Genomic DNA, 144,179 nt, shown 5'->3' on the forward strand with positions numbered 1-144,179 from the left:
CAGTGTCTTTCCTCATCAGTTGAAAATGGTTGGTATTATAAAATCTCAAGAAATGCGGAGACTTTCTACGGTTGATCTGGAGTAAAATGAATTTTACTGACGTATTAAATCTCCAGTTTTGCTCGTAATGAAGTGATTGATATTATTTTCGTATCTTATAACCAAACTTCAACTCTAGTACCTCTTTTTCCGCATGGAATAATCTCATTCGATTAACTTTTCTTTGTTAAAGTAAAGGCACTGTCAAGGTTCGAGCCTGGTAGTTAATTTTACAATAAGTTTTACGCACACGTGACTTCAATTCTTTTAAGCTTCGACGTGCATTTATGGTTTAAAAGGGAAAGCATTTCCTTCAAAGACTTTACTATGAGGATAGATCACTTTAAGCCACCTTTATCTGCCTTATTAAAGTAAACTGAACACGTGCGCTTGGAATACGTTATTGGTACGAAGTTATTCTGACAAAGCCCTGTCGCTAGGCGTTCAACAATAACAAACAGTATTCACTGTATTAATCTTATATTAACAATGTAAAAAGCACTTGAGTTTAGCTAAGTTCTACAAATAAAGAAATACCGATTACATTTTCATATTGTAACCAGTTATTACGTGATTAAGTGGCAAAAGTTAGGCTATTACTGAATAGGAATTTAGGGTTAACATTGAACTTTTTAATATTTTTATGAGTTCAAACGTGGTTGTTGAGCTTCATAATAATTCTATACTAAAGCACTAGGGTTTAGTGAAGACTTGCCACAGACCGTATATTATAAAACAACTATTAGAATAATCCGAGAGAAACAACGTTGCTCCATTTCGGTGTGTAGAAAATTGATATTACACAAACTGATATGTAGAATCAAGACTGGAATATGTTTGATTATTTCTGTTAAATAATCGCGGTGTTTATTCAAGGTACATTTGTTTTGTTTTGCGTTGAAGGAAAGCAACTAGTCATCACCACCCATCGGCAGATTTTGGATTACACTTTTACTAACGAACAATGGGATTGACTGTCACAATATAACGCCCCCATGGCTGAAAAGGCGAGTATGTTTGGTGGAACAGGAATTCAAACCCGCGATCTTCAGATTACGAGTTCAGCACCCTAACCACACGTTTTCGAACACTGGTCCAGGCCTATATTAATAAAATACAATAAATAAAATTATATATTCAAACATCTAATACCGCCCTCTACATTTCGACACACAGTTACACAACCCCTTTCAAACATGTGGTCAGCATGCCATCACTGGCCCGTTTATCCTAAAAAAAAAAGGCGTTAATTTGTACATTTTTTGTTACTGATGGCACTTATTGGGAAGTAAAAGGTTTGAAAAATGACCAGGCTGTTCTAATTACATATGAATATTTGGGATAGAGCTTTTGTAGAACCGTTTTTCCCTAGTGTCACCCTACACTCCCATGTCTAAGACAGGCAGAAATTATTGATATAGTGTCTATCCAGGAAAATATTTGTGTGGAATCAATCAAAAGCTACGCAATAGGCTATACGTGCTTTGCCCTTTGCCCACCATGGGTATCGAAATCCGCTTTTTAGCGGTGTGAGCCTGCTGACATGCATGCCGTTGTGCCAATGGAGGGGAGGGGAATCCAAAAACAAAATAAATCAAATAATAATTACTTCCGTAACACACAGAGTGAGAAGTAATGTTGAAAACTATTAACCGGGTTAACGTAGTTATATTCTGATAGTATCCAATCTGTATATTCTGAAGAGACAATATAAAATGATTCATATCGTACCACCAGGCTGAATATATAACAAAAGGAAAGTGCTAAGTTAGAAATGATTGTAGTATATGTTATAACCTTATTAATACATGCATTTGAAGTGAATCTAGAACAACTTATGTTCTCGGATGGTGTAGTTTTTTCACGTTTCATCATACGATACTTTTTCTTAACGTTCCTCAGGGTCAGTTAACAACTTATTTGTTTTTTTTTTTCTTTTTCTTAACGTTTCTCAGGGTCAGTTAACAACTTATTTGTTTTTTCTTTTTCTTAACGTTTCTCAGGGTCAGTTAACAACTTATTTGTTTTTTTTTTTTCTTAACGTTTCTCAGGGTCAGTTAACAACTTATTTGTTTTTTTTTTTTCTTAACGTTTCTCAGGGTCAGTTAACAACTTATTTGTTTTTTTCTTTTCTTAACGTTTCTCAGGGTCAGTTAACAACTTATTTGTTTTTCTTTTTCTTAACGTTTCAGGGTCAGTTAACAACTTATTTGTTTTTTTCTTTTCTTAACGTTTCAGGGTCAGTTAACAACTTATTTGTTTTTCTTTTTCTTAACGTTTCAGGGTCAGTTAACAACTTATTTGTTTTTCTTTTCTTAACGTTTCAGGGTCAGTTAACAACTTATTTGTTTTTTTTTTTTTCTTAACGCTTCTCAGGGTCAGTTAACAACTTATTTGTTTTTTTTTCTTTTTCTTAACGCTTCTCAGGGTCAGTTAACAACTTATTTGTTTTTTTTTCTTTTTCTTAACGCTTCTCAGGGTCAGTTAACAACTTATTTATTTATTTATTTTTTTCGAAAGATCCTTTTTTTTCCATTAAAGTTGAAACAACAAGGAAAGGCAGTATTGCAAAATCTGAAAGTTAATATATCGAGATACAATATGTTTTATGTTTTTACTTTCTATATAATATTTCATTAATTTTGACCAATCAAAACAACCACTTGGTAATGGTAAGATTTAAAAGATATGAGATATTTCTTCTGCTGCTCGAACTTTTAGCGTTCAACCCCTTAACATTAAACGTTTCGCACTGTACACAAAACAACATTTTAGTTTGGCTTGTTTTGAATTTCGCGCAAAGATACATGAGGGCTAACTGCATTAACCGTCGCTATTTTAGCAGTGTAAGACTAGAGAAAAGGCAGTTAATCATCACCACCCTCACCGCCAACTCTTGGGCTACTCGACATCACTGATCATCTTGGGCTACTCTTTACCAAAAAATAGTAGGATTTACCATCACATTATAATGCCGCTACGGCTGAAAAAGCGAGCATGTTTGGTGTGATAGGGATTCGAACCCGCGACCCTCGGACTGCGAATCGAGAGAAACATTTCAGTTGGATATTTTATTTTCAGCATGCTTAGTTTATCTGGCGAGTTTTGGTATTACACGAAAATCCTCCTGGTAAATTACTTATAACTGACAAAATATAATCTGAAATGCTATTTTTACACGCCTCTGATTTGAAGCCCTTAGTGTACTAATTACTAGAAATATGAAGTATGAACTACAATCTAACGTGGGTTAATTTTAAATACAAATATAAGAAGTCTTAGCTACATTTATTATGTAATCATTTTAGATTTTGAACAATGTTTTCATTTTTATTGCATTTTTCAATTTATAATTTTATCATTTTGTGTATAGAATCAATTGGTTTCTCTTTAATCATTGATGTAAATATTTTATTTATAGCTAGTTTGGTTTTTTTTACTGATTTTAAAATAACTTATTGGAAATATAAAGGTACTGATAATTGAATCAGATACGAAAATATGTTTTGAATATTGTTTTAATAGTGATTTTATACACGTAATATTTGTTACCCATCAGAACTTTAAACAATCGCGAAATTTAGAATATAAGAAAAATAATTTAAGAACTCTGTTCCTAAGATAGAAACAACAATTTGAAATATAAGTTGTCTTTTGTTTTGTTATATTTACAGCTATAATTTTAATATGTGATATATCTATAACTACTTTGACTTCTACGCCCTCTCGTGTTTATTTTCCATTGATTTCTTCTCAAACAATTTTTTTTTTCGACGAATGAAGATAGAGAACGAAGACTCGTCTAGTAATAATCAAAACTGAACTGTGAGAACCAACAGATGAAAATAATTATATATACTGCTCTGTTACATCTTTGTATGTACTCATTCATCTGTCGGTAATAAATCATTATTGAGCTATCTATATTATACATATTGTTGTATTTTCTTAGAAGTATTTATTTATTTTTATTAATTTAAATCTTAATTTAAATCCTCGAGCTGAAAGACACGAAACTTTCTCGGAACACCATTGGTTAGATGAAGCCCAGAGTGCACCACGAATATCGACTGGCTTAGGTGGTTTACAGAAACACAACTCTCAACAGAACATCCAGTGACTGGCTTCTGGAATCACGGCTCTTCAGAAGCTCTAAGTGGTCCTGAACATCAAGTTAACTTAAAGCTGAGCTGAGACGAATCAAAAATAACTTTTAATACATTATTTAATTTTGTTTCTTAAAACTTGTACCTATAATACTCAAAAGTAAAATCGATTCTAATCGTGTAACGTTATTGAAGGTTATAAGACGCTTCTTTCATAACGTATCACTAACACTTCAAAGTTATAGTAAATAAATAAATAACAATTATCTGAAGACCTTATTCCGATTGAAGTATTGGATATCACCATGGCATGTGATGTTTCCAATCATTCACCAGTTTCGGAAACCGAAGATTTAAACTACAATGAAACCGGAAATCTTACGGATAAAATAACCCACAGTGAAGGACTTAAAATATACCATTTTTATCAGGTAAGTAATCTCTTCTTTTTGTTTTCTTTCTTCATGAATATACACATAAAAAATATAATAAGTGTTAAATTATAACTTCACACTCCTCAAAGAAAACACACAGGTGAATATTTTTGATTTACACGATTAGATCTATCGTCATGGATAAATTTGGAAAGTTAAGGTTCAACAATCATAATTAACAAACAATGCATCAAAACTACCATGTAAACAAACGGTATAGATAATTCACGGATATCTACACCAACAGTACAGGTAGTTCACGGATATCTACACAAACAGTACAGGTAGTTCACGGATATTTACACAAACAGTACGAATAGATCGCGGGTATCTACACCAACAGTACAGGTAGTTCACGGATATCCACACCAACAGTACAGGTAGTTCACGGATATTTACACCAACAGTAGAGATATTTCACGGATATTTACACAAACAGTACAGGTAGTTCACGGATATCTACACCAACAGTACAGGTAGTTCACGGATATCTACACAAACAGTACAGGTAGTTCACGGATATTTACACAAACAGTACAGATAGTTCGCGGGTATCCACACAAACAGTACAGAGAGTTCACGGATATCCACACAAACAGTACAGGTAATTCACGGATATTTACACAAACATTACAGATAGTTCGCGGGTATCCACACAAACAGTACATGTAGTTCACGGATATCTACACCAAGAGTACAGATAGTTCACGGCTATCCACACAAACGGTACAGGTAGTTCACGGATATCCACACAAACAGTACAGATAGTTCACGGATATCTACACAAACAGTACAGGTAATTCACGGATATTTACACAAGCAGTACAGATAGTTTGCGGGTATCTACACCAACAGTACAGATAGTTCACAGATGTCTACATTAACAGTACAGATAGTTCACGGATATCCACACAAACAGTACAGGTAGTTCACGGATATCTACACCAACAGTACAGATAGTTCACGGATATCCACACAAACAGTACAGACAATTCACGATATTTTAATTAATAAGTCGCGTTTAATAAAAGCTCATAAGTCACTGCAGTTCCATCTGTTATAATACATCATCTTTTGTTAATTGTGCGCGTACAATATCGAAAGGCTAAAAACATTTATCATGAAATCATGAATTCATTGTTGGAAGAAGTTATATACTGTGGTAGGTTCTAACAAAAAAACATGAACGTGCTAAACTTAAGGAATATTAAAACAAGTTTATTAACGATTTTTAATGGAATAAAGTATTTGTAGAACTGTTTTGTTTCTTTTTTTTAAAAGTATATATCACAAATGTTCCAAGCACAAGTTTTATTCGGCCAATAAAACTGGTACTTGGAAATATTTGGATATATTCATAAGGTCGTTGTTTGTCACCTCAAGAATTTTTTAAATACAAAATTGTTTTTCTTTTTTCTTGAGGGATATCCTTGAGGTTTTTTTTTCTCAATTTCGCGCAAAGCTACTCGAGGGCTATCTGCGCTAGCCGTCCGTAATTAAGCAGTGTAAGACTAGAGGGAAGGCAGCTAGTCATCACCACCCACTGTCTACTCTTGGGCTACTTTTTTACCAACGAATACGGGGATTGATCGTCACATTATAACACCCCTACGGTTAGGAGGGCGAACATGTTTGGTGCGACCGGGATTCGAACAACGACCCTCGGATTACGAGTCGAACGCCTTAACACGCTTGGCCATGCCGGGCCCCAATATGGAGTTGAAAACGTCTCAAAGTGTCACTAAGTCGTTTCAATTTTGAATTTAAAGCGTCTCAAAGTATCACTGGATCATTTCAATATGAAGTTGAAAACATTTCAAATATTATTGGATTATTTCAACCGCAGGACACGGGGAACAAGCGCAGTGTAGTCAACTTTACGTTAAAACAAACAAACAAAAAATATTTCACTGCAGAAATAATATGAAAAACAAAAATTGTTTAACTCAGAAAGGCCATAAAAAACTGTTATTGGAAACTTGTTCTCGAAAGTAAAACTAGTTCAACTGAACGTCAATCTTATGATTTTAATTTTAGAAAAAAAGTTCATTATTCATTATTATCATTAAATATTAAGTATTTAAATCTTGAAAGAAGCATATTCGTAACTCTGTTCAAACACCTAAGTAGTTACACTTGCGGGCAGGTGGGTTAAGGAACTCGACTCGTAATCTGAGGGACGCCGGTTCGAATCCTCTTCGCGCCAAACATGCTCGTCCTTTCAGCCGTGGCGGCGTTATAATGTGACAGTCAATCGCACTATCCCTTGGTAAAAGAATAGCCCAAGAGTTGGCGGTGAGTGGTGATGACTAGCTGCCTTCCCTCTAGTCTTACACTGCAAAATTAGGGACGGCTAGCGCAGATAGCCCTCGCGTAGCTTTGCGCGAAATTTTAAAAACAAAGAAACAAACATTGAGTGATCGATAAAAATATATAAGTGACAGCCTTAGTTAAATTCTCCTGCAAGGTCGTTTCCCTTTAACCTATTAAAATACAAGTATCAGGTTATTAATACGGCTTACAAACAGTCATGACACATAGTAAAGATTGAAGTATCAGAAAAGAAAAAAACTAGTTGCGTTGCTTATTCCGTGGTTTAAACAGACTATGGAGGTGATTTTCATAATTATGATGTTTCTAACACCATTTTAAAAACATATAAGTAACGTAACAATCACGTGATATGATTTACCAAACGAATTTAAGAATATGTTAGGCCCAGCATGGTCAGGTGCTTAAGGCGATCGACTCGTATTCTGAGGGTCGCGGGTTTGAATTCCCGTCACACCAAACATGCTCGCCCTTTCAGCCGTGGGGGTGTTATAATGTTACACTCAATCCAATTATTCGTTGGTGAAAGAGTAACCCAAGAGTTGGTGGTGGGTGGTGATTACTAGCTGCCTTCCCTCTAGTCTTACACTGTTAAATTCGGGACGGCTAGCGCAGACAGCCCTCGTGTAGCTTTGCGCGAAATTCAGAACAAACAAACAAATTATTTCTAATGAAAGAGTATTACCTTTAATGGTTGGATGTGACGGAAATGAGGCGGATGGCATGTATTAGACAGGACAGGCGAAGGTTTGTAGCATCAAAAGGAATTAAACTGAAATGTTATAGGTTTGTGCATAGGATGGGTGAGGACAGTTTGATCAGTGAGGCAGTAGTTTAAACTTAATAAAACTGTGATACAAGCATCATGTTCATTCGCTTGTTTTTGAAATTTCGCGCAAAGTTACACGAAGGCTATCTGGCCTAACTGTTCTTAATTTGGGACTGAAAGACTAGACGAAAGGCAGCTAGTTATCACCACCCATCGCCAACGCTTGGGCTACTCTTTTATCAACGAATTTTTGGATTGACTATCACATAGTAATACCTCCACGGCTGAAATAGGAAGCATGTTTGTGGGAAGGGGATTCGAACCCGTCGGCCCTCAGATTGCGAGTGTAGCGCCCTAGTCACCTGGCCATGCATTAGCACTGTATTTATAATGACAATTCTATGAAATCATTTGATATCGTGGTATGGTGCACGATTGTTTTGTTCACGATTCTTGTCTCTAAGCTTCTTGAACTAAAATAACAACATTACGTCCACATGGATGTAAGAAAAATTACCTGTTTTTAATCGCAATAGTAATTTAAAGATACGTTTTTTGATCAGTTTTATTGCGTTAATTGCAATTGGAAAGTCGCAGTTTTAATTTATAAGTTTGTAAGTCTTACATTCACGGTAAATTCAGTTACGGTTTATTTATACACTGCATTTTAAATAGGTAATTGTTGGCGTAAAACACCTTACAGTGTTGAGACGAAGAATAAATGTGAAAGAAGTCACTTGAGTAATATTATTTACAAATGTTTGTTGTAGTTGCACTACTATAATTGTAATGTACTTCAGGTTTGTAAAAAAGGAAGAGCTTCCTTTGTTGATTTTTTTTCAGGAAGTTTATTTGTATCAGAAATATAACTTGTAGAAACGGAATGAATGTAACTTTTGTAAACTTCTGTATATTAACATGATGTAATTTGATAACACTTTAAACCATCTTCTGAGATAGATCAGACTTAACAACGCGTACACAAATAAATCGTATATATGATATTTTAAAATATTCCACGGATTCTTCAATATAACGTCACATACGGATGATGAAACGTGCCAAGTTCTTTTATTTAACGTAAAAGACAAAAAGCAGCAATGACAAATGAATCATTTTTCGTTAATAATTTGTTTATGTGAAAAAAGTTGCGAGTGTACTTTTTTTGTTAATAATTTGTCTATGTGAAGAAAAGTTGCGAGTATACTTTTTTGTTAATAATTTGTTTACGTGAAAAAAGTTGCGAGTGTACATTTTTTGTTAGTGATTTGTCTGGGCGAAAAAGTTGCGAGTGTACTTTTTTTGTTAATAATTTTCTATGCGAGAAAAGTTGCGAGTGTACCTTTTTTGTTAATAATTTGTCTATGTGAAAAAGTTGCGAGTGTACATTTTTTGTTAGTGATTTTTCTAGGCGAAAAAGTTGCGAGTGTACTTTTTTTGTTAATAATTTTCTATGCGAGAAAAGTTGCGAGTGTACTTTTTTGTTAATAATTTGTCTATGTGAAAAAAGTTGCGAGTATACAATTTTTGTTAGTGATTTGTCTAGGCGAAAAAAGTTGCGAGTGTATATGTTTCGTTAATAATTTCTATATGTAAAAAACGTTACGAGTGTACATTTTTCGTTAATAATTTATCTATGTGAAAAAGTTGCGAGTGTACCTTTTTTGTTGGTGATTTGTCTAGGCGAAAAAAGTTGCGAGTGTATATGTTTCGTTAATAATTTCTCTATGTAAAAAAGTTACGAGTGTACATTTTTCGTTAATAACTTGTCTATGTGAAAAAGTTGCGAGTGTACCTTTTTTGTTGGTGATTTGTCTAGGCGAAGAAAGTTGCGAGTGTACTTTTTTTGTTAATAATTTTCTATGCGAGAAAAGTTGCGAGTGTACTTTTTTGTTAATAATTTGTCTATGTGAAAAAAGTTGCGAGTATACAATTTTTGTTAGTGATTTGTCTAGGCGAAAAATGTTGCGAGTGTACATTTTTCGTTAATAATTTCTCTATGTAAAAAGTTACGAGTGTACATTTTTCGTTAATAATTTATCTATGTGGAAAAGTTGCGAGTGTACCTTTTTTGTTGGTGATTTGTCTAGGCGAAAAAAGTTGCGAGTGTACTTTTTTGTTAATAATTTGTCTATGTGAAAAAAGTTGCGAGTATACAATTTTTGTTAGTGATTTGTCTAGGCGAAAAATGTTGCGAGTGTACATTTTTCGTTAATAATTTCTCTATGTAAAAAAGTTACGAGTGTACATTTTTCGTTAATAATTTATCTATGTGGAAAAGTTGCGAGTGTACCTTTTTTGTTAATAATTTGTCTATGTGAAAAAGTTGCGAGTGTACATTTTTTGTTAGTGATTTTTCTAGGCGAAAAAGTTGCGAGTGTACTTTTTTTGTTAATAATTTTCTATGCGAGAAAAGTTGCGAGTGTACTATTTTGTTAATAATTTGTCTATGTGAAAAAAGTTGCGAGTATACAATTTTTATTAGTGATTTGTCTAGGCGAAAAATGTTGCGAGTGTACATTTTTCGTTAATAATTTGTCTATGTGAAGAAAAGTTGCGAGTGTACTTTTTTGTTGGTGATTTGTCTAGGCGAAAAAAGTTGCGAGTGTATATGTTTCGTTAATAATTTCTATATGTAAAAAAGTTACGAGTGTACATTTTTCGTTAATAATTTGTCTATGTGAAAAAGTTGCGAGTGTACTTTTTTGTTGGTGATTTGTCTAGGCGAAAAAAGTTGCGAGTGTATATGTTTCGTTAATAATTTCTCTATGTAAAAAAAGTTACGAGTGTACATTTTTCGTTAATAATTTGTCTATGTGAAAAAGTTGCGAGTGTATCTTTTTTGTTGGTGATTTGTCTAGGCGAAGAAAGTTGCGAGTGTACTTTTTTTGTTAATAATTTTCTATGCGAGAAAAGTTGCGAGTGTACTTTTTTGTTAATAATTTGTCTATGTGAAAAAAGTTGCGAGTATACAATTTTTGTTAGTGATTTGTCTAGGCGAAAAATGTTGCGAGTGTACATTTTTCGTTAATAATTTCTCTATGTAAAAAAGTTACGAGTGTACATTTTTCGTTAATAATTTGTCTATGTGGAAAAAAGTTGCGAGTGTATCTTTTTTGTTGGTGATTTGTCTAGGCGAAAAAAAGTTGCTCTATGTACTTAATGAAAGATGTGTCTATGTGAAGAAATATTGCGAGTGTATAGAGAGTTGGTGATTTGTCTAGGCGAAAAAAGTTGCCAGTGTATATGTTTTTAATAATTTCTCTATGTAAAAAATTACATTGTACATTTTCGTTAATAATTTGTCTATGTGAAAGCAGTTGCGAGTGCGTATCTTTTTTTGTTGGTGATTTGTCTAGGCGAAGAAAGTTGCGAGTGTACTTTTTTGTTAATAATTTGTCTATGCGAAAGAACTTGCAAATATTACGGGTAAAGGATTTTCAACCTCATATTTTACTTTCAGAGGAAATACATAAAACATAGGCGATAGAATATTGGGGACATATAGTACGCAACGCTTTCCTGAAGTTCAACAGATTTATTTTAAACGTTTGGTGGCGTTGAAAAAAAATTTCCAATTTTACTAATAAGTGTTTCTTTAATCAATGTGTCATTTTGAATTTTTAACCTTTCACAATGAGAGTCTCAGTTAATTTATCATTTTTTTTTCTCCTAGAATAGTACGAGACAGTCTATTTGTTGTTTAACTGACAGTGTGCTTGTGTATGTTTTCTTATTGCAAATCCACAGGGGGATATCTGTTGAGCCCACCGCGGGGAATCAAACCGCTGATTTTGCGTGGTAAATCCGAAGACATACTGCTGTACTAGCGGGGGCTTGAGTGGTAGAGTTTGAAATATATTTTATTAATACTTTCGTTTGAAAATACAAATATATTAATACAACTTAGTTTATTCTTCTGTATACCGAGACATGCGATGAACTCCAACTTTGTTTCCTGATAAACGTGTATATACGGGTTCTCTAGTGATACGTTAGGGAGCCAAACGTCTACTGGTTAGAATATCCAGACTGTGTATCCCAGGAACGATAGTTTGCGTCTTGTCGCAAAAACTCACTTTATTTCTTCGGGGCATTGGGAGTATTATAAGAGTAACAGTCAAATCCCACTATTCGACTGTGCCAAGATGACTTTTTTATGACTTTTTTTAGTGAAAACTCTGAAGAACAACAGCAAAGTGCGTTTTGGTTCCAACAATGGCTTTTGTATCGTGTTGCTTAGCAATAACAGTATAACCTAATACGCGTTTTGGTAACAATGCGTTTCAACAATTGCTTTTATATCGTGTTGCTTAACAATAACAGTATAACCTAATACGGGTTTTGGTAACAATGTGTTCCAACAATTGGTTTTATATCGTGTTGCTTAACAATAACAGTATAACCTAATACGGGTTTTGGTAACAATGTGTTCCAACAATTGCTTTTATATCGTGTTGCTTAACAATAACAGTATAACCTAATACGGGTTTTGGTAACAATGCGTTTCAACAATGGCTTTATATCGCGTTGCTTAGCAACAACATTATAACCTAATGTTGTTAAGAGGCTACGTATAAAATTAATTGTATAAACTTAAGAAATAGAAAAAAACAACATATATCTATATTTGTTGTTTCTAAATTAGAAGCTCCGTTGTTAAAGTTGTTTCTACAATTATTATTTGTCTTTATGAACACACCACATACCGTAAAGGAGAAATTGAGGCATATATATTGTATTTTTATGCTACAATGAGTTCAGAATGCATACACTGACAAAGTTTGTTTGTTTTTTGAATTTCGCGCAAAGCTACATGAGGACTATCTGCGCTAGCCGTCCCTGATTTAGCAATGTAAGACTAGAAGGAAGGCAGCTATTCACCACCACCCACCGCCAACTCTTGGGCTACTCTTTTACCAACGAATAGTGGGATTGACCGTCACATTATAACGCTCCCACGGCTGAAAGGGCGAGCATGTTTGGTGCGGAAGAGATTCGAACCCACGACCCTTGGATTACGAGTCGAACGCCTTAACCCACCTGGCCATGTCGGGCCCACTGATAATGTCATCTAGATTAAATCAACGTAATAATACGAGCAAGGCCGGTTATTTTCGATAGTATATATAAAAACAGCATTTGTGGCCAAAACTACTTTAGTAAATTCTGTTTGTGAATGTGACTATAACAACATATTTATATTTCTTTTTCATTTATGATATAAACGAATAATTAAATATTAAACTCGAAAAAACAACAAAAGACAGTTTGACATTATACAATTTCTAATTCTCTCGTTGTTGCACTTATATTGTAAATTGAAAACGTTAAAGAAAACCCTTTGATGTACCACTCACAAGGTTTCAGAGTTCGGAGGGCTGTTTTTTTTTTTTTTTCTTATAGTAAAGCCACATTGCGCTCTCTGCTGTGTCCATCGAAGGGAATCGAACCCTTGATTTTAGCATTGTAAATTCGAAGACTTATCGCTGTCCCCGCGAGGAATTTGGAGAGTTCAGTGCTCCAAGTTCGTCTATGTATTCAACCTGAAAAAACAAATCTTTCAATTATCCTCAACATATTTGTAATATTGCGTAAAAGCCATTTCGTGACACACAGTGTACGAGTTGGTTAAGATAATTATTTAATTAATTATGAACATGTAAAGGTTTTTGTTGCTTTTTTCGTCTTTAAGGGGTAAGATTAAATAATAATGAAATAATAAACATATCTCTATATATTAATATTATATGATTTATGGAACGAACGTAGTGACTTACATGAAGGAAAACCATTACATGATTCATTAAATATATATAATTATAAATAATGTGATCTTATCTAAAACCAAATTTAAAAATAGCGTACATACAATCTCACGACATGAGGCTCTGTGGTTCTACTTTATCATAATGTTATCTACAACCATTAAGTCTATTCAACTGAAAAGTTGAAATCGAGTTGTACTTAATGTACGCCAGTACTTCTGCCTTTATTATAATGTAAACTTATCGTTATTTCTATACTAACATAAATTAGATAAATAAGTAACTTTCAGGTTGATCGACGAAGTCTAAACAACATATTGGACAGCAGCGTCGTGTGTAGTAAATCCGTTACATGACACGAATGGCTTTGGAGACATGTGAAGCATGCATATGTGGACATTCAGTTTGTAATTTTTACTATATACTCCAATTGTCAATAAGGGTACAATTAACGGCTTAGGAAAGATTTTACGAACTTATATTGAATCTTTAGATATAAATAACAATAAACCACAAAACCACATGTATCACATCAGTGAATGTAATAAATGTTTGTTTTCGAATTTCGCGCAAAACTAAACGAGGGCTATCTGCGCTTGCCATCCCTAACTTAGTGGTGTACGACTAGAGGTCATCACCACCCACAGCCAACTCTTGACCTACTTACTCATTCACCAACAAATAGTGGGGTTGACCATCATATTATATTGTCCCCACGGCCTAGAAAGGGCGAGCTTGTTTGGTATGACGGGAATTCGTCATACCCTTGAATTACGAGTCGAGCGTCTTTTTTTTTTTAATTTTACACAAAGCTACATGAGGGCTATCTGCGCTAGCCGTCACTAATTTAGCAGTGTAAGACTAGAGGGAGCGCAGCTAGTCATCACCACCCATCGTCAACTCTTGGGCTACTCTTTTACCAACGGATAGTGAGATTGACCGTCACATTATAACGCCCCCACGGCTGAAAGGGAGAGCATGTGTGGTGACGAGGATTCGAATCCGCGACCTTCGGATTACGAACTAACCACCTTAACCACCTAGCCATATCGAGCCATAATAAATGTTCTTTCAACCAGATTTCTTCTACTCAGGAAACAAGATATACATCAAAGTGTATACCGAAACCAAAACCAAATGTTCTTGTCATTTCTATTTAATGTAGTAGCTCACAGTTTATACAAAAGGAGATTACTGTTGTTGTTTTTTAATATTTCATTCCTCAGAAAAAAAAAGTAAATTAATCAGTTAAGCTTTGTCGTAGTTAAACATTTATTTGGAACAAATGTGGAAGAAACGACGAATACACAGCTTTTAAGAGCACGCCGAAATCAAAGAAAAGAAACAGGCAGCATGTCAGTGATATTTTCTATATTATTATATTTTTATGTTACACTCACTTTAAAACGTGTCTTGGAATCAAGTAGTCATAAAAGAAGAAGAAACACAGTTAACGTACGTTGACTGCTAAAGAAGAAATTAAAATATTTTTGTACATCTAGGAGCAGAAGGAACGTCTTTGCATACAGAAACTACATCAGTATTTGACATATTTTCAAATAGGAATAAATTTGGAAATTGCCTCGAGATAAAATCTCAAGAATGATACGTTGTTTTGTCACAATTCTATTACCAAATCTAGATTAAGCTCATTCGTAGCACACTCTGAACGAGGAGTTAATATCATAATATTTCTTTATCGTTTGACCATATTGAACATTCTGTGTTCAGTTACCTAAAAGAACGCGGAAAATCAAGTAAGATAAAAATAACATGTGGCGTCCTATGTAAATAGGCTCTTCCGGTTCAGTTCAATCCGTAACAACCATCTTGACGAGTAAATAATTACGAACGATCAGTGTTTCTATGTCACTATTGTGTATCTACTTGTCTTCTCTCTTTAAATATAAAACGTCTTGTTTCTGCCAGGTTTCCCTTTAAAATTTTCGAGCACATTGATGAGTTTGGACAAGACACGAAGTATTTGTGAAGAGGTTACACGTGAGGTCGTAATCAACCAATTTAAACTTAATTTCACGTTCCACTATTTCTACTAGTGTCTGTTTCATTGGAAAATAAAGTAATTAGTATTTATATGCAAGTATTGCACAAGAATATAGTAGAGTAACTAAAAGGGATTTTTTTTTTAATTTACGCATGACTTTCGTGTTACACTATCACATGTGATGTACTTAAGTGGATTATTGTACCGTTTGATTTTGTTAAGAATTAATATTTTAAATAAATAAGAAATTCATGTGTTCTTTACCAAATTAACGTACAGTTTAACACGTGTAAACTATTGCAAAACAAACATGACGTTCGTAAACATATGGACAATACTCTGGTGACAAAGAAAGCAGATCTCTCCGAAAAAACAATTTTGTACAAATACAAAGTTACTAATAACTTTTTAATGAGTCAATCTTGGGTATGCTTGCACATGATCAGTATTGTGCAAGTCTGTCACGACACACAACAACTATTTGATGACTTCTGTACATCCTATTAATCAGATCAGATGTTATACACGCTGTTGTAGAAGTCGAGTCCGTTCTTGGATAAGGTATTCCTCCACAATCCTGGATTAAAGTAGATAGGATGTTATCGTCCTCTGAAACATATCCCAAGAAGGCTCAGCACGGTTTAGTTTAGAAGGTTTTGCTGGCCAGTCCATTTTGTAAGTTGTTTCATATTAAATATAACCAGTATTTATCCAAGGATCGAGAGAGCAGCATTGTCACCAATAATGATCATGTATCGAATGGACAACATTGTCACCAATAATGTTCCTTTATCGAGAGGGCAACATTGTCACCAATAATGATCCTTTATCGAGAGGAAAACATTGTTACCAATAATGATCTTTTATTGAGAGGGCGACATTGTCACCAATAATGATCCTTTATTGAGAGAGCAATATTGTCACCAATAATGATCCTTTATTGAGAGAGCAATATTGTCACCAATAATGATCCTTTATCGAGAGGACAACATTGTCATAGACCAAAATGAAGTTTATACCAATTGCACCAAGAAGAGGGCTCGTTATAAGATGATGAATTTTCATCTCGATATCAAACTGTTGTCACTGAGGTGTTCTGGTTGACACAGACCTCAGTTCTTCTACGTTTGCTGACTTAAACTCACACCATTATATATTTTGTATTGCGACTGAAGACGTTCAACACCTCGTGGTCAGCTTGCTCTTAGCACATCTGGTAGTATAATTAAGACAGGACATCGATGCGTCAGTGAAGAGAATGGAAATCCATCCATTGATGTTTCACTTAATGAAAACCCTAGCAATCCTCATAAAACTATTTATGTGTTAGAACCTAAAGCAGTTTCATAAACTCGTCTGCAATTTACCTATTTAGTAGTGTGTCCTTTCTTAAATTTCAAATGCTATTTCTTAATTCGGTTTTGCAGAAATGGTGGTTTTCTATGCCCAAACTATGTTGCTTTTGGACTTAGCCATTAGTTTAGTACTAATTCGGGTGACCAGAATCAAGTACCCTATCAATAACTGAATAACATGAACTTGAATTGCCCAATTTTTAAGAACCCGAATTTTATGTATATGCAAATCTGCTTTGAAAGCCCTTATTATGTATACCGAAGCTTGCATAAATAGTTCAACATTACAGACGAATTGCATATCGTTAGAATAAAAGATTTGTTTGTTTATTTTTTGAATTTCGCACAAGGCTATGCGCGAGTTATCTGCGCTAGCCGTCCCTAATTTAGTAGTGTATTGTTTGTTTGTTTTTTAATATAAGTAGGACTTATTTAAATTTGCATTTGTTACACCAATGTTAATTAATAACCTAACACCTAACTATAACGCGTCTCCGGTGTCACAGCTGTATGTCTGCGAACCCACGCTGCTAAAAACTGGATTTCGATACCTGTGGTGGGCAGAGCACAGATAACCCATTGTGTAGCTTTGTGCTTAATTTCAAACAAACAAACTAACTAACTGCAACGCATTCTACAATCTCACACACGTTAGAACCTCGTCCTTGAGACATGTGTCTAGTAACTGTCAGTTTCTCTTTGTTAACCTAAAGCTGACCTTAGAATGTCAAAGCGTTGTTCTGTACTTTATTTTAATTAACTTTTTAATACCCATATCAATTGTCTTTATATTACATGGCTAGAGTTTATACAACCATGAGAAATTCCAAGGAAAGAAATCAATCACATAAGCAGCCTTTCACTGTGCATAGTAGCTGAAATGGAACATATACCAGGTTTCAGTCGATTTCACGCTTCCTTCACAATGATTGCTTGATAGGAAGTATGGAGGTTATTTTATGAGTCACTGAAGTTTATTCCTCTGTAAACCAAATGCTTCTCATAAGGTTTGTTTGTTTTTGAATTTCGCACAAAGCTACTCAAGGGCTGTCTGCGCTAGCTGCCCTTAATTTAGCAGTGGAAGGCTAGAGGGAAGATAGCTAGTCATCACCAACCACCGCCAACTAGGGCTACTCTTTTACCAAGGTATAGTGGGACTGACCGTCACATTATAATACTCTCACGGCTGAAGGGGCGAGCGTGTTTGGTGCGACGAGGATTCGAATCCGCGACTCTCAGATTACTAGTCGAGCGTCCTGACCACCTGGTCATGTCGAGTCAGGTAAAAAAGAACACACTATGAAACCTTTCAGTTAAAGCATTAACTGTACTAATTGTGACTTACTTTGATTTGAACGAATAATTCTCAGAAATAAAATTGAGGAGTATACTATGTGAACAGTTAGGTCTTAGTGAGCATGGCTCAAGTTATTATTTTTATTCTTATGTAGCTGTACAACCCTTCCAGAGTTTAAGCATTCTTTGAAATCTCAACAACCTCAGCTGATTGAAACTGGAAGTACTTTATTATAATATTCAACTAAAATAATAAAGTTAAGTTGTGTTTACTTCCCAGTTATTAAGCACAAATCCAAACAATGTGCTGTGTTCACCGTAAGTATCGAAACCCGGTTTGGAGAGTAATAAATCGTCAGGCTTACCACTGAGCCACTGGGGGTCTAAAGTTAAAGAAAGGCCACTGACAGATGCGTTTCCTGTTAAACAAAAAACACGATAGACAATTATGATAACAATCTTTGTGAATTAAGAAAAAGACTAATTTCATTTTTAAGCATAGGAAATAAACGTGTTTTTTTTAAATAAATAAAAGTAAATTAATTTATTGTTTCTATGATAAATGTTTAATCTTTCTATGATCATGATTTAGTACATTAATAAGACTTTTAGAGCTACTAAGCATATGAAGGAACACTGAAACAAGGTTTGGTTGGTTTATAATCTTCGTGATAAAAAGAAGAGAAGCCGATCGTTCACCAATGTTCTTTTATAAGATCACAACTAATATTTTGAAACCGACGTTTCCTCAGAAAATCTTTAAATAAGGTGGATTTGTTTCTTAGAATTTTCTCATACAATTTGTATTCTGGACATATGGGCGTTTCACTGAATAAAGTTTTCTAACAAAAAAGGGTTTATGTACAATGGATGACAAATCCCACAAGAAATATTCGTCATAGTTGGGAATATTTTGCTTGGATATCTGAGAATTTCAACACGTGGTTATTTCATTGTGGTAACCCTAAATTATGAATATTTTAGTTGGATATCTGATAATTTCAACACATAGCTGTTACAATGTGGTAACCCTAAATAATGAATATTTTACTTGGATATCTGAGAATTTCAACACATGGTTATTTCACTGTGAAAACCCTAAATAATGAATATTTTACTTGGATATCTGAGAATTGTAACGCATGGTTATTTCACTGTGGTAAACCTAAATAATGAATATTTTATTTGCTGATATGGAATTTTGCAGTGCAAAGAAAAAATTTACAACATTTATATAAACTACAGTTTCTAATAAGATTGTGTAAGTAGCTATTAGGGCCCGGTATGGCCAGGTAGTTAAGGCACTCGACTCGTAATCTGAGGGTCGCGGGTTTGAATCTCCGCTACACCAAACATTCTCGCCCTTTCAGTCTTGGGAGCGTTATAATGTGACGGTCAATCCCACTATTGCTTGGTAAAAGAGTAGCCCAAGAGTTGCCGTTTGGTGGTGATGGCTAGCTGCCTTCCCTCTAGACTCACACTACTAAATAAGAGAGGCTAGCGTAGATAGCCTTTAGGTAGCTTTGCGCGAAATTCAAAAGAAACAAACAATTCATATAGCGAACATGATCGAATTCCCTTTGATTCAACTCAATTGATTTTGAGGGTTCGAATTCAAGGCAATAAAAAACTTGTTGAGCGAAATTCAGGACTAATCCACACACTCTTGTCTAAATTCTTTGTAACGCAGTAACCCTATGTAAGTGATTAAGTTGTAGGTAAAATACTCTTAATATGAAATCAGAGGAATTAATAGATAATTGGAGTGTTTGTTTGTTGTTGTTGTTTTCTGAATTTCGCCCAAAGCTACACGAGGGCTATCTGCGCTAGCCATCCCGAATTTAGCAGTGTAAGATTAGAGGGAAGGTAGATAGTCATCACCACCCATCGTCAACTCTTGGGCTTCTCTTTTACCAACGGATAGTGAGATTGACCGTAACATTATCACGCCCCCACGGCTGAAAGGGAGAGCATGTTTGGTGTGACGGGGATTCGAACCCTCGACCCTCAGATTACGAGTCGAGTGCCTTAACCACTTGGCCATGCCGGGCCTGTTAAACTTAATATATATTTTTATTCACGAAACAAATTCTTTAATTATTTTAAGTAGTTATACACTTTGTTTATTGTTAAACCTGGTAAAAGAGTAGCCCAAGAGTTGGCGGTGAGTGGTGATGACTAGCTACCTTCCATCTAGTCTGCACTGAAAAATTAGGGACGGCTAGCGCACATAGCCCTCGTGTAGCTTTGCGCGAAATAAAAAAAACAAACCAACCCATAGTTAAACGAAAGCTACACAAACAGTTAACTGTTGTCTGTGCTATTTTCTTACAGAATTTGGAATTAACAGATTATAATTAACGATTAATCTATTTAGTTTATCACTTTATGTGAGCACTGAAAATACAGTTTATTCCTGGCTGGCATTTCTTAAGGTGACGTAACGCGCATTCAGGATTTCTAAATAAAAAAGAATAAACACTTCGATCAAACTTACTTTCTACTCTCCAACCAGCCTTCTCCGATACAGAACACTTCGATCAAACTTACTTTCTACTCTCCAACCAGCCTTCTCCGATACAGAACACTTCGATCAAACTTACTTTCTACTCTCCAACCAGCCTTCTCCGATACAGAACACTTCGATCAAACTTACTTTCTACTCTCCAACCAGCCTTCTCCGATACAGAACACTTCGATCAAACTTACTTTCTACTCTCCAACCAGCCTTCACCGATACAAAACACTAACTAAACCACAACATTCTGAACGTTATTTTAAAGTGTTTTTTTAGTATTCAAATCAGTAAATTACGCCACAACCACAGCCGATGTAAAGTCGTGATGAAACGCATGTCTTTGGAACCACGTTTTGACATTTTTTTCAAATCTCATTTTGTAAATAAAGTGATACTTTTGAAAAAAGTATGTAGCAACTCTTTCGGAAACAAAATATTCCACTGCGCAGGTGAAATCGATTGTTCAGCTCGAGGATTTAGAATTTCCAAGACATTGAAAACCAAAAGAATATAAAAAAAAGTTGGGTTGCGAGGATCTCACCCCCAAAGAAACCTGTAACAACTCCTATCCCAGCTGTGGTAAGCACAGTGAGTCGTCTGTGGAGGGGTAGGAATCCGAAGACACAAAGCCGTTCACATCTCCAAGCAACAAATTGCAACATGATACTGTCTATAGGAATGGTACAAGTCACTGGTACGCAAATCGCTTTTACGGCATATTGCTCTGCCGTCACATATCTATAGTGTTTGGAGAACAGAACGTGTTTTCGTGTTCATGCTATTCTATACGAATACGTACTTAAAAAGTCTGTTTGTGGAAATGGGAACTTGGAAACAGTTGTCCTTATACATTAGATGGATTATGGAAAACATACAGACAGAAAAAATATGTATATAATATGTGAACGGACGTACAGACATGAACTGTAACAACGTAGTGAAACTCCAATATCACTTTAATATAACGCACTCAGCCTCTTTATGGTATAAATACAAAAAATGCAAACGTCCTTCTTTCTATTTAGTAACAACGGTAATTATTTTTAATTTTTTATTATTTTGAGAAGTGCAAAATGGCAAATTAATAATTAATTAAAGAGATTGATATAAGCTTTATCATTCCGTATTTTTTATAATTTTTAATTATAATTAAAATTCTGATTATGAGCAAAAAAAATAAAAAAATAGTTTTTTATTTCCCTGAAAAACTGTACATACATAATGTCCCCCCCTCAAGTGACACAGCTGTACATTTGCGGACTTACAATGACAAAAACTGGAATTCGATACTTGTGGTTGGCAGAGCACGGATTGCCCATTCTGCAACCTTGTGCTTAACTACAAACAAAACAAAAAATACATAATATTTTAGCTCGGATAACACATACTCAAGAGAAACAGTGCAATAAACTTTTAAATACCAAAGTTTTGTGTCTAAACAGTTCATCGTCACGAAGAAAAGAGTAACTGTTTTATTTAAATCTATCTACTTTCACATCAATTCCAAGTTCAAGTTGTTTAAAAGTCATTTTGTATAGTTAGACATATACATCAAGTATATAAACAAATTCTCTATAGAGACTAATACAAACACACATGCTACAAAAGGCCATTTTAACCTGGCCATGTCATTTTGTATTGTTAGACATATACATCAAGTATATAAACAAATTGTCTATAGAGACTAATACAAACACACATGCTACAAAAGGCCATTTTAACCAAATGGCCATGTCATTTTGCATAGTTAGACATATACATCAAGTATATAAACAAATTCTTTATAGAAACTAATACAAACACACATGCTACAAAAGGCCATTTTAACCAAATGGCCATGTCATTTTGTATAGTTAGACATATACATCAAGTATATAAACAAATTCTCTATAGAGACTAATACAAACACACATGCTACAAAAGGCCATTTTAACCAAATGGCCATGTCATTTTGTATGGTTAGACATATACATCAAGTATATAAACAAATTCTCTATAGAGACTAATACAAACACACATGCTACAAAAGGCCATTTTAACCAAACAGAAGGAAAATAAACCAATACATTTATGTGAAAAAATCATTAGATTTTATACACAGAAGATTTACCACTGGTTCATTAGACCCCCATGATGATTAACCAGAAATACAGGCAGAGGAAGTTACTGTATCTCTTAGTTCTACTTGTTAACGTAATATTTGTATCTCCAACTATTTCACCAGAAATCCTACACGTAAATATAGTGAAGATCATTGAGCTAGCATCCTCTTAGCTTTTAGAGGTTGTTTTAAGGGTCGGGAACATATTTAGTGAATCATATATTGATTGGTGTGTTAGCCAGTGTTGATGTCAGAGTGAGTTTCTGACTTGAATTACATGAAAAGTAACGATACGATACAGCAATAAGATATGTCTGGATTATAGAATGGTTTTAGTTCAAAAGAACGAGTAGGTATTAATAGGTGTCTGGATCAATTAGGAGGATCAGCAAGGTGGAACTGTAAAAACAACAACACACATACACATAATCACCCATTCTGTTTTCTAAGATATCAGACATTTTATTCCTTTTATGGTGATAAATCTATGTTGCTCTTGCAAACTGAATAAGTCAATGTATATATTTGCATTAAGCCTAACTAAAGTACTAAAATGAGCATTGGTATACAGAGCTTATAATATTAACCACCTATTGATTAAAAGAACTATCCTGATGTTTTTAACTCTATTAGCAAGGAAGGAACTTTTAACGGCCATCATGTCTTATACGTTCACCTTCCATGTGGAATTTGGAATCTGTCTTACGTGTGCGAACTTCTCTGGAGATTAGCAAATCAGATTATTCCTGACCGCATCTTGTCTTCAGTACTTTTCAATTCTTATGCTCAAATCTGCAACTGACACAGCTTTTGAATATCTTGGACTCGAAACAAGGATATTAATATGACCATTAAAAATCACAGTTGTAATTACTTGTCAAAATTATGATTTATTATTATTATTATGGGTACAACTGTTACTCGCTTCTTAGGAAACGACAGACATTGTCGCTTATACATTTGTTTTTTGTGGACATATGAATATATCAATCTTATTTTGAAATGAAAAAAAACACTTCTATAACTAACGGATGTTTAGCGAATAATTGCCTGTAGCTTAGCGGCAGAATAACAAGGCTAAAAATAGGGGTTCGATACCCCTGGTGAACAGAACACACATAACTCATTATATAGCTTTCACGGATTTTTTTTCTACTCAAGTTTTTTTCTTGATTTAAGTACGTGTGGCGTTTTTCGTGTAGCAAAACCATATCAGGCTATCTGCTCTGTCCACCGAGCGGAATCGAACCCCTGATTTTAGCGTTGTAAGTCCGAAGACTTACCGCTGTCCCAGCCGGGGACTTTTGATATTAAATGTCAGATAATGTAACAAAATGTTAAGTTAAGCAGTACACTTGGTTTTAGCTTATTAATCTTGAATAATATTTGGTGAAAAACAAGGTACGTTTACTAAATCGTTTTGCTTCGTTCTTGAGGCTATATTATTTTACAGACAGCAAACTATATTATTATTATTTCTCCTATTGTCCCTTGATGTAGAGCGTTAAGTTTACAGACTTAAATGCTGAAATCTGGGATTCGATTTCTCGCTGTGGACAGAGAAGGTAGCCAGTCCAATGTGTCTTTACTCTGAAACAATGAAATACATTGTCCCTAAACCATATTTTCCCCTATATGAATTACAAGGTATTTAAAATAAAATAAGAAGGCAAAAACATCAAAGATTGTTTGACCCAAAGTGGTTTTAAATATTTTAATTTGACATGAACATTTGAAGAAATAAACATGAAAGTGCTGAACAGTGTTAACATTAAAGAAGACATTCCACGTCACTATTACGTGTATCAAGAGAGTATTAGATTCGACGTATAAGAGATCTAACATAAAATGAACCAGTTTCCAAACACTCACCACTCACTTACACGTAAACATCTTTTTAATGCCATTTTTGAACAACAACGGACCTGTAGGCCCATTTCGGTTATTCCATCCTCTGAACTAAACAAACACTATTAATAAATAAATTTGGAAAAAAAAATCTTAAAGCCAACTGTTATTGTTCATATATTTATCAAACATTCTCTTAAACTCACATAGATGTAATGGCTCCACAACATCCGAAGGCAATCCATTTTTAAGATTAACCATCCTCATAGAAGAATAAAACTGTCTCAGCTGAAGTTGACTCCTATCCTGTCCAAACTCATATTTGTGTTCCCTCATCCTAATATTCTCACTATTAATTAAGAAAAGAGAAAAAGATGATGGATAAGCACTATCGATTCCATTTAAACACTTCAATCAGATTCCCCTAAGTCTTCATGTTTGGATCGATCCCCTTTAAACACTTCAATCAGAAATTAAATTGTAAATTATTTAAATAATTCCATATACTTCAAAAACAAACCGAAACTTATCACTGAAGTTTGTAGCTTGAATTTAGCTTTCATCACTATTCAGTTGTTTGTTTTAATCGAAAGAAGGGCACGGATTGGTTTTAAAGTATTTGCAAAACACAAAAGCTAATTATTTGAACTTAGCCACGAATGAAAGGTGAAAACATACCAAAAAGTTAGAAGTAAGTTAAATTCTTTTTAGTTTAGTTCTTACAATTCCCCTTTCTCCATATACGGTTTTGCACAACATGGAATGTATAGTAACCTTCTTTCACAACGTATTTTCGGTCAAAAATGTATTATTCATAGAAGTTCGATAACATTTACTTTAGAATAAGGTTCTTCTGAGAGACGCGGTCATATAGAATGTAACTATCATATCTTATAGAAGAAGCGATTTGATGAACTTTGCAGAAAAGTTTTACAGGTTTGTGGAAAAGTTGTGGAATGCTGTAGGAAAGTAAATATTTCTCATGTACGTAAACCGCTCGTTATATTTTAAACTGAAATGTTGCTTAAACTAAAGAATGGTGTTCGGTTATATGAGAATAGGCTTAGCGTTGTTAATATCCAGTGAACTGAGAAGGTACAGTGAAAACACCATTACGCTTGTTGTTTAAAATATTATAAGATTTCAAAGTGAGTCTTATTCAACTTGAGATATCAATGAACAACTTAGAGATTTAGTACGGATAAAGTTATATTGTTCGTTAGCTTGGTAAAGCCAATAATGACTTTTGTGGAAGTAAACTAATCAACTTCCCCAGTAATTGTTTGCCAAGGAACGAAATTCTGGTTTTATTTACAACCTTTCTCTGTACTACTAGCTACACGTCACCAGTATTCGATGGACCGCATGCTTTTCTTCCTCTTTGCAGGCTTCACGTTGCAGCTAAGCCATTGTTTAGATCAGTCTGCTTAAAGCAAAAATTGTTCCCCATGAATCTTTATGGGAAGAAGAAAAAAAAACACACACGTTAGTACCTCAGGTATTCTACTTAAGTGTGCTCCATGGAAAGAGAAAAATAAAACACACACGTTAGTACCCCAGGTATTCTATTTAAGTGTGCCCCATGAATCCCCATGGGAGGAAAAAAATAAAACATACACATACGTTAGTACCACAGGTATTCTACTTAAGTGAAATATATATATAAAAACGGCTCGTTTGGGTTGAGAAAATTTTTTACGGAGAGGAGCGAACAACGTTTCGACCTTCTTCGGTCATCGTCAGGTTCACAAAGAAAGAGAGAGGTAACTGACCGGAAGCTGACCACATGTTGAAAGGGGTTGTGTAATGACATCACTGATTCTACTTAAGTGTTGCTCATGAATCCCCATGGGAAGAAAAAAATAAGACATACACATATGTTAGTACCCCAGGTATTCTACTTAAGTGTTGCTCATGAATCCCCATGGGAGGAAAAAATAAAACATACACATACATTAGTACCCCAGATATTCTATTTAAGTGTTGCTTATGAATCCCCATGGGAGGAAAAAAATAAAACATACACATATGTTAGTACTTCAGGTATTCTATTTAAGTGTGCCCCATGAGCCCCCATGGAAAGAGGAAAATAAAACACACACGTTAGTACCCTAAGCATTCTACTTAAGTGTGCCCCATGAATCCCCATGAAAAGAGAAAAATAAAACACACACACGTTAGTTCCCCAGGTATTTTACTTAAGTGTGCCCCATGGAGATTCATGGGGTACTAACGTGGGATTCATGGTGAGAGAAAAATAAAACATACACATAGTTTAGTGCCCCAGAAACATGAGTAATCTTAAAACGGATTATCTGTACAGTATAAATAATACAAGTGAGAGAAACATATCTTTTTAGCAAACTAGCAGCTCTGACAGATAAGGTGTCAGGAGTTACGAAAAGTTGGTTTCGAACTTTAGGATTTTTTAATATTTCCAACTGCATTTCTCTAACGATTCAGTAAAAGTATTCACATAATTCTGTGAAATAGAATACAACCATTTATCAAAGATGGGTGTTTCAGTTTAAATTACTTACGATACAACATAAAACTCTGTTAATGTTCCAAACGTCAATGTCAACAAGTTCAATTATTCCGACAACTTTAATCGATCGTATTTCATCATTATCTTATTACAGTTTCAAGAATATTTTTTTTTATTTACTAATTTCCCTATGATTGAAGGTTAAGGTTTTTCTGTATTTGTTCTTTCGTTAATTAGGATATTTGTTATAATGAAGGAAGTTTTTTGTTTAGTTATTAGTTAGTACATGTCAAATGTTTTTAGCTTTTTTAAGACTCGAAGCTTAGTTATAGCTCGCTAGGTGTGAAATCTTTTTACCTGACACTTTCGGGTTTTAGACTTGAAATACAATTAAAATCAGCACTCAGTATTTGTTCATATAAATATATATAAATAAAATAGAAAAACATATATACATATATAAAATAGAAAACATATATGTATATAAAATACAAAAACATATATACAACTATATATAATTCAAAAACATACATAGATATATATATAATACAAAAACATATATATATACAAATATATATAATTCAAAAACATACATACATATATATATAATACAAAAACATACATACATATATAATACAAAAACATACATACATATATATATATATATAATACAAAAACATACATACATATATATATAATACATAAACATATATATATATACAAATATATATAATTCAAAAACATACATACATATATATATAATTCAAAAACATACATACATATATATATAATACAAAAACATACATACATATATAATACAAAAACATACATATATATATATATATATATAATACAAAAACATACAAACATATATAATACAAAAACATATACATATATATATAATACAAAAACATACATATATATATATATAATACAAAAACTGGTATACATCATGATGAAACTTTGTATAATGGACGGCAACTGTTTGTTGTGGAGACACAAATGAAGAGGACGACGTTTCGAACTTTCGTTTCTATGTTATCGTTATTCATATATTATTTTGATAAGGAAAGAATAAACTGAAAGTTGGGTCGTAACTAGAGAGAATGAAGAAAAGAGAGTCCATGGTAAACAAGAGATTGACTTGTGTCAAGAATCTATATAAATGGATGAACCTATCGACGTTGGAAATTCTTTACGCCTCAGGGAGAAGCGATATGGATGTGGTACCTAAAGAAATATTATTTACTATTCTAAATCATTATTTCTTTACATTTTCGATCCCAGGAGTCACTGCCTCCTTACACTGTTGCGGATTACTAAATTCCATAAAAGCCGAAAAAAAAATTTATATATGAATATTCCATAATTCGTTACTGTTTCTTTTCGAAAAATCCTACAGTCAGCAATATGGTTAAGACATTAGTCTAGAAATGCATAAAGACAATCTAGATTTATACTGGCTGGTTTGTATAACTATAGCCCACTAAAGGCTTAACGAACACTAATATATTTAAAAATGATTTAAAAGTTTACACTGAAGGACGTTACGTCTTAATGCATTTTTGATCGATTTCAGTGAATGTAAAAACGATATTAAAGCTTATTTGCAGAGTTTATGAAAAAAAAACCAGCATAAAGTAACTACGTATTACTTTTGTTATATTGAACACTTAATTCAATATGTATTAAAGTCCTACTTTACGTTAATAAAAATATATTACTTAGGCTTAGCGTATCGTAAGAAGCTAAAACGTTTGTTAAAATTTGAGAGGACCCGGCATGGTTAGGTCGTTAAGGCACTCGACTCGTAATCGCGAGTTCGAATCCCCATCACACCAAACATTCTCGGCCTCTCAGCCGTAGGGGAGTTATGGTGTGACGATCAGTCCCACTATTCGTTGGTAAAAGAGTAGCCCAAGAGTTGGCGATGAGTGATGATGACTAGCTGCCTTCACTCTAGTCTTACACTGCAAAATTAGGGACGGCTAGCGCAGATAGCCCTCGTGTAGCTTTGCGCGAAATTCAAAACAAACAAAATTTGAGGGAAAAATATTTTAACGTGTAACGTATCTTTCAGGACATTTTAAAGGAAAACATGTGCTGAACATTTTCTTGTTTTAAATTCCACCGATTCATCTTTAATGGTAAATCATTTATTCGTTGTTTGTAGTGTGTAAAAATTGTTGTTGTTTTTTGTGGAAAAATAAGTTCATAAATAGAGTGTAAACTGTAAAAATAAGTAAACACATAAATTACACCAGTAAACTGTTCATTTTCTATTAGTCTGAAGTCTAAAATGACCAATCTTGTATATGTTCATCGCCTGTAAGGGAAGTGGAAACAAACAATCAAAAAAGTGGAAAAATCCAATTTTCTTTACGTATGCAGTGGAATGAAAGAGTGACTGCCGGCTTCAGTTTGATATAGAAGCAGATGGCGCTTTGTCAGTCACTAACCAACAGTGGGTAAAGGCTTTGCCTTCTCTTTTATGCTGTTGAAAGTTGTGCAAAACTTGTTTGTTCTTGTTCAATAAAGAATCAGAGTTGGTTTCTACCAACGTCTGGAAATCAGAAACGAAAAATATCTTTCAACGCTTTCAGAGAATCGACATGAGCCACAGACTCGTTTCTTCTTACCTATTGACACGCCTTCTTATTTACCCTTACTTGATATGTTTTTCTGCTTTATTAATTATTGTTTTCTTTAAAAAAATGGAAAGGTAAGCTAAACCTAAATGACTTTAGAATACATATTATTGAATAGAAGAGTACATTACGAACTGGTAGTTCATAAGGATTCTACACGGATCGGTAACTTACGTACTTTTAACAGTACAAAATAGTAACAACGCCCGTTAAAGACAGTTTGTATTCGTTTAGTTATGTTAATTATTATAACAATAAATGCGATTGGTTTCGACATGTTAGAGATTTGAAGCTTACAGTGTGTATTATTTCTAAGATGTATTGGTAACCGTTTTGCTTCAAGATGTTAATAATAAGTTATTTCCTTTTCAATTCAAAAACATAATTTGTTCACGGTGTAAGATATTCCATGAAGGTTAATATAAATGTTGTTTTTGTAATGCTTTAGTTCAAAGTGTTGTGCTTTGTACATCACAAGGAATCGAACCCCGGATTTTACCTTTGTGAATCCAAACTGAGCGCTCATCTACTAGGGAACTAGTTTATTAGTATTATATATACATGCACGAGGGGAACAACATCCACGCTAATGCTGTATGTGAAGAATAAATGCTGTATTGTTTCTAGTACCCAAAAACGCACGTGCACTCAGCTACAGAACGGGTTAATTAAATATAGCTCAATCACTTTCTTTGGTTTGGTTTGTTTTGGATTTCGCGCAAAGCTACACGAGTACTATCTGCGCTAGCCGTCCCTAATTTAGCAGTGTAAGTCTAGAGAGAAGGCAAGTAGTTATCACCACCCACCGCCAACTCTTGGGCTATTCTTTTATTGACCGTCACGTTATAACGCCCTCACGGCTGAAAGGAGGAGCATGTTTGGTGTGACGGGGATTCGAACCCGCGAACCTTAGGTTACGAGTCTAGTGTCTTAACCACCTGGCTACGCAGGGCCTTCACGTTCTTATAAGGATTACAACGAATTGTTTCTTCAGTTGCGTACCTACACTTTTGACAGTATTTTCGACCATAAACCCAATAATGTTCTACGATATTCAGTTTCTAAACTTTTTAACATTATTCTATTAGTATACTTAATATTCTGCTCATATTATTCTTCATGTCGGGCCACTATGAGTTGGAAATGAAGATTAACTGTATAACATGATGTTATAACCCAATATTTATTAGAGTGTTATTTTAAATGCAGTCCATCGTATTAAAATATTGACGGTGCAAAATTATTGCTATCAGAATAACGTGCCACTGAACAATACATTGTATTTTTCATAACTGTCCTGTACTGGTTAATGTAGCGATATGGTTATTAGCAGCACAACATATAATACGTTTCTGCAACTTTATGGTGTGCATATACACAGCATGACGTTCATTGGCGTACTTAGCACACAGTTAGTTGAATGTTCGTACAGTGTTGTAATGATAGTAGCAATACATGGATAATGAACAGTGTTTTCAGTTGTATTCAACTGAAACTCTGAATAATTGTTCGGTTTCATGGTTGATACAAGAGATACGTCACAATATATTACACCACGCTGCTGGCTAAAATCTTAAGGCCAATGAACATAAAGAAAATATACACATTTTGCGTTGTTAGACTCAACCACTTATTTCAGCAGAGCTTCGAAAGATGAAAATAAGAAAAGGGAAAATAAATATAAAAAACTTTTTTAGCATTGGCCTTAAGATTTTAGCCAGTAGTGTATGTAACACAAATTTTGTTCCTGGATAGTAAGTGTTATTTCTTAATTGCTTATGTTGTAAAAGTACATAAAATGGTCATTATTCCCTTCAAACTTTGCTTTTGTGACCTGGATAATGAAATTTAGAAATTAACCTATTTTCTATGTTAAAACGGGCAAATTTGCACATTTTCATTTACATAAGGTCTGAATAAAACAACATATGAATCAAGATTTACATGTATTTATACTAAAGTTATACAAAAATGTTTACAAGTGAGTAGTTTTTCGAGATTTGCGACTCTAATGTAAATCATTTTCATGCATCAGCCGTCAAATTTTGTCTCTCATCATGTTTTCGTTATACGCTCCCATGTCACAAAAGCAAAGTTTGAAGAGAAAAATTGGTCTTTTCCATTTACTTTAGGCATAAACAATTGGGAAATAACACTTTCTGTCCAGGAACAAGAAAAAGTAAACATTTTGTGAGACAGTGTTATTATAGGTTTCCACCAATTGTTAAGACGTATGATTTTATATCAATAGCGTAGACGTTACGAGAGTAGAGACACTAGAAGTCAGTTGAATGGTAAGTGTTATTTCAGTTTTTGAACACACATATATAAAGTTACAAATTTAGATTATATTTCGGTGTCTTTTCCCTGAAAATATCAATGGGAAAAAATATAAACGACCAACATGGACATATCAATAAGAGAGTTCGAATATTGGAACATTGATGTTTTCGATTTTGCTTTCTACGATGTTCTCCGAAACGCCCACCAGTTGATGCATCCCCCCGTAACGCACGCGACATTTCATACACCAGATAGTATAAAGTAAGAGGTTGTACATATATGTATTGTCTCCTTTAATGCTAAAAGTGGATTTCGGTCCATTCACAACTGTGTTAGCGTGCATACGAAATCGTATTTGAAACAAATTATTGATTAGAGAGTCTGGTTCCACGTGTAATTCATTACGTGTAATTTTTTTGGGCCTACTTCTAACTGTTCCCGAAACATTATTTAGGCTGCGCGCACGCGCACAGCCAACATTTTCTTTATGTAAGATACCTTCTAATCAAAGTTAGATGTTTCTACAAAGGAACAAAATATTTACTTTCTGGCAAAATGTCCATTATGTTTAAGGTGTCTGTATATTGGCCATTTAAAACTGGAAAATGGGACTTTGTAAATATTGTTTTTGAGGGAATATGTGTTTATTTTAGCATAAAGATACAAAATAGACTACATGCGATCTGTCTAACACCGGGAGTTGAATTCTAACATAATAAATCCGTAATCTTATTGCTGACTCCCTCGAGGACATTGGAAGGAAAGATAAAACATCATTAACAAAGATAACTGCTCAGGGTTTGGTGTTAGTCGAAGCTTCTAATTTGTTTCTTTGCTAACATTAATATCAATTAACAGATGGAAAGCTGTTAAGGGGGAATTTGTGACAAGCTCGAAATAAAATGATATTGCTAGTGTTAGTGATATCTATATATAAATATCAACAATGCTAGTGTTAGTGATATCTATATATAAATATCAACAATGCTAGTGTTAGTGATATCTATATATAAATATCAACATTTTGGTGGATTACGAAATTTTCATTAACTTGTCGAGTACGTGCTTTTGAACAAACTTGTGGTACTAATGTAAGCCCTCGGGGTCACAACCTACGTGCAGGTTAAGACGAAGGTAATTTTGCTTCTGGAGGTAAGGTAACAGATTATCCATGATTTAGGCGGTTCTTGACACAAAGTTGAAACAGTTCTGACAAACAAGGCCCGGCATGGCCAGGTGGTTAAGGCATTCGACTGGTAATACGAATCCCCGTCGCACCAAACACGCTCGTCCCTTCAGCTGTGGGGGCGTTATATGTGACGGTCAATCCCACTATTCATTGGTAAGAGAATAGCCCAAGAGTTGGCAGTGGGTAGTGATGGCTGGCTGCCTTCCCTCTAGTTTTACACTGCTAAATTAGGACGGCCAGCGCAGATAGCCCTCGTGTAGCTTTGAAAGAAATTAAAAACAAACAAACAAACAGACAAAATTAGTTCTTAAGCGTGCCCTTCGCGATAAGAGTTCCATATTTGTTTGTCTTTTTCAACTTAGTGCGCAGTTACAGGAGGGCTATCTGTACTAGCCGTTCCTAATTTAGAACTACTCTTTTACTAACTAAACATGTGATTAACTGTCACATTACAGCTCTCCGATGGCTGAAAGGACAAACACTTTTGGCGAAGTGATTCGAATTCACAACGCCCAAGTTACAAGCTTAGCACCCTTACCACCAGGCCTCACGAGGAACGTGACAAAGCCTTATCATTCATTCGATGTGTAATCTGGTCAACACTGCAAAATCCTCACAGAGTGCTTACATTACATAAAGAGAGATAATTCTCAAACTTGTTTCAGAAGACATGTTATTACTATTATTTAATGACTACTCATATAGTGGTGACATCTTTACTTCTATAGCTGTTACATTACTTTGCCTGAGTACCTATATATAAAGAAGCTTCGATGAACCATATTTACCGAAGTATTTACTCCGACATTTTGCTATGATTATTGTAAATCGATTTACTGTGGTTATTTAATTTATTTACAATGTTATGTATTGTACTTTATTTTATTTGCATCTACAGTGTAATCATATTAATGACAATTTTTTTATAGATAAAGTTTATTTCATTTCTCCTTAAGTATCGATGAGAAATCATCTGGATTTTGTTAGTTTTTTGTTTTCTAAAGCACAAAGTTACGTCCTCTAGTGGCACAGCGACATGTCTGCAGACTCACACCGCTAAAAACGGGGTTTCGATATCAGTAGAGGGCAGAGAACAGATAACCCAATGTGAATCTTTGTTCTTAATTCTAAACAAACAAAACACAAAGCCACACGACGAGCTGCTTGTGCTCTGCCAACCATGGATATCGAAACGTGGTTTCTAGCAGTAGCCCGCAGACACGCTAATGTGACTTGGGCGTGGCCCTGATGTTTGTTATAAAACATCGCAAAAATAACCTACTAATAAACCAGAGTTACCCATCGGTTTCTTCGTACTGTATGGTAGCACATGCTCTAATTGTTATTATCCTGTATAGTGTAACTTGGTAAGCTAGTACATTTAAGCAAAGTTACGAGCTTGTAGAACAACGTGATTTATTCTGTTATCCTATGTTGATATGATATTATACCTGTTTCCAGTTACAGGATAAAGATGTACCAGGATGAACCATGCCACAGAACCATGTTTATATCACACCATAAAGTAATGTTTAACACCATGCTGCGGAATATATAGCAAAAAACAACAACACAAAACGACCACTCTGGAAGTCTTGAACATGTTTTTCTGACATCATCCATATAATACACAGCTAAACAGTTTAATTTGCTGTGTATTATATGGATGATGTTAGAGAAACAAGTAAGTTCGAGACGTTTTGGTAGAAATGGATAAAAACCTTATAAACCGAGTCCTTTTGAAAGGTGGACCTTTCTTCTTCAGGGGCAAACTGAAAGCGCTCGGATTATGGGTTTTTATTCATAGCTTCGTATTATAAAATATTTTGGCCCGACATAGCCAGGTGGTTAAGGTACTCGACTCGTAATCCGAGGGTCGCAGGTTCGAATTCCTGTCTCATCAAACATGTTCGCCCTAATGTGACGCTCAATCCCACTATTCGTTGGTAAAAGAGTAGCCCAAGCGTTGGCGGTGGGTGGTGATGACTAGCTGCCTTCCCTCTAGTCTTACACTGCTAAATTAGGGACGACAAGTGCAGATAGCCCTCGTCTAGTTTTGTGCAAAATTCAAAAAGCAAACAAACAAACATAAGCTGTTTTACTTAAATTTGGAACTGTAAAGTGGTTAAGAGATAAAAACCAATGTTCTGTTTGGTTGAGGAAATATGACAGAAAGATGTAACTTGTAATAAATGTTAACTTATTATGGTTTAACAAAACTTGTAATTTAAATTTCGTACATTTTCTTAATGTTTTAAAATAATAACTCCTGCAAGATTCTACACACGAACACACTACGAAAACATTGACAACAAATAATCAGATGTAGAATTGTTTGGAAGTTTTGTAATCTCGTTATTTTAGCATCCATGTGATATGTTAATCCCTGTATATGTTATTACTCTCTTTTGACTTTTTTTTTTTCCTTTGCAAGCAATAATTATATCGTGTAACTTGTTCAGTGCCGTAGACGAGATAACTCGTCCAAGCCGATCGGTAACACAGTGCCACGGACGAGTTAATCCGTTCTCAATAATACCTAACTTCAACGCTAGATGTCAGCACCATACATACATTTGACCTACTTACAAATTGTTTCACTTTCGATCTAAAATGGCGTCACGAAAAAGTTACAAAATGGAGAAGCATTAGAGTTGTATTGTAGCAGCTGAAATACTTGGCAGTAAACAGGTTAAGAGACAAGAAAACAGGAGCCTTTCCAGAAAATAGCAAAGACGTCCCTATGTTGAAAATAGTAAATATGTTAATATATAAGTAGTTCACTGTGGAAAACAGTACATATTAAATAGCCCTGCTGTATAAATAAAAATGAAGAGATTGAGTTACAGTGTCATGTATTCAAATACGCGATATGTCAGTGATTAATGGTAGAAAAGGTCTTAGAATGTTAGTTTAGGGTACACATAAGGGCATTTGCTAGGAAACATTCAAATAGATATGCAAATTGAAGTGTGATATATCTATGTAAGGAAAGCTTTATTTTTTATTATACCATGTGTTTTGTATCACCGGAAATAAGGCTGTTCTTCAGTAGTGTCCACTGTGCTAAAGGTTCACGCACACTAAAACCTAGGTTTACAAGCGTTATATTCGACCAAGTTTACAATAAAGACTTTTTTGCTATTGCTTCATATCTCAAGTTTTATTTTCAAGGACCATTGAGGCTATATTTATATCTATGTACTATAAAAATATAGTACAAACAAGAACAGAGAAAGAAGTTGACCATTAAAGTATTATGGAACTGATAATGTGTTGTACAAATCAAATATAACCATACAAGTATACCGAAAATTTTGTTTGGTTATTCGTATGAATAGGCTAAATGTTAGTGTTTTTGTATATGTATAAAAAGAAGAGAGAAAATCTATATTTCATTTTGAGATATTTGTTTAACACATTCTACAGTATTGGTATAGCAGAATGTTTCTTCAATTATTAAACCAACGTTTCTAGATCTTTCTTTTCACTTAAAAATAATGTTTAAGAATTTTAAGTACGTAAAGTTTTCAAACAACACTGATTTATTTTTGATTTTTTTTTACAGAAGTATAAAACATTTTTGAACGCTTCTTACTGTTGCTGGAAACTTAAAACACCCTTCTTGTAATAAACAAATAAAGTTACGTGTTGGAGTAAGTTATTAAATCTTATTTGCATGTTGCCAGAATAGAATAAACTAAAAGATGCTAAACAACTGAATTACCTAATTAATTAATGCTCTGATACAACTATTATTACAACTTTATTTCAAAATTTCTTTGCAAATAAGGGACACTAAATCATGCCAAAAGTATATCTGAACAGAAGAAATGGAACAATAGTCCAATCAGAAGAAAGAACATTGTACAATAGTCCAATCAGAAGAAAGAACATTGTACAATAGTCCAATCAGAAAAAATAACATTGTACAATAGCCCAATCAGAAGAAAGAACATAGCACAATAGTCCAATAAGAAGAATGAACATAGCACAATAGTCCAATCAGAAGAAAGAACATAGCACAATAGTTCAGTTAGAACAGATAACGTAGTACAATAATCCAAAGATAACACACAATATAGGAGAACAGTCCAAATGTTATTTGACACTGACAAGGTTTTATCATTTCTCTTTCCTAATAAGTCACTAACTATCAATGATATGATAATTTTAGGTAATAACACTAAAACCCCTTAACCACATTTACAGTTAAAGCCGTTAAATATTTATAGATAGATACATTATACATACATAGACAACTACATACATAATATATAGATAGGTAAATATATAATACATACATAATATATAGATATGTAGATATATAACACCTACATAGATAGATACATACAAACGAAAAGCAACTCTATAGTAGTATATCACCATTATTTATATTACTTTCTGGAAAAAAAAATACGAAAGCCTAGCTTCTTTTTGTGGAACTACTTCGTTTTGTGTTTGTAAATGTTGTCCAACACATATAAATAAAATGATTTTTACTGAAGATGAACCTGGTGAGCTCTAACGCAAACACAAAACACACCATTTTGTCTTGTTTTCACTGTATTTTATTATTATTATTATATCATTATTCAATCACTTACTCAATTTCTTAAAAAGCTTTTGTTAAAACAAGAGAATAAAACGAACCAGTGAAAATTCTTATCACATGCGAGTTTTTAAACACCTGTTCTAACTGCAACGCGATCAGGTATCGTATACTTTATTTCACAAGTTATGCGTTCAAATAAAAAGTATTTGGAAATCCCACGAATCAGGAAGAGAAACATATTCCTGTATTAACATATAAATAACGTCTGTTTCTTCAGCTGTCACTTTTTCATGATATGTTGATTTCTTAGTTTTATACCAATATGACTTTTGCTGTATTTTCCATGATTTACAGGTTCGTGTGTGTTATATCAGTAAAACATTTGGTCTCGAACATGCTTCAAAATGAATTAACACTGATAAGTAATTTAGTAAGAATTATAATTTATATTCATCCAAATAAAATACCTTATTATAGAGAACATTGTATGGATCTTATGTTATCAATACCAACCCTGTACCTCTCGCCCGAGTTCAGTTATCTTTCTCATTTAATATATCGTTTCTCGTCAGACTTAGCCCGAAGATAAGATTCTCTCGAGGCTCGAGCTTGGTAGGCGTTGTTTAACAAAAATCATGGTGGTAAAGATAAGAACCCTTGTTAGATCGTTTTTCTAATCTTAGTGTGAATGTTTCGTTACAAAACAAGAAAAGAAATTCATACCGTTTTGAGAATGAGCACCATAATCGAAACATGATGAAAGAAACAGTCATATTCGTAACATGTTACAACTGAACATTATATTGGTAGTAAGGAAGACAGTCTGGTATTGGTACTTACTGAACTAAACAGTAATTTTATTTAGCATGTTAAAAGTGAGCATTTACATTGGCAACATTGGGAAATATAGTGTCGTAGTGGTGACGAACTGAAACTAATCAGTAATTTTATTTAACATGCTAGAAGTGAACATTTACATTGGCAACATTGGGAAATATAGTGTCGTAGTGGTGACGAACTGAAACTAATCAGTAATTTTATTTAACATGCTAGAAGTGAACATTTACTTCGGTAACATTGGGAAATATAGTGTCGTAGTGGTGACGAACTGAAACTAATCAGTAATTTTATTTAACATGCTAGAAGTGAACATTTACATTGGCAACATTGGGAAATATAGCGTCGTAGTGGTGACGAACTGAAACTAATCAGTAATTTTATTTAACATGCTAGAAGTGAACATTTACATCGGTAACGTTGGGAAATATAGTGTCGTAGTGGTGACGAACTGAAACCAATCAGTAATTTTATTTAACATGCTAGAAGTGAACATTAACATCGGTAACATTGGGAAATATAGTGTCGTAGTGGTGACGAACTGAAACTAATCAGTAATTTTATTTAACATGCTAGAAGTGAACATTTACATTGGCAACATTGGGAAATATAGTGTCGTAGTGGTGACGAACTGAAACTAATCAGTAATTTTATTTAACATGCTAGAAGTGAACATTAACATCGGTAACATTGGGAAATATAGTGTCGTAGTGGTGACGAACTGAAACTAATCAGTAATTTTATTTAACATGCTAGAAGTGAACATTTACATTGGCAACATTGGGAAATATAGTGTCGTAGTGGTGACGAACTGAAACTAATCAGTAATTTTATTTAACATGCTAGAAGTGAACATTAACATCGGTAACATTGGGAAATATAGTGTCGTAGTGGTGACGAACTGAAACTAATCAGTAATTTTATTTAACATGCTAGAAGTGAACATTTACATTGGCAACATTGGGAAATATAGTGTCGTAGTGGTGACGAACTGAAACTAATCAGTAATTTTATTTAGCATGCTAGAAGTGAACATTTACATTGGCAACATTGGGAAATATAGTGTCGTAGTGGTGACGAACTGAAACTAAACAGTAATTTTATTTAGCATGTTAAAAGTGAACATTTACATCGCTAACATAGATGTCGTATTAGTAACATGCCAAATCGTAGTGTTCTATTCATAACACGCTGAACATGTTTTATTTATAAATAACAAACATTAGCTATTCTTATGCATCATCAACTTTGTTAAATTATGCAAATAAAGAAATGTAAAATTGTAGAAATCTTAATCACTTTGTCCAAAAGTTTCTGTAAAAATATTTAAAGAGTTATGTCGGTAGTAAAAGTAACTTTTCACCGTTACTAATACGCCCAACTGTCGTTTATCAGCCAGCCTGACGAGTCTTGGAACTTGAAGAAAAGTCTCGTCAGCACTGGAAACAGCAGATATAAATTGTTTGACTTACTGTTACATTCAGTTGTAAGTTCTTAGGAAGTCCTAGCTATTAACATTGTGTTTGTCTTGCAGAACGTGGAGGTTTTTTTTGTTCTTATTAATGAAATTGAATACCATTCTTAAGAAGAGTTAGGATATTATTCCTGGTAAGAGTAAAACGATCGTCGCATAAAAAGACGGATTATTTTTTTCTTTGAGCATTTTAGCTTCGTTGAAGATATATTATATCACCTTTGCTCATTTGATAAAAAAACACGTTATTGGTTGAGAATTGTTTAAAAGTGAAACGTAAGATCGTTTAGAACTTTGGGCGTCCTAAGTAGCAGGCCAGCCAGTTCAAATGATTTTGTTCGTTATTAAACAGAAAACTACACAATGATATACATGTGCAACGCCTGCTGCGGGTATCGAATCCCAATTGTTAGCACTATAAGCCCCCAGTCTTTCCGCTAAGCCACCAGGAGTAGAGAGACGTTTCAAATGAGATTAAAATATATTTCTAATTTTGTTATACAGAAAAAATTATTCTTCACTTTATCAAGCATTTCATAAATATACTGTTTTGTTTTATATTTATTTGTCTATTGAAGTTTCGTACAAAATAGCCCGGCATGGCCAGGTGGTTAAGGAGCTCGACTGGTAATCTGAGGGTCGCGTGTTCGGATCCCTGTCACACCAAACATGTTCGCCCTTTCAGCCGTGGTAGCGTTGTAATGTGAAAGTCAAGCACACTATTTGTTGGTAAAAGAGTAGCTCAAGAGCTGGCGGTGAGTGGTGGTAACTAGCTGCCTTCTCTCTAGTCTTACATTGCTAAATTAGTGACGGCTAGCGCAGATATCCCACGTGTAGCTTTGCACGAAATTCAATAAAACAAACAAACAAACAGACAGTGTGAATGACTTTCTAACTTACATTACTAACAAAAAAAGTTGATGATTTCGTGGTCAAGTTGATGATTTACGTATTCATTAATGACTTTTTTCTAATATTCTAGACTGGGCAGCTGACGTTTCTTTGGGTTCTCTTTGCCGTGATCGTTTTGGGAAATGGCTGTGTTTTGGTGGCGTTACTGTTGTCTGGCAACAGAAAGTCCAGGATGAACTTTTTTATAATGCACTTGGCTGTTGCAGGTAAGAAGAGCACAGCTCATCGACAAGCACGTTTTGGACACACTGAATGATGACCAGAATATCTGTTCTTTTCTGTAGTCCACTTTGGTATAATTACAACTAAACTTTCAGACACCCCAACTTGAAATTTACTCAGAATTTTCTTGGATACAGAACTTAACACTAAAGATAAGCATGTTAAAACGAATAACTATTAGCATATTAACCGTGATAATGTTTGGTTAGCCTAATATGCATTTCTCTGAGCAATGAAACTTTTATATTGTACTAGACAAGTTTCTAGTTTCAATGTAACTTAAGATTAACGACATTTTTATATTGTATAAAAATAGTTCTAGACAAGGTTCTAGTTTCAGTGAACTCATATATCACTATCCAAACAATGTAACTTAAGATTAACGAAACTTTTATATTGTATTAAAATAGTTCTAGACACGTTTCTAGTTTCAGTGAACTCATATATCACTATCCAAACAATGTAACTTAAGATTAACGACATTTTTAAATTGTATTAAAATAGTTCTAGACAAGTTTCTAGTTTCAGTGAGCTCATACATCACTATCCAAACAATGTAACTTAAGATTAACGACATTTTTATATTGTATTAAAATAGTTCTAGACAAGTTTCTAGTTTCAGTGAGCTCATATATCACTATTCAAACAATGTAACTTAAGATTAACGACATTTTTATATTGTATTAAAATAGTTCTAGACAAGTTTCTAGTTTCAGTGAGCTCATACATCACTATCCAAACAATGTAACTTAAGATTAACGACATTTTTATATTGTATTAAAATAGTTCTAGACAAGTTTCTAGTTTCAGTGAACTCATATATCACTATCCAAACAATGTAACTTAAGATTAACGACATTTTTATATTGTATTAAAATAGTTCTAGACAAGTTTCTAGTTTCAGTGAACTCATATATCACTCTTCAAACAATGTAACTTAAGATTTACGACATTTTTATATTGTATTAAAATAGTTCTAGACAAGTTTCTAGTTTCAGTGAGCACATATATCACTATCCAAACAATGTAACTTAAGATTAACGAAACTTTTATATTGTTTTAAAATAGTTCTAGACAAGTTTCTAGTTTCAGTGAGCTAATACATCACTATCCAAACAATGTAACTTAAGATTAACGACATTTTTATATTGTATAAAAATAGTTCTAGACAAGTTTCTAGTTTCAGTGAGCTTATATATCACTATCCAAACAATGTAACTTAAGATTAACGAAACTTTTATATTGTATTAAAATAGTTCTAGACAAGTTTCTAGTTTCAGTGAACTCATATATCACTATCCAAACAATGTAACTTAAGATTAACGAAACTTTTATATTGTATTAAAATAGTTCTAGACAAGTTTCTAGTTTCAGTGAGCTCATATATCACTATCCAAACAATGTAACTTAAGATTAACGAAACTTTTATATTGTATTAAAGTAGTTCTAGACAAGTTTCTAGTTTCAGTGTGCTCATATATCACTATTCAAACAATGTAACTTAAGATTTACAACATTTTTATATTGTATTAAAATAGTTCTAGACAAGTTTCTAGTTTCAGTGAGCTCATATATCACTATTCAAACAATGTAACTTAAGATTAACGAAACTTTTATATTGTATTAAAATAGTTCTAGACAAGTTTCTAGTTTCAGTGAACTCATATATCACTCTTCAAACAATGTAACTTAAGATTTACGACATTTTTATATTGTATTAAAATAGTTCTAGACAAGTTTCTAGTTTCAGTGAGCACATATATCACTATCCAAACAATGTAACTTAAGATTAACGAAACTTTTATATTGTTTTAAAATAGTTCTAGACAAGTTTCTAGTTTCAGTGAGCTAATACATCACTATCCAAACAATGTAACTTAAGATTAACGAAACTTTTATATTGTATTAAAATAGTTCTAGACAAGTTTCTAGTTTCAGTGAGCACATATATCACTATCCAAACAATGTAACTTAAGATTAACGAAACTTTTATATTGTATTAAAATAGTTCTAGACAAGTTTCTAGTTTCAGTGAACTCATATATCACTATCCAAACAATGTAACTTAAGATTAACGACATTTTTATATTGTATTAAAATAGTTCTAGATAAGTTTCTAGTTTCAGTGAGCTCATATATCACTATCCAAACAATGTAACTTAAGATTAACGAAACTTTTATATTGTATTAAAATAGTTCTAGACAAGTTTCTAATTTCAGTGAGCTCATATGTCACTATCCAAACAATGTAACTTAAGATTAACGACATGTTTATATTGTATTAAAATAGTTCTAGACAAGTTTCTAGTTTCAGTGAACTCATATGTCACTATCCAAACAATGTAACTTAAGATTAACGACATTTTTATATTGTATAAAAATAGTTCTAGACAAGTTTCTAGTTTCAGTGAGCTTATATATCACTATCCAAACAATGTAACTTAAGATTAACGAAACTTTTATATTGTATTAAAATAGTTCTAGACAAGTTTCTAGTTTCAGTGAACTCATATATCACTATCCAAACAATGTAACTTAAGATTAACGAAACTTTTATATTGTATTAAAATAGTTCTAGACAAGTTTCTAGTTTCAGTGAGCTCATATATCACTATCCAAACAATGTAACTTAAGATTAACGAAACTTTTATATTGTATTAAAATAGTTCTAGACAAGTTTCTAGTTTCAGTGTGCTCATATATCACTATTCAAACAATGTAACTTAAGATTTACAACATTTTTATATTGTATTAAAATAGTTCTAGATAAGTTTCTAGTTTCAGTGAGCTCATATATCATTATCCAAACAATGTAACTTAAGATTAACGAAACTTTTATATTGTATTAAAATAGTTCTAGACAAGTTTCTAATTTCAGTGAGCTCATATGTCACTATCCAAACAATGTAACTTAAGATTAACGACATGTTTATATTGTATTAAAATAGTTCTAGACAAGTTTCTAGTTTCAGTGAACTCATATGTCACTATCCAAACAATGTAACTTAAGATTAACGACATTTTTATATTGTATAAAAATAGTTCTAGACAAGTTTCTAGTTTCAGTGAGCTTATATATCACTATCCAAACAATGTAACTTAAGATTAACGAAACTTTTATATTGTATTAAAATAGTTCTAGACAAGTTTCTAGTTTCAGTGAACTCATATATCACTATCCAAACAATGTAACTTAAGATTAACGAAACTTTTATATTGTATTAAAATAGTTCTAGACAAGTTTCTAGTTTCAGTGAGCTCATATATCACTATCCAAACAATGTAACTTAAGATTAACGAAACTTTTATATTGTATTAAAATAGTTCTAGACAAGTTTCTAGTTTCAGTGTGCTCATATATCACTATTCAAACAATGTAACTTAAGATTTACAACATTTTTATATTGTATTAAAATAGTTCTAGACAAGTTTCTAGTTTCAGTGAGCTCATATATCACTATTCAAACAATGTAACTTAAGATTAACGAAACTTTTATATTGTATTAAAATAGTTCTAGACAAGTTTCTAGTTTCAGTGAGCTAATATATCACTATCCAAACAATGTAACTTAAGATTTACGACATTTTTATATTGTATTAAAATAGTTCTAGACAAGTTTCTAGTTTCAGTGAGCTAATATATCACTATCCAAACAATGTAACTTAAGATTTACAACATTTTTATATTGTATTAAAATAGTTCTAGACAAGTTTCTAGTTTCAGTGAGCTCATATATCACTATTCATACAATGTAACTTAAGATTAACGAAACTTTTATATTGTATTAAAATAGTTCTAGACACGTTTCTAGTTTCAGTGAGCTCATATATCACTATTCATACAATGTAACTTAAGATTAACGAAACTTTTATATTGTATTAAAATAGTTCTAGACAAGTTTCTAGTTTCAGTGAACTCATATATCACTCTTCAAACAATGTAACTTAAGATTTACGACATTTTTATATTGTATTAAAATAGTTCTAGACAAGTTTCTAGTTTCAGTGAGCACATATATCACTATCCAAACAATGTAACTTAAGATTAACGAAACTTTTATATTGTATTAAAATAGTTCTAGACACGTTTCTAGTTTCAGTGAGCTCATATATCACTATTCATACAATGTAACTTAAGATTAACGAAACTTTTATATTGTATTAAAATAGTTCTCGACAAGTTCCTAGTTTCAGTGAGCTCATATATCACTATCCAAACAATGTAAATTAAGTCATTCTTTTATATTAAGATAGAATGCATGTGTATTAAAAACTGCAGGGTGTCCGAAAAGTTTAGAACCAGAAGCGAATCAATGATTTTTAAAGAATGTGTTCTACGTGATGTCATTCTAATTTGAAACAAGTTTGGAACTGTAATTCTATTCTCTCTGAGAACTGCGAAGAATATTCGCGTCATTCATGCTGACAGTCTCCTTAGCTAGAAACTTCCCAACAACAATTCTTGTGACATTTTACTCTCTTCTGGATGATATGCATTGAATTCGGCAACGACTTACCGTTGCGATCAAACCTTCTCTGCCACACAGTAATATTAACTTGAGTTTCTCTTGCTCAGGCAGCACCGGAAATATGTCGTGTATCTGAAATTACGAACAGTTGCGTATCGCCTATGGTTCCAGACTTTACTGACACACAGTACATGCAATCATATATTAACGTTTGAAGTGTGTATTACTTTTTAAACTTTACCAGTGTTAGGAATAAGTCAGTTCTACTGAAGCTTCATCTGATGATATAATTATAAATGATATATACTTCACTTCGTAATTTAAACAGTGACATTAAGAACCTTATTTTGATTCAAACCATTTAGGAGTTATATCATTATTTAAACTGCATGAATAATGTATTTCTGGATAGAATAATTCTCATAATTTATATAAGTCATAAAAATAAATCTAGTTTCTTTACTCTGAAGTACAAGATTACAATACTGGACGCGGTGGTTTGAACCAAAGGGGAAAAAATTGATTTAATTAGACATTATCTCCTGGGAAAGAGCAAAACAATATGTATGGAACACAACATGTAAAGGCTTTCTTGAAAGCAAAAATGACTACGGTATTTTAATAATATGATCTGTTTCTACAGTTCACGTATCTAATGGGAGAATTATTACACAACCACTGACGTTTTTTACAAGAAAATATATTTAAACCAGAACAGAAAGATAATATTTTTTTTTCTCTATTCGTGTTTAAAAATCAAATTCCAATATTTGCATAACTAGTTTTTTTTGTTAACGTTTGTGATGGATTATGTATTTTTTTTCAAAAGCTCTGGTTCTATTCGTACTTTAAATCTGCTTAGTATTTGCCAAAAAAAAATTTCCATTGAAATTTACCAATGCAGCTCACATCATGGGATTTCACATAATTGTATATAGTCGTTGTACAGCTGCGTTTACGTTCAGCCATATATTTAGTTTTCAATAACACAAATATATTTTCACGTTTTATATTTTGTCAATCCTCATTGATTGACAAGTTTCTCAGAGTAACCAGAAATTGTATTTCATAATAACAAGGCAAAATTTGACATGTCCAGAACAATGCACGTGCCTGACACGAAAACAACAAAGAAAACATTCTTGAATTTTATTAAGTTTTCTCTAAAGCGCTTAATATGTATGATGAGCGTAATACGTTTCGAAAGTACTTTCAAAATTTACTTTCCGCGTAAGAATGATGCTTTGTGATTATATTATTAACATATATTCCGAGTTAATGGTAATATGAGAGACCGCTACTGGACTTAAGCTTCCGAAGGAATTATCACGGTAAGAACCCCAACGCGAGTCTTTTATACCATCAAAGTGGAAATGTACACAAACGTATTTCTAGTTTTAACAAAGTTTCCTTACAGATGTTTTATATATACACATTTTATATGTTTAGACACGTTAGGGATTTATTGTCAAAGCAAATATGAGTTTTGCGTAGAGATAAAAAAACAACAACATTTTCTAAGTCAACTCTAAAAATAACCGACGTTAGTACATAATACAGGATTTAACTCGTGAGAAGTATGCATAGTAAGCCATTAATGTATTAATTATGCAGTAGGGGACCATGAGCTAAGATGTATGCAAACATGTAAAGATATGTCTAAAATAATAATCACAACTTATATGACGCTTAAAATGCAATTGCTACACACAGACGATGCATGTCATATAGCAAAAAAAGCCATATATATATATATATACACGCTACACATTAAAGCATACATATAATTTCCTTATGCTTTATCAACACACCAGGTTTACTCGTTATATGTATGTTTGTTTGTTTTTGAATTTCGCGCAAAGCTACTCGAGGGATATCTGCGTTAGCCGTCTCTAATTTAGCAGTGTAAGACTAGAGGGAAGGCAGCTAGTCATCACTATCCACCGCTAACTCTTGGGTTACTCTATACCCAACGAAAAGTGGCCAGATGGTTAGGACGCGCTAGGCATCCTTATTTTAGCAATGTAAGACTAGAGGGAAGGCAGCTAGTCATCACCACCCACCGCCAAATCTTGGGCTACTCTTTTACCAAAGAATAGTGGGATTGCACATCACATTATAACGCTCCCACGGCTGAAAGAGCGAACATTTTGATGGGACGGAGATTCGAACCCGCGACTCTCGGATTACGGGTCGGACGCCTTAGCCCACCTGATCATGCCGGGCCATGTTTTGGTTAGAGTTTTTCCGGTTTGTTAGATATATATATATATAAAATTAATTACTTCTGAAAGATCGAATAAGACTAAACATTTCTTATAAAATGGAACATTTAATAATACTGTTAATAGTTTTCATTATTTTTAGACTAATAACAGTCACGCACTTTGTTGTAGGTTACACACAAGGGAACTTATCGTGACTTTCCGAAATAAATTCCAAGAAACTAACCACAAAAGAACAGGTGAACTTCTATATTTGAACTTTAAACGTTTTGCAATGAACAAATCTATCGTGTCCGAAACGTTTAAGAACCTCATTACCTGAAATAGTTTTTTCTTCTATCAAGTTTTTTTTTACCTCTAAGATTATAAATTCGTTATTTTCTTCAAAAATGAGGTTAGATTAAATTTGTTTGTTTTGAATTAAGCACAAAGCTACACAATGGAATATCTGTGCTCTGCCCACCACGGGTATCGAAACCTGGTTTCTAACGGCATCAGTCTATAAATATACTTCTATGCCACTAGGTGATGCGCTTAGAGTACAAACAAAAATTCAAATGATGTTGATGCTATGTTTTTACCGGTAAACTACGCAGTGGCTATCTGCACTCTACTGAGCAAAAGGATTCAAACCAAGGATTTCAACATTGTGATTTTGTAAACCTATAGCTCTACCATTGGTAGATTATATAAGATATAAATGTGTACTTCATCGTTTCGCTTATTTCATGTACATTTCATTGAAATCAACGACCTAAATGTTGTAGATTCTTGATACTTGTTAAACAGTAATAGCGTTAACGGATTCCTATCTACAGTATTTGTTTACGGATAGATAAGTAGTAATTTTACTGGCCTACAACGCTGATATCCGGCGTTTCTTTCCTCGCGGTCGGCACAACAGATAGTCCAATGTGGCTTTGTTCTAAATCAAAATTATAGATAATATTAATTTAAAATATGAAGTGAAAGTAAGAATTTTGACAACGATAATAAAATAAAATATTCTGCACAAAATTCAGCCCAAATTTTATGATACTCATTTGTTTTCCATCCTTAGACCCATAACATTTTTCCCCAATTTTTCATATAATTTTTGTCACTTACCCATTGTATATTTTCCACTACTTCAGGCCATCGTTTCATCTTTATAAGATCCGTTTCTATTGCGGATTATCTGCATCCGTTTTAAGTAATTTTCAGCCATAGTGTCTTAAGTCTACTTGATTTAATGTTCTTCTTTCATTGTAAGTATAACTTGTGGGTAAAGTTAATGATAGGTTTTCAACTCACATTCTGGTTTTTGACAAAAATAATCTAACAAATCAGATGAATAGTAGAAAAACAATATAAACAAATTATTCTGAACATTGTAAACGTTCTTCGTTTCTGGTGACTTCTTTTATTCTACTCCATGCAGGCCAGGTGGGTTAAGGCGCTCGACTCGTAATCTGAGGGTCGCGGGTTCGAATCCCCATCGCACCAAACACGCTCGCCCTTTCAACCGTGGGGGCGTTATAATGTGACGTTCAATCCCACTATTTTTTTTGGTAAAAGAGTAGTTCAAGAGTTGGCGATGACTAGCTGCCTTCCATTTAGTCTTACACTCCTAAATTATGGACGGCTAGCGCAAATAGCCCTCGTGTAGCTTGGCGCGAAATTCAAAAACAAACAAACAAACTACTACATGTTTCATAAATTGGAGGCTGAATTTGTTCAAATTATAGTCTTATATTTTCATTCACTAGATATGACTGTGGGCCTTGTAAGCGTACTTACAGATATTGTGTGGAGAACAACCATTGAGTTCCATGTTGGGAACGTTGGATGTAAGGTCATCAAGTACCTGCAGGTAAGCGCCATCTATGAAATACGTCAACACCGAACATTATAATTTTCGCTGTTTTGGAAATTAATTTAAAATTACCTGTTTATACTTACGGCTTTGGAAATTTTTCTTTGAACAGCTGTAAGTTTGTATCATTGCTACTGTTTTTGTTGAATATATGTATCTATGTATACGTTTCAAATAATTGCTAAAATGAATAAAATAGTTTATACGGGAACTTTTTCCTGATGTTTTTAGTTCAGGCCTGTCTGTGTATTGAAAGGTAAGATGCTACATGATAGAAATAAAGCGATTGTTATAAATTGTTATGTGATTGACATTCTACAAAAAAAGTGTCTCAAAGTTTGTTTTTTTTATAAGATATCTACACCTAATAGCTTCTCCATGTTTTCCCAATGTATTTTTTGTTTGTTAGACATTGTACAATGCACTACCTGTATTCTGCCTACCACGAGTATCGAAACACCGTTCTTAGCGTTGTGAGTCTGCACGCATACCACTATGCCACTTGGAGGCGAATACAGGTTTGGTCATGCACCTACTGACTCAAACACACTTCACATTAGTAATCAGTAATGTCGAGAAAACCCACTTCTAGAGAAATATTTGTCAACCTGACGATGACCGAAGAAGGTCGAAACGTTGTTCGCTCCTCTACGTAAAATATTTTCTCAACTCAAACGAGCCGTTTTCACATATATATACGAGGGCTGTTCAAAAAATACGCGGACTGTTTGAATTGCGCGGCTCCAGCTGGTTCCAGGGGAATCCGCTTGGTGTCGCTAGGTTTGCACAGATCAGCTGATTACGACGCCATTTCCCGATTGCAGATATCTTCATTTGTGTATTAGCTGCGCGGTTTTAAGTGAAGTGCGATTTTTTCGTTTGGCGGATTTCAGAATGAATGACCTGAAGGAGCAACGACTTGCTGTGAAATTTTGTGTTAAACTTGGAAACTCTGCGACTGAAACTTTTGCTATGCTTAACACGGCTTACGCTGATGTTGCTATGAAGCGTACGGCATGTTTCAAGTGGCATGAACGTTTTAAGGATGGTCGACAGTCCATTGAAGATGATGAGCGTCCTGGACGTTCTTCCACGTCAATTGACGACCCACACGTCGACAAAATCAACACCCTGGTGCAGGCAAATCGACGTCTGACTGTCAGGAAGCTTGCTGAAGAGTGTTGGATATCAGTTGGATCTTGTTACGAGATTTTGACCGAAAAATTGAAGATGCACCGCGTTACTGCGAAATTTCTGCCTCAGAACTCGTGAGTTTTTGGCCAAACACGCAATCACTGTTTTTCCCCACCCCCCCTACTCATCTGACCTTGGTCCTTGAGATATTTTCTTGTTCCCCAAACTCAAAAGACCCTTGAAAGGAAGAAGATTTGAGACGATTCCCAAGATTAAGGCAAATGCGACGAAGGAGCTGGAGGACATTATAAAAGAAGCATACCAGGACTGTTTCAACAGGTGGAAACACCGTTGGGATAAGTGTGTGCGTTGGGGAGGAGAGTACTTTGAAGGGGTCCCAGACCTGTAACTTCTAAATAAAGTACATTTTGTTTTATGACGTCAGTCCGCGTATTTTTTGAACAGCCCTCGTATAACACTCCACATTGCTTTAAGTTAACCTATTACAACCTTGCTATATTGATTTGTTTGCGAAAACAAAAATAAACCAGTAATACAAAAATTATATAGATATTTATTTCCTATAATGCGAAACTACTGACAACTGGTTTAGAGATTTTAATATATTTTAAATTATATACAGTAATATATACCTTTATATTATTTAGCATTATTGAGTTGTAATAGCATTTTGACAGTAAATATGTGAAAAATATTAATATTCGCAGTTTATTGAAATGTTACTGATCCTTCATCTATGATTCATTTAAAAATAATGAATAGTTTCTGACTCTTCAAGTGAGTTTTCAGTTCGTTAAGAGCTTGTATCTGCAGTTATCAGTCAAAACAACACGTAATATTAAAAACATTTTGTCTATTCTACGATTCTGTTTTTTGTTTTGTTTTTTCAATTTCCTGCAAATCTACACAAGAGATATCTGCGCTAGCCGTCCATAGTTTAGTAGTGTAAAGCTAGAGGGAAGGCAGGTGGTCATCACCACTCACCGCCAACTCTTGGGCTACTCTTTTACCAACGAATAGTGGGATTGACCATTACCTTATAACATCCCCACAAATGAAAGGACGAGCATGTTTGGTGTGACGGGGATTCGAACCCGGGACTGTCAGATCCCTAGTCAAGCGCCTTAACCACCTGGCCATGCCATGCCATTTACGATTCTATTGCGTGTGATTCAACAAATTTTCGACCCCTTACCCCTTCTAAGATATGGGAGTAAATTGGATGTTGCTTAATATATTCTCACGTGTTTCTAGGCCTGGCATGGCCAAGCGCGTAAGGCGTGCGACTCGTAATCCGAGGGTTGCGGGTTCGCGCCCGCGTCGCGCTAAACATGCTCGCCCTCCCAGCCGTGGGGGCGTATGATGCGACGGTCAATCCCACTATTCGTTGGTAAAAGAGTAGCCCAAGAGTTGGCGGTGGGTGGTGATGACTAGCTGCCTTCCCTCTAGTCTTACACTGCTAAATTAGGCACGGCTAGCACAGATAGCCCTCGAGCAGCTTTGTGCGAAATTCCAAAACAAACAAACAAACAAACAAACACGTGTTTCTAGAGGTATTTAGAAAATAATGTCAGTGTTTTTAGTACAATGAAGAAATGAAATCATTATCAACTCTGAACTCGACGTCTTACCACAACTTAGGTCGAAAATTATAATTGTTTGCTTTTCAAACATTTTTTCACCGCCATATTAACGAGACCAAACGTTATAGTTTTGAAAATCATTTGATTTTTTAAAATATATACTCACACTAACAAAGTAAGGAGTTTTATTTTTAAAGCCAGGTGGCGTGATAAGTTTATAGATTTGAAACACAAGTGGAATTGTTTAAATAAAAGAAAAACAACATGTGCCATTTAAGTTCCGACATCAGCGTGTCGTGTATCAAGATATATGAAGTATAGTGACATAGACATAAAATTCGTGGAAAACTTGACTTAGCTTCGGGTGATTTGTCAACATTAATTTAATTTAACATTACTAGATGAAGAAACGACATGAATTGAACATTATTTTCGTAATATGTAAATATAATGACGTCACATTTGTGTGAGTGCTTCAAGTATTTTTTTTATTTATTTTGAATTTCGCGCAAAGCTACTCGAGAGCTATCTGCGCTAGCCCTCCCTCATTCAGCAGTGTAAGACTAGAGGGAAAACAGCTAGTCATCATCAGCTACCGCCAACTGTTGGGCTACTTTTCTACCAACGAGTAGTGGGATTAACTGTAATTTTATAAGGCCCCCACGGCTGAAAAGGCGAGTATGTTTAGTGCAACCGGGATTCGCATCCGCGACCCTCGGATTACGAGTCGAACACCATGCCGGGCCCCCTCGAGTAAGAAAGCACATAGTACTAATAAAAAAAAACAACGATTAATAAACACGAGGAGAATTTTATTGATGGTAGAACATACCACGTGTTTGGATAAAACTTTGATCTGTTTCCTTCTGATACAATCAGTGACGAGTATTACAAGGTTTATTTATCGTTAGAAAGATAGTAAGGGTTAAATATGACGGAAATGATATCAGCAGATATAGATGGAGGTCATGTCTGGTAAAATATATGAACGGTAAGTAAATCTTGCCAGATACTGATGATGGGGTTATACATACTTATATTATACTTTATTATTTTGTTATACTTACTTATATTATGGTTTATTATTTTGTTACACGTACTTATATTATGGTTTATTATTTTGTTATACGTACTTATATTATAGTTTATTATTTTGTTATACCTACTTATATTATAGTTTATTATTTTGTTATACCTACTTATATTATAGTTTATTATTTTGTTATACATACTTATATTATAGTTTATTATTTTGTTATACCTACTTATATTATGGTTTATTATTTTGTTACACGTACTTATATTATAGTTTATTATTTTGTTATACCTACATATATTATAGTTTATTATTTTGTTATACCTACTTATATTATAGTTTATTATTTTGTTATACCTACTACTTATATTATAGTTTATTATTTTGTTATACCTACTTATATTATAGTTTATTATTTTGTTATACCTACTTATATTATAGTTTATTATTTTGTTATATGTACTTATATTATAGTTTATTATTTTGTTATACCTACTTATATTATAGTTTATTATTTTGTTATACCTTATTTTGTTATACCTACTTATATTATAGTTTATTATTTTGTTATACCTACTTATATTATAGTTTATTATTTTGTTATACCTACTTATATTATAGTTTATTATTTTGTTATACGTACTTATATTATAGTTTATTATTTTGTTATACCTACTTATATTATAGTTTATTATTTTGTTATACGTACTTATATTATAGTTTATTATTTTGTTATACGTACTTATATTATAGTTTATTATTTTGTTATACCTACTTATATTATAGTTTTTTATTTTGTTATACGTACTTATATTATAGTTTATTATTTTGTTATTCCTACTTATATTATAGTTTATTATTTTGTTATACCTACTTATATTATAGTTTTTTATTTTGTTATACGTACTTATATTATAGTTTATTATTTTGTTATTCCTACTTATATTATAGTTTATTATTTTGTTATACCTACTTATATTATAGTTTTTTATTTTGTTATACGTACTTATATTATAGTTTATTATTTTGTTATACCTACTTATATTATAGTTTTTATTATATATTTATTATTTTGTTATACGTACTTATATTATAGTTTATTATTTTGTTATACGTACTTATATTATAGTTTATTATTTTGTTATTCCTACTTATATTATAGTTTATTATTTTGTTATACCTACTTATATTATAGTTTATTTTTTGTTATTATTTTGTTTGTTATACGTACTTAAATTATAGTTTATTATTTTGAAATACCTACTTATATTATACTTTAATATTTTATTATACGTACTTAAATTATAGTTTAATATTTTATTATACTTACTTATATTGTAGTTTATTATACCTACTTATATTATACTTTATTATTTTATTATACGTACTCATATTATAGTTTATTATTATGTTATACCTACTTATATTATAGTTTATTATTTTTGTTATTCGTACTTATATTATAGTTTATTATATTTGTTATGCGTACTTATATTATAGTTTATTATTGTGTTATACCTACTTATATTATAGTTTATTATTTTTGGAAGAAACGCATACAGTAATAAGTATTAATCGTCTTATCGACCTTGTTTATTTCTTCGTGAGAGAAACGTTCTGACAATTTTATTTACAAACAACTAGAAAATATAACATTCATTGTTTTAAAAATGTATTGAAAATACTAATACCAAAATATTTTGAGTGTTAGACTTAGAAATTACTTGTCCCAAGAAGTCTAAAATATTTTATTTTTGCTTAACGAATTGTACATATAGGATTATATTAAAACACCTTTCTATGATTTAATATTAGAAAATGATAGGTTTCAAAGGATGCAAGGGATATTATGTTCTAATTTCACTGGAATTTTTCATAAACTGAGAAGGAAAATAAACGATAAGAAGCCAACATAAAAATCTAAAATTTGGTGAAGTTACAAAAACAACAACATCAAACTGTGTTATATCTCTAATCTTATTACAGTTCTGTCCTTATTTAATTTTCGAAAATAAGTCCCAACAAGGCAGGTAAACACAGAGTGAAGAGCAATTCCAAATAACAGAGTTTTAATTTCATTTGTATGGATCTCCAGAGACAATATAAGTGAATTTTTGATGTATTTGGAGTTTGAAAGGAGATTAACAAAACATTATTTCTGGAATTCGCTGTTTTTTTTTATCAAACAGGCACAACTCATTCACATATTTAATTTCCCGAATCATTAATCGAAATCTTCAAAGCATCTTCAAAATATTTACTATAATAAATAAATGAGCAAATAATAGTTAATTAGAGATTTCCGTTGGAATATTCTATCTGTTTAGGGATTAGTTATTTGAATTTAAAATAAATACATGCTGTTGTGCTACAAATATTTTCTTTTTGACTTGTTTGCGTTTCTCAAAAGTCAATATTCTCTAGATATAATCCTTTTGTTTCAGATTGTAGTCACATATTCCTCCACGTACGTCCTGGTAGCGTTAAGCATTGACCGTTATGATGCTATTATTAATCCCATGAAATTCTTAGGAGGACGTGAGTGCTTGTATAGTTCATAAATAAACAGATATAATACTTTTGTTTATGCCATTTGTCCCCATTCTTAGTTTTAGTTATTAAACGTTGTTTAATATAATATAAACAAATATAATACTTTTGTTTATGTCATTATTCCACATCCTTAGTTTTAGTTATAAAACGTTGTTTAATATAATATAAACAAATATAATACTTTTGTTTGTCATTATTCGACATTCTTAGTTTTAGTTATAAAACGTTGTTTAATATAATATAAACAAATCTAATACTTTTGTTTATGTCATTATTCCACATTCTTAGTTTTAGTTATTAAACATTGTTCATGTGTATTTTCTGTTATCAACAACTTGTAAGGATCGTCAAAAACTGAAATGTTAGATTAATAGTGAGGTAAACAATTACAATTGTTGAGTTGATGGCTGCAGTAAAAGAAAAACATTGACATAATCTCCACAATAATGAATCATTGAAAAACATCATCTCCACAATATAGAAACATTGAAAAACACCATCTCCACAATATAGAAACATTGAAAAACATCATCTACACAATAATGAAACATTGAAAACATCATTTCTACAATAATGAAACATTGAAAACATTATCTCCACAATACCGAAACATTGAAAAACATTATCTCCACAATACCGAAATATTTAAAACGTCATCTCCACAATAATGAAACATTGAAAAACACCATCTTCACAATACCGACACATTAGAAAACGTCATTTCCACAACAACGAAACATTGAAAACGTCATCTGTACAATACCGAAACATTGAAAAACATCATGCCCACAAGAATGAAACACTGGAAAACGTCATCTTCACAATAATGACACATTCAAAAACATAATCTCCACAATAATGAAATATTGAAAAACATCATCTCCACAATACCAAAACATTGAAAAATACCATCTCCACAACAATGATACAATACAATACTGAAATACTGACTTATACAATTTTTACGTTATTGAAATAATAAATAATAAGATTCCTAAATACTGAAATATTGACTAACACAATTTTCACATTATTGAAATAATAAATAATAAGATCCCTACAATACCAAAATACTGACTAACACAATTTTCACGTTATTGAAATAATAAATAATAAGATTCCTACAATACTGAAATACTGACTCACACAATTTTCACATTATTGAAATAATAAATAATAAGATTCCTACAATACTGAAATACTGACTAGCACAATTTTCACATTACTGAAATAATAAATAAGATTCAAAATATAATATATACACCATTGAAATATTGAATAATGAGATTCATACAATACGGAAATATTGAAAACTCAATATCCACATTACTGGAACAATGAATAACATGACCTTTATACCACTGAAACTCTAAAAATAGTTATGGAATGGAGAGGTTCCTCTTAAGTTATCAAAATCGTTTATCATTGCGTTACTTCAATCTTTCAAGTGCCAACGATCAACTAATTCCTAAGAGAAAAATCTAATATTATTCAAAGGACGCAGACTTGGTCTCTGTGATAATTTTCTGTATGATTATTTTTTCTTTTCGCAATTCTCTTAGGGAAGCGAGCTCGCCTACTTATTATAAGTGCATGGGTTCTCAGTGCCATCGCATCTGCTCCTTCTCTGTTCCTCTACAAAGAATCCAAGAAAAGTGGCAAGTTTCAATGCTGGGCAGAACTTCAACCTTGGCAGTGGAAAATCTACTTCACCCTGGTGGCCATTTCCGTTTTTTTTCTCCCAACGATTATCATTTCTATTTGTTATGCTGTTATCGTTTGGACTATCTGGGCCAAAAGTGGACCAATAAATTATTCAAAGCAAAAGAGAACAACTTTTTTGTCTAAAGGTGCACAATTTCTTTTTATACAAAGTAATTTCACGAATTAATCCTAAACAAAGTGCAATATAAATAGAATTATCATAAGTGCAATGTTAGAACCGTTTTCAAAATTTCAATGTAATTCAAACACAAAACGTCAAACTTTTAAATATTAACACTAATATATCCTGAATTTTGGCAGTTTTTTGTGTTGTAGTCTCATAACTTTTATAATAGGTTAGAAAGCCGTCGTGAGGCCTTCTGGCAGATAAGAGGTAAGTAAGTATAAGGACTCGTAATGCTAAGACATTGATACGGGTCTAAGACATAATACAGGTATAAAGAAAGAATTCTTAACATTCTTTTATTGCTGAAATTTCCTTCCAAAACCATCAAGTAAACCTTCTATGTAAGACACTTTTCATCATGTGGTTATGTATTTGCTTGTATTTAATTTACCTTTCATGATTTACAAACAAATATTGATTTGTGTATGTACATCGTAACTTACCGTTATGTTCGACTTGCGATATCTGCAAGGCTAAATCTTCCCTCCAATGAGAGCGAACGAACTCTATCTTTTCACGTGCTCTTCACCATATTTATTTTGCCAATATTTAAAATACTGGTCTATCGTGAACTAATTTTTATTAATAATTACACAAGTTCGGTTAAGCCTAAAGCTTTAAAATAAGCGTTTATATTTATTGTGTATATATATATATATATACATGCGTATCATATCACAACAAGATGTTTTATAAAAATTTATGCTAGAGTTTTAAGTAAGAAGCCGTTAATTCGATAATTAAGTTAATAAGAAAGAGCAATCAAAGTAATTAATAATTAACTGTTAGGCTGCTTTAACCATGGGAATGTTTGCATTTGATGTTTGAAATCTTAGTTAATAGTTTATATTCAAATAGGCCCGGCATGGTCTAGCGAGTAAGGCGACTCGTAATCCGAGGGTCGCGGATTCGCGCAAGCGTCGCGCCAAACATGCTCGCCCTCCCAGCCGTGGGGGCGTTATAATGTGACGGTCAATCTCACTATTCGTTGGTAAAAGAGTAGCCCAATAGTTTGCGGTGGGTGGTGATGACTAGCTGCTTTCCCTCTCGTCTTACACTGCTAAATTAAGGACGGCAAACGCAGATAGCCCTCGACTAGCTTTGTGCGAAATTCCAAAAACAAACAAACAATATTCAAATAAGAACGTGGTTTTTGATTGAATAACATTTTAAATTAGTTATCTTAATAGTGAATAAGTATTTTAATTATCTATATGTAAAAACGGTTCGTTTGGGTTGAGAAAAGTTTTTACGTAGAGGAGTGAACAACGTTTCGACCTTCTTTGGTCATCGTCAGGTTCACAAAGAAAGAGAGAGGTAACTGACCGGAAGCTGACCACATGTTTGAAAGGGGTTGTGTAACTGAGTGTCGGAATGTAGAGGGCGTGCTTAGATGTTTGAATATATCATTTTATATTAATTATTTTATTTTTATGTTATTTATTTTATTACTTTTAATATAGGTATAAAGGTGTTCCTTTGTATTGGTTTATTTTGGGTTTAAGTTGTTGTATAAGTAAAGTTTCTTTAATTTTGCGTTTGTTTATGTTTGTTTCTTTATTTAGTATTTGAGTGTTTTCTATGGTTATGTTGTGTTTATTTGACTTGCAATGTTGAAAACGTATGAAGGTCACTTTCTTATGTTCTTTGAATCTGGTTTCCATTTTTCTACTTGTTTCTCCAATGTAGAAGTCGTGGCAGTTATCACATTGTATTTTATAAATAATGTTGGTGTGGTGTTTGTCAGTGTAGTTTTTACATAGTATAGACCTCAGTTTTGTGCCTGGTTTTGAATAAATTTGGTATTAACTGGAAAGTCATATTTTGTTACTAGTTTTTGCCAAATGTTGGTTATTTTTCTGCTGATGTCAGGAATATATGGTATGCGGCAGTATATGGTTTCGTGATTTTTACTCGTGAGATATATTTACTTTTCTTGGTTGATTTTGCTTTCTGTCTGGGTGTGTGTGTATAATGTTTTCTACGGTTTGTGCCTCACTTATACAACAAGTTAAGCCCAAGATAAACCAATACAAAGGACCACCTTTATACCCATATTAAAAATAATATACTAAATAATAATAATAAAATAATTAATATAAAATTATATGAACAAACATCTAAGCACGCCCTCTACATTTCGACACTCAGTTACACAAACATGTGATCAGCTACCGGTCAGCTACCTCTTTCTTTCTTTGTGAACCTGACGATGACCGAAGAAGGTCGAAACGTTGTTCGCTCCTCTACGTAAACAGTTTTCTCAACCCAAACGAGCCGTTTTTACATATATATTTTTCTCTACAAGTGGGTTTTCTCGATATCACTGATTTTAGTTATCTGATAACTGTTAAGGTTTGTGTTGAATATTATTCTGTTTCTCTTACCTTTTAAGGTAATTGATATAGTATTAGTACTATGGCTCAGATATGTTTGCAATAAGAATTTGTATATATGTACATAGCAAGGGTTTGGTTTGTTTCTTTTGAATTTCGAGCAAAGCAACACGAGGGCTATCTGCGCCAGCCGTCCCTAATTTTGCAGAGTAAGACTAGATGAAAGGCACCTAGTAATCATCACCCACCGCCAACTCTTGGGCTACTCTTTTACTAACGAATAGTAGGATTGACCGTCACATTTTATAACGCTCCCACGGCTGAAAGGGCGAGCATGTATGGTGTGACGGAGATTCGAACCCGCGAACCTCAGATTACGAATCGAGTGCTTTAACCACCTTCCCATACCGGGTCTGTATAGCAACGGAAACAGAGTTGTAATCACCTAATTAATTACGATGCAAGGCGTAAAATAGGGTACTAAAAATAAAAGAAAAATGCAATTATGTTTGCCAAACCGCATGAGAAAATTAAGGCAAAGCAAAATCAGGAAAAAGAAAAACACTTAATCCTAAATATGAGCTAAATATAAAATAATTTACGATATATATATATTTTATAAACCAATTAACCAAGAAAATTATTAGCGTATGATAGACTCAGAAAGCTGTAAACTCTACTATGAATTCTAATTTGTGTTTTAGCGACAGAACGGTAACTTAAATTAACAAATTAATGTGTTTATGTGAACAATATAATAATCTAGATTTTTTTACATTTGATATTTTGTTTTTAGCTTTACAATCAAGAAAAGTGAACTTCTCAAATAAATATACAAAATGCATCTTTACCACACGCTCCCTAGTGACACAGTGGTATGTCTGTGGTCTCACACCGCTAGAATCCGAGTTTCGACACCCGTGGTGAGCAGAGTTGAGACAATCCATTGTGTAGCTTTGTGCTAAATTACAAATATGCTCACCTCCCCAATGGCACAGCGGTATGTCTGCATGCTCACACCGTTACAAACTGGGTTTCGATACCCGTGATGAGCAAAGCACAAATAGCTCAGTGTTTAATTCCTTATAAAGAATCAATCAGACAAATAATTTTTATGTAACAAATCATTACCACAGGGAGAGCTCTACAGAATGTGTCCTTTTGACACAAACAGTTCAATGTAAAAAAAAATACCAGATGTATAACTCTACAGGATGAATCTTTACCACATCTATAACTCTACAGGATGAATTTTTACCATATGTATAACTCTACAGCATAAATCTTTATTACATGTATAACTCTACAGGATGAATCTTTATTACATGTATAACTCTGCAGGATGAATCTTTATTACATGTATAACTCTGCAGGATGAATCTTTATTACATGTATAACTCTGCAGGATGAATCTTTACTACATATATAACTCTGCAGGATGAATCTTTATTACATGTATAACTCTGCAGGATGAATCTTTACTACATATATAACTCTACAGGATGAATCTTTACTACATGTATAACTCTACAGGATGAATCTTTATTACATGTATAACTCTACAGAATGAATTTTTACTACATGTATAACTCGACAGGATGAATCTTTACTACATGTATAACTCTACAGGATGAATCTTTATTACATGTATAACTCTACAGGATGAATTTTTACCATATGTATAACTCTACAGGATGAATCTTTATTACATGTATAACTCTACAGGATGAATCTTTATTACATGTATAACTCTACAGGATGAATCTTTATTACATGTATAATTCTACAGGATGAATCTTTATTACATGTATAACTCTGCAGGATGAATCTTTATTACGTGTATAACTCTGCAGGATGAATCTTTATTACGTGTATAACTCTACAGGATGAATCTTTATTACATGTATAACTCTGCAGGAAGAATCTTTATTACACAAATAATTCTATGTAGTGAATTCTTACCAAACAAAAGCATCCACTGACTGTAGGACTGGAAACAAAACAAGAATGTATTTTTACAAGTTATTGAAAACAAACAAACAAAAACTTATTTGTGTACACATCTTGACTGCAACCTACCAACTTTTCTTACCTGCCAGATGGTACAAGTCTTACGTCATGAGATGTGTTTTAGGCTATACTTACCAGCCTTCTCAATTGTAGCGTTTCTTTCGGTATAAAGTTATAGAGGATACTGTTATGGAGTTTATAGTATACATACTGTTTATAAACAGTAAACTGTGTCTCGTTTCATTACATATTCCCAATGCTTCAGTTTTCTTGTGAATAAACAAAGCTTAGAGAATATAGATGTTCATTTTAAGACCGAAAAGCTAATCTTAAGTCGCATTAACTTTCCTACTTTTAAAGGTCTTGTGGTTAGGGCGCTCGACTCGCAATCTGGTAGTCGAACCTACGTCATCGAACCTACTCGTTCTTTCAGCCATGGGGCTATTATAGTGTGATTTTCAATCTCACTGTTCGCTGATAAACGAGTAGCCCAAACATTGGAGGTAGGGGGGGGGTGATGACTAGCTGCTTTCCTTTTATTCTTTCACTGCCAAGTTAGGGACAACTAGTGCAGATAGACCTCGTGTAACTTTGTGCGAAATACAAAAGAAGACAAAACAATTTCTGTATTTAGATTATTTTGTTGAAAAGACTTTACAATAATTTTGAAGACACTTTTATATGAAGAAGTAATAATTGCAGTGTTTTGAAGAGCAGCTAAAGATGTCACATAGAAACTTTAATATCAAGAAGTTACAAAAACATACGGAATCTCTCACTAAAAAAGAAAAATTTTCTGATAGAAATAGATATATTACAAAAAATAAAATAATAGTTATTTCGATTTAATTTAACTTTACTAGAAAAGAGAAAGAGGTATGGTTTGTTTCTTAAGAAGAAAAGCAAAACATTAACGAGCTCAGCGATAATCTGCAAGTGAAAGAAAAGGAAAAATAAAATTTGAAATATACCTTTCAGTAACAAATACAATTTAGCAAAGATTTTTGTGTAAAGATACCTTTCAGTAACACATACAATTTAGCAAAACTTTTTGTGTGAAGATACCTTTCAGTAACAAATACAATTTAGCGAAGATTTTTGTGTAAAGATACCTTTCAGTAACAAATACAATTTAGCAAAAATTTTTGTGTGAAGATATCTTTCAGTAACAAATACAATTTAGCGAAGATTTTTGTGTAAAGATACCTATCAGTAACAAATACAATTTAGCGAAGATTTTTGTGTGAAGATACCTTTCAGTAACAAATACAATTTAGCAAAAATTTTTGTGTGAAGATATCTTTCAGTAACAAATACAATTTAGCGAAGATTTTTGTGTAAAGATACCTATCAGTAACAAATACAATTTAGCAAAACTTTTTGTGTGAAGATACCTTTCAGTAACAAATACAATTTAGCGAAGATTTTTGTGTAAAGATACCTTTCAGTAACAAATACAATTTAGCAAAAATTTTTGTGTGAAGATATCTTTCAGTAACAAATACAATTTAGCGAAGATTTTTGTGTAAAGATACCTTTCAGTAACAAATACAATTTAGCAAAGATTTTTGTGTGAAGATACCTTTCAGTAACAAATACAATTTAGCAAAAATTTTTGTGTGAGGATACCTTTCAGTAACAAATACAATTTAGCAAAGATTTTTGTGTGAAGATACCTTTCAGTAACAAATACAATTTAGCAAAGATTTTTGTGTTAAGATACCTTTCAGTAACAAATACAATTAAACAAAGAGAAAGAGACAATTTGACAACAGTAAAACGTTTTGAAAAGTTTAATTACAATCTGAGGATAATGTGTTTTATCATTAATGGTGGCTTGTATTAATGTCTGACAGTAGAAAAAATAATAATTATAAGTTTCTTATAAGTACAAAGTTGTAACTGGTTCCTGTAATTTTCAGGAAACACAATGGAGTGCAGGATGCCCGTTAGTGAAGGAGAGCATCGAAGAGTGAGTTCCAGGGGGATCATCCCTCGGGCGAAAGTGAAAACAGTTAAGATGACGATAGTTATAGTCCTTGGTAATGAGCTTTCTATTTGATTAGTTTTAAGAAAACTGTGTCGACTAAACCATTCTTTAATTATAGTTCTCGGTAATGAGCTTTCTGTTTGATTAGTTTTAAGACAACTGTGTCGACTAAACGATTCTTTAATTATAGTTCTTGGTAATGAGCTTTCTGTTTGATTAGTTTTAAGACAACTGTGTCGACTAAACCATTCTTTAATTATAGTTCTCGGTAATGAGCTTTGTGTTTGATTAGTTTTAAGACAACTGTGTCGACTAAACCATTCTTTAATTATAGTTCTCGGTAATAAGCTTTGTGTTTGATTAGTTTTAAGACAACTGTCTCGACTAAACCATTCTTTAATTATAGTTCTCGGTAATAAGCTTTGTGTTTGATTAGTTTTAAGACAACTGTCTCGACTAAACCATTCTTTAATTATAGTTCTCGGTAATAAGCTTTCTGTTTGATTAGTTTTAAGACAACTGTCTCGACTAAACCATTCTTTAATTATAGTCCTTGGTAATGAGCTTTCTGTTTGTCCTTGGAAGAGAGCTTTCTGTTTGATTAGTTTTAAGACAACTGTGTCGACTAAACCATTACTTAATTATAGTTTTTGGTAATGAGCTTTCTGGTTGATTAGTTTTAAGACAACTGGGTCGACTAAACCATCTTCAATTATAGTCCTTGGTAATGAGCTTTTTATTTGATTAGTTTTAAGACAACTGGGTCGACTAAACCATCTTCAATTATAGTCCTTGGTAATGAGCTTTTTATTTGATTAGTTTTAAGACAACTGTGTCGATTAAACCATTCTTTAATTATAGTCATTGGTAATGAACTTTCTGTTTGTCCTTGGTAATGAGCTTTCTGTTTGTCCTTGGTAATGAGCTTTCTGTATGTCCTTGGTAATAAGCCTTCTGTTTGTCCTTGGTAATGAACTTTCTGTTTGTCCTTGGTAATGAGCTTTTGATTAGTTTTAACTGTCCTGTATGTCTTCTTGGTAATTGGTAGAGCTTTCTGTTTGTCCTTGGTAATGAGCTTTCTGTTTGTCCTTGGTAATGAACTTTCTGTTTGTCCTTGGTAATGAGCTTTCTGTTTGTCCTTGGTAATGAGCTTTCTGTTTGTCCTTGGTAATAAGCCTTCTGTTTGTCCTTGGTAATAAGCCTTCTGTTTGTCCTTGGTAATGAACTTTCTGTTTGTCCTTGGCATTGAGCTTTCTGTTTGATTAGTTTTAACACAACTGTGTCGACTAAACCATTCTTTAATTATAAGCCTAAGATACCAAAATATCCAAACGTATACCGTTATCTGTTTATACACATGTTACTCAGGTTGTTTAAATATAACTTGCCGTACGTGTTTAGTTATTTATCACGCAACGTTTAATGTGGCAAAAAAGACTTTTTCCAAACACATTTATCATACACCAACTGGTTCTTCGTGAGCTACAACATGTCTGTGATTATTTAATGTTAATCTGAAATGTAAGTTTCATCAGTCTTAGGAAAGGAAGGTGTTTACCTTATTTTTTAAGTTTCTTATGCGACTTAGTTACAAAAAAAGAAAGAGTTCTCCGCTAGGATAGCGATAAATCTGCGGAGTTTGCAATATTAGGGCTCGATTCATTTCGGTGGACACAGCAGATAGCCCGATGTGGCTTTTATATCAGAAAAACAAACACAAATATTAAAAACAAACTATTCGTAAGTCACTCAGACGCAGACACACTAAAAACAGGTGTAAATGTATTATGTTAATTTAGAATTTAATTTTCGTCAGATTGCAGATTATCGAGTTTCAAAAAAACACTTTCTTATGTATGTTCTGATAATGATATATATATATATATACACACATTTTGGAGTTAAAAACGTCACCTTAGATGTGATATCGTTTATTATTGGGAATCTGAAAAGATACGTTTCCTTTTTAAAAACTTCTTACAGGAAACTAGTTTCATCAAGAGGCCAAGCATGGCCAGGTGGGTTAAGGCGTTCGACTCGTAATCCGAGGGTCGCGGGTTCGATTCTCCATCACACCAAATATACTCGCCCTTTCACCGTGGGGGCGTTATAAAGTGACGGCCAATCCCACTATTCGTTGGTAAAAGAGTAGCCCAAGAGTTGGCGGTGGGTCGTGATGACTAGCTGCCTTCCCTCTAGTCTTACACTGCTAAATTAGGAACGGCTAGCGCAGATAGCCTTCGTGTAGCTTTGCGTGAAATTCAAAAAACAAAGGAAACAAACATGTTGTCTGATCTCATTTCTTTTTATCAACTTTTCAAGATATGTAATACTGCCTAAATCTTCTTTACTGAAAACCGAAGAAAGAAACATTTAATAATCTAGCTATCTCATAATCATCAGATAATAGCCCTCCTTTATCACCCTTCAGAGGTCCTATCCTTACTGCAACATTTTCTTTACCCTTAAAGCATTTAAAGAAATCCTTAATGTTAATTTTTACATTTTCAACCAACCTTTCCTCATACATTCTTTCTGATGTCTTAATTTTCCGTTTCACCAACTTACTTTATCTCCTATATCTCTTATCGTACCAGTCAGTTTAAGTTCTTCAATTTGTCATGCTTTTCTTTGATTTTATCTTTTAAACTCTTTGTGAGCCAACCTGGAGTGTTTTACTTGAATCTACCCTTTCCATTCTATAAGGAACGTTTCTCTTAAATATTTAACATTTTCTTTAAAAATTTTCCACATCTGATCAGTATATCCAAATACCTCAATTGCCATTTCACAACAGATAATTCTTGTCGTATTCCTTTAAAGGCTACTTTTTGGAAACTTGTAACCAAGACATAATTATTCCTTATTTCCATTATTATGTTCCATTTCTCCTACACTTGTTGATGACTTCGCTATTTCTGTTTATTCTTACATATATATATTTACAATATTCATATAGCTATTAGTGGTACAAAGTGTGTATCAGGTCATGCCTTAAGTAATGTGCAATTTCAGGTTCAGTAAAAGAGAAAGGATTTCAAACGCTTTTAATGTTATTTAATCAAAAATGTATGTTACATTATTATCAATTACTTCCTGCCAACGATTCACAAGCTTCTGAATGTCACTTCTATAAAATTATCGAGATTTGGAGAAAAAGAATGTATGGAGGGTAGTTTTGACATCTTTATGTGTTCCAACCTCTGGAAAATGTGGATTTTTTTTCCTGGTCTAGCTCTTCAATCTTTGCAGATGTGATCCTTGTTGTATGGGATCGTGTATTATCTTGGTGTAACACAACACCTTTACGACTGATCAAAGCAGGCCTCTTTTCTTTCAGTGTAACATTCAAGTGCTCTAACTGTGGACAATAGAAGTCTGATGTAATCGTTACACTGAGTGGCAGCAACTCAAAGTGGATCACACCAACAATATCGAATGTTAACCGAATGCTTAACAAGACTTTCCTAGGTTTGAAGTCCATTTTGGGTTGTGCTTTAACCAGTTTACTTGCACTGAGCCATTGTCTGCGGTGCTTAACATTTTTATAAAGTGTTCCTTATTCATCTCCAATCGCTAACATGTCCAAAAAAGGTGAGTTACGTTTACAAGAGTGCAGATAAATGCAAATGTCTACTTTTGCTCTAATACTGGCTTCTGTTAAGTCATGGGGAATCCATTTTCCAAGTTTTGACACCTTTCCAAACTGTTGCAGATTATGGTAAATTGTTGAATGGGTTGAATTAAGCTTCTGTGCTAGTTCCTTAACTGCTACAGCACAATATTCATCAAGTGCAGCCAGCAGTAAGTCATCATTAAACTCAACAGGACGACCTAAACGTGGTGCATCACTTAAGCTGTAGTCACATGATCTGAACTTCTGTAACCACCTTCGACATTTTCTATCATTGAGAGACTCCACACCATAAACACCTTGAATGTTTCATGTAGTTTCTGCTGCACTATTGTCTTTTTTAAACTCATAAAGCATTATATACCTGATGTGTTCCTCAGACACATCCATTTTCACAAGGGTTTATTTGATTAATGATCTGAAAAAGTGGAGTTGGGTTAGTTTCTTTAATTTGTCTGAACATTTTTATACACGTCCTACTACATATTGTAATAATTAAAGCCTTCTACCAAGACAGAAATGATGATGTACTTTCTGTATTAAATTTTCGGACATAACTTGTGGAATAACCTGAGAGAAATACAAAGCTAAAACATGCGTTATCTGATAATTATGACAACGTTCTCTTTAACAATATCTGTTTATGATGTTATGTGTTATACAGAGTTCGTTAGATAGATTATAGTCGTTTAGTAGCTGTACAGAAGCTATTGTGGGAACGAACTTGTTATATTAATTGTTATTTAATAAAATTTTACTTCACGTGTTCATTCTGGGCAATTGTTATATTGATTGTTTTCCAATAATATTTTGTTTCAAGTGTTTATTCTGTGCTGGAGTCCATATTTCGTCTACGATTTACTTCAAGTGTTCGGCTATATTAAACACAATCAGACTACCATTGCAGTGTCAACATTTGTTCAAAGTCTAGCGCCCCTCAACAGTGCAGCAAACCCTATCATCTACTGTTTCTTCACAACTACGCTGTACCGGAACCTACGGTAAGTGGCATAGAACAGATTCTAAAGAGTTCAAAATCCTATCATAGGCATAGCTATTATTTATTGTTTATTTACTTTTCTTTTGTACCAGAACCACAACTTTATGTCTTCTTCACTACTATGATGTATTAGATCCTAAAATATGTAGTCAACAGCTATGTTTTGTTAAACACTACACTGTACCTGAACCTACATTAGGTAGTCAACAGTTATGTTTTGTTAAACACTACACTGTACCTGAACCTACATTAGGTAGTCAACAGCTATGAGTTGTTAAACGTTAGATTGTACCTGAACCTACATTAGGTAGTCAACAGCTATGATTTGTTGAACGCTAGATTGTACCTGAACCTACATTAGGTAGTCAACAGCTATATTTTGTTTCAATACTACGTTATTCCTCAGCTTACAGGATCTAAATGTAATAGTTAGTGTTTCAAACTGTTAAACTGAAAAATGCCATACTGTAGATATATTAAATCGTTCGTTGTTTGTTTATTATTGGATCCCAGTAAAGCACCTTCAATATAAAATCAATTACAATTCAAAATGTACATCAGTTCAATTACTAAAGCGCATATTTCTTTGTTTATACTCTAACTTAGCACTCGCTATGACAGACAGAATCAGTCGCATACTTTAACGAAACGTACCTTAACTAATATATTAATATGATGTTACAATTTGGCAAGTGGTAAGGTCGTTCGACTCATAATCTGAGGGTTATGGATTCGAATCCCCGGCACACTAAATATGCTCGCCTGTTCAGCTGTAGGGACGTTATATAGCGGTAAATCGAACTATTCGTTGAAATTAAAAAACAAACAAACAATTTGGCAATTATCACTGCAAACCAAATATTACAATCTGGCAACTATCAAAACAAACTTGATGTTACAATACGGCAATTATCACTGCAAACCTAATGTTACAATCTGGCAATTACCACGTTGTACCCTCATGTTCCCATTAACAAAATAAAGTTAGACCTTTTCTTGATTTGCTATTGTTCACTTTCTCTTTCGAAGTATACTTGAAATTCTATTGATCTAAACATTCTAAAAAAAAATGTATTGTAAACATATCATGGTATGTGACCAACTGAAGATTTCATTTATTTCGTGTAATAAATCAAAACTTGTCAAACCCTAAAATGTAATTGTTTCATAAACTGGTGATCTAAAGTGATAGTTGTATGTTATTTCTACCTTATTATCATGTATGATATTGGATATTATATTATCATAAATTATTATTTTCATCGCATATCTCACATACCTTTGATCTCGTAAGTTTTTATCTGTTCCTTCTGATTGCTAGCATGACTTACAAACTCTTGAAGGTGATTTTGTACAGAAAATATCGAATTCTATTGCAAATCATTTCCATTCCTTGCATTACAGTCTTGGGAATTTACACGCAGAAGTATCGTTTACCATAGAGTTAACGTATTTCTGAGTACACATGGTAAAATAAGTGAAAAAAACCAACTCATGTCCGAACATAATGTTCTGTTTTATAGTGATAGCCTAATGATGTTTACAATATATGTTAAAAATACAACAATATATTAACCAAAAGAAGGAATAAAAACGCTCTTAGTATAAATATGTGATTTGTTACTCTGGTGTAATCTTTTAATAAGAGAACGGTTTAGAGGAAACATAACAATACTCCACCTATACAGTTTAGAGGAAACATAACAATACTCCTCCTATACGGTTTAGAGGAAACATAACAATACTCCACCTATACGGTTTAGAGGAAACATAACAATACTCCACCTATACAGTTTAGAGGAAACATAACAATACTCCACCTATACGGTTTAGAGGAAACATAACAATACTCCACCTATACGGTTTAGAGGAAACATAACAATGCTCCACCTATACGGTTTAGAGGAAACATAACAATACTCCACCTATACAGTTTAGAGGAAACATAACAATGCTCCACCTATACGGTTTAGAGGAAACATAACAATACTCCACCTGTACAGTTTAGAGGGAACATAACAATACTCCACCTGTACAGATTAGAGGAAACATAACAATGCTCCACCTATACGGTTTAGAGGAAACATAACAATACTCCACCTATACGGTTTAGAGGAAACATAACAATACTCCACCTATACGGTTTAGAGGAAACATAACAATACTCCACCTATACGGTTTAGAGGAAACATAACAATACTCCACCTATACAGTTTAGAGGAAACATAACAATACTCAACCTATACGGTTTAGAGGAAACATAACAATACTCCACCTATACAGTTTAGAGGAAACATAACAATACTCCACCTATACAGTTTAGAGGAAACATAACAATACTCCACCTATACAGTTTAGAGGAAACATAACAATACTCCACCTATACGGTTTAGAGGAAACATAACAATACTCCACCTATACGGTTTAGAGGAAACATAACAATACTCCACCTATACGGTTTAGAGGAAACATAACAATACTCCACCTATACAGTTTAGAGGAAACATAACAATACTCATCCTATACGGTTTAGAGGAAACATAACAATACTCCACCTATACAGTTTAGAGGAAACATAACAATACTCCACCTATACAGTTTAGAGGAAACATAACAATACTCCACCTATACGGTTTAGAGGAAACATAACAATACTCCACCTATACGGTTTAGAGGAAACATAACAATACTCCACCTATACGGTTTAGAGGAAACATAACAATACTCCACCTATACAGTTTAGAGGAAACATAACAATACTCAACCTATACGGTTTAGAGGAAACATAACAATACTCCACCTATACAGTTTAGAGGAAACATAACAATGCTCCACCTATACGGTTTAGAGGAAACATAACAATACTCCACTTATACAGTTTAGAGGAAACATAACAATACTCCACCTATACAGTTTAGACGAAACATAACAATACTCCACCTATACAGTTTAGAGGAAACATAACAATACTCCACCTATACGGTTTAGAGGAAACATAACAATACTCCACCTATACGGTTTAGAGGAAACATAACAATACTCCACCTATACGGTTTAGAGGAAACATAACAATACTCAACCTATACGGTTTAGAGGAAACATAACAATACTCCACCTATACAGTTTAGAGGAAACATAACAATAATCCACCTATACAGTTTAGAGGAAACATAACAATAATCCACCTATACAGTTTAGAGGAAACATAACAATACTCCACCTATACGGTTTAGAGGAAACATAACAATACTCCACCTATACGGTTTAGAGGAAACATAACAATACTCAACCTATACGGTTTAGAGGAAACATAACAATACTCCACCTATACAGTTTAGAGGAAACATAACAATAATCCACCTATACAGTTTAGAGGAAACATAACAATACTCCACCTATACAGTTTAGAGGAAACATAACAATACTCCACCTATACAGTTTAGAGGAAACATAACAATACTCCACCTATACGGTTTAGAGGAAACATAACAATACTCCACCTATACGGTTTAGAGGAAACATAACAATACTCCACCTATACGGTTTAGAGGAAACATAACAATACTCCACCTATACAGTTTAGAGGAAACATAACAATACTCCACCTATACGGTTTAGAGGAAACATAACAATACTCCACCTATACGGTTTAGAGGAAACATAACAATGCTCCACCTATACGGTTTAGAGGAAACATAACAATACTCCACCTATACAGTTTAGAGGAAACATAACAATGCTCCACCTATACGGTTTAGAGGAAACATAACAATACTTTACCTGTACAGTTTAGAGGGAACATAACAATACTCCACCTGTACAGTTTAGAGGAAACATAACAATACTCCACCTATACAGTTTAGAGGAAACATAACAATACTCCACCTATACGGTTTAGAGGAAACATAACAATACTCCACCGAAACGGTTTAGAGGAAACATAACAATACTCCACCTATACGGTTTAGAGGAAACATAACAATACTCCACCGAAACGGTTTAGAGGAAACATAACAATACTCCACCTATACGGTTTAGAGGAAACATAACAATACTCCACCGAAACGGTTTAGAGGAAACATAACAATACTCCACCTATACGGTTTAGAGGAAACATAACAATATTCCACCTTTTTCGGTTTAGAGGAAACATAACAATATTCCACCTATACGGTTTAGAGGAAACATAACAATACTCCACCTATACGGTTTAGAGGAAACATAACAATACTCCACCTATGTTTTAAATCAGGCGAACTTTCCCATGTTCTGAAATCTTCTTTTAACAAATTATTTTTGAGCATGGGTTTGATGTTTGTTATATCTTTTAATATGTGTTAAATATTAATACAAACTTTCATAAGTCATTCCAGTCACTTTCATTATGTTCACAATATCAACTGACGGCATACTTTGACAACACTATTGTGTTATAGTCGACAGGAAGTATTGTAAATACTACTGAACATTGTAACGTTGTTGCAGATGAATAGGCCTTTGCCACCAGTACTGTAGCATTATTTTCGTCTCCACATTTTTGTAAAGAGTACTGAACATAGTAGCGGTATTAATTGTTAGTAGGCTCTTATGAACAGTATCTTAAGAGTGGAACTTAACACACACACACACAAACTAAAATAAGTTAAGTTTAATCCCTTCCGTGTCAAACTTTATTTGGAAATGAGCTAAAAGAAAGTCATGTTTTCTTTCGTTTTTTACACCCTATGTTTATATGTTAGGTCTCCAAATTTCTTATAGAAATATTTTCGTCACTTACCAGTTGTATAGAATTTCACTCTAAGAAATTATGTTGGTATGTTATCATTTCTTTTTTGACACATTTTGTCGAACTCAGAGAAAATACTAATGAACTTTTACTCTAAGTCCTTCATGTATAATAATGACTTCGATTTAATATCGATAAATTATTGTTTTTTACTTTTTTATATATTAACTTATTACAGGAAATTACCGTTCTGCAACTGGCTTGCAAAAAACATCTGTGTTTGCTTTCCATCGATGCAGCGCCCTCTATTAGACACCACAGTTTACAGAACATCGGAAAACACCATGACAGAGTCGTTAACCAAGTCATACCGACGGAATTCTGGGTCTCAATTTTCGCTAAAATGCAACCCATCTAATGATGTCATACTTAAGCGACACATAGTGGACAAGAATGGAACAAGAAATAACTTCTTAAGAAATAATCAAAATCAAACCTGTTCAAATGTCTAATATTTTCAACACGTTACTGTATTTATCTAGCTGTTTAGCGTCTAGCTCTGTTAATGGAATGTTCAGTGGGCTTCTGTCATAAAATATTGGACTATATTTACATGTTGTAGATGGTACCTTAACCCGAATCAAACATCTAAGTTTTTTCATAAAGTAGTGTGTTACACGTTTCCTTAAATTTCAAAGTTGAAACACAACGTTAAGTAGGATATCGAGAATAGCTTGTGATCTAAAGAACACAAATGTTGAGAGAGTGGTATTTAATTTTGAATGTTATACTGTGAGCCTAACAAATAAAAAGTAAAGACAATTATGAGATTTGCTTATCGTCTTCACCAAGTTCAGAACGTATTCGTACGCCATGAGAGAAGTAGTGCGTTCCTTTTTGTTTTTCTCTTTATTGTTTTACTCATTGAACTATAAAATACCACAATATTTATGAGCATATTTCTTTTTCGTGAAATATCTTTCGATCTTTAGTTAGCCCTGAAAGTATTTTCATCCATTACATGCGTGTTAACATTGAACATGATATAACAACGGTATATGTGATACTACTATTATTTACAAGAGCTTATAAAGGGTTAATAATACGGTATAGTGTTCAAAACACACGCACTGTTTGACAGCAATAAGTAGTCACAGGTGTAGTGAATAAGAATATAATTATAGAACGTTTCGGAATATACACATCCTATCTTCAGCATGTAAAAAAATATATATAATTACAAACAATCAGTTGAATGTTAATCGAAAGTTTGTGCATTCCGGTAAATACTTGTAAGTGTAATGTTAAAAATCGAAGTAGAGAGGGGGGTAATACCCCCCCCCCCGAGTGAACTTGTGTATAATGTAGAACCACCACAAACACATTAATAAAAGTATCTAAACAGCTAGCGGTACCCGGCATGGCCAAGTGGGTTAGGGCGTTCGACTCATAATATAAGGGTTGCGGGTTCGAATCACGGTCGCACCAAACATGCTCGCCCTTTCAGCCGTGGGGTCGTTATAATGTGACGGTCAATCCCACTATTTGTTGGTAAAAGAGTAGCCCTAGTTGGCGGTGGGTGGTGATGACTAGCTGCCTTCCCTCTAGTCTTACACTGCTAAATTAGGGACGGCTAGCGTAGATATCCCTCATGTAGCTTTGTGCAAAATTAGAAAAAAACAACCAAGACAGCTAGCGGGAAAAATTAGAATCAACTAAGTAGAAGTTATTATTCAAGCTAGAAAGATTTTTATTAATAAATAGATTACCTCTGTGATTGTATTTTTCATTCTGGACTCGTTTTCCGCTTCATGGATATGTTACGAACACTATGTGGATTATTGTACAGTAATAAATTGGATAACGAAATTGAATTTTTAATTAAATTTGTGATATAATCATCATACCATACTTTAAATTTAGTTGTTGTTGTTTTTGTAATTTAATAATACATTTTTTCAGCATTAAAATATAGCATCTCATCAACTCGAAGATTAGTTCATACTTATTTGCCGCCGGGTGGCTCTGAAATAAGCTTGATGTGATTATAGTGATAAAAATCTGGGTTCGAACCTCCCTAAAAGTTGTGGGGAAAAGGCTGATAATTTTGTGTGAATTTTTGCTTGCACATAAACAAACAAATCTACTAATTTTGAAACCAAGCATCGTATAGGACTAGTTTTAACTAAAATAAAATTTATTTTTGGTCTGAATCAATGAGATACAAGCAAATATTAAGGACCAAAAGTTTGCACACGTTCTAACGAAACTCTCTCTTATCACCGTTGTTAAGGAAACATGTAGTTCTTATTAACAAGACCTGAAATAATTTGCAGTCCTTTCGTACAGCCAGTAGACAAAGGATATGCTATTATTATCTAGCAGTGTTCAGTTAACACGTGACACAGTTACTTAATTAAATTGCAAAGTGTGAAAGACAAATTACTTATCAGAAGCGATTATCATTTAGTTATAAGATGAGGCTGGCACATAAGACAAGTCGTGTTGATAATCGCTCTTTTTTAAATGAAAGGATTTCAAGGACGCAAACAGACATCAGAATGTCTGGTTCTTCTAAGCATAACAATTCAGTGATTTTACTGCAATTTTTTGATTAATTAAAAAGGACACGTAAGTTATTATTTTTCTATTAAATAAACAAAGATTTCCTTCTTTTTTGTTAAATACAAGGTAGAATTTTCTTATTTTTATTAAATAAACTGTCCCTCGCTGTTACAGCAGTAAGTTTGCTAATTTACAACGTTAAAATTATGGATTCGATTCTTCTCGATGGACTCAGCAGATAGCCCAATGTTGCTTTGCTATAAAAAAACATACACACACATTAAATAAACTAGAATTTCTTTCTTTCTATTAAATAAACTGGAATTTTTGTAAATTCCACTTTTATGATTTGTTTATTTCTTTCTTTAAACATGTTTAGCTCACACTCAGCTGTAAATATTTTAAGGATTTGTTAGTTTTTTAACTTGTACATTTCTCGGTTTTAGGACAAGCGAAACGTAGAGGCGAAGCAGATAACGTCACAGATAAATAACTCTTAACTCTTCTGTTTCCTGGTGTTAAGCACAACTGAGATATACACTGTAGCAATAAGTTAAATACAAATTAACTATATCTTGTAACAATACAACTGCGTCATTTCTCTGGTGGAAAAGAAGAGAAGTCTTTAACACATTTGTACAAAACTGCATAATGCTATACGTAGATTTCTAATGATGTCCATTCCGTGTAGACAACAGAGGAAGCCCGGGTGTGGCCTAATCGTTTGCATGCCGGATTTTAAACCAAATAATTTGTTGTTCGCTTTCAATTACTGCACTTCGGGGCATTGAGCGTGTTATAAAAACAACAGTAAACTACCATTATTCGATTTCAGTAACCTAAGAATTTACGGTGGGTGCCATAAAGTAGCTGCCTTATCTTTGGTCTATTAGCACGAAACTAGTAACAGATAGGACTGTGTGGCTTTGCGCGAACATCCGAAACAACAAATAAAAACTAGAGGGAGCTTATTCAATATCAGATAATGTTTATGTACCTTAGACATGCGTGAGAAATGTGTTTAAATTATTGCTGTTTATAATCAGGTAATCTCATAAGTATGATACCATTACTTGTTTGTTCGTGTTTTCGAGGTTCGCGATTGTTCGAATTAAAAGCTATGGATTCATTTTTATACATTACAAAGCATTGTGGGTAAAAGACCTATTGATTCTATAATATTCTATATTACAAAATTATAATATTTAAATCGTAGCTTGGCTTGCTCTGTGTGTGTCACTCACAGAATGTAGGTCTTCAATAAAACTATTTGACTTTTACATCTGATATGTTATCATCACGAACTTGTCAGTCTGACCTCTTGTACCCCACATCTACAGCCGCTTCCTTTCCTTTCTAAATGGCCCGGCATAGCCAGGTTGGTTAAGGTGTGCGACTCGTAATCCTAGGGTCTAGGGTCACGGGTTTGTGTCCCCGTCGCACCAAACATGCTCGCCCTTTCAGCCGTGGGGGCGTTATAATGTGACGGTCAATCCCACTATTCGTTGGTAAAAGAGTAGTTCAAGAGTTGGCGGTGGGTGGTGATGACTAGCTGCCTTCCCTCTAATCTTACACTGGAAAATTAGGGACGGCTAGCGTAGATAGCCCTCAAGTAGCTTTGTGCGAAATTCTAAAACAAACAAACAAACAAACCCTTCTAAATACTTGTTCATTTCGGACGTCACAGCATAATATTGAAAAAGCGCAGACTTACTTATTTTACTCTGCAGTAACTAAAATAAATAACCCTACACTCGACAACTAAACAACTATGTAAAAGGAGTTGATTATTAAAAACAACTTTTATATCTTCACTCATACTTTATTAAATACATTGTTAAGGCCAAAAATAATACATTAATTCTCTACTAATTACAATTATATTCGTAAAAGTTTTTTTTCCCCTTTCTATCCTAGCCCCCATATGGCCAGGTAGTTAGGGTTCTCGACTAGTAATCTAAAGGTCGTGGGTTCGACTTCCCATTACACTAAACATGCTCGTCCTTTTAGCTGTAGGAGCTTCATAATGTGACTATCGATTCAATTATTCGTTGGTAAAAAGAGTTGGCGGTGGGTGGTGATGGCAAGCTGCCCTTTACTTAGTCTTACAATGTAAAATTAGGGATGGCTGGCGCAGATAACCCTAGTGTAGCTTTGTGTGAAATTATAACGAAACTTCTTTCCTACCATCCTCTAAACTCACCATCATGTAAGTAATTGTTTCAAGACATTCTGTGTCTTGAGTCTGATTGTAGTGATCTGTTCTGGCAAAGATGGAGAACACATGCGTGTTATTTGTCTCTCACTGTTGTACGTGTAGCGTGTGTTTGTAGTTTTTAGATTTTGTGTATTAAGAACATTCTTAACGGTTCACGTGCGTTATAAATATCAAATTAATATAATATTAATCTGTAATGTAAATGTGTTTTTTTATTAAACCCAATAATTACCAGAAGTAAAAACTCTGTTATTAGGTGAAGAAATCTGCCATTTTGAAAGTGTCAGTATGAGTGAAGGAAACTATTAGATGAATTTTAGAAAACAATATTTTAAACTCAGAGTAGCTGCTTTAAATATCGGTTGACCAACATTCCCTCTTTTGCAATACTGTAAATTCTTGTTTACGTTAGCTTACTAATGACTAAGTAAAACAAACACGTTATGAAAACAAATCACTTTTCTGGAGAGAGATAAAACGTGAACTCAAATAATCAGAGATGGGAAATCGATACACAATATTTAGTATGTCGTATAAAAATAAACCGTCCGTCAGTGGGACAGCAGAAATTCCACTTACAAGGCTAAAATTCAGGGCTCGTTTCACTGAGTTGGACACAGCAGATAGCTCAAGGTGGCATTGTTCTAAAAACAAACAAGCGAATATAAATCAACCTCACTTTTGTGTTAACATAAATATTAAGGAAACAGGTTCAACGCTCTCACGTTTTATCTTCACTCCCATAAATTGTTTTATTTCTTATTGTCTTTAATGCTATAATTATTCGGGTTACACCTTAGTTAAGCCATTTGAAAATAAAATGTGCTATACTTCTGTAGAATTTGACGTTCAAAGTGATTTTGTCTTGTTGCTGCTACTAACCCTGGTTTTTATATTTTTTTCTGTATTTGTCGTATTTCCTAACTATGCTAGTTAATACACATGGTTATAAGTTTTCATTATATCTTCGTGAATAATTTAGAACTTATCGTAAAGTGGCTTCATAAAAAAATACACATTTATTTGTTTAGGGTAAAGTTCTGCAATTTCGTCTTAACTGGAAGTAAGTGTTACAGAAGCACTTACGTGCTACTGATGTATTTTATATTGTGAAATAAACTATTACCGTTTACATGTTTTTGTTATTACTTTTATCTGGTGTAATTACAACTTTAAGTTTGAGTTTCGAAATGTAAAATTATCATTTTCATGGAAATCAATGATTTTCTGGGTATAATGTAAGTATTCTCGAGTTCAATGGTTAACGTGTCTTTACTCTGAATCTGAAGATCCCCGGTATGCGTCCCGTTCTTAACAAGACGCATTCTGCACTTAGGTGAACACTTCAGGAGTGACGATCATTCTCTATTATTGAGTAAAATAATTGCTGTCCACCAGATGGCAATGGTGGGTGTTGACCAACTTCCTTTCGTCCAGTTTATCAGTTGGGCATTAACATCTGGCTACACGCAAACAGCTCTGTGTACAGAAATTCTCAAACAAACAAACAAACAAAGGTCGTGACCTCTATAAAACGATCACAGAAAATGTTGTTAAGTTGGGCTTAATTTTTATTTTGTTGTTGTTTTTTCAAAGCCAAATCAATGTACAAAAAGATTTCTATAAAATTAAGGAAAAAAAACAACAAAACTCTCCAGCTTACATGAAGTTTCAAATTTCGGAACAATAACGAAAAACAAAGGTTCTAATTTCATCGAAGTCATAGTGAACCTAAACTTTAATCGTATAGAAAAGATTATTTCTAATTACTCTCCACCGCAAACAAAAACAACAACAAAAAACGTGAAAGAAACACAGAGCATTATTACTATGAAAACATATTGAACGAATTCACTGTACTTACGAGAAGCTGATATAATTTGGCAAAATTACATAAGTCAACACGTTTCCTGTTCTTACCTTTACTTGTTCGTCACTTAAGAAAACGAATATAAGTCATGTCATTAATTTACTTAGCTTTTGTTTTATGTACATCTAATTGAATAGTAATAAATTTTTCAATCATAAGATGATTTATTCTTATGATAACACAAACAAATGTTTAGTAATTTTTAATAAATCATCAGGATGTTCGCCGCCCTTTCAGACGTGTGGGTGTTATAATGTGACGCTCAATCTCATTATTCATTGGTAAAAGAGTAGCCCAAGAATTGGCAATGGGTGGTGATGACTAGCTGCCTTCCTTCTAGTCTTCCACTGCTAAATTAGGGACAGCTAGCGCAGATAGCCCTAGTGTAGCTTTGCGCGAAATTCAAGACAAACAAACCAAACCTGTTTAAATAATCAGTTGTCTGTTTGTATAATGAATTAAGCCGATTACTTCTTGTTATTTTTGTTTTGTTTCAGGGATTTGTTTATTATTAAACTATATATCTGGGCGTCAAACTCTTGTCAGTTATTAGTTTTATTCCTATGTTACTTCCCAGGAAGTAATTTATTTCAAATACTAAAATATAAACATCTCATTAAAGTGTTTTATAATTTTCATTTCATTAATCTCATTAATTAAATTCTACTCAATCAATCGAGCAGAAGTCTGATGAACGACATCTCCACATTATGTAGGCTCCATTTGTTTGTTTATAATCTCGCGTAAAGCTACACGAGAGCTATCTGCGCTAGTCATCCATAATTTAGGGAGTATAAGACAGCTAGTCATCCATAATTTAGGGAGTATAGAACAGCTAGTCATCACCACCCACCGCCAACTTTTGGACTACTCTTTCACCAATAAATAGTGGGAATGACCATCACCTTATAACATCCCCACAGCTGAAAGGACAAGTATGTTTGGTGTGTCGGGGATTCGGACTCGCGATTCTCGGATAACGAGTCGAGTGCCTTAACCACCTGGCCATGCCGGGCCTTTTTGCGAAGGTCTAAGATTAAATTATTGTTAAAAGTAGACAGCGTTTCTTGCGTAGATGCACTAAACATTCTCGTATGATAAATATGTTTATTGCCCTATTTTATTCAGTAGATTGATAAATGAGTATGACAAATAATAATCTTCTGTGGTCCAGAAATAATGTCCAGAAATAGTTAATAATGTATTTAGTCAGTGATCCAACTGCCAATGTAGGGCCACAAAATGCCTTTCGAGATCTTACTGAAAATTAGCGATTGCTACTTCTAACCATTAACATATTTATTTCCTTAGGTTCATGAGTAAAGCGACACTTTCTATCTCTCTACATTTTATGTGTATAATGAGAGAGAGATAAAAAGAGCGAGAACTTTATCGAAATGTGTTTATCCTTTCTGCTCACGTATTTCACAAATGTTAACGTGACTATTTGGCTCCGTTACTGGACAGTTTGTTTTAACACCGAAGTGTTTACGTTTACAGCAAATAAGTTTTCTTAGGAGTCAAAACCTCAATGAAAAGATGTTTTGAAAGTAAAACAAAGCAGGGTTAATATTATCGGTCGTAAATCTCATATGATCTTTATTACGTATAAAAATAATCGGCATAATAAGTGGAGGACTAAAAATGTCTCGAGAAGCAAATTAAAAAATTTATTTCACCTTGTTGGGTAAAATATGAAAAAAATAGTGAACGGATTTCATGACTGACAAGTTTGTCTGTTTGTTTGTTTTGAATTTCGCGCAAAGCTACTCGAGGGCTATCTGCGCCAGCCGTCCCTAATTTAGCAGTGTAAGACTAGAGGGAAGGCAGCTAGTCATCACCACCCACCGCCAACTCTAGGGCTACTCTTTTACCAACGAATGGTGGGATTGACCGTCACATTATAACGCCCCTACGGCTGAAAGGATGAGTATGTTTGGTGCGACCGGGATTCGAATCCAGGATCCTCGGATTACGACTAACAAGTGTAAATTTATTTTTTATATTTAGTGTTTCTTATATTATTCATTTTCTTACCACTTATTTACATTTTAAGAAAGTAGTACCATAAATGTCCACCAGTAGCTCAGCGGTATGTCTGGGGACTTACAACGCTAAAAACCGGGTTTTGATACCCTTGGTGGGCAGAGCACAGATAGTCCATTGTGTAGTTTTGTGCTTAATTCAAAACAAGTACCAAAAATAACTATGCTTAGTGCTGCTATCTAGTGTCAAATACTGAATTATTTAAATTTTGAAATTCTAAAGAAAAGAAGTGCATAGGTCTGGGACATCTAGGTATTGTTAATTGTTTTACTGATTTTATGAACCGTTCAGACATGTGTTAATTTGTGCTTTTATCAATGTAATAAGCACATATGATAAAATAACGTCATTACATGAAAATGTGAAACTTTGCATTAATTATTATATATTTAAGTTTCGGTTATGAGTTAGATTAAAACTAATGAAAAAATGTATATATATTTTAAAATATACCTTCATGTATATATATATATATATATATATATATATATATATATATATATATATATATCACGATGCTGGAGTTACATATGCTATAAATAATTAGTAAAATTAGTATTAGGTTTAGATACCTTAACTCAAAAGGCTGCTTTAGAGGGGTATAATTATGAACAATAACAAACTGATAAGAAGTTAACTCGCTGTTACCTGTATTAACATTGATACTTTTAGAACTTAAGAATCACACGAATCGTAGGCTATCATAACGGTTCGAAAATGCCCTTCCACTGAAAATAGACGCTTTTGTAAAAACCTTCCAAAATAATTTCTGTGTACTTGTTTTTCTCTCATATTTTAAATAAAGTGTAAATTTTGTTGGTCACTATTTTTATTTTGAACGATAAATGTATGACATTAAACATCTTTATTTCAAAACGAGAACCGCAAAATGACATTTAAATACATATATGTCAGCATATCATATATATGAATACACATATGAAAAACTCTTTAATACGTACACACAGACACACACACACACACACATATATATATATACACACAAATACTTAAAACTATTTAATCTATTTTTTTCGTCATAAAGAGCACGTAAGCGCCAGACACAAACATAATTCCCAGTACAAACTGCTGCTACCTTAAAAAATTACAACAAAGACATCTTATATCTTAAAATAAAAACACATGAAGTATATGATATAAAAGTATCTTAGAAAAGAGTGAGTAATGATTTAAAGTGTCTTAGATAATGTAATGTTTGAACTATTAACATATATTTATTATACTGTACACATGTTTTTATTCTTAGCCTAATACATAAAATAAAAATGTGAGTGGGTAACAAACATTTGGAGAGTGTTAAATAACAGCTGAGCAAATTTCAAAATTCGGTTTTATCGTTTGAGTCAAATTTAAATGACTTTTAAACGTCGTAACATGAACAATTATATCAAAGTTACATTAACAAATTTTTGCACAAATCACTTTGCTGTATACCACTCACTAATAATATAATAAGTTCATATAAACATATAATAATCACATATACACTGATTAACACGTCATTATTCCAGTACATGATGTTACACAAAACATATTTTATTTTTGCGCAAAGCTACACGAGGGTTATCTGCCCCAGCCGTTCCTAGTTTTACAGTGCAAAACTAAAGAGAAGGCAGCTACCCACCGCCAACTCTTAGGCTATTATTTTACCAACGAATAGTGGGATTGACTGTCACATTATAGCGTCCTCACGGATGAAAGGGCGAGCATGTTTGGTGTGACGGAGATTCGCACCCACGCCCTTCGGATTATGATTCGAGCGCCTTAACTACCTAGCCATGCCGGACCCCAAAATATGTGTTCAGAAAAAAGACAATTATAAATGGAAACTTTTAAAAAAAATTAAAAACATGCAATAAGAATTAATTATGCTTCTGCGGTTTTTGTTAGTATTATAGGCTGGTATATAAAATAATAATATATTTTCATATTGAGTTTATTTACTGAATATAATTTTTTATTAATACAAATTACAGCTTTCACAACAATTTTTTGTTTTGTTTTTAACAGGTACGACATTTCTATCACTGATGCGATAATTTCCGAGTGCCTAAGTTTTAAGGGCAAAGAATGTTTTGTATCTAAATCAACAATATAACAGTGTATATCAATTTCTTATTGTTCAGTTGTTGAACGTTGATTTAAATAAATAAAAAACCATTACAGTCGGTATATTTGACCGTGATCGAAACCTCGTGTCTGTTTTTTAAAAAAAATATTCTTCCTTTCTGTAAAACCATAACTTGTAGAATAATAGTATTATAACCAGTATTATAATTTTTATTGAAACATGACAACCTGTAACTTATATACACAATAATATTTAAGGTTATAATTGTTGTACTTATTTCACCGTTACTGGCATCATGGTTACTAGATTCTTTCTATTGTAATCTGTTAATATATTAATGGTAGCACTAGCTTAAAGTCTACAAGTGTTCCGTTGGTTAAATACGAAGGTGGTGTGCATTCCGGTGAAAAACGACAGTAAACAAAACTGTGAGTTATACTGACAGATAACAATTATTCATACATCTTGTGTTTTCAACTAGCAGAACCTGCAAGTAAACCTAAAATATAATTACCTTTAGTGTTAACAACCAACATGCCCATTCTTCCACCCCATCTCCCTCCATAAAGTGCATACAGACATTTTTTTAAAACTATTTTAAGCAATAACTCTTCTCAGTTCCCTCTGGTAAGTCTACAGATTTACAACACTAAAATCAGTGGTTCAGTTCCCCTCTGTGGACTCAGCAGATAGCCCAATGTGGCTTTGCTATAAGAAAACACACACACACTAACTCTCTTTATATTGTTCATTTTTAAAACCTGAAGATCAAATGAAATTGAAATCAGAATATTGATATTGAATAAAATATAGCAACTTAAAAATAGGGGTGTAGGTGGGTGGGGAACTGTTAAAAATATCGGGTATCACTTAGAGACAGAGAATTTAGGGCAAACTACCACAGTGAGTAAATTTGTTTTGTGGAAGCCATTGTAAAATGAGGCATATCCAACTTACAGACCCCGGTTAAAACGTCACCTCTAACATGTTAATTCTATTTTTCAATATTATAATATCCGTAGTTTAAATCGTTAACACAATAGTATCTTTTTTTTCTTCCCATTTTTCTCTTTTAAAATTTGTGAACAGCGTAAGGTTCAACTTTGAAAACTTCAGATGGTACACTAGGCCTTTCTCAGTTATTAGTTACCATGGAAACTTGTTTCATTTCAAATGAAACTGATGGGCGAATTTCCACAGACACCTGGTGGCTGTTTGATAATCTCAAAGACCTGAGAACAAATTCGCTCATTGTCGAGCAGTGCGAAGTTCGTCTGAGGGTATCAGTTCCTAGAGGGCGCTTCGCTCTTGTACGACAGGCACCACCACGACGAGAAAACCATCGACAACATGGACGATTACTAGAAAATAACCCAGGAGAGTAAACATAAAATCTTTGGTTTAAATATTTATGCATAATATATACACACAATACTGATTGTTTTAAACAATAATGAATCTTTTTATGTCGTCTGTATTTTACAATGAAACAATATGCAACGAATTTTCTTACTGCATATTCGGAAATTAAGTCGTCGTTAGATTAATCAACAACGTAACTATCTGTTCAAACTAAATAAAATCGACAGTTTCTAGATTATCTAGACATTAATATTGATAAAAAAATACTTACAGTTCTTATTTTAATCGAAAATATTCAGAGCAAAAATATTAAATAAAAACACAATTACTCGGATATTTCTAGAAATATTTTTTCATAATATATAAGTAAAAAGTGTGATAGAATACCACAGAGGTAAACAATGTTATATCATTTATTAACAATATTTTTCTTACTGTTTAAGTGAAACGTGTGATAAAATACCATAGAGTAAAACAATGCTATATCATTGTCCTATTGTAATATTTCATTAAACATTTATAAAAAGTCAGTTTTGACTACGAGTTCAAACTTTCATTTGACTAATACTTGGTATTTTCAACCGGCATGACACCTAAACGATTGGATCAGAGACCTTAAATTTCAGGCATATTCGTTTCTAAATTAGAACTGTTGAGGGAACAGTTTAGCATCACCCTCCGCCTATTATTAAGATACTCGTAGCCGAACAGCGAATTCCCCATTGTGAACATAATGCATATAGTTCTGCTGTATAGCTTTACACTATGAAACAACAACAACCGAATAGTCAGATTAACCGCAACAGTTGCAGGTATAAATTTCATGCAATAAATAGCTTTGAAGAAAATAGCTTTTATGTACAGGTACATAATGACGTTAGAGCCTTGGACCTTTCGATCCATAGCCTTACACATTAGCCACTAATTTTTTATTTTCTACTGACTTTAGGAATACATGATAATTAGTGATTATCTTTACCATTAAATAATCGATTACAGCCATTGAAAGAAGGAACAAATCTAATCACTTGTTGCTGACAAGAACAAGGGCAAGACCTGACACCTTTAATCTCAGAAGACGTTTGTCTAAGATGTTATTCTTGGAAACTTAGCACACATACAGTCTTGGCCTAAACGCTTGAATATTTTGTAATATATAAATTTATTATTATTATTAAGATGGATTACACATGCACTTGGCCCGGCATGGCCAAGCGCGTAAGGCGTGCGACTCGTAATCCGAGGGTCGCGGGTTCGCGCCCGCGTCGCGCTAAACATGCTCTCCCTCCCAGCCGTGGGGACGTATAATGTGACGGTCAATCCCACTTTTCGTTGGTAAAAGAGTAGCCCAAGAGTTGGCGGTGGGTAGTGATGACTAGCTGCCTTCCTTCTAGTCTTACACTGCTAAATTAGGGACGGCTAGCACAGATAGCCCTCGAGTAGCTTTGTGCGAAATTCCAAACAAATGCACTTAGCGCCGTCTAGTGGAGAAGTGCATGTCATATTAAACATCTACATATGTAATTTGAATAATGAGACAGGTTCTATGGACATCATGAACGATTTATTAGGACAGCAAACGATTTTATCACACATCCGTGGAAAGATGTGTGACTCAGTATTTTATTTATCACGATAAAACCTGACCAAAGCATACATAACGATAAAATATAACATGAAATTATTATGAATAGTGTCTGTAACCTTATATAAATTCATGTTAAGCATTCAGTACTTGGTCGATTATCCTCGTACTTCTAATAACATCTGCAAGGATACGTGGCATTCTATCGATGAGTTACTGACGTAATACATCGTGGTTTTATTCTAGTTTGTCACTAGAAGACGTCGTGACTCGACTTCTGGTAAGTACAGGGAAGTTGGCTGAACAAAGGATTGATGTGTTTAAACATTATTATACCAGTTTGTTTATTTGGAATTAAGCACAAAGCTAAATAACGAGTTATCTGTGCTCTGCCCACAACGAGTATCGAAACCTTTGAAGCAGTGTAAGTTTGCAGGTATACCGCTGTGCCACTGAGGGTGGTGGTGGTCATATTATACCATAAGCATCCTTTTCTATACAAAACAGGTGTGTATGTGTGTTTTAACGAATAGATGCTCAAATCAACTTATACAGACCAGAATAACAACTAGTACATGTTTGTTCGATCATATGATACCTTCTGTGTTATTACCCTACGTGTGTAGATGATATTACCAATATTGAACTATGCATACATCCTGACTTTTAGGACCTTTCCTGCGAACCGAGATGTGAATATTAGCAAATGAGCAGATTAAATTATATAATATCAATTTTGCAGTGGAAAGTAACAGTCCAGAGTTTTGTATGTTTGTTGAATTTCGCGCAGTTTTTGTTCATTTGTTGAACTGGATCTGCTCAATCATTCAGTTAAATAATAACATAAATATCCTATATATTTCAAAGTTTATAATTAGTTCAAGCAGTTTATTCAGTTAAAATCAGTAAACTGAATATATATTTCACTTTTATTGTTCTTGTTATGCATTTATTATGCTCTCCCGGTTAAGATTCGGTGTTTGATTCTCCGTAGTAATTTTTTATTGTTAAACACATAGCTACACAATGGGGTATTTGTACTGTGTCCACCACGGTTATCAAAACCCAGGCTTTAGTGTCATAAACCCAGAGACTTCCCGACGAGCCACGGGGACTCTCGTGGTGGACAAATCGAAAATAGCTCACACTACAGTTTTGTTCTAAAACAGAAACAAAAAGAAACAGATGTATAGTTATTATCCAATACGATCAATGTTTAGCAACCTTTTTAATAATATCTGTTGTATTTCACACTTATTATGTCTTTCGGTGGGTCAGCCGTAAATGCACCTATTTACAACACTACGATCCAGGGTTCTGTTCCCTGCAGTGGACAGAATAAATATAATCCATTGTTTAGCTTTGATCTAAAAAAATAGCTACAACAATAATTATTATTTCTATTCTATAACATTGGAAACAGTTATCTTTCTACTATTTTTGGATATTGTGGAATGTACTTGGTTTGAACTATTATGTTAATCCATACTTTAAAATTAAGCTCTTTATTTTCTCTAGTAACTGGTACTTGCTAATAAAAGTAAATTATAACAGAACTTGTTTATTAGCAACAGATGGAACAACAGATGGCGCTGTAATTCATAATTCTAACTAGATTTATTTCCTGTTTCGTTTGAACTTTAACAATATTTATTGGTACCAACACTTATTTAGCCTTCTATTTGATTATAAAAATAAAAATAGTGTCATAATAAGTATAAGAAGAAACATTTTCCGGTAACAAGATCACTAGCTACAACTATATATATAGATACACGTGAGAACTCGTAGTGCGTGTTAAGCCTAAGATTGGTTTGTAACAATTAAGATTGTCTGTATATCATGTTTGTCTTAGAAATTTCGGTCAAAGCTATTGTCTGCGCTTAACCTCCTCTAATTATGAACTTACATACTAGAGACAAGGCAACTAATCAACAGCATCCATCTCCAACTTTTGTACTACTCATGTGTAACCAACTAGGGAAATATTACTGCCACTCTCATAACACACTAACAGTCCCAAAATGCAGGGCGCGATATTTGCCGCAATGGGACGCGAATCATAAACCCTTAAGTTCAATGACCCGTGATAACAATCAGATTACATCAGACCCAAGTAAGAGTGTACCAATTGTAAGAAATATCAGTTGGTATTAATGTATCTCAGGACGTCTGGTATAGAAATTAAGACTTTAAACCAGACGTCCTGAGATATATTTTTACTTCAAGTGAATTTCTCGTCATCGCGAGATCAATTAGTATTAACCACGTAAAAAGTCTTATGGATAATATGATGTTTTTAAAAACAAATTGTAAAAGTTGGAGTTAGATTTGATAAAATCTACATTCATAATAAACTCAACTCTTTATTTTAGAGTAAAACTGTAAATTCGAAATTGAGGTGTCTTTCTTCTGACAACCATAACTGTCGGTTTGGAGCTGTATATTTTTCTGCCTTTCAGCTGCAGCAGATGATAAAAATAGCCTAACGGGGTTCAGTGGTTAATTTGCTAAACTTAAGATCCAAAATTAAACGGTTTCCGTCTCATTATTGCCCTCGAACAAATATGTGCGCCTCACTTTGGAATTGCACGTGCGTTACAAGAGTGACGTCCACATATAACTATCACATTAGAGTAACTCACGAGTTAGTGTTGGGTAATACTAGTGAGCCTTCCATCTAGTGTACCACTTCAATTTTTTTTATTTAAAATTATCTATAATTATTTAAACTTTATTTTAAAATATCTTAGATATAAATATTTCCTACTAATTGGAAGCATCTACCTGTTTACTAATGTCATTCCAAATCGTAATTACTTTTTTTAAATCTGTTTCGTTTGTGTTTTTTTAACTAGCTAGGGCACTCGACTCGCAATCTGAAGGTCGCGGGTTCGAATCCCCATCACATGAAACATGCTTGTCCTTTTAGCCGTGGGTGCATTATAGTGTGACGGTCAATCTCACTATTCGTTGGTAAAAGAGTAGCACAAGAGTTGGCGGTGGGTGATGATTACCAACTACCTTCCCTCTAGCCTTACACTACTAAATTATGGTCGGCTAGCACAAATAGCCCTTGTGTAGCTTTGGGCGAAATTTAGAAACAAAAACAAACAAACAAACCAATGTGGCTTTCCTTAAACACAAAGAAACAAAGGCACCCCCCGTTTATATTAATGAGAAAACATTACAGTAACCCTTGTCGTTTTTAAACAAACAGTTTTCGTAGCTTGTCTTTTATTGTTTAGATCTGACTTAGTCCTCTTCAGTGAGATAGCGGTTAGTGTACGAACTTTTAACGTAACTCTGAAACCCAGAATTTGATATCCCCATAACAAACGCAGAGGGTAGCCCGTGTGGCTTTGTTATAAAATAAACAAATATGACCTCACAATTCTCATTTGATGCATCAAGAACAGACTTACGTTTAATCATGTATTTTTTAAAAAGTATAATAGTTGTGGTTGCATGACAGTAAGAATGGTATAATGAAAGCCACGAAATACTGTTCACAACTTTCCATATTAGTGCTGCCATCTATATATTTATGTAACATCAATGTTATCCTTAAAAGTGTCCTTATATACTTATACAGTTTTTATCGGTATTATAAATTATTGAATTACGAGATAACAATAAGCCCGATTTATATTTGTTTGTTTGTAATTAAGCACAAACCTGGTGTACATGTACATGGACTACTTGTGTTTTGCTCACAGCGGGTATCGAAATCCTATTTCTAGCAGTGTGAGTCTGCAGAAATACTATTGTGCTATTGTACTTCAAATAAAAAAAGGTTTCGGGTCCTTGTCTTTGATGGAAATGTTTTCACGATTAATTTGTTACGTCATTTTTATGATCCCTAACTTTATGGTTATATTATCGTCTATTAAATTACACACTGTTTCATTTAAAGTAATTTTTAGCACTAAGTGAGTTGTCATTATTATGTGTTCACCATATGTGTATTTACTATATTTGTTTTGCCAAAAATGTTCCCCAAACAGTTGGCAAGGCCTATCGAACATGCCCTGCAGTAGTTCTGGACTAACATAAATAAAGAAACATTATAAATGAGTATATTTAGGTAAATTTAACATACAGTTTTGTGCCAATAGGCTTAATGTTTGTAAACCAAAAAATCTTTCAAATTATCCTTAAGTTGTTCATTGAGAATTTTGAATTAGGGTTCTACAAAAATAACATTTCACATTTAATTTTTGTTTCCCACAAGCTTCTGATCATGAATTTTTTCTGTAATATCAAAACTTGCCAGTTGCACTGTATGTATGTAGTCCATAACTTTCAATTACGATAACCAATGTTGAAATCCTGCAAAGAATTGTAAACCAATAAACCTGTTTGTGATGAAAAATCAATATATACTCCACGTGTTTTTGTTTGTTACTTTCTTTCGCATTCCTCTGAATTGGTCGATGATGAATAGCACTTCATATTTATTCTTTGCATCCTAAGCTTGTTAGTTGAACTGAAGAATGATAAACAAAAGTTTAGATGCAACGATCTATATATAACAGCATTGCAAACTATCAGGCCTAATATTCATGGTATATTCGCATAACCTTCCTTCAGTTTATTATTTCCCGCATGACTTTAGTGCTTTTCAATCGAAACTTGTTAGTTAAAGTGCTCTTTTTTACTTTCAAATAAGACTATTCCTTCTGAGAAAATTGTTAATCAAAAATAGATAAAGTTTAAGTACTGGGATATAACGATTAATAAACAACAGTGAATTTAAACCGTCCCGTGTCTTTAATTGTCTTCTCTTTTAATGCTTTGAAATTTTCCACCTGGAATTGAGTTATAAGCCTCGGATTTTGGGTAGCCATCCCTAAATTATAAAGGCTGTTCAAAAGGAGAGTGGGTAACCACTCTGTACAGAATAACACGATTTGCTGTACAGCTATAATGCCCTACAGCAGAAAGTTCGAAATGCACTTTGCGGAATACCACCACTCAAACCTTAAACCTTGTACATTTAAATTAAGCAGTTTTATGTGGCTCTTCTTAAAGTTTTATATGCTAAACAATTTACATTTGTTGTTTTAGTTATTTTCTTACGTTTCGTTAAATATGCAAGTTACATTTGTATTCCAGACTTTAAGATCAAGAAATAAGTTAGTGATCTGAATACTATGAACTGACACATTTTTGACCATCATACGAACAGCATCTCATAATGTTCGGCCGTTTAAGAGCCTTAGGTTATCACGAATGCACACACTAAACTTACAACGATAATAGTAATATTAGAATATTTGTAGATATTAAAAACAACATTAACTTATCTAACCTTAAAGAAAATGAGATACATAATTTATTAAACAAATGGAAATCCAATATCTGCAGAAAGAACCTTAAAATATTGAAAACGAGCTTATATTTTACATTGAGAAGCGTAGTGATGTACTGTGATTGATACAATGGAAAAGGTTTGTTTGTTTTTTTTATTTTGAATTTCGCGCAAAGCTACTCGAGGGCTATCTGCGCTAGCCGTTCCTAATTTAGCAGTGTAAGACTAGAGGGAAGGCAGCTAGTCATCACCAACGAATAGTGGGATTGAATATCACATTATAACGCCCCCACAGCTGAACAGGCGAGCATGTTTGGTGCGACCTGGATTCGAACCCGCGCACCTCGGATTTCGTGTCGAACGCCTTAATACACTTGGTCATGCCGGCCAAAATGGAAAAGGAATACAACTATTTGACTTTTTTCAATCGTTTAATCACTTGTATGATATTACGTAATTCAATAACTGTTTCTTCGAGCATATATATACATATACAGTTAAACACATATTCAAACAAATTTACGCACATTACTTGTTTTCTAGGAATACTTCTATTTAATGTATGAAGGTCTTATATGTGTGTGTGTGTTTTTATAGCAAAGCCACATCAGGTTATCTGCTGAGTCTACCGAGAGGAATCGAATCCCTGATTTTAGCGTTGTAAGTCTTTATACTTACCCTTGTAGCAGCGTAGGAAGGAAGTTTTATATTTCAAAGTTATCCGGCATTTGTTTTCTTGTAGTGTCTACACATTCAGGACTTGTAAACTTATTACATATTTCATTATAACGTAAAGAAAGCGTTGTAAAATAAGGTCAAATTTCTGATACAAGATTTACAAAAAAAAGCCAGTTTTACTGTAAAAGTATATCTATAAGATGAGGACAGTTTTATAAGACAGATGAAGACAATAACATAAAACCGGACATTTAATACAGGACAGTAAAAATAAGCACTAGAACATTTCTATCAAACAATTTAGATTGACAACATAAAAAACCAGATCTTTTGGAAAAAAAAGATATTTATAAAATAATACAACCAACGCAACTGAACTAACAGGATGTCGCATTGATAGAAACTCTGTTTTTAGCTGGTTATTATACGGATATTTTTATCCAATGCGAGTTAAAAGCTTTTATTTCACGTTTATCGAAACTTATCTTTGTTTCTTTTCAGTATCGTGAACTCTTGGCGTTGATTTCGAATAGATTGAATATAAGAAAACCGTAAAACATCGATAGTTTTCTTTACATATTCACTAACTTTTAGTTCCTTTTCCTTTAACAAGCTTTTCTTTCGTGATAAAGGTAATTTATAATAATAAAAAGGCATTTCTGTGAGTCTCTGTGTGTGTGTGACTGCCTTAAACCCAAGAGGAAAGAATTTAGAAACCTGAAATGTTGAATTCATGCTAACTGGACCCCGAGAGTGTACACCTGAGTATTATTACTTGTATACATCTCATCTTTTTACGAGGCAAGGTTGCAAAAACATATTTGTCGGTTTCTTAATTTAGAGTCTCAGTTTCATATTTAAAACGTTGGTGATTTAACGGAAAATACTTTAATTCAGAAACGATTTAAGTTTAAAATCAAGTGAGACGTGACACCCACTACCTTTTATATAGGTTAGATAATATTATGTACTGTGACATATATAATTAATTATAACATAATCATTTAGAATATATAAACCTAATAACTCGAGTGAAGCCAGGTAGTTTCGCTAGTAGTGAAAAAGAAAGATTTTGTTATCCTTTAGCAGTAAATTTCAATGTTTAGTGTCACTTCATCTTGAGTAAAATTGTCCCTTCCTGATACTGAGTTAAGACTTTAAGATATCATGATCTTATTATGTCACTTTTAAGGAAACTACACGTTGATAATACAACTAAAATAACTATACTTCAATTACTGTGCATAACCACATTTAAAGTTTAAACTAGTTTCAGTTTATCTGTTTTAAACACAAAGCATGGATTATTCGTCCTATACCCACTGCGGGTATCGAAACCCAATTTTGAGCGTTATAGTTTTACCTTTGGACCACTGGTGGGCTATCTAGATGAGAAAGTTTCTAAGATACACATATGTTCATAATTATCAATTATTTAAAAAACTGATTGTATCGTCCAACGTTAGCATTTCTGAAAAGATAGAATCAGCACTACAAGGACAGTTGTTGTCTGATAAACTGACGTTCTGTTGCTAATTCAGCAATCAAATTTATAAAAGTTCCAAGACACGTAGCTTAAATGGCTGACGAAAGACGACGAATCTCATACAAAATAATTATACATCAGATACAGAGATCATATCAAAGAACTGTATATTATTACCAATACGACATTGTTAATTCATAATAAATGTACCACACAAGAAACTAGCGTAATTAGTGCAGAATACATAAGTATCGCCAGCAGAAAATATAGCTTTATACACATAATAACTAACCCACATTAACATGTATAGAAGAAATATGTCTCATGGCAATAGTCTATAACCATATAACACTCTATAAACTCAACCGTGTCCCCTGGTGGGACAGGGGTGACTTTAGATTCATAACGCTAAGCTCGACTCCTCGCAGTGGATACAGCAGGAAGCCCAATCTGGCTTTGCTCGAAAAACAATCATCCATAGATCTTTAGCCACTTTGTATAATTACCTAGTTTATCAACAGAATAGTTAAGTAAAATACCAGAGATTACAGAAATATTTCCTGTTTGAAAGAAACCGGTATTTCAGTAAACATGCAGTTGAAAAATAACGTATTTCCCTTCCACTTCTCCAAAGTTATAGATTATAAAGTAAGATGTTTTATTCATGTGAATAAAAAACAACGAAAGGTGCAACTATAGTAATAATTTATTGTTATAATCATGACTGAATTGTTTACTGATATATTTAATTGGAAAATGAATTAATTAGTAATTGTTTGTTTGTTTGTTTTTGAATTTCGCACAAAGCTACTCGAGGGTTATCTGCGCTAGCCGTCCCTAATTTAGCAGTGTAAGACTAGAGGGAAGACAGTTAGTCATCACCACCCACCGCCAACTCTTGGGCTACTCTTTTACCAACGAATAGTGGGATTGACCGTCACATTATAACGCCCCCACGGCTGAAAGGGCGAGCATGTTTGGCGCGACTGGGATGCGAACCCACGACCCTCAGATTACGAATCGCACGCCTTAACAGGCTTGGTCATGCCGGGCCTTAATTAGTAATAAATATTATTAATTCGTGATTTGTAGACTACTAGATCTCAGTGGCGATCTCCCAAATGATTCTGATAAGTTAATACACTTTCAAGTGAAGTGTTTGTTTGTTTTTGTTTTTGAATCTCGCGCAAAGCTACACAAGAACTATCTGCTTTAGTCGTTCCTAATTTAAAGTGCTTTAAAGGTTATTTTCCAAACCAATTGATAAATGCCTCAGAAGAGACGTAATTTGCTGTGTTTTTCTCCTCTCCCTGTTTCTGACCTTGTATCGACAGATTTGAAACTGTTGTATTTTATGTGCTAACTTTAAATCTAATCTCCAGTGAAGATACGTGGTTGGAACATGTTTTCTAAGAGAACAAGGTGGTACTAAATTGCAAAACTTTGCTGACTGAGTAAACAATTCCGAAACGTCTAAATCAATAGAATTCACGTGCGAAACAGAGCAAACCAGCTGGCTTTCTGTTTTAGGTGTCCCTACAAGAGAAAAATAAGAGACACTAATGGAAATATCCCCACGACAGTTAGCATATTTGGTCTCCATGACAGCATGTACGAGACGGTGTGACCCAAATATCATCCTTCCATGGACAGAACTTTCTAAGCATGCTTTAGTTCAATATACTTTAGGAACGAAATGTATTATATAAACGAGTATTGCTAACGATATGCGACTCTGAGGTACACATGAAAGACTGTTTGTTTGTTTCTGAATTTCGCGCAAGGATACACGAGAGCTATCTGCGTTAGCCGTCCCTAATTTAGCAATGTAAAATTAGAGGGAAGGCAGCTAGTCATCACCAACCACCGATAACTCTTGGGCTACTTTTTACCAACGAATAGTGGGATTGACCGTCACATTATAACGCCCCCACGGCTGAAAGGGCGAGCATGTTTGGCGCGACTGGGATGCGAACCCACGACCCGCAGATTACAAATCGCACGCCTTAACACGCTTGGTCATGCCGGGCCTTAATTAGTAATAAATATTATTAATTCGTGATTTGTAGACTACTAGATCTCAGTGGCGACTTATTCATATTTAAAATGGGTGTAATCTCAGTATTTTTTAATTGGTTTCAAAGAGTGCAAGGTTTCTTGAATCACTATAAAAAAGGAATTACTTATTTTACATAAATTATGTTTCTAATACCCATAACGAAAACGTTAAAATTGTCTCATATATTAAGTATATATTGTTATCATGTACTTAACATGTAAATATTTCAATATTAATAAGTAGGTAAGCAGACTATAATATTGTTTCATGACCGAAATTTTATGGTTCAAACTGAGTGATTAAACTTCATAATGGAAACTTCATATGTATACAATCAAAATTAAATAGATTAATTATATTCAGGCTAAGGAATTTTTAACATTACCAGTTCTCCGATATTAAACACAATATTTACTTTGACGGGGGGTACTCAGCAGAACGATTAATTTTGTTTTGAATTTTACGTAAAGCTACATGAGGATTATGTACGTTATCTTTCCCTAATTTAGTACCGTAAGACTACAAGGAAAACATCTAGTCAAATTTTAGGCTACACTTTTATCAACAAATAGTAGAATTAACCGTTACATACTACCGTCCACACAGCTGGGAGGGCAAGCATATTTAGGGGATTCGAACTTGCGAGCTTCAGATCAGTCGGTCGCGCCCCTAATCACGTGACCATACAACGGTTAATGATAGAACTAAATATAAACTTTCTCATTTATGAGAAGACTAATCCGTACGTTTCATATTTTATTAACTAAGGTTCACTGTTACACTATTTTCCAACTAAATGTTTTATTAACAGCTAAACAATACATGTTTAATGGAAAGAACATTATTTCGTCTTACCTCAGAGTCCTACATAAGTGGGAAGAGAATACTAAATATATAATAGGGTTAGCAGCACTGTTTAATGGTGCTAAGCTTTGGATGAATGTTGAGACAGCAATGTTAGTTTGGTTTAATGAAAAGTATCCAAACACTTGAAGTAAATCATAGATAAAGTATGGACTCCAGCAGAGGATAAAAACTGAAAAACAAAGTTAATTTCATCGATATATATATGTATATTACATGTTATTATAATGCCTTCTTTTAAATAAAACAAAATACCTTTTAGAACCTGTAAAACTTAAGTTAACGTTATGAAAGGTTCACACATATATTTTTCACTTCGTGAACTTTCGTTACTTTATAAGTCATAGCAATCCTTTTTTTATATATATAAAACATCATAAGATTAATTTTTCTAACAGTGTATTTAATTGTAAAGCCACCCGAGCCACCTCACCCCCTAACTCCGCCACTGGAGTTACTTGGCTAAGAAGCCTTAAAAGTAACAAAGGGCGATTATTTTCCTTTTGTTATCCCTTAAAATTATCTCTAATAAGATTATCTAGTGTGCAAATCCTTTGGTAATGAATATAGTCAAAAGCTCCCAAAGTTGTTAAACATTCCAAGCAGCTCTTCGATAAATTTTGAAAGATAGGTAATAGCTTTGAGTTATGTTGAGATGAAGGACACATGAACGTATAGATCCTTAGACTCTTTCACAAAATAAGAATGGATAAAACAGTTCTGTAGGATTTAACTAGCGAAAGAGGTGTTTTTTTTTTTCGTGAAACCTGTAAATTGAGACTAATAGATAAGTCTTGGAAATAATATTCGACGAAATTCTGATAAGGCAACGTCAAGTTACAGAGATGGTGTATAGGTGTCGCATCTCGAATGAAAACTTTTATAAAATAATTTCCTCAATGAAACACTCTTGTTAAAAATTATTTACTAATGTTCAATTTAGATAATATTTCTTCTTATGAGTAATCTCAAAAGTCCGTCTATTAATAAAACATGTGAAAACTAAAAGCTAGAAATATGCTTTAAAAGTGTTAATGAGATATTTAATTAAAGTTTCTGTAGCGAAATTTGTCCATCAAGAATTATAAATTAAATGTAGATTTGCTGAGGGATTACAGATTAAACGTAGATTTGCTAAGTTGGATGTTAAGATCCAAATCAATTCAAAATGTTCTTTTTATGTAGTGCAAGTAATAGTCTAGAAGGCAAAAACATCAGGTGAATAATTACATAAGGGTTTTTGTATGAAGTTAAAAAGAAAATAGGTTATAATATTACTTTGTTTTAAAACATTTACTGTCAAAATAAACACTTTGCAAACAAATAAAATAATCACTGGATATTTACCTTGATATTTTTACATAATAAAAATTAGAGCATGAACTATGAGATTTGAAACACCCAGTAAGTAAACTTACTTTCAGACAAAATAATATCATGGTTTATCGAGATCTAGGAAACGTAAACCTTACCAAAAACTATGACAAAAGTCATTTTTACAGTCTTGATCTTAGCTTGGGGAATAATTCCTCTGGAACTAGTTCTTCTGCTGATTGCATCATCGTCCTCAATGGATTTACCAGAAGTACCTTGGTACAAAAAAACAACGAAGATGAGAAACATGTATCTTAGACTGCTATTGTATATATATGTATATTGTTTGTTTTGAAAGTTCGCGCAACGCTACTCGAGAGCTATCTGAGATAAACGTCCCTAATTTAGCAGTGTAAGACTAGAAGGAAGGCAACTAGTTATCACCACCCACCGCCAACTCTTGGGCTACTCTTTTACTAACGAATAGTGGGATTGACCGTCACTTTATAACGCCCCCACGGCTGAAAGGGCGAGCATGTTTGGTGTGACGTGGTTTCGAACCTGCAATCCCTAGATTACGAGTCGAACGACGTAACCCACTTGGCCATGCTGGGTCATATATATAATTATATAATGACTACCACTATATATATATATTCTATATATAAAATATATATTTTATTGTTTTATTCTATCTTAAAGTAACATTCCTAGTTCATTGGTATGTAGCTGTTCTACCATTCGATATAAACGTGGATCATTTACATAATTTTTTTCATTATTGTGTGTAGTTTATGGCATAAATATTCTAACAGTGAACGAAAAGTTATTATTATTTTTGTGAATTCACTAATAAGTAAGTTTTAAAGTATAATTGTTTATTAATATTTCCAATAAGATGATGGTGGTTTGTATTAATTCAACAATGTAGGGGATTTAAAGTCAAATTGTTTATTAATATTTCCAGTAAGATGATGGTGATTTGTATTAATTCAACAATGTAGGGGATTTAAAGTCAAATTGTTTATTAATATTTCCAGTAAGATGATGGTGATTTATATTAATTCAACAATTTAGGGGATTTAAAGTCAAATTTGTTTATATTTGTCACAATGTGGCGATGATTTATATTAATTCAACAATGTGGAGGATTTAAATTCAGATTTTCTAATATTTTTGCTATAGATAAACTATCACCTAACTTATAGGAAATAAACTTATCAATCCTGTTGCATCCACACACTAATATTTCCAAACATTTAAATGACATATAGATATATATCGGTACACTGACTTAAACAGACTTTGCCAGGCCGAGACATATTCATACTTGGAACTGAACAGAATTTACTATCAAACAGAAACGTATCCGTACACTAAATTGAACAGATGTGCAAACAGACATATACACATAAATACACCTAAAGTGGATACTTTCTTTACTTACTAAACCAGTATTCCTATTTTTATTTTACATTTAGGGTAAAGTTACTAAACTTATTTACTGCTGCCCAGCCAACAGTACCTTATGACCACACCATTCACGCTAATAGGTTAACTGTCACTTTTATAATGCACCCAAAACTTAAATTAGTAAATTGTTTGTGCTATCGTCAATTTAAAAGTCTGAAACTCTACCACAGGTCCAAACAGCGCCCCCTTTAACTAAAAAGACAGATAAGAAAAAGCTGACAGACACATAAACAATAGAATAATTTTGCAGAGAAGAAAATATATATATACATGTGAATTTAAAAATACAGAAATAAATATATAAATAGAAAGTAAAATGTTAATTATGAAATAGAAAAAGACACCAATAAAAAATAGGCTATATAGGTTTTACAAAGGTAAGTTTTATAATCTTATTGTCAAATTGTTTTATCAAAAGGCGTCTGAATTCTGCCCATCACGTATATCGAACTCAGAATTTTAATGTTCTTAATTTTACCACTCTTTGTGACATTTTCAAAGGGAAAAGTACACGTGCGTTCGCTTTCTATGCGCGGTGACTGAAAACTTGGGGCTCAGTGTAATAAATTTCTAATGCATTTTAATGAATATGTAATTTATAATTTTGCAATGATTATATCAGGTTTTATTTTCTAGAAATAGTAGAAAATTAGGTTATGTTATAACAAATTGTGACAAATTAAACCCAAACAAACGTGATTAAACATTTACATACATATAGGTAGAGGTAAATTAATATTTTCGAAGGTAAGTACTTTAGTATCTTACAAGAAGTGAATGAAAATAGTGATACTTTGTATAATAATTTTAATCATATCTTCGACTGAAAGCTTCACATGAGAAAGCCATCTTTTCGAAATTCAAAATACATCAAGTTTAAATATTATTCTGATTGCGTTTGTTTTTAAATTTCGCGCAAAGCTACACGAGGGCTATCTGCGCTAGCCGTCCCTAATTTAGCAGTGTAAGACAAGAGGGAAGGCAGCTAGTCATCACCACCACCCAACACTGGTAAATTAGGGACGGCTAGCGCAGATGGCGTTGGTGTAGCTTTGCACGAAAGTCAAAACAAACCAATCAAATAGGAAACTGAAGAACTAAGGAAACTTTCTTAATATTACAAATAAAATAATAAAGTACAATATATTGTAATAGTGCTGTGTAGTTACCACATGAAAAACTATCCATCAATATGGTATATGTGTACATACACACAGAGATAGAGATAGAGATGACAAACCTTTAAATATATACGATGATCTTCCTGTTTTGGGGTACGTGAGGGATTTACTTTTTGTCCATATGGTGTGTACAATGACGGTATAACATCCAGAGATAACAACCGCTGGGAGAAAAAGTACAGAAAATGCAACTAAGGACATATATATTCTCCACTGCCAGTTTTCCATCTCAATCCAACACTGAATTCGTCCTTTGATTATGGATTCCTCATTCAAGAAAACTGCTGGACTGGCAGCTACAGCACTAATCCCCCAGGCCATAGCAATCAGCATCTTTGCTCGTTTCCCTAGATTAACGTTCATAACAAATTATATCGGTACGTCTCTGAAATTTGTAATTCTTGTTTGTTAGTAACTCTTTTCTCATATTTTTATTTAAACTTTTTTTTCTTCATTTTCGAAGATGTCATTCTGAATTAAAGAATGTCCGTAGTCTTAAACAATATTAATTATTAATGCAAGTCAGTTCTAAAAAAACTTCACCAAAAACATGTAAACGAGCAAACCAAACTGGTTATTTCTTGTTAACATGAAGATGACCTAGGAAGGTTGAAACGTTGTTCTATGCTTATCAGAGCCCCCCGCTAGTACAGCGGTATGTCTACGGATTTCCAACGCTAAAATCAGGTGTTCGATACCCCTCGGTGGGCTCAGCAGATAGCCCGATGTGGCTTTGCTATAAGAAAACACTTAAACACACCCTGCTTATCAGTAAAAGTGTTAAAACCCATACCAGCCGTTCTGAGATACATAACTGGCCATTTATTAGACTTTCTCAATATATTACTTATTAGCGTAAATATATTAACCTCTCACGGTATCATATTTATTAGTTTAAAAAGAAAATTTGTATTAAAATAGTCATGAAAAGGAAAAACTTAACGGCTCTGAAACTTAATTTATCAACTATGTATTATAATATTTTTATAAGAAATCCTTAGATTTTTACATTTAAATATATGTATTACAATTCAGTTATTTCGATTCTCTTTGCAAATAGAATATTGTATTGTTATAACAAAAATTATTAATTTCTAATTTATTTAAACGTAACAAGACACAACAAAACTATTCACATTTTTATTGAATAATTCGGTGACAAAGAAAACTGAGTCCAGAAATTTTTGCACTAATAAATAATACAACTTATGAAGTACTCTGATTAAACATTCTATACGTAAAGTTTTGTTATTTTTTTACGGATATTAGAAAACCTACAACTTCCAGAGAATTTCATCGGGCGGGTAATGGCGTCATATCGATCTATACTCAGCGCCACCAGAACATAAGTGGAGGAATACATAACTAAAACCTAAAATAAACAAATATCATATAAATAAATATAAAATAACACAATTATACGTCTTAGTTGTCTTGCCCTTTATCGTAACTTTTAAAGAGTACAAATAAAATGATAAAGTAACATTGTTTTTATTTTTAGTCTAGACGTAACATGCGAAGTAATAAACTATATTGTTACAACTGGTGCATTTGATAACTATTCAATAAGCTAAATTTAACACAATTTTGAAAACCGTTTTATTAAATCGTTAATATATATACATATATATATATATATAACACGTATAAATAATACACAAAAGTTTCAAATTATGTATCTACTTTAATATACTGTCTGCTACAACAAAAATATTCCATTGTCAGTTATAAGAACATAGAAATTAATCAGATCTCAGATAAAAGACTTGGGAACTTGTTAACAATTACTCAATATTTGTTAAATAAACCACTTAGTCATTTTTTTCTTTTTGACTACTTATTCTTTTCTCTGTTAAAATTACTTTTCCTCTCTAAACGTTTCACGTATCCCTATAATTACTGACTCTATTAAACAACTGAAACAGCAATTACACTAAAGCTGGTACTGTAATTTAACTTAAGCGAAAAATTGTGCTGTTAAAGTGTGGCCTAAATATAGTAACTTGAGATAATATTTTGATATAAAATGATGTATAATGAATGTTTCTATGCCTTTAAGTATTTCGTTAGCAGCTTAACAACTGACAATGGCTTAACCTGTTGACTGCCAAGTATTTCAGTTGCTGTGGCAACTCCGAACCAAGTTCAAATTACAACTCTAATGCTTCTTCATTTTGTAACTTTTTCGTGACGCCATTTTGGATCGAAAGTGAAACAATTTGTAAGTAGGTCAAATGCATGTATGGTGCTTACATCTAGCGTTGAAGTTAGGTATTACTGAGAACGAATTAACTCGTCCGTGGCACTGTGTTACCGATCAGCTTTGACGAGTTGTCTCGTCTACGGCACTGAACAGATAAAACTAGGTAAGGTGTAAAAGAAAATTAAGTTGTTGGAGATGCGGGTAGAAACTGGGGTTGGCAGGTTGATCAAGGGATATACAGAGAAGAAGACATCACAACTATTAGATAATTCAGAATCTATACCGTGCAAGAATTTGTGCTACAAGTGAAATGAATGTATTATTTCCCCATAATTCACACTGTGTTCTATAAAAACAGACTTCCGTGAACTATAATATATTTGATTTTTACATAAACATAAGCACACAGGTTTGGTATGTTTCCTAAAATACAGTTTTAAATTCAAGATTATGTTTTCTTCATGTACTATTATGAAGTATTATGTGTTTATCGCGTGTTTGTTGTCTGTATAAAACATTCAACCCAAAGATTATGTATTAGACGATACTTTTGACTCAATTTTTTGTTGGTCCAAAGCAGTTTTGTTATTTTAAACTTAAATTGGTATTGTAGACTTTTAAACGTCAGACTTGTATTTCACAAAACATTAATTGCGTTGCTTTCAGAATTTTATATTCTTTTTTGTTTATAGTAGCCCCATCTATATACGTGTAGTTAGTATATCTGAATATATTAATTTATTTTTTTATTCTACTTTAAGAAACGTTTCTTTAAAAATTGTAACATCGGTGGAATTATGTATTTAATTATACATTTTATCATATAAAAATATCTCGAGTTCACAGCGCCATATTGCGATTTTAATTCAAAACGGTAACAACACTATAGAACGTCTAGCTATTAAACTGTGTACACAGTTCCCTTGTTTTTAATCACAATTATTTCCTCAACCAATGCCTGCTGTTTCTCACTACGATGCTCTTCACGATTTATCACAATTGACTTACTGAGTCAATGAGTCTGAAATTTCATTCGTGTTGTTATAAAAAAGTCTAGTGTCGTGATATATGTAAAAAACGCAACACAAACCTGTAGGTAGCGAACAATCTTACAAACAATATTTCCACCGTAGAAGTCTACATACGTTCGCCATATGATGTCCGTGAGAACTTGAATAAACCCAACAAGAAGGTCTGTAAATACGGTGAAAATCATTACATAAATACGGTGGAAATCATTACATAAAAATTATACAAGAAACTTTTGTGTTTAAAACTTAACATTACTTGTGTTCTTTATTGGCAATAGAGTGATATATCTTGTCTGAACAGTAATTAGTAAACGTCTCGTGGTGTTTCTAAGTGCAGCACGTTATTCTGTCTTTTAACTTCAATATTCAAACTTCAGAGGGCAAGTAGTTGGTACAAATCAAACTTGTAGAACACTAGCATTGTCCAAGTTCAGCTGTTTTATTTTAATTTCATTTGTTGGAAGATTTGTTTGGTTTTATTTAATTCCACGCAAAGCTACACGAGAGCTACCTGCGCTGACCATCTATAATCTGGCAGTGTAAGACAAGAGGGAAGGCAGCCAGTCATCACCACTTGTCTCCAACTCTTGGGCTGCTTTTTTTATTACGTCCCCACGGCTAAAAGGACGATCATGTTTGGTGTAACGTGAATTCGAACCTGCGACAACAGGTCACGAGTCGACTACCCTAACCACGTGCTCATGCCAGGCGATGTTGGAATATGTGTCTATCATAATAATACTAAGTTTGTTGTGCCTGTCCTGAAAATGCGCGCATGTCTACTATCAACTGAAGATTCAATGAATTTTGTACGACATATTCAAAGGTTATAAAAGATTTTAAGAAAGTTTAACGTTAGGTTGCAGAATTGGTTGTATTACGTACAGCAAAATTTAGCACTAAATAAACTAAAGCAAAACCTTATATGAAATACAATGTTAATTTATCACTTTATATAATATAGTCCGTACTTAATAAAGACTTAACAAATATTAGGCCTAAGACCAGTGGAATTATAGATTTCAACGTCTGCGATTATAATTATTTTATATATCGTAATTATTTTGTATTTAAATACGTGCTACAGCAACAAAGATACTACTTAATTTGATCGTAAATGTTTTGCCGGTCCCTGCTAGTATCATGTTATTTATTTTATTAGCAATAAACGGTAGGCGAAGCAACAAGAAGTTACGTGAGTGTTACGGTTTCAGATCCCAATTAAAGTCAACTCTGTTTCGAAATGCTTCAAATTTTGGAAAAACAGATTTTTAAGCAAATCTTTGTTCGTTTAAGACATTTATTGATTAACTGTGTGCTTAATAGTAAGTGCCTGCTTTTTACCTCGAACACTTCGCCACATTTAGAATTGTTTTACCATATGAGTGACTTACATTAAAAGCATTGAAAACGTGACTTATCATCTTTCGGTTGAACCATGATGATCGGGTTTAAATATAGGAGACGTAATTACAAGTGGAATGTTATAAATTTATCCAGTTAACAAATATAAGTAACTATATATATATATATTAATATAAAATGTTCTTTAATAAGCTGTAGGATTGTTCATCTTTTGATGAGGCTTATCTGGAGAAGACTTGAGAAAAATATTCAAATTATTTCGGTCCTCTTTTGAGCTGGTGAAAACATTAGGAAAATATGCAAACGTGGTTCATTTTAACAATAAAAAAGACCGGAATTTCCTATATATAAAAAAAGTTACAATAAGTATTTTACTTCCAGTTATTTGGTCAACTGTCGAAAAACAAATTATTTTCTCTGATGTTCCTGTCTAGAAGTTTACACCCAACTAGTGGTTCAGCGTTAAGTATGAAAACTGATATCGCTAACAACCTGGTTTCGATATCCGCGATAGGCACAACACCAATAGTTTATCGTGTAGTTCTATGCTTAAAAACAAACAAACCTGATTTTCCTAAATTGATAGTTTTAATAAGTTTGTTTCATATTTTGAAACTTCATATGCTGTATTCCTGATGGTTACAATATCTTCCATCGTGTTCTTACCAGCTAGAGCCAGTTGCATGATAAAGAAGTTCATCCGGGACTTTCTATTTTTCGACAACATCAACGTTATTAAAACACCACCATTTCCAAGTACAATCATGGTGAAGAGTATCCACAGGAAAGTAAGTTGTTCGGTCTGTTTAGAGAAGAAAAAGAAATATTGACGTGATTTGTTCATTTGTAAATAAATACAAATACACTACGTTACGAAGGAAATTCGGCTGGGTGTTACTTGAAAAAATAAGTTATACAATATCAACTAATTTTTAAAAACTTTATAACACAGCAAGCTACTAAGTCGCAGTCTAGGACCAAAGCACGACTAAAAACGAATTTCCTTTCTCACAGTTTTGTGACACCCAACATCACTCACACCGATCAAGGTTGCTTTAGTTTCAAATAATAATGGCGAAAAGTCGATATGAAAGCTAAGCCTAATGTTTAAATTTATAGAATCGAAATGTTGTAATTAGGCCGACTAAGCTATTAGTTAAGCTCAGAAGAAGACGACGGTACATTATGACCCACAAAGTTATTAGTCGAGGATTATATGCAGTGCTAAAATTATAATAAGCTTCATAATACACAGGTTAATATATAAAATGGTTGGAACCAATACAACGTCTACAAAAATTCCTTTTTAGTGGGTTTTTTTGTCATTATTTTAACGCAATGCTAGATTGGGCTATCTATTGTGTCTACCGTGAGGAATTGATTCCCGTATTTTACGGTTCAAAGTCAGTACATTACCGCTGACGAAACGTTTTTAGTCATAATGTTAGTCAATCTCGTGTTTTAATTGGTTTTTATTCTGATTGGCGTAAAGACACTGATTTAAAGCTGAAGAGTTAATGTGCTGTTTGTTCTTTTTTGACTGATGTTTTTTAATTCATAAAGATATTTTTCGAGCGTTTCTTGGCTTGTTCCTTTTAACATATCATTCTTAATTAATAAATATATTTTTGGAGTGTTTCATGGCTTGTTCCTTCTGAAGAATCATTTTCAATTAATAAATGTATTTTTGAAGTGTTTCATGGCTTGTTCCTTCTGAAGAATCATTTTGAATTAATAAATATATTTTTGGAGTGTTTCTTGGCTTGTTCCTTCTGAAGAATCATTTTGAATTAATAAATATATATTTTGGAGTGTTTCCTGGTTTATTCTTTCTAAAAAATCATTTTGAATCAATAAATATATTTTCGAGTGTTTCTTGGTTTATTCTTTCTAAAAAATCATTTTGAATCAATAAATATATTTTCGAGTGTTTCTTGGCTTGTTCCTTCCAACAAATCATTTTGAATTAATAAATATATTTTGGAGTGTTTCCTGGTTTATTCTTTCTAACAAATTTTGAATTAATAAATATATATTTGGAGTGTTTCTCGGCTTGTTCCTTTAGATAACTTATTTTTATTTAATAAATATATATTTTGTGCGTTTCTTGGTTTATTCCTTCTGACCAATCATTTTTAATTTTTAAAGATATATATTTTTGCACAAAATAACAAGATCGTTTACGGAGTTATTCTAAATAGTTTATTTGGTAATATCGTATTAAATATGTTCTGTGAAAAAAATAATTGCGTAAACGAAACTGTTTCTTACTGACGAACGCCCTAGGGTATCAACTACTATAATATGTATTTTATTTATCTAATAGTTCACAATTCTAGAGAAAGGAAATGATATTTCATTTAATATTATTTATTGAAATAAATAAGTAAGCTAGAAAAATAAGCTTGCAAAGGGAATTAGGCCCGGCATGGCCAGGTGGTGAAGGCACTCGAATACCCGTCACACCAAACATGCTCGCCCATTCAGCCGTGGGGGTGTTATAAAGTTACGGTCAATCCCACTATTCGTTAGCGATGGGTGGTGAGGACTAGTTGCCTTTATTTAGTTTTACACGGCTAAATTAGGGACGGCCAGCACAAATAGCCATCGTGTATCCTTGCGCGAGATTCAAAACAAATTCTTGTAGTTACAAATATATATATATATATATATACGTATTTTAAAGAGAAAAATAGTACGCATAGAACCATATAACGTTAGAACACATTTATTATATATAAGCAATTTTAAAATAACCATATTGTGAAGTAAACCACATTTTCTTGGTTGGATAACTTATTTTTGATTTGGTTTTGTTCGGATAGAAACCAATTTATAAGAATTATAGGTATAATATTCTAGCAGTCCAATGGATTTTAAAAACATTTATATTTTAATATAGCGAAATTTATAAGTGCGATAAAAGCACTTAATATATATATCGAGTTCAAAAATATACAAACACCGATAAAAACAATTGTTCTAATATTTTACACAAACCACATGGAGACTACAAAAACTCAAATCTAATTTACTTTAAAAATTTTTGAAGAAATTTCGCTCTCTTCTCAAAAGAAATTTAAGCTGAAAACAGTTGTTATAAAAATAAATTTGACATAATGCTAGTAATACGAGGGCTGTTCACAAAATACGCGGACTGACGTCATAAAACAAAATGTACTTTATTTAGAAGTTACAGGTCTGGGACCCCTTCAAAGTACTCTCCTCCCCAACGCACACACTTATCCCAACGGTGTTTCCACTTGTTGAAACAGACCTGGTACGCTTCTTTTATAATGTCCTCCAGCTCCTTCGTCGCATTTGCCTTAATCTCGGGAATCGTCTCAAATCTTCTTCCTTTCAAGGGTCTTTTGAGTTTGGGGAACAAGAAACAAAAAGCAAAGTCAGGTGAGTAGGGGGGGGGGAAAGAACAGTGATCGAGTGTTTGGCCAAAAACTCACGAGTTCTGAGGGCCGAATTTCGCAGCAACGCGGTGCATCTTCACTTTTTCGGTCAAAATCTCGTAAAAAGATCCAACTGATATCCCACACTCTTCAGCAAGCTCCCTGACAGTCAGACGTCGATTTGCCCGCACCAGGGTGTTGATTTTGTCGACGTGTGGGTCGTCAGTTGACGTGGAAGGACGTCTAGGACGCTCATCATCTTCAATGAACTGTCGACCATCCTTAAAACGTTTATGCCACTTGAAACATGTCGTACGTTTCATAGTAACATCACCTTAAGCCGTGTTAAGCATAGCAAAAGTTTCAGTCGCAGATTTTTCAAGTTTAACACAAAATTTCACAGCAAGTCGTTGCTCCTTCAGGTCATTCATTCTGAAATCCGCCAAACGAAAAAATCGCACTTCACTTAAAACCGCGTAGCTAATACACAAATGAAGATATCTGCAATCGGGAAATGGCGTCGTAATCAGCTTATCTGTGCAAACCTAGCGACACCAAGCGGATTCCCCTGGAACCAACTGGAGCCGCGCAATTCAAACAGTCCGCGTATTTTTTTAACAGACCTCGTATATAATAAAAGGAAAAAAAAACTTCTTATTCGTCCATGCATGGACTGAGCCCTGAAATGGGTCTGAGTACGATGTTATACGTTTACTCTGGCCCAAAGCTATAAAAAAAATCCCTAAAGACAGACGCTATAATCGTTCGGGAGGGAGGAAGAGGTCTAATGTACCTGACCCTCCTGGGTATTTAACATCAATACCCAAATACCGACACAGTGAAACAGACCTCGTATAATTTCAACCACAAACATTATTTTTGTATTGCTTTGATTTAAATGAGCGCTGATAATTTCGTATTTTCTATAGTAATAAATTATCATTTCTATTCTATCTCAAACCATCGAGATCTTCAGCGTAAGAAAGATTTCCTATTAAAGCACCCATAAGTATTTTTTTTCTGAAAGTCACACCTATTAAAGAAATAAACGGTTATGTTGCTTATTGCATTTTATGACACCGGAGCGCGTTGTTATCTTGTTATAAAGCAGTTTCATTGATTTTTATAGCTTTTGTTGAGATTTTATTACGTGTACATAAGACATTATGCCATTTGCTATTGTTTCTGCTGAACAAAAATGTACTAATGCCATATAAACACCATTCGCTTGATCAACCAAAGAGAAACTTAATGGAAACAAAGAAAATCCACTCACTACATATATTATCATATCCGTTGCAGTAAGAAGTTGGAGACCATAATGAACAGATGTGCATCAGTGGAGGTTCAACATATCGTGAACAAAAGCTTGGCATGATTATTGGTCATCGCTAGAAAGGATGTATAATATTATTGTCACTGGTCATTTCAAAACTACGAGACAACAAGTTCGGTTTCAGCTTATGAAACTGTTTGTTTATTTTTGAATTTCGCGCAAAGCTACACGAGGACTATCTGCGCTAGCCGTCCCTAATTTAGCAGTTTTAGACTAGAGGGAAGGCAGCTAGTCATCACCACCCACCGCCAACTCTTGAGCTACTATTTTACCAACGAATAGTGGGATTGATCGTCGCATTATAACGCACCCACGTCTGAAAGGGCGAGCATGTTTGGTATGACGGGGATTCGAACCCGCGACCCTCAGATTACAAGTCGAGTGCCTTAATCACTTGACCATGTCGAGCCAGATCAGGGTTTTAAAGAACAATTGTCACTCTAAACTTGGAAACACTGAATAGAATACCTTCCCAGTATTCAAGATTAGAGAATAACTTACAAAAAACTACAAATATGTATATATATATTAAACATTGCTAACACGCTAAAAATTAAACATTACTAATCCAACAAATGTTCCACACAATTAGTCTGGATTTACTGTGAATACCATACTATTGAAAATTCAATGTTAAATATTTTTTCATATGATTAAAATATAAAAACATTGAAACGTTATTTTTGACTGTACGATTGCAGTTGACCTTTATTATTGGTCACTTCGCTCTGAATATTTTTGTAAATCACCGTGACTTTAAAATTCATTTAAATTATAGTGTACTTTACACTAAGTCCCTAACTTTATTACTATTTTAATTCACTTTGTTTATTTACTGCAGTCAAATGATCATATGAATCCTAAATATTATAGAGGATTCAGAATAAATACACGGGCAGGTGGTTGAGGCATTCGACTCATAATCTGAGGGTCGCGGGTTCGAATCCCCGTCACACAAAACATTCTCGCCCTTTCAGCCGTGGGGGCGTTATTTTGTGACGGTCAATCCCACTATTAGTTGGAGAAGCCCAAGAGTTGGTGGTAGGTGGTGATGACTAAGCTACCTTTCCTCTAGTTTTACACTGCTAAATTAGGGACGGCTAGCGCAGATAGCCCTCTTGTAAATTTGCGCGAAATTAAAAACAAACCGATAAGAATAAATGTGTGTTTTCCTTATTGCCACATCGGGCTGAGTTCACCGAGAGGTTTCGAACCCCTGATTTAAGCGTTGTATATACGTAGACTCAGAATAAATAATTTTTTCCCACGTTTTTCGATGGTTCTGAAACATAAAGCCCCCTCTTCAGTGGCATAGCGGTATGTCCGCAGACTTACAACGCTAGAAATTGGGTTTTGATACCTGTGGTTGGCAGAGCACAGACAATCCATTGTGTAGCTTTGTGCTAAATTACAAACAAACCGAGAAAGATAATCTAAAAGTATAAGTCACTTTACAAATAAGTCTGCCAACATATAACTCGAAAAACCTGGTTACGATACCCTTGGTGGGTAGATAACAGATAGGCCATACGACAGCTTAGTTCTTAACTTCCAACAAACAAACTACAGAACTGTTATACTAGAAGCCATATTTTTAAAAGTGGAAGATTGAAAATTCATTAACGAAGGACGTTTTCAGTAAACAAGAGAGAGTTTTGTCAGCCACCAATTCATAAATCTCCAAGAACCCAACCATGAGATAGTGAACTAAAACACTCAAACTTAACTGTATAATACAGTTATTATGCAGGTATTACAGATAAAATGGAGTGTGTTTGGATATTACAGTGATATAGCAGAGTCTCTACATTAAGTCTGTTTGGTTATTACCGTAGTATTTACTAAACGGATTGTGAAGTGAACAACAGTCACGGCATTTTCACAGAAGAGGAAACAGACAAGTGTGTACTTCTACCGGCGTAACGTTGTAGCACCGGAAATCACGATTTGAGGATATTTGCCATTAATATACGTTCTCTAATCTAACGGCAAAGTCGAGGCACGTGTGATTGCAACATGTGTATGGTTCCGGCACTACGAAATTTAGCACGACAAGCAGATTATGTTATACGTTTTGAAGATTTCAATATGCGACAATGATAACTGAATGAATTTAAGATGCAGCGTTGTTTGTTTGTTCTCAAGTCAGCACGTGATAACTCTACGGAGGCGCTAGGATAGGGATATCACGTGGCAAAGAAATAAATAAGGTATTGTATAGCTCAATATTTCCGTGTTTAGTTTCGTAGACGATCGGTGAAGATATTTAAAAATACGGCCCGGCATGGCCAAGCGTGTTAAGGCGTGCGACTCGTAATCTAAGGGTCGCGGGTTCGCGTCCCCGTCGCGCCAAACATGCTCGCCCTTTCAGCTGTGGAGGCGTTATAATATGACGGTCAATCCTACTATTCGTTGGTAAAAGAGTAGCCCAAGAGTTGGCGGTGGATGGTGATGACTTTTTGCCTTCACTCTAGTCTTACACTGCTAAATTAGGGACGGCTAGCACAGATAGCCCTCGAGTAGCTTTGTGCGAAATTAAAAATAAAACAAAACAAACAATTTAAAAATACATACCTATTTTTGAAGCTATATCAACTTCTAATCTTCTTCGCAGATGAAATTTAATTCTAAGCAGGAATGAAATGGCATTTCAATACATGTTAACATGATGTGAACGTATCTTGTTACAAGAGCAGTGATCGCTGGAGGCATGGCGGCAAAGTTCAAGAAACTTGCGCTTTAGAAATACCTTCCTGTAATAATATTCACCGTGTCTCAATTTTCTGAATTTTCTGTTCGAGCACGTAAATTACCAGCTATTAGTGTCAAAGGATCAGAGATTGTATAATATTCACAACATTCATTCTAATCCCAAATGTGTGCATAGACAGTAATCTTGACGACATCTTCGTCTGGTACTCATGGTTGATCTTAAGAGAGGCTTAAAATATTCTATACAACTGAGTAAAGTTAGCGAGAAAAACTATTAATAGCTCTTAACGTCTTTAATTTCCTGGTATAGGTTTGCTTTGTTTAGAATTTCACACAAAGCTACTCCTGGGCTATCTGCGCTAGCCGTCCCTAATTTAGCAGTGTAAGACTAGAGGGAAGACAGCTGGTCATCACCACCCACCCTTCTTCCAGTAACCATCTGCTTTGTTTATTGTTATTTTTTAATGGTAGAAGTACACAAAGACACCTTTATATTTATTTTCACTGTGTGCGGTTAGAAAGGGTTTTAATAATAACTTAATAAACATACACAGAATAGAAAAAGTTCTTGTTCCGCCATTTTTGCAAAGCGTTGATAGAAATTTACCGAAACACCAATAAGAACAGACAATGTAACAGAAGAAAGTTACAAATAAATCATATTAATATTTCATATGTTTCTAGAAAGATCCTTAAATATCTGTATTACATTGATTGTTTAGGAATTTGAATGAAGACGTCATGACTTTATAGTTTATTGTTAGGCACAGACCGACTCTATGGGCTATGTGGCATAATGTGCCAACCGCAAGTATCGAAGCCTATTTATTAAGTTGGAAGGCCTAGACTGATTTACCACTGATCCACCAGGAGGCATAAACATAAAGTTAGCTGTCATGTCAAACAACAGAAAACATTTTAACATTTCCAGTAACGTTCATTATTCAAACTTTGGTCATTTCGTTACAAAACTGTTCATAACTACTGTTTAGTAAATCAAAAGGTTTCCAAGAGAGAACTTGCCACTCACGTCGTATTAAATTGAAAATCTAATAAAATTTGCTAGCTATAACTACTACATTTATCACTTACAGTACGTTAGTTTTAGTCCTTACGATACGAGTGGCTCTCAACATTATATTCGATAACTTCTTGGAGCTTTTGCCTTTCCTCTTGGAATCTTCATCAGATATCGTAGGCAGTAAAATATTTACATCGCTCGCCGCGCCAGAAGAGGTATAATTTGAAACCCTCAATTTAGATTAATTATGACAAAGGAACTAGTGCTTTAAATACTTTATACACTCTACAGTTTCACTCCTCCAGTTTGGAATGTTTAAACGAATTCTAGTGCACATGGGGGCGGAGTTTTCCTTCGTCCATTCAGTTATGATCTTTGATGTCAAAGAAGAAACATAGTTTGTACAATGAATCCAACTTATTGGATTGTTGTGTGTAGGCTTTGGTCATATTAAATATCTCACTGGTTTCTTATTCAACTGACAATTTGATGGCCTCAACACTGATCTCACAATTTAATATTAATATTCCACTAGATAACTTCAAAGCAGACATTTGCTTGTGGTTGTATTTTTGGATACACGAACCTCTGGCTTTTCTATAGATTTAACCTAATTAACTTAGAATGTATTTAACATATTACTTATTATGTGGTTGTTCCTTGTCAAAAAACATCAAAGTTCCGACTTGGGCAAACATTCAGTTACATAACAAAATGAAATCAAAGGACTGAATGTTTATTTCCAGTTCTGTTGCAAATGCCATCAATAACTGATCTTTCATTACTAAGCATTGTTTACCTGTTCATGTAAATGCTTCGTCATATAATTAGATTGGATGGTGTGTTGCATCTCTTTAACTAACACCGTATTCGTCCCAAATCCCGCTGGAATCGTAATATTAGAACATAGGATGTGATGTCATCTTTATTCCAATCCTAACTGGAATATATATACTGAGTGAAGTTGATGTGTTAACACAATCATCCACAATTTAAATCATGTTGCATTTCTTTGATGATAGTTGTTCAAAGCTTCTAAAAACTGACGAAATTTGTATTCTCAAAATCCTATGACAGTGATTCTCAAACTCTTTAAGTCTGAGGCTCCCTTGATGTGTATAAAAAGTCTGACCCACCCCGCAACCTATAATTTTAACTTCGTGATAAAACAACTGTCATAGTAGAAACAATAACACCTCCTTTCGACATATTGTGTCATTTAATTAGTTCAACGTAATTTTTATCTGCTTATTGTTGATCTAAAATTAAAATTAATTCAGCATCTTTGTTTTCTGCCCATTTTTGGCGGCCACCTGGACAAAGCTTCACGACCCCAGTGCGACTCTCGTTGTAACAAACAATGCTCTAGCACTTTTCATTCAATCCCAATTCGCTCGCTATACGTTAATAAATATTGCTAGAGGTCTCTGTATAGAAGGATGTTTTCAAATTTAAAACAAACAAACAAATTTGAATAAAAGTTAAATGCCGCATATGGTTGTTGATGTTAAGGGTTTGTTTGTATTTAACCACATAGCTACACAATGGGCTGGCCCGGCACGGTCAAGTGTGTTAAGGCGTTTGACTCGTAATCCGAGGGTCGCGGGATCGAATCCCGATCGCACCAAACATGCTCGCCCTCCAAGCCGTGGGGGCGTTATAATGTTACGGTCAATCCTACTATTCGTTGGTAAAAGAGTAGTACAAGAGTTGGCGGTGAGTGATGATGACTAGCTGCCTTCCCTCTAGTTTTACACTGCTAAATTAGGGACGGCTAACGCAGATAGCCCTCGTGTAGCTGTGCTTTCACACGTACAATGATAATTTCCAACATCTACTTTCAAGGCGTGTTTCGTTCGCGTAACGTCAAAACACAAACACAATTTAAAAACCAGGGTACTCTTGAGTCAGTTAAGAGGCTTAATAAACATTAGGTTCTAGTATAACTTCTCTTTAATACAACCGTGTTTTAAAGTCATGATGTTGCGTGACTATATTCAGATTGAAGTGTTCAGACTATATCTTATTTTTTCAGATTTTTCAACAAGGACATAACACAGTGAGAATTTATATTTAAAAAAGGACTCTGACGAATAGGTCTCATTTTTAAACGTTGGTATACGTCACCTCACCCAATTGTTTCCTTCCATGCTCTCTCAGAATCCATGGCGTGTTGTGAGTCGTTGTGTGGTTACTGTTGTTTTAAATTAAGCACAAAGCTACACAATGGGCTATCTGTGCTCTGCCCACCAGGGGTATCGAAACCCGATTTTTAGCGTTGTAAGTCCGCAGACATACCGCTGAGCCACTAGGGGGCGTTGTGTGGTATTTGTATTTCCATTGACGAATTTCATTAGATTTTATACGTTAAATTACTATGATCTAACTGAATTCGTTTTAATCTATGCTGTTAAAGTTAAACCGGTTATTTAAAGCTATTTTTAATTTACATCCATGTCTCGATGGTTACGTGAAATTGACGCGTCGTGAAAATTTTTCTACTTTTTAAATGACGCGAAATTAATTGAGATTTGAATACAAACGCGTTTTAAATTTGTATGTTAAACTTTTCACACTTCAAGTTAAAATAGTATTAATAGCTCTTAGCAAATTTTAATATTGAAGAAGTTGGTTGAAGCTTTGTGCTCTTTCAAAAAAATGTGAATGAAACGTTAACTTTGTGTTACATCTTGCTGTAGAAATAAAAATATTTCACTCAGTCCTATACCGCAAGACTGTAATAAATGATATTACAACAAAAATCGTATAAAAGTAAATTCGACGGAACTTATAAGCATAATCAAATACAAGAAAACTAGGAACTTAGAGCTGTTGCACAGAGCAACTAAAGTTATCAAAGATGCCGCGTTCGCTTCTGAGAATACGCGATGTGCACAAGTCAACACATGAGTCATCAACGACCTCATAACGAGGATCGTGCTAAAGCAAGTCGCGTTGTATTGAAATAAACAATGAACGAATCCCCTTCGCATGAAACATGTTCATCCTTTCATCCGTGGTGGCGTTATAATGTTACGATCGATCCCACTATTCGTTGGTAAAAAAAGTAGCCCAAGAGTTGGCGATGACTAGCTGCCTTCCTTCTAGTTTTACACTGCTAAATTAGGGACGACTAGCGCAGATAGCCCTCGCGAAATTCAAAACAAACAAACACTAAACAATGAAAGTGAAATAGTGCGTTAACTCTGTCAACATACTGTTTAAAAATAATTACTCACCAGCTGCAAATATTATGCGGTATTTCTCGGCCCAACACAGGTTAGCGATTTATAAATACCAAGAGAGGGCGTCCATTAGTGAAGCAAAACTTTTATAATGGACAACGTTCAATAATATACCCCTTCATTCTTTGTTTTGTTATTAAATCTCTACTGATTTCATTAGGTGTTAGTTGCATACTTAGCTTTCTAGAAGGTAAGTGATTTTCTCAACTGATTAAGTCCTTCTACCTTACAATTCAAAGCCAAAAGTTTGTTTTGAATAATACTGGAATTGAACAATATTTCGGGGTCTTTTTTCCAAAAATAGTTCGTGCATATGTTCAGATAAACTCCAGTTATCGTATAAAAAATAAGGTAACGAACCAATCAACTTCAATGATGGACGTCAGCACATGCACACATATAGACACGTATTATAAGGTAACATGCATCAACCGTTAGACACCAGTACGTACACACATATAGACACACGTATCATAAGGTAACAACGGTGCATCAACTGTTAGACACCACTACGTACAAACATAAAGACACACGTATCATAAGGTAACAACGGTGCATCAACTGTTAGACACCAGTACGTATACACATATAGACACACGTATCAATGCTTGTTTGTTTGTTTTGAATTTCGCGCAAAGCTACTCGAGGGCTATCTGCGCTAGCCTTCCCTAATTTAGCAGTGTAAGACTAGAGGGAAGGCAGCTTGTCATCACCACCCACCGCCAACTCTTGGGCTACTCTTTTACCAACGAATAGTGGGATTGACCGTCGCATGATAACGCCCCCACGGCTGAAAGGGCGAGCATGTTTGGTGCGACCGGGATTCGAACATGCGACCCTTGGGATTACGAGTCGAACGCCTTAACACATTGGCAATGCCGGGCCTATACGATGATCTGAGACTAATTATTAATTAATTTGAATCATTCTATTAACTACTAATTAGTTTTTAACCATATGTTCTGACCGCTAATCTGTAGGTATTTTATATTATTTTTGAGATAAAGACTATCATTGTTGTGGTACCGGCCATAATTATCTTGGCGAAGGGGTCGATCTACTATCTACATCTTGGATATTTCCCTACCATTCGTTTATTAATCAACTACCTTATTTAAGTATTTGAAATAGAGCCATTCATGTCTGCTCGTGTTTTAAGTTAGATTTGCTAAGAGTTTTACCAAATAGGTAAACCTTGAAGATTTTGTACTTTTTGTCAATGGTGGAGTTTTTATTTTTCCCTTCTCGTGTGTGATTCATACTTTGTTGTATGGTGGACTATAGTTAGCAGATTGGTATTACAGGATCTTGTGTGTGCTCCTGGACTTTAACTTCTGTTGATATTTTTTTCTATATATCTAAGGTACTGTAGTCCACATTCAAAGGGACGTTGCACTTAAAATGGTATTTTTGCTGTCTATTGGGTATTAAGGTGATGTGACTTGTACCCACTCTGACTGTATTTCCATATAAATAAGGATGCTCTGACTGTATTGTATTGTGGCTTCTAAGTGCTGCTTTTAGTTCGTGTAGTATATATATATATATATATCCTTCGTCCTTTTTTGTTTCCAGAACGACTCGTGACATCAGGGAATATGTCTATACGTCTGCAAAGTTCTTTCTAAGTGTTCTAGCTGTGATTCCTCATTTAATTCATGGCATCAACTATTCTCAATAAGAGTTGTGGTAATATATTTCTATTCCTTGTTCTTGTCATATTGGGCCCGGCATGGCCAAGCGCATCAAGGCGTGCGACTCCTAATCCGAGGGTCGCGGGTTCGCATCCCCGTCGCGCCAAATATGCTCGCCCTTTCAGCCGTGAGGGCGTTATAATGTGACGGTCAATCCCACTATTCGTTGGTAAAAGAGTAGCCCAAGAGTTGGCGGTGGGTGGTGATGACTAGCTGCCTTTCCTTTAGTATTACACTGCTAAATTAGGGACGGCTAGCACAGATAGCCCTCGAGTAGCTTTGTGTGAAATTCAAAAACAAACAAAAATCTTGTTATCTTTAAGGGTAAGTATAAGGAACCGTTATTGACACGTACTAACGATTAGTTATATAGAATAAACTAGACAGTTTTTGATACATATCTTTAACTATTAGGATGGTTTGACGTATTCAATAACATCAGTGGATTTCGGGTAAATATAAATTACGTATCTTGGTAACCAGCTCGTTCCCACGTGTGAGTTGGTCATCTTCTTTAATTTCCGTTGTGAAATATACAGATGAATTTTTGCCTATTTAGGTGGTATATGAATTCTTGAATCGTAAGTGCGTGGTTTTATCTCAGTCACATCGTGCGACTTCTGAGGGGGTTATTTTCTGAATGTTTCAGGTAAAAGTAACGGATTGTTAATGATATAATAAGCACACGGCCTGCACCTTCTTATTCTAAATGGTATTTTCTGAGGGGGTTATTTTCTGAATGTTTCAGGTAAAAGTAACGGATTGTTAATGATATAATTCTTATTCTAAATGAATTATTTTCTGAATGTTTCAGGTAAAAGTAACGGATTGTTAATGATATAATAAGCACACGGCCTGCACCTTCTTATTCTAAATGGTATTTTCTTCACATTGGGGGTATAGTATCTTCACACAGTTCTATGACAATAGAGATTTTCATTTCTGCATGTTTCTTGAGACTTATATTATTTTCAAACTTTGGACGGGATATTTGTAGAGTGTCAGACGTCGGTTCGTTGGTGGATAGATTGAATAAATCGAATGTTGTCTTTGTAGGTTATCGTGATTGGTTTTATAATCTGTACAAGTTGACTGAACTATTCATATGTGATGGTGTCCTACTGTTAATAATGTCATTATATGTGTGAGAACAAAGTTAGTAACATTGTATCTTCGACAATAAAATGGTCGTAAAGGCTACTAAACACGAGAACTGGATTACAGTTCGTTGTTTTTGTCTTGCTTTCATGTACTAAAATATTCAACACAGTTTCGAAGCAAAACTATGTTGGACTATTGTCACAACCCGGAATTTAGGGTTGTAGGTTTGTAAACTTACCATTATCTCACCTTAAGACAAAACAGGGTGAAATATTTTGTTTTATTTGGTGTGAAAAGTTTATGAAACACACATGGTGTTAAATAATTATAATTACTACATTAGTAACGTCTTCGTTTGAATTTCGCGCAAAGCTACACGAGGGCTATCTGCGCTAGCCGTCCCTAATTTAGCAGTGTAAGACTAGAGGGAAGGCAGCTAGTCATCACCACCCACCACCAACTCTTGGGCTACTCTTTTACCAACGAATAGGAGGATTCACTGTCACATTATAACGTCCAAGCGCCTGAAAGGGCGAACATGTTTGGTGCGACAGGGATTTGAACCCCCGACCCTCAGATTACGAGTGGAGTGTCTTAACCACGTGACCATGCCGGGACCAATGTGTTTAAATTGATAATTATTAAATTATATTGTTAAAATACGTTCATTGTAAAGTAGATTGTTAACAGCTTCAGAGAAACATTCTTTCATTGTTAGCTGTACATTTTGAACCAGTGATTTATTTCACCAAACATAACTAGAGACTTTTTAAAATAATTTATACACTTGAATTTCTTTTAAGAAAAAAAAAGTCAAATTCTTATATAATTCTCAGACTTGTTTGTTTGTTGTTAAGCAGAAAGCTACACCACAGGTATCGAAATCCGGTTTTTAGCAGTGTAAGTCCGCAGGCATACCACTTCGCCCCTGGTAGGAATTAATTCTCAGAGACCTAGTTTTGAAACTATTTAAAAAAATAGTAACTTGCGATCACAGAACGCTTGAAGTGGATCTGTCAACCTGATAATGAATACATCTGATTACATATGCTTTTCTGTGGTTCTCATTTACAGAGATCAAAGGTGTATTCTGTAATCAGTTGGATACCATCATTGTTAACGATATGTTATTTTCAGTAATCCGAAACATATTCTAAGAAATTCGGCTAGCTTTTCACATTCTATGGGTCGGTCAACTTTCATCAATATGAAAGCATTGAGACCACAGCATCAGGTATAAGTGATTTATTAAATCACGCCAACAAGACAGTGAAACATGCACAAACTATATACGTCGCACACACACACACACACACATAGACAAACAGTACAGGTTCAGTATGTTCTGTTCCTTTGGATCAGGCCTGTTAATGATATATGTTTCAAAAACCGGCCCGATATGGCCGGGTGGTTAAGGCAATCCACTCGTAATCTGACGGTTGCGGGTTCGAATCAAACATGCTCGCCCTTTCAGCCGTAGAGAGCGTTATAATGTGATGGTAAATCCCACTATTCGTTAGCGATGGGTGGTGAGGACTAGTTGCCTTCCATTTAGTCTTACACGGCTAAATTAGGGACGGCTAGCGCAGATAACCCTCGTGTATCCTTGCGCGAGATTCCAAACAAAGAAATAAAACAAATTCTTGCAGTTACGAATATATATTGACATGAGGACTGGGGGTGGTCAAATGGATGGGCATCTTTATTTATTTTGCTTAGCTCTATACCTAGACAGTATTAAGTAAGGTTATAATGCATCCAGAAGGCTACCCAGGCATGATGAAGCATGTTAACGGGTCTTCAGAGTCGTTGAGTTAGAACATGAGATTCAGTTTTAGGTTACTTGTCGGAAGCTGCAACTGTGATTAACTCTTATTAAACGGCGGCCCAACATGGCCAGGTGGTTAAGGCACTCGACTCGTAATTCGAGGGTCGCGGATTCGAATACCTGCCACACCATACATATCGCCCTTTCAGGCGTGGAGGCGTTATAATGTAACGGTGAACCCTAATATTCATTGGTAAAAGAGTAGCCCAAGAGATGGCGGCCGGTGGTGATGACTAGCTGCCTTCCCTCTAGTCTTACACTGCTGAATTAGGGACGGCTAGCGCAGATAGCTCACGAGTAGCTTTGCGCAAAATTGAAAACAAACCAGACAAACCTGTCAGAAACCTGACCTATAGATAACCTACAACCTGAGAAAAAAGTTCTAATCCTATTTTTCGAAATAAAAAGCCAACTACAAAACGCATCATTTAAAATCAGCAGATTTACTAAAATTGGTCTACCTTTATAAAAGAATATGCTCTGATTAGAAAATATATGTTATACAATGCTTCATATTAGCTAGTTACAATTATAATTTTATTGTATATTTCACAATCACAATTTTCAATATTGTAACATACTAGCTAGGATTTGGCTGACGAGTTTTGATCATTGTAATTAAGAAATTTGTGTTTGAGATGAGAACTGAATACTTAGAACATAAAATAAATAATCATTAAACTTATTTATAAAATTATATAGGCCAAGCGTGTTAAGGCGTTTTACTCCTAATCCGAGGGTCACGGGTTCAAATCCCACTCATACCAATCATAGTCGTCCTTTCAGCCGTGAGGGCGTTAAAATGTTATGGTCAATCCCATTATTCGTTGATAAAAGAGTAGCCCAAGAATTGGCGGTGGGTGGTGATGACTAGCTGCTTTCCCTCTAGTATTACACTGCTAAATTAGGGACGGCTAGCGCAGATAGCCCTCTAGTAGTTTGTGCGAAATTCAAAAATTCAAATAAAATTGTATTACATTTGCACTGTCAAATATTTACTTAAATCCTATAATGAATATTATATTGTCCTTTTTTAGTCAGGGTAAGTTAACTCAAAAATCTTTCAGTGAACTTTCGACAATGAATACGACCAGCATTTCTTTTCGTAAAGATACTAAATATGTGCCACTTGTACATTGTTTGTTTAGAATTAAGCACAAAGCTACACAATGGGCTATCTGTGCTCTGCCCACCGCGGGTATCAAAACCGCCGTGCCACTGGGAGCAGTATTTGTACATACGTTTCTATAATTTCTGTTTGAAATAACTTATTCACTGAATATCACCGAAGAAAACAAAACAAACTTAACTGGCAAAGCTTTCCGTTATTTGACGTTTCGAGTTTCTCTGTTTCGTTCTTTATAAATCAAGATAATTACACAACTAACAGTAACCGTATGCCTACTTATTCGTGCATCGATGTATCTACATCTTCATGCAAACCAATAACTGCTAACAAGCTAGGACGTAAACTTGGAAGTGAACAGACGCGTATAAGGCGGATTTATCTAGAGATCACTGAGGCATGAGGGCGTTAGCGTGAATATAGAGGGCGCGAGCCTCGCGTTCTATATTTGCAGTGGTAATAAGATGAAAGTAGGAGTTTCTACTCTAACTTCCAATGTATATTGTCTACAAACATTTAAGAAAAGGATTTTCTCAACCTGTTCTTCTGACGATAAACAACAGAGTAGGTTTTCAGGTCAAAATATGCTTAAAGATCGATGAAATTAGTTTAAGATTGGATGAAAATAAGAATTGTTAAAAAATAAAAAAACGACACTTTTTATTTCAGAGAAAAAAATAGTGGTTTTAGCTGATTTTTCTATAAGCCTATATTAATATCTTTTTTTGCCCGATGAAGTCGTAATGGTTTGTTTTGAATTTCGCGAAAAGCTACTCGAGGGGTATCTACGCTAACCTGGCCCGGCATGGCCTAGCGCGTAAGGCGTGCGACTCGTAATCCGAGGATCGTGGGTTCGCACCCGCGTCGCGCTAAACATGCTCGCCCTCCCAGCCGTGGGGGCGTATAATGTGACGGTCAATCCCACTATTCGTTGGTAAAAGAGTAGCCCAAGAGTTGGCGGTGGGTGGCGATGACTAGCTGCCTTCCCTCTAGTCTTACACTGCTAAATTAGGGACGGCTAGCACAGATAGCCCTCGAGTAGCTTTGTGCGAAATTCCCAAACAAAATCTACGCTAACCGTCCGCAGGTGAGCGGTGTAAGACTAGAGGGAAAGCAACTAGTAATCAACACCCACCGCCAACTCTTATGGCTACACTTTTTACCAATCATCACATTATAATGTCCCCACGGCTGAAAGGGCGAGTATGGTAGGTGTGACAGAGAATCGAACCCGCGACCGTCGGATTAGGAGTCAAGTGCTTTAACCACCTGGCCGAGTCGTAAAGGATAAGCGTTCGATAAAATAAAAAAAAAAACAATTATGTTATTAATGGAGTATTAGGGTTGTGTTTTGTTTATAATAATTTACTTAACATTGAATACAACTGTAAACTGTAAACCTAAAAGTCAAAAGTCTTCGAAACTAAATTTTAATCGGAAAAAATATTCAATAAATAATTACCTTCTTACGAATTGTTAATAACATATACGAATAGCTAGTATTAATTCCTTTTGTTGTTAAGCCTAAGTATATATCGTCAGTAGACTTATATTTGAATTCATTCAACTTGCATCTGATAAACAAAACTTCCACTAAGTCGAGTGAATATTACTCCCCCACGTAATGACACAGAGATTTTAAAGCAGACTGCTGACTTATAATGTTAGAAACCGAGTTTCGACACACGTGATGGACAAAGCACAAATAGCCTATTGTGTGGCTTTGTGCTTAATTACAAAAAACAAAAAAATCAAACGGAAATTGAAACAAGATGTGCTATTCCTAACATGGTACTATTTATACTATATATGTTTCTCTTGTCACCTCTTTTATCAATCAAACACACTTCTGTAGAACTGTTTGCATCCTACGGATGTTTTATACTGTTTCTCTTAATCAGCTCACCACGCGTCTCAAAATCTTCCAGAAATTCTTTCTATCACTCTCACAACTGGGTAGCTAGATAGGATCTGTGCTGATATAGCATTTTATCCATAATAAATTGACCCAGCATGGCCAGGTGGTTTAGGCACTCCACTCGTAATTCGAGGTTCGCGAGTTCGAATTCCTGTTACACCAAATGTACTCGCTCTTTCAGCCGTGGGAGTGTTATAAAGTGACAGTTAATTACACTATTCGTTGGTAAAAGAGTAGCCCAAGAGTTGGCGGTGGGTGATGATGATGACTAGCAGCTTTACCTCTAGTCTTACATTGCTAAATTAAGGACGGCTAGCGCAGATAGCCCTCGAGTAGCTTTGCGCGAAATTCAAAAACAAACCATAATAAATCTAATTTAGCCATTTTCAAAGCCAGTTATCAACAGAAAAAAGCCCACGTGCTACTCTATCTAATCGTCTACTAATCTTCGGTGATAATCATCGATTTATCGTTATTTTAATGAAATTCATAAACCAAATAAAATCCAATTACAACTTTGGATATTCTGTAAACAGGTAACGCGTTTTCTTTAATTATGATTTTAATTTCTTAATCCATAAGTGACAATAACATGAGTGATTACATTCAAATTTTAAAAGTCATTTTTCTCAGACCCTTTCGAGTTAGTAACGTAAAATTAGTCATGAGATGGTTCATGAAACATTTAGTTCTTTAAGCAATTACGTGGTATAAGCCTGATAAAAATAATTAAACCGTGTGTTTCAGTTCTTAACGTGCTTTCGAACCACTTGAAGTAATCTGTAGTAGGCCTACTTATTTATCTGCTGTTCAAACAACTGTAAAGCGCTTGTTTGAAGGCTGATTCTTCTTTGTTAACAAAATATTGCAAATAAAGTAAATCCGTATCCATGGTGAAATTTCTAAGGTGTGTGCGCTAATACTGAAATAAACTGGAAAGATTACTCTAAAATAATCATTTTTTGAGTATCAAACTAAACCATTATTTTCGGTCCTCATGACAAGTCAGTTGAAAAATCTAAGAAACTAAGTCTTTACCGTTCTTGACATGCGATATCGCCCAACAAGAAGCAATTGAAACTGTCAAACTTTCAGTTGATGGAACAATCTCATATCGTGACTGACATTGGATTTGTTTGTTTCGTTATATTTCAAGAAACAATAATAAAATAATGTGTTAGTTATTACATGGCGCTAACTGATCTTATTTTTTGAGCTATAAAAACTACCCGACCTATCGAAGTCATCTTCCTTTCATGTCATGCACAGAGAAATGGTAGACGCATAACATAACTTTTCAAGTTCGAAATAAAAGTCCAACGTTGCAAAGTGTTCAAGATATCGTCAGTAAAGTCTAAGTTTGTGTGTTTGTTTTAATTTTGCGCAAAGCTACACGAGGGCTATCTGCGCTAGCCGTCCCTAATTTAGTTGTGTAAGACTAGAGGGAAGGCAGCTAGTCATCACCACCCACCGTCAACTCTTGGGCTACTCTATTATCAATGAATAATGGGATTGATCGTCACTTTATAACGCCCCGACGGCTGAAAAGGCGAACATGTTTGGTGCGACGGGGATTCAAACCTGCGACCCTCAAGTTACGAGTCCGGTGCCTTGATCACCTGGCCATGCCGGGCCAAAATGTAGGTAAACGTTTTTAATGTCTGCTTGTAATAATAACAGTCACAATAGTTTTGAAAACATTTTCAGTGCTAACATAGAGAAAATTTTGTCAGCATTTCTGAAACAATTTAGTTTAGCGCATTAAGTGCTTTCATATGAATAAAGAAACTGTTGAACGTTTGAACTAAAATATTATTTTAATATTTTTTCAGTAATTACCAATACAAATGATTTATCCAATCACAGAAGCTATAATACTTGTCTTCTTGATGACGCGAAACCCACTTGAAATCACAGAACTGCTGGTATGGGTGTTTTTACTTTCACTTTTACTAATCAAGTAGGCCCGGCATGGCCAAGCGCGTTAGGGCGTTCGAATCCCGGTCGCACCAAACATGCTCGCCCTTTCAGCCGTGGGGGCGTTATAATGTGACCGTCAATCCCACTATTCGTTAGTAAGAGAGTAGCCCAAGAGTTGGCGGTGGGTGGTGATGACTATCTGCCTTCCCTCTAGTCTTACACTGCTAAATTAGGGACGGCTAGCAGAGATAGCCCTCGAGTAGCTTTGCGCGAAATTCAAAACAAACAAACAAAGTAATAAAGCATATAACAAGATTTCGACATTCCTAGGTCATCTTCAGGTTAACCTAGGATGACCTAAGAAAGTCGAAATGTTGTTCTCTGCTTTATTAATAAAAGTGTTAATACCCATACCAGCCATTATATGATTCATAATATTTTTCTGTTTAAGAGTTTCGCGTATAGCTGTCCTTAGCTCTCAAGTGATAAACTAATGGAACGTCAGCTGATTAATTCCCCCTCAATACTTGGATTATTTTATTTATTCGAATAGCAGAATTTAACCTCGATATGCGGAGCGCACTTTCGTGGCATTCGAATGCGAGAGATGGGTTTTTGGACTTAAAAGTCCTGAGACACAAACAACTAAGCCTAAGCAACGTCTGGCTCAGGTGACAATAATTAGAAATTAGTCCTGTACATTCATTGGAATAAATTTTAAAAAATGAAATATGTTTAATCAAAGTTATAGACGGTAACAAACCAGTCTGACTGTGGTTTTGTAGCCGTTGCTTTCATCTGTTTGTGTTCAAAAACAACAGCAACTTTCTCTTTTGATAGTACCGTATGGGACTGATATTCGTAGCGGACTACTTTTGTTATTCATAATTACGTATTTTATTTTGTAATGAGAAATATGTATCGGTAACTATACTGAAGCCACAACAGTCCAAAACAACACCTTATTTAAATAACAAAATAGAAGAAGTCTATTAAAAATTCCATCTTGCTTCAGCCCTCTGGTGAGATTAAACTTAATTTGGGAAGTACTAGTGTTAACAGAAATCCTTTAACTATAGTGTAAATCATGAATGGAAATCAGGAGATAATTTTAACTAAATTATATAACATGTTAATAATAATTATTCTGTAACTTACCCGATAGAAATGGAAATACTCAAAGTGATTTTCATCGTCGTCAGAGGTCCAGTTTTTCAGAAGATTGTCTGTAAAGTTTGAAACAAAATCAAAAATATTTGAGTTTTCTAGGAGATTTAAAGAGATGTTATAATCTGAAAAGTCCATGATTTCGTTGACAGTCAGTGGATTCTTTTCACGGACTTGCATTTAACTTCGTGAAGAACAGCTTCGATGTGCTGCAATAATTATATCAAAATTATATGAAACAACAACAAAACTTCTAATAAAGTTATTTCTACCTTCCACCAAGATATAATCAAGTGTTTTAGAATCTAGAAACTCAACTTTTGTCCTTCCTTTTTTAACCTACACCAAAAACTTGTAGATCGTGATATAAATGATTCCTTGTCTTCGAAAGAAGCCAGGGATGTGTTACACAGTTGCTCATCTTAAGGATAGTCTTGCCGTGACGTAATATCCAAGCTTCTTTCCAGTTGGTTCTCCCAGTTTGTGCAGAATACAAGGCAAGAACGATCGTCACAAAACAACTCGTAGAGTCGTAGAATGTTACTCAAATGGTAGTTATCCCTTTATGAACACCTTACGTCAGCGATTACGATTATGTAGGGTAAAGAACAGTGTCGGTCATGTGATATTCATATTTTTTACCCTAATACTAACTCGCTGATCATTACATAAGGATAAGGTAGGCAGATAGCTAGATAGCCTGGACAGATTGATAGAATTAACAAAAACAGATATATGATACTAATTACCGGTCACACCAAACATGCTCGCCCTTTCAGCCGTGCAGGCGTTATAATGTGACAGTCAATCCCACTATTCGTTGGTAAAAGAGTAGCCCAAGAGTTGGCGGTGGGTGGTGATGACTAGCTGCCTTCCTTCTAGTCTTACACTACTAAATTAAAGACGGCTAGCACAAATAGCCCTCGAGTAGCTTTGCACGAAATTGAAAAAAAAAATCTTTGGACACAAAAAAATGAATATTTACGTTTTATAAGAAAGGAATTCAGTAACAAAATCTACATGAACGAATAAGCTGCTGTTCTACTTACTTTGTGTTTTAGAATAAGGAACCGTCTTCTTGATTTATATATATATATATATATATATATATATATTCATATGCACGATTTAAATCAATCTTTGTTGCTTCATATAATGACATTACTAAAGTTCCTTTACGAATCTCATAAATATTCATTAATTTCCTACATTTACGAGTTTGGTTTTTATTATTCAACTTAATTTGTATTCATGATGAAAATATAAAGTTTCAGACAAACTCAAAACTATTTTCTTAACTAATATACATATGGTGGTGATCCTTCCTAACGAAAACGGTTAATGTTTGTTTCAGTACGTGTATGTATTGTTCTCACAATGGTTGACTGACTAAAGGAACATGAAACAATGTTATTATTGTAATGATAACATTACAAACTTGAATTTTATCACCATTTAATAATTATTCAATTAAACTTTTAAACACCAGGACAAAGCAAGGAATATTGGATGTGCCATTACGTATTGTAAATAAATGAAACAGTGCAAGATTTCGTATTGATTATGATAAATAATTAGATAAATAAACAGATACAGGTTTCTAAGGGAAGGGGTTTGTGAAAATAATGGCTAAAATGTTTGTTTGGTTGTTTTTTGAATTTCGCGCAAAGCTACTCGAGAGCTACCTGCGCTAGCCGTCCCTAATTTAGCAGTGTAAGACTTGAGGGAAGGCAGCTAGTCATCGCGGCTCGCCATGGCCAGGTGGTGAAGGCACTCGACTCGTAATCTGAGAGTAGCGGGTTCGCTTCCCCGTCACACCAAAGAGAAATTCAAAACAAATCAAACCAGCCGTGTTTGCCATGCACAGGGATCTGCAAAGGGGAGGAGAAAATACTGGGGGTTTCGGGGTCCAACCCTGACATACCACTTTGGCTTTGAATTTCTGTAGACTGGCGGCCTTAGGGTCACCCCCATGGTCAGTCGGCTAGTTTCAACCGATGTTGTGTACATTTTGTCTGATGCTGGTGATGTTCGGGTAAAGTGCTCACAAAACTCTGGCGATTCTACAATGTCTTTGTTTGGCATTGTAGTGCGTGCGCTTGTAGGGATCCCCGATGGGTGAGGTCAGTAGGCACTGAAATATTCTTTCTGTATCATGGATCCCCCAAATAAACAAATATAGTGAAAAACAGACCACAGTTAAACGACCATGTCTTGAAGGTTCTTAACAACAATCTCTTAACTTATTTAACACATATACCTTATTTTGTGATCAAGAAGCAAGCCCCTCTAGTCCCTTTTGAATAAAAAAGGAGATATTTGCTAGCAAGGGGACATCTTGGTGGAAACATCCACTCCAAAACACAATGAACATTGGTGATATACCCATTATTTGGTACAGATAGCTTAGTTTCTTTTAATAAACGCCAAACAACCTTAATATGCATCACAAAGTAGCCCAAGAGTTGGCGGTGGTTGGTGATGACTAGCTGCCTTCCCTCTAATTTTACATTGCTAAATTAGGGACGGCTAACGTAGATATTCTTGGTGTGGCTTTGCGCAAAATTCATAAACAAACATTTCTGTGAAGTTATGCCCTTTGCAGTTTTCCTCAAGAGATATAATTAATGGAGTTTCCTTGAGTTGTACTGCAACCTTTAAATTATGTATATATAGATATATGTACGGTTATTATGTGCTTATCACATTTGGAACAAAGGCGTAAACTTAGCTACTACAAAATACCAACTGAACAATGAAAATCAATTGGTTTCTTTCTTTGAGAACAAAGCCAAACTGGGCTATTTTCTGTTGTCCATCGCAGAGGAACAAACCCAACATTATAGAGTTGAAAATCCATAAACTTTTGCGTTCTTCCACTCGGGAAAAAGATAGAATTTCAAAAACACAAAAATAACAATGTAAATGGTTACTGAGGCACATTAAGATTCTTGTTTCGTTATGTAATATATATATAATAAAATAAAAAGTCATCCACCAGAAGCTATCATCTATTGCTTGTAGCTAGTATGCGTATGCTTATACAAAGTTAAAACTAAACTTTTCTTAAAAAAAACAGAACAGTAATTTGGTGACATTGATATACCCTCTTTAGTTCAAAAAAATATTTGAACTGTTAAACTTGCTGTTGTATTACTTTTAGCATTATTTGCTTAAGTTTTTATACCTTGTTACAATAGTTATTTAAGACTGGGTTCTGTAACGGAACGAACGTCTGTTACTGAAAATGTAATTCTAACGCTTACAAAATACGCAGAGAAAAAGCAAGACTTAACACGCTATAAAGAAAAATCATATCCTTTAACATGACAAGATTCCGTAAGTCATGCTAACAGCGCCGCTAATGTATCCTGTGATATGACTGCTACGCCGTTGATGAATTGTTTGTTTGTTTCTTCTGAATTTTTGCGCAAAGCTACACGAGGGCTATCTGCACTAGCCGTCCCTAATTTAGCAGTGTAAGACTAGAGAGAAGGCAGCTAGTTATCACCACCCACCGCGAACTCTTGGGCTACTCTTTACCAACGAATAGTGGGATTGACCGTCACATTATAACGCCTCCACAGCTAAAAGGGCGAGCATGTTTGGCGCGATGGGGATTCGAACCTACGATCCTCAGGTTACAACTCGAGTGCCTTACCCACCTGACCATGCCGAGCTCACCCGTTGATGAAATCCTTCATACTGAATGCACACATTCTAAACATTAAATATATTTGTACTTGATATTAAAATCTACCAATCTATACTCGTCAGCAGAAACTTTGTAATTACACTTCCGACTTTGCCACTAAGTGCACGTTTGTTGTAACTATATGAAGTTGTATAAGCGAAGATAACGAACAATGAAAGATTACCTTACGACGTGAAACATTGATTCTCTTGTATGTAATTCTGAAAAAAAATACGCAAAAATGTCCATAAAAAGTGTAAAATATAAAAGGTGAAACCTTAAGTGAGGTTTCCTTAAGGACTAAAATACCCATCAGTTGGGTTCAAAGTAGTGGTAAAAAAACACGTAAACGCCCACAAAAAGCGTAAGTGAAAAATTTGTTTTTATTCCAGCATGGACACAATGAGCCTTCGAACCAATTTTCGTGTAAATCCATCCACACTCTGCGAGGTAGTCATATGGACATACAACAGAAAGTACTATTATACTTATATAGAAAAGTATTTACATGGTCATACAACAGACAGTACTATTATATTTATATAGATAAATAGTTACATGGTCATACAACAGACAGGGCTATTATATTTATATAGATAAATAGTTACATATACATACAACAGACAGTACTATTATATTTATATAGATAAATAGTTACATGGTCATACAACAGACAGGGCTATTATATTTATATAGATAAATAGTTACATGGTCGTCAACAGACAATATTATTAATTTTATATAGATAAGTATTCACATAGTCATACAGAATACAGCCTAATTATATACTTATATAGATAAATACTGCTTTCTTTTGTAACAGAGTTGAAGCTACCTGACAATCTGGATTTCCTTAAGACTTGTTAAGATGAAAATTAAATGTTTCTGATCTGGAATTATCACATTTTCTTATAAACAAAATGCCAACAAAAACTTTATCACAATTTCAAAATCACTGGATATTCAAATGAAAAGCAGTGACTGCGGATAAATGTATTTGCATTAAGACAACCTGACATGGCCTGATGGTGAGGTCGTCAGACTCCCACTCTGTAGGTTATGGGTTCAAATTCCTTCCCTGAACATGCTTGCCCTTTCATCCATTATAGAGTTATAATGTTACGGTTAATAGCACTTTTCGTTTTTTAAAGAATAGCCCAATTGTTGACGGTAGGTGATGTTGACTAGGTGCTTTCTTTCCAGTCTATCACTTATGTATTAAGGATGGCTAGTGCAGATAACGCTGAGGTTACTTTGAGCGAAATTCAACAAACAATCGAAATCCTTTAAGATGCTTGACTGGAACAAAGAAATATTATTGTAATGTATCGCTGTTTAAACAATTACAGCTTAAACATGACGTAGATATTTCTATCTTTACCAAATAATAAATCATAGGGAAAGTTCGTAGAACATATATTGGTATTTTTTATTCGCTACTCCGGATAAACAGAGTTTCATAAATAATTTAAATAATTCATCAACGTAAGCTTATTTAGTTATGGATACACATGACGTCACACACACGCTTATAAAAGTCTTGAAATTACACTTCAAACAATATGTATACAAGTCTTTACGAACTAATCTGTGAAACCAGATTATGGAGGAGTTATCTACAGAAGGATCAGGTGGTACAAGAAACTGGTTAGACATTTAGTTGTGCTCGACACTGTGTCATGTTCAGACTTAAGAAGTTAACGAGAGAAATAAATATGTAAATTCTGAGTGATTTTGTCGCGTTCTGAACTCAGGATTTCAGCCTTTTTTTCGCAATCGAACGAACATGGGAAAGACTGAATCCCTTCATTATTTTTAATATGTGTTCTTATGTGGAGTCGTTCACAGATGAATTAGATTTTCAGTAGAACAATGTGGTGTCAAACGCAATCTGTAGGATTAAACTGTGAAATTGTGACAGTTTTCTTTTTAAGATTGTGTGAATACTAGAGACCTTAAGTTTAAAATGAAATAGTATATTTTATAACAGAGCCTTAAGGATTGATATATCGAACGATATAAAATATAACGTTGAGGAAAGAAATATAAAGTTACGAAATATTTTATCTTAATTTTCGTGTTTCAGAAATGAATGTTTTTTAGCCTAAGTAATTTCAAAGATATGACGAATGATTGGTTTGTTCTGAAATTGTCCTTAATGGGTTTACCAGAAGTACCTTCGTATACAAAACAACAAAGATGAGAAATATGTATCTTAGACTGCTATTGTATATATATATGTATATATCTTGTTTGTTTTTGTTTTGGAATTTCGCGGAAAGCTACACGAGGGCATATGCGCTAGCCGTCCCTAATTTAGCAGTGTAAGACAGAGGGAAGGCAACTAGCTAGTCATTACCACCACACCGCCAACTCTTGGGCTACTTTTTTACTGACGAAAAGTGGGATTAACTGTCACGTTATAACGCCCACACGGCTAAAAGGGCGAGGATGTTTGGTGCGATATCGATTCGAACCCGCAACCCGCGGGTTTACGACTCGAGTGCCTTAACCATCTGGCCACGCCGGGGCTTGACGAATGAAATAACTTACAATAAATTTAATAAAGGATCTAAAAAAATGATTGAAAGCAGCTGTTCCCTTATGTTATAATCAACAAAAGTGTTTCAATTTTCATTAAAAGAAAAACTCTTGTGTTTCTAGAACTCACTTATTCATCGCTGATTGAATATGTGTAAAATATATACAAAAGATATGGTTTCACATAATTCCTAAAAAAATCATTTCCCCATCAGGAGTAAATAATAAGCTTGAAAACTTAAAACGCTAACAAATGATGGTTTGATCCCTGCTTGGGTATAGAAGGGATGGCTCGTTGCACAGCTTCGTGTTTCACACAAAATGTGATCATGTGGGTCCAGAAAGTATTTCTCAGTGGTCAGTAGAGTTTTTTTCTGTTATATGACAATCATTTTCAAAAGCGCTACTTCAAATGAGGAGTCAGGTATGGTCAGGTGGGTTAAGGCGTTCGACTCGTAACCTGAGGGTCGCGGGTTCGATTCCCCGTCACACCAAACATGCCCGCTCTTTCAACCGTGGGGCGTTATATTGTGACGGTCAATCCCACTATTCGTTGGTAAAAGAGTAGCCCAAGAGTTGGCGGTGGGTGGTGATAACTAGCTGCCTTCCCTCTAGTCTTACACTGCAAAATTATGGACGGCTAGCGCAGATAGCCCTCGAGTAGCTTCACGCGAAATTCAAAACAAACATTTTTTGCTATTTTTATTATACATTTGAAGTGTCTCAAACTTATTAGCATTTTTCTGAAGAATGTTCTCAAATACGTTTTGTTGGTTTCGCCAAGTCAAATTGCCTTAAGAATAGAACTGTAATAATAATTCCTATTTATATGTTTCGTTGATATGCAGTCAAATCAATCTTATGTATTTTGTACAGAATGTCATATCAAAACCTTCGTTGGGCATCTATGAATCCATTATTTTTTTTCCCACATTAAAACCGATGTCAAGTTTTCATCCAGATCGCTAGTGACGTTGAGTGGGTTTTAAGTTAATTCTATATTTAAAAGTGAAATTGAAGCCAAGGGTAAAATGTTTTTCGTCGTGTAAAACGTTTTATAGGCCTAAAAATTGGTAAAAGGATTTAGTTAAAGGACGAAGAGTTGTAGCTTTAGAATTTATTTTGGTTATACGGTTTTTAATAAATTGCCGCCATAATAGTTTCGGCCATAATACAGGTTTGAAAGTTTGTTTGTTTGTTTTTTAATTTCTCACAAAGCTACTCGAGCGCTATCTGTGCTAGCCGTCTCTAATCTAGCAATGTAAGACTAGAGGGAGGCAGCTAGTCATCACCACCCACCGCCAACTCTTGGGCTACTCTTTTACCAACGAATAGTGGGATTGACCGTCACATTATAACGCCCCCACGGCTGAAAGGGCGAGCATGTTAGGTTTGAAAGTTATCATTCATATAGACATAATACATATAATACGTATAATTGGTATTTTTATTCCCCATAAAACTGGAGCTATGTGTTAAGTGTTATATTTGTTTAAACTATTGTATAAACAAACATCAAATCCACATGAAACTTCAATAAAAAGTAAAAACATTGTTTTTGGAAACAAAACATTAAAATAATATTTCTGCAGCATTTTAAACAAAATATGCTCACTTCTTTAGCTACGGCTACACTACATAGCTCGAAAAATATATACGTATGTAAAATGGCTCGTTTGGGTTGAGAAAATATTTTACGTATATTTTACATATATATTTTTCTCTACAAGTGGGTTTTCCCAACATCGTTGTGTTTTCTTATAGCAAAGCCACATCGGCCTATCTACTTAACTCACCGAGGGGAATCGAACCCCTGAGTTTAGCGTTGTAAATCCGAAGACATACCGCTGCACTAGCGGAGGGCTTTCCCGACATCACTGATTACTGCATAACTCGTTTACCTACAAAACCTCAGAGAATAGATGAATTTTGAATATTTAACGCTATTAATTTTAAGCTTGTGGAAAGAGATCGGAAAATAATAATCACAGCTGAGTGAATTATAACGAACTAGAAGACGCTGTATTGACCTGTTAATTAAAATCAAACCTCTAACAAGCATTCAAATTAAACTCGTTGATTAACTTATCTCAATTTCATAGACGACATCAGTGTTTCTGATCAATATAAAATTTTCGCGATCGTTCTGTTCATTCAGAAATGCTAAGCGAACATAGAATTTCAGGAGCGAAGTGTAGTGACAAGAACCACAACTGTGTAAATGATGCGACTCTCTTCTTTAACGATTTCTGAGCCATAAGCAAAAATGGTCTAGTGGCAAATTCTAGCGAGTTCCGTTTTCTTTTTGATGGCAACATGAAGAACGCGTGTTTGTTGAATTTTGCGCGAAGTTACACGAGGACTATCTGCTCTAGCCGTCACTAATTGCGAAGTGTAAGACTAGAAGGAAGGCGGTGAATGGTAATGACTAACTGCATTCCCGCTAGTCTTACACTGCTACTTGGGCTACTCTTTTACCAACGGATAGTGGGATTGACATTATAACGCCCCCACGGCTGAAAGGGCGAGCAAGTTTGATGTGACGAGGATTCGAACCCGCGACCATCGGATTACAAGTCGAGTGCTTTAGCTACCTGGACATGCCGGCCCAACATGAAGAAGGCTAATGGAGTTGGTAACTTAATTTAATTAAGTTAATTTTCTAACTTGTTTCTGTGCTTTCTTGAGAAAACAAAATGGCTGAAAGATTGTTTAAAACGTTTGAAATCTATATACACCACTGAAGGTACACAGATACTAGTTCTGTTACACTTCAAACACTTAAACTAAGTGTTTCTAATGTAACTATAACTTGTAATGAACTAATTGTTTAAACCTGTTTTTGATTTGTTTGTTTTTAATTTCACGCAAAGCTACACGAGGGTTATCTGCGCTAACCGTCTCTAATTTAGCAGTGTAAGACTAGAGGGAAGGCAGATAGTCATCACCATCCAGTGCCACCTCTTGGGCTATTCTTTTACTAAGGAATAGTGGGATTGACTGTCATATTATAACGTTCCCAAGGCTGAAGGGCATATTTGGTGCGACGGGGATTCGAACCCGCGAACCTCAAATGACGAGTCGAGAGCCCATACCATCTGGTCATGCAGAGCCTTCTGAGAGTTTGGTTGTTTTCATTGACTAGAGTGTCACTCATCTATCGGACATGTTATGATGGTCATGGTTATGTATTTAGACAGTAACTTTTATTGTAACCATATTTTATGAAGGAGACTAGATTTTGAACGAAACATTTGGTAAGCTTTCCACTTTCCACTGATCATGGATGTTTCCTTTCAAGATAACATATAAACAATTTACAGTTATTTTCGTACCACTGTGATGAAACTGGGTATATTTCATTGTGTCATTAATAGGATTCAATTCCCCAACATTTGCAGGCGTATAAGACACGTTAGCCCGCCATGGCCAAGCGTTTTTAGGCTTTCGACTCGTAATCCGAGTGTCGTGGGTTCGAATCCCGGTCGCACCAAAACATGTTCGCCCTTTCAGCCGTATGGGCGTTATAATGTGACTGTCATTCCCACTATTCGTTGTTAAAAGAGTAGCCCAAGAGTTGGTGGTGGGTGGTGATAACTAGCTGCCTTCCCTCTAGTCTTACATTGCTAAATTAGGGATGGCTAGCGCAGATAGCACTCGAGTAGCTTTGTGCGAAATTCAAAAACAAATAAGACACGTGTTTAGTTCCAATGATTTCCATCAAATCATTTTTTGCAATAGGTTTGTCGTTAGTCACCCCAAACATTCATCTCGTACGTTATGTTATCACAACTACAGCGGTAAGTCGACGGACTTCCCACGCTAAAATCAGGGATTGGATTCCCCTCGGTGGACTCAGCAGATAGCCCAATGTGGCTTTGCTATTAGAAAAACAAACACATGCCACATACTGTATTAATACCAAAGAAAGGATAATTAGTTTTCACAAGTATCTCGATTTTTACTCATTTTATCCATAGTGGTACTTGCTATACGTTGTACCATAGGGAGATCTATCACAAAATTATACTGCCTGCATGTTCAGTGTGGAATTTCGCCGTTGCGACTTATAAACATAAGTACGATTATCGTATGAAATTTCTCAACAGCAAAAAACGTCATTTAGTAAACAAACAAACAGCTCAAGTAAGCAATAAATGGTTTCTAAATATTTCTTCTCAAACAAGAAATTTATGAGATCTAATTGGCGTACCCGTTAAGATAACGAAGAAGACATCGTGGGCCAGGAGATAACATAAGGAAGAGGTACCACATGCCAATGTCACCTACTATGTCACTTTCTCAGAAGCTCTCAAAGTATATCACAGGTTTCGTGACAATCGATCCTTTGGTTTGTAAGTTCTAAGCGGACACGTACACATACGAATTTTTGCCAAATAAGAAATAAGATGACGAAAGGAATTTTTTTCTTTACAAAAAAAAATAAAATTTAGAACCAAAATTAAACTAAGAAAATAATTACAGTCATCAGTAATATCTATTATAATAATAAATATTAGTTAATGTTTATTATTAATTATGTCAATGCACCAGAAATAATAAAAGATTAAGGAAATCTATTGTCGACTATTAACTGTTCACCACATTTTAGAAAGCTAACTTTTCATCTGGGATTTCTTGCTTGATGTTATTACAGAGAAAAGAAAAAGAGAAATTACAACCATATATAGAAGAGATTATCACTTCCATGGTCATTATGGAGATTAACTCTAAAAGGAATTACAACCATATATAGATGTGATTACCACTTCCATTGTCATTTTGGAGTTTAACTCTAAAAGGAATTACAACCACATATAAATGTTATTATCCATGGTCATTATGGAGATTAACTCTAAAAGGAATTACAACCATATATAGATTTTGGAGTTTAACTCTAAAAGGAATTACAACCACATATAAATGTTATTATCACTTCCATAGTCATTATGGAGATTAACTCTAAAAGGAATTACAACCATATATAGAAGTGACTAAAAGGAATTACAACCACATATAAATGTTATTATCACTTCCATGGTCATTATGGAGATTAACTCTAAAAGGAATTACAACCATATATAGAAGTGATTATAACTTCCATGGTCATTATGGAGATTAACTCTAAAAGGAATTACAACCATATATAGAGGTGATTATCACTTCCATGGTCATTATGGAGATTAACTCTAAAAGGAATTACAACCATATATAGAAGTGATTATAACTTCCATGGTCATTATGGAGATTAACTCTAAAAGGAATTACAACCATATATAGAGGTGATTATCACTTCCATGGTCATTATGGAGATTAACTCTAAAAGGAATTACAACCACATATAAAAGTGATTACCACTTCATGGTCATTATGGAGAATAACTTTAAAAAAATTACAACCATATATAGAAGTGATTATCACTTCCATGGTCATTATGGAGATTAACTCTTTCAAAGGAATTACAACCATATATAGAAGCGATTATCACTTCCATGGTCATTACGGAGATTAACTCTAAAAAAATTACAACCATATATAGAAGTGATTATCACTTCCGTAGTCATTTTGGAGTTTAACTCTAAAAGGAATTACAACCACATATAAATGTTATTATCACTTCCATGGTCATTATGGAGATTAACTCTAAAAGGAATTACAACCACATATAAATGTTATTATCACTTCCATGGTCATTATGGAGATTAACTCTAAAAGGAATTACAACCATATATAGAAGTGATTATCACTTCCATGGTCATTACGGAGATTAACTCTAAAAAAATTACAACCATATATAGAAGTGATTATCACTTCCGTAGTCATTTTGGAGTTTAACTCTAAAAGGAATTACAACCACATATAAATGTTATTATCACTTCCATAGTCATTATGGAGATTAACTCTAAAAGGAATTACAACCATATATAGAAGTGATTATAACTTCCATGGTCATTATGGAGATTAACTCTAAAAGGAATTACAACCACATATAGATGTGATTATCACTTCCATGGTCATTATGGAGATTAACTCTAAAAGGAATTACAACCATATATAAAAGTGATTATCACTTCCATGGTCATTATGGAGAATAACTTTAAAAAAATTACAACCATTTATAGAAGTGATTATAACTTCCATGGTCATTATGGAGATTAACTCTAAAAGGAATTACACCATATATAGAAGTGATTGTCACTTCCATGGTCATTATGGAGATTAACTCTTTCAAAGGAATTACAACCATATATAGAAGTGATTATCACCTCCGTAATCATTTTGGAGATTAACTCTAAATGGAATTACAACTATATATATAAAAGTTATTATCACTTCCATGGTCATTATGGAGATTAAATCTAAAAGGAATTAGAACCATATATAGAAGTGATTATCACTTCCATTGTCATTTTGGAGTTTAACTTTAAAAGGAATTACAACAACATATAAATGTTATTATCGCTTCCATGGTCATTATGGAGAATCACTCTAAAAGGAATTGCAACCATATATAGAAGTGATTATCACTTCCATGGTCATTACGGAAATTAACTCTAAAAAAATTACAACCATATATAGAAGTGATTATCACTTCTGTAGTCATTTTGGAGTTTAACTCTAAAAGGAATTACAACCACATATAAATGTTATTATCACTTCCATGGTCATTATGGAGATTAACTCTAAAAGGAATTACAACCATATATAGAAGTGATTATAACTTCCATGGTCATTATGGAGATTAACTCTAAAAGGAATTACAACCATATATAGAGGTGATTATCACTTCCATGGTCATTATGGAGATTAACTCTAAAAGGAATTACAACCATATATAGAAGTGATTATAACTTCCATGGTCATTATGGAGATTAACTCTAAAAGGAATTACAACCATATATAGAGGTGATTATCACTTCCATGGTCATTATGGAGATTAACTCTAAAAGGAATTACAACCACATATAAAAGTGATTACCACTTCATGGTCATTATGGAGAATAACTTTAAAAAAATTACAACCATTTATAGAAGTGATTATAACTTCCATTGTCATTATGGAGATTAACTCTAAAAGGAATTACACCATATATAGAAGTGATTATCACCTCCGTAATCATTTTGGAGATTAACTCTAATTGAAATTACAACTATTTATATAAAAGTGATTATCACTTCCATGGTCATTATGGAGATTAACTCTAAAAGGAATTACAACCATATATAGATGTGATTACCACTTCCATTGTCATTTTGGAGTTTAACTTTAAAAGGAATTACAACCACATATAAATGTTATTATCGCTTCCATGGTCATTATGGAGAATCACTCTAAAAGGAATTGCAACCATATATAGAAGTGATTATCACTTCCATGGTCATTATGGAGATTAACTCTAAAAGGAATTACAATTATATATAAAAGTGATTATCACTTCATGGTCATTATGGAGATTAACTCTAAAAGGAATTACACCATATATAGAAGTGATTTGACAATTCTATTGAAATCCAACAACCGAACTTCCCAGGAAAAATTAAAAATTTATATTTTCCAGAAACACCTAAAAACAACATCTTAAACGATTTTTCAAAGAATTTTTTCACAAAACCATCAACATAATTTCACAAAACAGAAAACTAAAAAACAACCTTACAAAAAGAGACATCAATTCCATTAAAAACCGAAAAAAAAAGACAAAAGCATTAAAATTCTATAAGCAGATAAAGAAAACGCTATAATCATAATCAACAAGAATGAATACATCCAAAAAAGTGAAAAAAATTTATCAGACACAAACAACTTTAAACCAATACACACAAATCCAACAAAGACACACGAAATGCATTTAAACATAATACCACTGAAAACGATAAAAAAAAAAAGCCAACACAATTTCACAAACACTTTATTCCTACCTACGCAAGACCGACTCACGCACACCACAAATATACGGCATTCTCAAACCTCATAAACCAGATTGTCCATTACGACCAACAATGTCCACATATGAATCGTTTAATTACAATCTTGGTAAATACATAGCATGGGCATTCTCCAAATATGTAACATCAGCCAGCTCATTCATCAAAGAATCTTTTAATTTCAAGTCTAATCTTAATCAACTTAATCATGAAGCTAACCACATGTTTGGAAGGGGTTGTGTAACTGAGTGTCGGAATGTAGAGGACGGTGTTAGATGTTTGAATATATAATTTTATTTATTTTATTATATTAATATAGGTATAAAGGCGTTCCTTTATATTGGTTTATTTTGGGTTTAAGTTTTTCTATAAGTAAGGTTTCTTTAATTTTGCGTTTGTTTATGTTTGTTTCTTTATTTGGTATTTGAGTGTTACACAACCCCTTCCAAACATGTGGTCAGCTTTCGGTCAGTTACCTCTTTCTTTGTGAACCTGACGATGACCGAAGAAGGTCGAAACGTTGTTCGCTCCTCTATAAGTGCTTTTTCTACCCATACAATCCGTTTTTAAATATATAATTCTCTACAAGTGGGTTTTCTTGTCATCACGAATTAATATATAGAAGTAATTATCACTTCCATAGTCATTTTGGAGATTAACTTTGAAAAGAATTACAACCATATATAGAACTGATTATTAGTCCTATGGGCTCGTCTGTGACACAAAAGATATTAAATTGTCTTATCAATTAGTTCTTTAAATTACACAAGCATGTTCAACACTTCTACATTAGGAAAGGCTAACGCAGGTAGACCTCGTGTAGCTTGGCGCGAAATTCATAAACAAACAAACTGAACTAATACCATTTTTTTTTCCCAAAGCCAAAATTCTCTAAATATAAAACGACTACAAACCATAACTTAGTAAACATTAGAAGTACAATTAACAACTACTTCAGAATTAGTTTTGTTGACATTAAACGTAATTTTTTTCCAAAACCAAACTTGAGGGCACAGACATTTTTAGGTGGGGTATACTGATTTCAAGGAATTTCATCTCTGGATAAAGATGGCGCACAAACAAGAAAAACTGCAACCTATGTGTCAATATCTTTGAAGTGTCCTTTACTCACCATACTTTTGTTGTTAAGAACGAATGGCAGGCTAAACTACTACCAATACGTTACGCATTTCTCAAAA

The 144,179-nt window shown here is 34.0% G+C and overlaps 2 protein-coding genes across 2 annotated transcripts; one reads left to right on the forward strand and one right to left on the reverse strand.

The window, feature by feature from the left end:
- Positions 1-4,443: 4,443 nt before the first annotated feature.
- LOC143256517 (cardioacceleratory peptide receptor-like) lies at positions 4,444-75,404 on the forward strand. Its single transcript, XM_076513849.1, has 8 exons — positions 4,444-4,576; positions 41,027-41,162; positions 49,621-49,724; positions 55,946-56,039; positions 57,617-57,904; positions 64,214-64,333; positions 68,736-68,916; positions 73,880-75,404. The coding sequence occupies exons 1-8, from the start codon at positions 4,451-4,453 to the stop codon at positions 74,151-74,153; spliced, it is 1,323 nt and encodes a 440-aa protein (XP_076369964.1). The 5' UTR covers positions 4,444-4,450; the 3' UTR covers positions 74,154-75,404.
- A 10,163-nt stretch (positions 75,405-85,567) lies between these two features.
- Positions 85,568-107,191, reverse strand: LOC143257793 (cardioacceleratory peptide receptor-like). Its single transcript, XM_076516826.1, has 7 exons — positions 107,014-107,191; positions 105,042-105,145; positions 103,027-103,120; positions 101,822-102,095; positions 99,253-99,329; positions 97,772-97,952; positions 85,568-85,793 (listed from the first exon to the last, which is right to left on the reverse strand). The coding sequence occupies exons 1-7, from the start codon at positions 107,189-107,191 to the stop codon at positions 85,568-85,570; spliced, it is 1,134 nt and encodes a 377-aa protein (XP_076372941.1).
- Between the last annotated feature and the right edge of the window lie 36,988 nt (positions 107,192-144,179).

The sequence above is a fragment of the Tachypleus tridentatus genome, chromosome 7 (assembly GCF_004210375.1).
Source record: "Tachypleus tridentatus isolate NWPU-2018 chromosome 7, ASM421037v1, whole genome shotgun sequence".
Taxonomy (NCBI): domain Eukaryota; kingdom Metazoa; phylum Arthropoda; class Merostomata; order Xiphosura; family Limulidae; genus Tachypleus; species Tachypleus tridentatus.

Coding starts and splice junctions, on each gene's coding strand:
- LOC143256517 (XM_076513849.1), top strand. CDS start 4,451: ATGGCATGTGATGTTTCCAATCATTCACCAGTTTCGGAAACCGAAGAT. Junction 49,725..55,945: donor AGGTCATCAAGTACCTGCAG/GTAAGCGCCATC, acceptor CTTTTGTTTCAG/ATTGTAGTCACATATTCCTC. Junction 57,905..64,213: donor AACAACTTTTTTGTCTAAAG/GTGCACAATTTC, acceptor TGTAATTTTCAG/GAAACACAATGGAGTGCAGG.
- LOC143257793 (XM_076516826.1), bottom strand. CDS start 107,191: ATGAACAAATCACGTCAATATTTCTTTTTCTTCTCTAAACAGACCGAA. Junction 103,121..105,041: donor AGATTGTTCGCTACCTACAG/GTTTGTGTTGCG, acceptor TGTTTATTTTAG/GTTTTAGTTATGTATTCCTC. Junction 85,794..97,771: donor CACTTATGTAGGACTCTGAG/GTAAGACGAAAT, acceptor GTTATTTTCTAG/TAATCGTCCATGTTGTCGAT.